Raw genomic sequence first — 144179 nt, forward strand, 5'->3', positions numbered from 1 at the left:
TCATTCATTTAAATGATTGTTCTTTAAAAAAAATCTAGATAAGTTTTTAACCAACAAAGGAGCTAAAATTTTCATGATAATGCGCAGAGGAGGGTGCGGTTACTCGACGTTGCAGCGTGTGTGGTGTCTCCAAGGTTGAAGGCGTTGTCCTATGTGTGGTGGCCGGTGGTCTCCATGGCGGTGGCCAACAATGGCGGATGAAGGTGTGCGTTTAGTGGTGGCCGATAGTCTCCAGAGAGGCCAGTGACTTTGAGTTATGTACGAATGAATAGTAGATGATTTTCAATCCCTAACCTAATGGCAATCCTGTTCTCTTTTGTTGCTGTTTAAACAAGTTTATTATTGTTATAAATAGCCTCCTTCAAGGTTGAGCTTGTATAAACAAAGCTTTTAGTATTTGACTAGTATTTGTTTAGAAAAATGCGAGGTTTTATAAAACACAATCAAACGCTTGGATGCTATAAAAAAATAAGTGGTGATCGGTAGCTTTTTGGAGAAATACCGTGGGGTGATTGCGCTCAATACCAATAAAAATTTTCAAACAAAAATTGCGAAATTTACCCTATTAACCGAGAAAAACGACAATGGCCGGGGTCACCACCGGTTTATGGTCCCCATAAACCTTCGCCCATGGGCGTAGACGTCTTAGTTTAATCCCATGCACACTACAAAGATGAGCTCAACCCCACGTTTAATATGCAAAGGCCTTGGAAACTTTTGAAACAAAGCTCGAAGTGGAATCTTGTCCCGTTGATGGGTCGATCGTCTAAACAGTCAAAAACATCAACGTCCAGTGATTATATGCCGTTGCAGCCCGATTCATATGCATATTCTCGTATAAATCTTAACGATGCAGACAACGAATTTGATCTTTTGGACGAACTGGCTCGTTCGGTCGGGAGAGACAAAAGTAAAGTAAAAGCCAAAGCCTCATCGTCATCTACACTCAATCTAGAGGTGATGAAGAAATTGAAATTTTGGACTTCAAAAGCCACCGACTAATTTAAGAGCAAAATCAGAAGGACATGAGTTTTTAGCAATGTGAAAGATAACTCTATTTAATAGGGCGTGTTCATGAACTCTACGTAAAAAAGACAGGCCGAAATCTTAGCAAATTGTGACGACAATTAAACTTGTATTCTCATGTCGTATTTCTATCCGTTTTCATTTTTTAGTTATTTCTTTTAAATTTAGTTGTAATGTTTTTTAAGTAATTTATAATTTATTTAGTTGTGACGACTTTTTCATGACAAATTCAGCTTTATCTTTTGATTACACAAGGATCTTATTCTGTAACAATAGACGAGTGAAGCTTACAAGTTATTTCTTTTAAGTAGTACACTATAAATAATTCAAATTCAATATTATTAACATATCATTTTAACTAGTCAACTTAACCCCATTTTACACTAATATAAGTCAAATCCACCATATGTACACCAATGTATCAAGTCAACAAAAAACCACTAAATTGAAATTTTTTTCACAATTATTCTTATGAGCTTTATGTATTTTATTCGTTTAAAAACTGGAATATAAAAAATAACAAAAAAGAAAAAGAAACGTGGACGAAAGCATAAAAAGATAAAGATATAAACTAAAAAACCTATAGACAAAGCTCAGGGAACAACAATGTGGGCACCATGGATGTAAAACCAAAGGATTGTTGGTCCCTCAAATTATAATTTTTTTAAAAAGTAAGGTGTCCTTGACCTCCTGTTTTATAGCCTCACCCTCCCAAATTATATACTTCATAATCAAAGATTTATTCTTTTTTCTTAAACATACCTTTAAGTTAAGAGATAATTGCATTTTGCGTTCCTGTGGTTTGGGACGGGAGTAAGTTGCGTCTTTCTAAAAAAATGTGAACTGATTGAGAGCTTATGGTTTTCTCAAGGGATTAAATGTGTCACTCCGTTTATTTTCGTACAAAAATCTTATGAAAAGACTTTTATACTCTTTTATGACGTTAGAATTACTTCAATGTGGTATTCATGCATCTAGTTTGTGTGAAATATTTCCCTCCAAATTGAAAAACCTGACATATCTCCAATAATAATTTACACTTTACCATAATCATCTAAAACAACCATAACATTACCAAATTAATGGAGTATATATAAAAATCCATAATCATCCTAAACCAACCATAACATTTCCAACTTCCTATATTACAAAAACCTATAATCATCTATAATCATTATTTAACATTTCCAGTTATATTAAAACATACAAGTCGATTAGAAACAATGAAATTGATCAAGAAAAAAACAATAATCAAGGGAAACCTTAATCAACAAAAAAACTTGCTAAGCAAAAAGCGTTGATCAACTTCACTATTAAACATAACCAATCATCAATACTGTACATAGTCAACCATAATCACTATATAACCACACTCGATCCTATCTTCAGCGTGTCCTCATTTCCACCGGATTTCAAACCTCCGGTTTGTTGGCCCAGACGGATCAAATAATCAGATCAAACAAACTAATAAACAAACGAACACGAGATATTGGGGCGACAACCCACGACTCTTTTCATATAACCAAACGAACATAACTTCACGAACATACGAAGAGAAAAAACTTCTCTTGACTCTCTCAAAATAAACAATAACCTAGACCCTATTTATAGACCTACTAAACTTTCTCTCCAAGACAAACCTAACTTAGGAAATAAGGCAAACTTATTCTAGAATAATTCATAATATTCTTACCATATTAAATAAATATTAATATCAAACTTAACAAAACAAACCCTCAACTTTATTAATAATTCAAGATTATCCTTTATTCACCCCCTTAATCTTGAATTGCTCATCCTCTCGCTTTTATTCCTTCTTTTCAGCTAACCATAACATACTTGTTTTACCGATTCCTCAAACTTAGCATTCGTTCCTTTCGTGCTTAACTTTGAAACCATATTGTCATTTTCTTTCTCAACTCGATTCTTCTCATCAATTCGTTCTTGACCAACACTTTCACGAACTCCAAACAAATCATTTGGAATCGTTTCAAACCGAATATCCTTCACTTGCATAATCGGTTTCACATCATAACATTCAATCTTTTCATCTTCAAAGCTATTAGGATTACAACATACCTGAAGCTTTATGTTGTACGTCCTATTCAGATTTCTCTGAACCTTCATCAACAATCTCTCTTTCTGATCATATAGCCTTAGTAACCCATTGGCTATTTCAATCTTACATCCTTCTTCATCCAACTGACCCAAGCTAAGAAGATTGGTCTTCAACTTAGGCATATAGAAAACATCATAAAACGTTTTCTTTTCACCAGTCTTACTTACCACAGTCACATTACCTTTACCTTTGATTTCGATCTCAGATCCATCACCAAACTTTACTTGATCCGAAACTCGCTCATCCAATGTAGTAAAAAACTCTTTCTTTCATGACATATGATGACTTGCACCATTGTCTAAGTACCACGTTCCTTCATTCTTTTCATCATTTTCAAACACACCAGGGATAACCCTCTCTTCATTCAAACTTACTTTCTTTAATGAACAGACTGCCATGAACAAAGAAGGATCAACATCTTCTTCTTTCCTTGTCAAATTCACTTCTTCTTTCCCTTTGCTTGGCTCTTTACATTCATTTGAGTAGTGCCCAATCTTATCACAGTTGTAACACATTACATACTTCTTTCTATCTTGCCATTCTCCCGGGTTCTTTTTCCGGTATTCAACCCGTTCATCATTCTCACGTTCATCATTCCATCCTGGATTCCCTCTTCCTCGTCCATTGTATCTTCCACGACCTCTACCACGTCCTTGGTAGGTTTCTACTTTCTTTTCGGTATGGGTGAACATGAGCTGACTTTGGGATGAACTTCCATTCACATTCTTGAACTTGTTTCTTTCTTCATATGCTTTTAAACGTCCAACCACATCTTCAAATGCCATTGTTTCGATGTCTGCAAGTAGCTCCATCGAAGAAACAACAGGCAAATATTTATCTGGCATAGAGTTCAAGAATTTTCTTACCAAAACCTCTTCTTCAAGTACCGCTCCCAAGCTCTTGTACTTTGACTGTACTCCACCCAACTTCGCTGCATAATAATCAATACTTTCTGTTTCCCCCATCTTCAATCCATCTAACTCGGTTCTTAGCATTTGAACACGAGCTTTCTGAGTTCTTTCTGCACCAAGATAACGAACTCTTAACGCTTCCCAAACATCTTTCGGTTCTGAATACTTTGCCATCTGAAGCATCACGTATTCAGGTAGGGTTTGAAAGATAACACCTAAGGCCATAAATTTCTTTCTTTCTTCAATTCCAATCCCCTTTTCCTTATCAATCGCATCATGCAAACTATTCGCACCCAAAATAATTTTCACCATAACCGACCATGACGCATAGTTGGTCGAAGTTAACTTCGGTGCATGCAAAACAAAACCACCTATCGATTCTTTCATTGTTCCCGAGCTTCCTTCTTTATCACCAGCCATGACTCGATCAAACAAGATTATGGGTGGCAGCTCTAATTCTGTTCTTGCAACACGGATATATTGGCGGCTCCAAATATCCAAAGTCAAAACACCAAGGTTTAAAATAAAGACATTCTGGTTCTTTCTTTGTTGCAAATAACGAAAAACCAAAGTAACAATTTGCAATACTTTTGACCAATAATTACTCTATTGAAATTGGTGTGACAAACCTTTTTTTTCTTTCTTTACGAACGAACTTAATATCAAAACTTCTCAATCGAACAAATCCTTCGAGGTGAAATAATGCGAAATTTTAAGTGAATACGAGTAGTAGCTCTGATACCAATTGTTGGCCCAGACGGATCAAACAATCAGATCAAACAAACTAATAAACAAAAGAATACGAGATATTGGGGCGACAGCCCGCGACTCTTTTCATATAACCAAACAAACATATCAAACGAACATAACTTCACGAACATACGAGGAGAAAAGACTTCTCTTGACTCTCTCAAAATAAACAATAACCTAGACACTATTTATAGACCTACTAAACTTGCTCTCCAAGACAAACCTAACTTGGGAAACAAGACAAACTTATTCTAGAATAATCCATAATATTCTTACCATACTAAACAAATATTAATATCAAACTTAACAAAACAAACCCTCAACTTTATTAATAATTCAAGATTATCCTTTACGGTTCGACCAAACATTCCATGAGTGGGCGAGGGTGGCGTTTAACTAGAGTCCAACTACACGTGAAAATTTTAAATTAATGAAAATGTTGTTAACTACACTAATTCAGCCAATTGAGAATTACTACGTTAACCAAATAATATCTTACCTCTAGTGGCTTCAGTTTTGACGATGGTGTTGATCGTACCGGGCACTTCGCGTATAGTAGTGATCGAGGTTGAAGATGTGATGGTATACGGTTAGGTTAGGGTGAGCTAGGGTTAGGGTTTACAGTGATCATGGTGGTGATTGTCGTGGTGAGTGTGATGGTTTACGGGATCAAGGGGAAGGAGAAAAGTTCAGGGACGCAGACTGAATGACTATGGGAAGGTGAAGGGAATAATAAGTATAGAGTTTCTAATATAGGGGCGAAACGGGATGGTGAGTCAAATAATAAGTATAGGGTATTTGATATAAGGGTGAAATGTCCATTTTACGGTGTTCTTGACGGAAAGATGACAAAGGGGCATATTCGATCCCGCTAGAAAACCATAGGAAGTCAACCGTTTCAAAATTTTAGAGAGGGACACAACCTTCTCCGTCCCCAAACCACTGAGACGCGAAATTTAAGAATTTATAGATATATAAACTCATCAAACTTTTATGATATTAATGTTACAAACTTTTATAAGCATATAAATTTAATAATTTATAAAAAAAGTTTTCTTTAAAAAACATTTTTACTTATATTTTCATTTTTCAAACTCAGATCATATCGAGTGCAAATATAACAATCAAATCCAAATTGCATGTGAATTCTGATCAATTTAATTATTACAAGCGTCCCGTTCATCCGACGGAGTGAAGGACCATACATGATGACGGACATTCTCTCAAACATGCAAATTACTTCATAAGTCATGACACATTTAACAAAACAACAGTTATAAAATATATATTTTCAAATCACTTTAACGTTTTGAAAACATATATACGGAAACATATCATATATATGGGTTAGGTTATAATAAGTATAGTTTTTATAGGAATGATCGGAAGTAATCTTGTCAATTGATTTTGAACATGGAGGGTTGAGATTAGTTTATGTGGAAATCATGTGTGAAAATAAGGGAAAGAGCATAAAAGGAATAACACATTTGTTGACTTTCTCTCTTCACATGCAAGGCACATGCAAAATTCCCCCCATCATTTTCAAACGTCCATAACTTTATTTTACGATGTTTTTATTGAAAAACAAATTCACCATAATAACGAGTGTCTTTTTATCTTTTATATGAGTACCATATTGTTATATAAAAATTAAAAAAAAATTAGTGGGTTTTTTACGTATTGTGTTTTACAAAATTGTGTTATGCAATTATATTTATCATTGTGTTTTTTTTCTCATTGTGTTTTTTTCTATTGTGTTTTTTACATTGTGCCATACAATTGTGTTTTTATTATTGTGTTTTTTTTTCATAGTGTTTTTTTCTATTGTGTTTTTTACATTGTGTTTTTTAAATTGTGTTTTTCATAGTGTTTTTTTCGGCGGCCGTTTTCCGATGACTTTTTTCCGGCGACTTTTCGGTGAATTTTTCGGCGATTTTTCCGGCAAAATTTCTCGAGGATTGTTTTCAGGTTGACGACTTTTCCGGTGAAATTTTCCGGCGAAATTTCCATAGACTTTTCCGGCAAGGTGACGGCAGTGGGTGACGGTTGTGGTGGCGGTGGGCGGTGGAGTGGTGGTGGTTGTAGGAGATGCGTGAAGATGTAAGTGAGTTTTTGAAAATTAATTTAAGTGGGTTTTGAGATCAAAATAAGTGGGTTTTGATATTAAAGTGTTAAGACTAAAATACCCTCATTCCTAGCCTTCTTAGGAAAGTCAAACTTCTTATTTGAACCTAACCCTCATATATATATATATATATATATATATATATATATATATATATATATATAGTACAACCTAGGGGATGCGAGTGGTGACGATCCAGAAAACATTTATAAATTATTTTCAAATCACTCCAAAACTTTTTTCTGTTGGCTCCTTAGAAAACGTTTAGGTCACTTTCAATCATTTCTGGTGTTTGTCCAATTACATAATTTACACTTAAAACCGTGCTACCATATTGACTGTCTAAACTAGAGCTCCCTGCATGAGGGACATATATATCTTCTATAAATAGCATGAATGCCCAACATATAATGTTATACTCATCCATAGTATTTCCCCTTCATAAGCTACGTACATTTCAAAATGGCCACAAGTGTAGCTAACACCATCTTTGAAGCCGATGCACAAAGCACCATAGAGCCAGTGCGTCCTGTAGTCAACCTTCCTCCCTCGCTATGGGGTGATCGCTTCCTATCATTCTCCCTTGACCATTCGGTAAGAGCTCATATATATAGATTACTCACACACTTGTAAAATTAACGTTATTGTGTTCTGTGACGGACATAGGAATCTTTTCTATCTTTTCTTTTCGATGCTCCGATATCACTTAACTTGATTATGATATTTTGGCAGCCGGGTCACATAAATAATGATAATTTACGTTGCAACCGTAAAAATTGAGAGCTAAAATAAGGTTTATGAGGTAACTATTACTAAGAAAAGATAATATATATACCCTTCAATAACCATTTTAAAAGAATAACTAATGCATTTAATTAAATTTGCCACTTTTTTTTTCTTTTGAGCTTGATTTTAAAACACAACCTGTATAGGGTGATCTTTTTCATGCAAGTTAAAAATTTTTGAAGGGCTGATGTTCAAAAATCCCGTCCCTGGTGTTAAGGTGTCTCTTTTCTATCTTTGAGGTGGAAGGTTGAAACGAGATATATGCAACATCAATTAATTATTCCCTGCTTACATAATAAACATACTAACTAGTTACTAATTTCACTCTACACCCTAACTACAATAACAAAGTTTTCTAACAGTGTTTAACCAAACTCTAATAAACTAACATGATCTTTAACGAGATCGAGGATTGACCAACAAACAATAAGTACGTTGTTTCATTTTCTAGCAATTGGAAGCATATCGTAAAGCTATGGAGCACCCGAAAGAACAACTCAAAAGATTGATACTAAACCCTGCTATTGATTCAAACGAGAAATTGGGTTTGATTTACTCTGTGTATCGTCTTGGTTTGACATATCTTTTCTCGAAAGATATTGTTGGCCAACTTGATCAACTTTTCAACCAGCTTAATTTGCAAAGTTACCAAGAAGCAGATCTCCATACAATATCTATTCACTTTCAAGTCTTTAGAAACTTTGGTTACAGGTTTTCTTGTGGTAAGTCACTCACAAAAGTTGCTTAGAAAAATATCTACTTTTATAGTATTGTTAAATTTATGGCGGTTATGACTTATGTAGACGTGTTTAACAAGTTCAAGGATTGTAGTTCGGGTGAGTTCAAAGAAGACATCACTACAGATGTGAGGGGTATGATAGCTTTCTATGAGAGTGCTCAATTAAGAATAGGAGGAGAATCTATACTAGATGATGCCAATGCTTTCATAGAAAGTAAACTAAAAACCATAGAGAAAACACTCCAAGGTACACTTGCACGGCAAGTGAAACATGTGTTGGAGAGGCCTTATAATCGAGGACATCAAATGGTAGAAGCAAGGTGGTATTTGTCTGAATTCGAAGAAGAAATTTCGAGATATGACTCGCTACTAACACTTGCAAAGGTGCATTTCAACTACTTGCAACTCCTACAAAAGGAAGAACTTCGAACTATTTCAAAGTAAGTTATTGTTGAAGAAAAATAATTTCTAATTGCATAGATAACACTAACATAGCAAATGATAACAATCTGTACTTTTGAGTTTTGATTTAGGTGGTGGAAAGACATGAACTTGCAAGAGAAAATACCTTATGTAAGAGAGAGTGCCTGAGCTTTATGCATGGGTATTGGCATTATACGTGGAGCCTCATTACTCACAAGCTCGAATAATAACAACGAAAACCATACTGTTTGTGTTGGTGTTAGATGACACATATGACGCATGTTCTACTATTGAGGAGGCCCGAGTTTTTACTCATGCTATCAATAGGTATTTGTTCTTAGTTATAAGATTGGGCATTTACGACTGAACAATATAGTCACAAATTTAGTGGCCACAGTTACATTGGTTCCAAAATTAGTGATTGCCATCAAAAGGTTGCAAATTTGATGACTGAATTGCAACCATAGTTGCATGTGTTTTAGAATTAGTAGCCATTCACTAACAAAAGGTCCCAAAACGACCAAATCGGTCACAAGATTTGGAAGATAAAAAATAAAGCTTAAAGAAAAGGAAAAATAAATGCAACGGCAATGCACTTGTAAATCATGAAAAAATAATTTAAAAATAAAGGAAAATGCAGTCGGAATCAATAAGAAAACAGCCATGCCTAGTAAAATCTTACAAATAGCGTGTATTACTAGGGATTGAGAAGGAATGAAGAATTGACGTATAAATGTCCATGGTGATATTAATTGTTATTTCGATCCATTTAGGTGGGACTTCAGTGCTGTGTCGCAACTTCCGGAATATATGAAACCAGTCTATGAAATGTTTCTCAACGAGTATGATGGATTTAACAAACAGCAACCTCATAAGTGGACTCCAAATATCATTGAGGCTTCAATAAAAGCTGTATGATTCTATTGTACATAACTACATATATTATGCTTCACTGTCTGTTCCTGCTTGCAAACAATGTAAAGATTTGTATTTTTTTCTTTATTTCTGGTGTGAGTCTAGTTTCAAGATTTGGCCAGAAGCTACCTTCAAGAGGCTGAATGGAGACTTACCGGAGAGGTGCCATCATTTGAAGAGTGTATGAAGATTGGGTTATTTACTTCTACACATGATTATCTATGTAAATCTGCGTTGATTGGTATGGGCGAGATTGTCACGCAAGAGGCTTTAGCTTGGTACGTAAGTGATCCAAAGATGCTAATAGCTACAGAGTTAATTGGAAGGATCGAAGATGATGTCGTGAGTGTTCAGGTAATAAGTTCACCTTTTACATGAAAAAGATTTTGAACGACCTACCTAATTGGTAAACCTTACTTTGGTCATGACTACAAAATAGCATATGTTGTCATATACTCATTAAACATTTGCCATTCATATGAAGTTTGAGCGTGAAAGAGGTCCATCAGCCACAAGTGTAGATGCATATATGAAGACTTTTATGGTGTCGGAAAATGTAGCCATCAAGGCGGTTAAAAAGATGGTTGAAAATGCATGGAAAGATATACACGAGGGGTGTCTAAAGCCAACAGAAGTGCCAATGGATCTACTAGCTCCAATTATTAATTTTGCAAGAATGACAGACGTGGCGTACAGGTACAATGACGGGTTCACTTTTCCAGAAAAGACGCTTAAGGAATATATCACACTCTTGTTTTGTGTTTCGATCCCCGTGTAACAAGAGTGTGTTAGAGGTTACTCGTATATTTGTGGCGTGTTTTGTGTAAGAATGACTAGTGATACCCACCAGGGATATCGATCGATCCGTGTGATGTCTAAGCATTTTCCTTTCTCTGTGTTGATGATGATTTCACCATGTGCAAAATAAAGTATATGAATAAAAGGGATTTATAAAATAAATGTTTTGTCTTTGATTAACGCCACATATAAATGACTGTCATGGTTCTAGTAATTTTTACTTGAAAATGTATCGAATGCACCCCTCGATCTGTGTGTATCTGTGTGTTAAGGGTGTGTGTGGTGTGGTATTGGACTAAAACCAAACTGAAAACCAAAACTTCAGTTTTTGGATTTTTGAAACCATTTGGTTTCGGTTTTTTCGGTTCTCGTTTTGGCTTTGATTTTTGCCATTTGAGCCTGGAGAAAAGAAATTAGTTGGCTAAAAATAATGAATTTAGGTATAAATAATTTTGTTAACTGTTAACTAAGAGCATTTTCAACCCATTTCCTAAATATATTTGAGGAAGATTTACAAATTATATGGTATAGTTATGAACTTATGAGTGGTTGTGAGTAAATGTTATGGGGAAGTTATATTTAGGATTTCATTGTTCATACCGTATAATTTATTAATACTATCTAAAAGTGGTTGTGAGTTGAGAAGAGAGAAAATGTAATGATAAAGGTATACAAAATATTGTTTAATTGAACAAGAGAGAAAATAGACTGAATTTTGGTGTAATTTTATGATATATATGAATATATGGTAAGGAATGAACCGGGAATGTTCATTATACATTTGACCAAAAGTATTTTAGTTACATATTTATTAAAATCTTACAAACTACTAAACACCCTCTTAAATAAAAAAAATAAAAATCTAGAAATTCGGTTCGTTTTTTTGGTTTTATTACATGCAAAACCAAACCAAACCGTTAGTTCGGTTTTTACAAAAACATAAAACCAAATCGTCAGTTTTTGTTTTTGTTCGGTTTGGATTTTTCGATTGCGGGTGATTTTTTGGGTTTCTTGCACACCTCTATTGTGATACATATAATAGATAGAAGCTCAAATTAAAAGACTGTAATTCTGAGGAAAAAATATGAGGCTTATAATGACGTGCCGTCACATGACGTAAGACGCTGGTTCCATCCACTACACGTGGTCTTATAACATTCACAATAAAGTCCCCATACATTTTCCCATAATCAAATTATATAAGGAAAATATAGATTTTTATTCATTTTCACTCATATATTGAAATCCCCATCCCCATTAACCCAAATTTTTTGGGAAAGTAGAGCAAACCCTCATACTTGGAGTTTAATCTATATTTGTTATACACAACAATTAATAATTTATATTTGTTTCAAAGGCAGAGGATCTCAAGTGTAAATCTATTATATTCGGGTCTATGTTTAAGGTTGACTCATCGACCGCCGTAAAACCATACCCTCTGATGTGCGAAAACCAGATGAAATCCGTAAATCCTCACCCCCTGTCGGGTTTAAACCCGGGATTAAAGCTCTGATATGTCCTTTTACCGAACTGACCCAAGCAGGACTTGAACCTCGTATATATATAAAAATTCTAGTTGGTGGTTAAAAGAAAGAAAAAAACAAGGATGAAATGAAAATAAAAATATTTAATATGACCATCCAAAACGGCACCGTTTGGTAAAAAACATGTAGCTTAAAATATCGAAGTCCCCTGTCTGTCTATGTCTATAGCCGAGGGTTTATCAATGGCGTTGCTACAGTTTATATGCTCCGTGACACCACTCGCACGTGCCGCGAGGTCACGTGCCATCATCGTCTCTTCTTCCCGCACCACCGCCACCGCCACCAAAAAGACGCCGGCGCCGGAGTCGAACGTGCTTCTGGGCATGTCGGAAGAACAACTACAACAGCTAGCTATTGATTTCGGCCAGGTATAATATTAATGCAATTGCTACAATTTGTTTAGTTATAAGCCACGAATTATGCGAATTGATAAGCTATATGTTTGAATTAATTTAGCAAGGGTATAGAGGTAAACAGTTGCATCATCTTCTCTACAAGCGAAGGGTTAAAGATATTCATGACTTCACCCAAGGTCAGTGCTCTTTCTCTAATAATAAGATTGGAATTCAATTCATAACTGAGTTAACCGAACTGTAACCAAATTTAACACACTTAACCGAAAACATATCGGCTAAGGCTGGTTACAGTAACCAAACATTTCGGTTACCAAACGGAACCGAACCACCCTGTGCACACCTCTAGCCGTCCAGCGCAAGCTGGTTCGATTCTGACCCTGTCAGGCACACTTGGGGTGTGCATGGGTCGGTTTGGATCGCTTTTAGACTCAAGCCGAACCAAAAACTAAGTTTCAGTTTTTAAGATTTTCAAACCATTCGGTTTCATTTTTTTTCAGTTTTCATTTCGGTTTATTTTGATTTTATCATTCGGGATTGAATTTTTTGAGCGGAAATATTTTTGTTAATTAATACTTACTTGATTATTGTACATTTGGGCTAAAGTATCTGGGTTACAATTTTTATTAAATTCTTATAAATTACTTAACACATTCGTTAAGAAAAAAATGAAATTTATAAATTCAGTTCGATTCAGTGCTGTACAAAAGGTACTGGTAAAATGGGCTTGAGGCGCAATACATATAACGTTTTAGGTGGTTATTTACTTATTTATTTGTATTTGAATTGGGGTAAGTGATTCTAGATACGTATGGGAAATATATCAAAAATTATATAAATACCTTGCGCCTCACTTACAATAAGTGGTTTTTGAAACCTACATTTTGCATGAAATCTTTGAGTATAACTGTTAATTAACAGTGGCTTGTTCTGAATCTTATGTTTGAGTGTTTTTGTTAATTGTAAAAGTGCCTCTAGCATTCAGAACCGAGCTCCAAGAAGCTGGTTGGGTGGTCGGACGATCATCTGTGCATAGTTCTGTGACCGCAACTGATGGCACTATCAAGGTTAATAATAATATAATAGTTTTTCTGTTCCTTAAACCTTAATTGAACCAAATATTGCATCTGAAATGTTTCATTGTTTAATTTACATTTTAGTTACTGATAAAGTTGGAAGATAATCGGTTAGTGGAAACTGTGGGTATACCGGTAACAGATGAGAAAGGCTCGGTCCGCCTTACTGCGTGTGTCTCGTCACAGGTGATCTTTCTTTCTGTTATCTAGTTACTAATATAATATGTTTAGGGTTTGTTTCGTCTTTTGTTCACAGGCTAGGCCTGTAAACGAACCAAAAGTTCAGTGAATGCTCATTTATGTTTGTTTGTTTATGGTTGTTTGTTTAAACATCTAGGTCCATTACAATTTAACTGAATGCTCATTTGTTTACGTTCATTTATGCTCATCTGTTTACGTTCATTTATGTTCATTTGTTTATGGATGCTTAAGTTTGTTTATATATTTGTTTAAATATCTAGGTCCATTACAATTTAGTTATAGTTTTATGAAACTAAAATATCTCCTCTTGCTATTTAATCTAGTTTATTAAATTTTTAGGCCTAGCATAATGATAATCATGTCTACTTTAATTGATGTTTGCTCGGTTAAGTTCGTTCATCTATGTTCAGTTATGTTTGTTTATGTTCATTTACGTTCGTGAAGCGTTCGTTTATACTATTAACAAACAAACATAAACGTAGTAACGAACACAAACACACTCATTTTCTTAACGAACATGAACAAGAAAACCCTGTTCGTTTAATTGTTCATGTTCGATCATTTTTTCTGTTAACGTTAAATGAATGCACACGAGCATGCCTTGTTCGTGTTCGTTTGGTTTGTTTACAAGCCTACCACGGGCCCAAGTTAGGTTTCTTTAGGGTTTCTAGTTTCTCCTTTCTTGTATATACTAAGAGTTCCCCTTCATTGTAATTGGTTCAGTTAAATTAATCCTCAGTATATACAAGATAGAAAGAACCATAAACCGTAAAGAAACTTAACTTAGGCCCATGGGCTAAATACAAAGAAACCTTAAAATATAATATTTGTATAATATATTTAATACTTTTGAAAAGAAATAAACCATCTCCTTTCTTATGGTTCCTGTTTATTTATCCAATATGTTAATATTGTTTTGATTCTCAGGTAGGTTGCCCGTTACGGTGCTCGTTTTGTGCTACTGGAAAAGGGGGCTTTTCTAGAAACCTTAAAGGGCACGAGATTGTGGAACAGGTAGCAACAAAGCTAATGAAAGTTTGATAATAATAATAATAATAACAATATCATCTATATGGTTTTTGATTTAATGTAATATTTGTAGGTGTTGGCGATAGAGGAGGTGTTCAACAACAGGGTTACAAATGTGGTGTTCATGGGAATGGGTGAACCGATGTTGAACATGAAAGAAGTTCTTGCTGCTCACCGTTGCTTGAACAAGGTTCACTTAAAACATTATTAATTGATTATTTATGAAACTTGGCTATTATTTAATGAATTTTTTTTCAAGAATAAGGGTAAAATGTAAAATTACACGGTACCAGAAAATAAACCTGTTACCTTTTTGGACCATGGATGAAAGAGAAAAAGGTGGTTGGGGACTAAATCGGTAACTTTCAAACTTTATGGAAGATATCCATAATTTGGGTCAAACCACAATGACCATCTGTGTAATTTATTTTAGTTTTAAATATAACGTTTATATAAAGTATTCACAAGATTGGAACACCTAATGAGTCCTATAATGGCTTTTGAACGGATAATAACTACGTGTGTTGTCTTTTGTATTTAAGGATGTACAAATAGGACAAAGGATGATGACCATTTCCACCGTTGGAGTCCCAAACACTATCAAGAAATTGGCTTCCCACAAACTTCAGTCCACATTGGCTCTTAGGTATCGTCTCAGTATGACTCTTTGACTTCTCGGTTAAAAGAAGTGTTTTTTTAACATGAAGAACTATATGGGACTATGAATTATATAAATTTTCTCAAAAATAATGCACTCTTTATTGAAAATTGTAGTAAACCAGTATCCACTTCCAGTGCGTTGTGGCAGCTCGGTTTTAAATGAAATTTATATTGAAACGTAGGTAGAAAAAGAACGTCGCAACGGTATTTTTTGGAATTTAGAAAAATGTTATGTTGCTGTGGAAAATTATAAAAAGTATTTTATATTTGATCCGGGACAGTCTTGAATGACATAATAGTAGCTTTGAGGAGTTGTACCTTTTGCTTAGACAGCTTGTAAATCACTATTCATAACCATTGCTAATTGTATATTTCGGTAAATATTGCAAATTTAATAACCGTGCTAAATAAGTTGGATTGACTTAAAAAGTCAACATGTTGACTTTAATGTTTATGTACTTCAGCCTTCATGCACCTAATCAACAACTGAGGGAAAAAATTGTACCGAGCGCAAAGGCGTATCCTTTGGAGGCAATAATGAAGGATTGTCGGGACTATTTTCATGAAACTAGTAGACGGGTATCGTTTGAATACACGCTATTAGGTATGTGATTTTGTATTTATTTATTATTGTGAAAATTGCAGAACCAGTCACTTTTGAAAAGGGTTGAACGTTTACTCCCCATCGTTTTTTCCAGATAGTTTTTTACAAAAAAAAAAAAAATGATATCATGTACCGTTTATGTGAAAGTTATTGTATCTTTTCAAATTGGAAATCTAATAAAATACACTTTCAAACTCTAGAACTCCTAACGTTGACTTCATCGCCTTCGATTATGCACTGGACTTTTGATTTTGTGCTGATCGAAGGTGATGAAGCCAACGCTCGGAGTTCTAGCTCCAAATTTGAAAAGATACAATTACTTGCACATGAATGACACATGACATTGCTTCTCCAAAAAAAAGTTAACTGAGATTAACGGTGGGGACTAAGCGTGCAACCCTCTTACAAATGTTCGGAGTTTTGGACTGCGTTTGCAATTTTCAAAATATGAGGATCAAACTTGCTATATGGTCAAACCACGGGGACCATTTTGTAATTAACCTCTTAAGTTTCAATAAAATATTTTGTACTTTTTGTGATGAAACAAAGTCAACTGATTTTAACAGCGGGAGTCAATGATGACGTGGAGCATGCAAAAGAACTTGCCGAGTTACTTCATAAATGGGGCCCAGGATATCATGTAAATTTGATACCGTTTAATCCGATAGATGGTACCGAGTATAAACGTCCTTACAGAAAAGCGGTATGCATTTAGTTTTTTAATTAAATTGTTGAAACAAACACGAGTATTTATTCATGATAAGAGCATCAAACATAACTCGCACGCACTTAAATTTGTGTAACCCGAACACGACTCGTTAAACCCATTTATTTAAACGTGTCTAACCGGTTTACAAGATGGAGGTAAGGGTGTGAGTTTCTGTCACAACATGAAAATAAGACATCAACATAACCCAAAATTCGTGGGTCTGGTTTAGTCTTAATGGGTTTGGGTCAGTTTCGGGTTGAACCTGCAGACACGTTTAGCTAAATGGGTTGTGTCTATGTTAACCAACGGATTTGCAAGTTGGCCCGTTTAATTTAATTATTTGTTTTTGAACCGTGTATATGTAATAACTAATGACTATTTGGGTAATTATATACCAACGTTTAAAAGTTAAAAAAATTGATAAACATAGTTGCTTCTAAAAGGTAAAAATAATAAGTACAATTAGAATTTTAGAGTGTAAATATTCAGTAAAAGTGGAATAAAATTTCTTTTTCGGGTTATATGCAAATTCATGTCAATCTGCGAATACACGTCGTGTTCAGGTTGACAAGATATTTAAGTTCTTGTTGAGCTTGATCTAGTGACCTGCTAACACGATCTGTTTAGCATCCTTAGATTGTGGGTATTCATCAAGTTGTAACTTGTAAATGTGTTAACCGGGTTGGTGGGCTGTTTAAAATGGGTTAAATGGGCCGTAAACAGGTTAAATAGTTCAACATGAACATGACCCATTTAATTAAACAGGTCGAAACCAAACACAATCCTTTTATGAAATCAATGTGGAAAGATAAAGATAAAGATAAAGAAGACTGTTATGTTGTTATTTATCAATTTGTAATTACTGTTTGGTAATCTTTAAGATGACAAACTTTCGGTTTCAGTTTTGATTTTTTTTTTATTAAAATTAATTTTTTTTATGTTATGCCCTCATTTGAAGTACCTATTAAACTATACTTGCAGATCAGTGTATTTCAATCCATGTTAGAGTCCCGTAAAATTACCGTTAGTGTACGCCAAACACGGGGGTTAGATGCAAGTGCGGCTTGTGGGCAGCTAAGAAACGAGTTCCAGAAAGTTCCGTTGGCTGCACCCATCGATGATATCATCCAACCAGAACCTGAACCTGAGGCGGCAGTCGCTTGTTGATAAATTATATCTTGTACTTTCATGGCCCGTATGACTGGTCAAAGGGTCCAACTGGTTCTGGCAGGTGGGTTAGACAGGGTCTGCCTGCTTGAACAAGAAATGCAGGGTGGTTAGCAGTTAACTACGCATCTGGTATTGTGGTTAGTGAATATGCAAAGACTCGAAAGAGGGAGTAGTCGAGGCATATTAGGGTGTCATTAGGTATAATCTTTACTTTTTTTTTCCTGCTAATTTGTAGTCACATCAATCGTCAAAATGTACTTTGTCTTTTGTTTTAAAACTAGAGGTGTTCAACTTGCACGCGGAAGCGAGGACTTGGCTGGAATTTGATCAGGATCGGTTTTGTTTGTTACGGCACCAATACAATAGTGAACCTGCCTAAAAAGAAAACCTCAAAATATATAGTCAGTATATGCCCAAAAAGATAAAACATGTTCGGTTTGTTGTTTGTTATGTAATTAAAAAATTATAATACTTTTTGCTTTTATTCTGTTATTATCTAAAACAATTTAATTAAGTTATTAAGAAAACGAAACAAAAAATAGAACAAACAAAAATAATATAATATATGCCACAATAACCAAAAATGCAATGTTAATGCATGTTATAATTTTAGATAATTACTAATATAAAATTTGTTTTATGAAACTGGATGCTATTTTATAACTTGTTATTTTCAAATTAAAATGTTTAAAAATTAAATAATATTATATAAGTACCACTTTTGTCGGTCATAACAACTAAGTTTAAATTATGTCGATACTCACAGATAGCTAACTCAAAACTCACGAACAAAGTTGTGAAATCACACTCAAATGCAGGGCCGGCCCATGAGCTAGCGAAAACAAATTAGGGCTTTAGATCCACACTTAATTAAACCTTCAAGTTCAAAACAAATATTTTATATAGATATTTTATAAAAGATAAAGTAAATTCAAAGTAATATGTTGGTGTGGTCAAAACAAATATTTTATATAGATATTTTATAATAGTTAAAATAAATTCAAAGTAATATGTTGGTATAGTGGTAGGCTTGGTTGTCACTAAAATATTGGTCATGAGTTCAAAATTTGTAGTAAACATTTTTTTATCTTAACAATTGTCATAAAAAGACCCCAAAACCTTATTTTGATTTAGGTGTTCATATTCGTTGAGCCGGTCCTGCTTAAATGAGTGCAAATTATTATTATTGGGTTTGTAAAAGCAACGGCTGGCAAAACAGATTTGGTTTGTTCAACCGGCTTGGAGTGGGCATCTAGAAATCCATGTACATTTTACGGATTTTCCCTTTGCAAAACGGTCGACCAAATTGTTTCAAGTATATCGTATACAACTCTTTATTGCATTTGAAAGAAAAAAAAATTTAATAAATAAAAAATAATTAATAACAAAGACCCTAATGGGCCCATCAGCATGCAGTGCTACCACCTCAACCCAAATTGGGTTTTGTGTGTAATAAATTAATAATATGAATAATGAGTCACCCACCGTCTCAAACCGCAAACACCAAATTCTTCGTAATCGATCGCCAACGTTTCATCAACAATTCTAGCTTTCAGCAGTCTAATGTGAGTTCATCTTTTGCTGAATATTACTTCATTTTGATTTTTGATATTCAGTGTTTCTAGGGTTTTAATTTGTGATTTATTTCTAATTATGATATCCTTTACTTTTGCCTGCAAATTGTAAGTAGGACTCGTGCATGAAGAATACATGTTAGGGCATTTGTTTATTAGTAGTTTATTAAGAATATGATTATAATTATAATTATAATTTTATTTGCTGTGTGAATGTTAAAGTGACAATGCCACCAAAGACGACATCGTATCGAGGAAGAAGCAAGGTGGTGGCTCCGAAGCCTAAACAGGTATGGCGAGTGAAGCAACCGCTTCCAGCCGATATAATGCGGAATATACTCCAAAGAGTTGGTTTGTTTGACCGAATTCACACTGCCCAAAAAGTCTGCACCGCTTGGCGTGAATACTGCAACGAACCTTTCATGTATAGGGTCATTTGTATGAAAATATATACATTAATGCCTGTGGACATGTGTAAGCTTGTTGTCGATAGAAGCCAAGGCCAGTTGCTTGATTTAACCATCATTGGTTTTTGTGATCAACGAATTCTTGAGTATGTTTTTGATAGGTACGAGTGGTATCGTTGGTGTATATCTTTTTTTTTATATATATATTTTAGAAAAAACAAAATTGCTCTTTAACAATCAATTTTTTGATATGTTTTGCTTCAGATCAAGTAAGCTTAGACGTCTAGAAATCGTACATGCTTTTGAGTTATGGGAAAGCTGGAGTGAGGCTCTCAATAAAGTATCATTATTGGAGGAGCTCAGTCTTGTGGAGACAGGCGTTTTTCAAAAAGATATTGAAGCTGCAGGCCGCCATTGCCCCTTGTTAAAAACACTCAAAGTGAACTATAGAGCTGTTCAAAGATCACGGGATGATAGTGATGATATAGCTTTAGCCATTGGGAAAAACTTACCTGAGTTAACTCACCTTGAACTCATTGGGAACAGCATGACGAACGCTGGGTTGCAGGCCATTCTGGATGGTTGTCGTCATCTTGAATCGCTTGACCTGCGTTTGTGCGCGCACCTTGATCTTGAGGGAGACTTAGGGGAAAGATGCACACGACAGATTAAACATCTAAAACTTCTTGATTCCCTTGAAGATTTTCCGTATACTGCTAATAAGTTTAATTATTAATGGTACTATGATCATGAATATGATAAATATGGTGGCTACCCAGTCTTTGACTGAGACGATGACTTTCATGGCCATGTTTGAACAATTTGTCATGCTGAGAGGTGAGTTTTTGAATGGTTTTGTAAGTGTATTATTCATTTTTAATATGATGTTTGGATACTAATTGTGGTTGATGTTTTTCCTTTGAAGGTATAGTTACTTGTCTGCCTGCAAGAACAGTCTTCTGTTTTCCCTAAAAGCATATGCTGCTTAATCAATATTCTGATGATGTTTCTCTAGTTTTATGATACCTGTTAATTTGGTAAATCCTAAATATGTTTGTTTCTGATTTATCACTTTGTTTTGAAATGAAAGTGCATTTCTTTGATGACTGTACAACTTGTTTCAGACTGGTCTAACAAAATATGAGATTTATCGCTTTGTTTTTTAAATTAAATTCAGTTCCAGTTGTTTGTTATCTTTATTTTTTCAGTGTGTGTAGTATGCATGCTCAGTACAGAATTTCAAGTTGAAATTATTGTTGCTTGTGATAGTAGTTAATGGCATTAGATTGGCAGTCTGGAAGTTTGATTAAGTTTGAGCAGAGTCTAATGTAATCAATTATAAAAAAAAATAAACTGTCATTTCAAAACCTGGAGAGAATATCATTTCATAACCATTATTTTAAAGCCATGAGGAGACTTCAGACAATTGCCATTCATTGTGGAATATTGTGAACCTTTAAGTAGCATATGGTTGCATGTTCAACAGTAGTACCCTATCTCAACAATTATCAAGGGGTCTACTCAATAGAAATTGAAAGAAAAGAGTGCAGGAGTTGGCTATATAAAAGGAGCACGTTCTCGGTTTAGGACATCAAAAATATGGGTTTGTCTATTCAGACACCCTTTTTGCTATTCATACACCCATTTTACGCACATTTTCTCTTTTACATACACCGTCTTTAAAGGATGAGAGGGTGTCTAAATAGCGGCTTCCCACTTTTGAAAACATTCCTTCAAAGTTCCCAACTTCCTAACATATCATGCCAACCTCTCAAAAATCAAAAATAAGTATTTTCAACTTGCTAAGAAGTGTCAATACTTAATTAATTATAAAGATTCTCTTGACTGTAACTTTGAAGATTATTCTCCAATAAATCATGTATTTGATTTACTACTTTTACTTAATAAAGCTTGCCTTAATACTTCATCAATTAGAGATTGCCATGAATAAATCATGTATTTGATTTACTACTTTTACTTAATAAAGCTTGCCTTAATACTTCATCAATTAGAGATTGCCATGAACATCGAGTTATGATCCGCTTTTCTAAAGTCGAGTGAGCCAAAGTGCATCTCTACCGGAGGTTCAAATCACTAGAAACTACCCATGAGGTCAAAAGAATTTGGTTATGAAAAGGCAGTTTACTTGGTATGAATACTACTAACCAATCCACATTTCCACAGTGATTCATTCTTCCAACTTTCCAAGCAATTTGAATTACAAAATTAAACAAAGATTTTTACAATACAATACAAGTTATTTCCTGTGTTTTTTATACAACATACATTTAGGTTCATAAATAATAAATCAACAACAAATCATAGAGCTTGTTCTTTTGCACCTCTACAACCATTCCCTCTGAATCATGCCCTTTTCTTTTAAGTACTCCACAAATTCATCAATTAGATATGGCCAAGCACCTTCAGCATCATAATTTGATAGTGTAGGCTCCACACTCTGCATTCATTTTATTCAACAAATAAATTCAAGATTACATTATTTAAAAGCATGTATGGACAAGATATATGCATGAATCGGATCTTACTCTTGCAAATTCTAGTAACTGAGACCAAGTATCTCGAGAAATAGCTTTATCATGGCGTGCCTGAAATGCAAAAATAAACATTTAATCCATTAAAATGGCAAATAAGTGAAACTATGATATTACAAATACCTGTAAAAACTGACACCAATGATCAACCAGTGGCCACTGTTTTTCTTCAAACAGCAATTGCCACATCCCAATTGCTGTATCTAATGCCAGTGACTTCTGACCCTGAAATCATAAAAGAATATCCACCATTATATAAGGAAATAAATAATGTTACATGACAATATGTATGTACCTTCTCTTTCGCCCATCCAAATGCAAAATCATAGATCTCCTTGAATTTTTCTGACACCAATAAAATATTAAGATAAGAAATTAAACAGATTCAAAGTGGTTAAAAACCAAACAACGTTTAAAAGTTATGATACATACGATCATCTTTCAGCTCAGAACGCATGAAAGGTATCTTTTCACGGAATTTCTCAAGCGAATCTATCCTGGAATGAAACATGATTAAGTGAATTATTATTTTATTATTAGTTTCAATGCATCAAAAAAGGTGAATGAAGTAAACTGCATTTACCCTAAAGACTGCAAGCCACCAATAAATTCCTGTTTTGCGAATTCACACATGGTAGCTGCCTTCATGTGCCATGAAACAACCAACTGAAGTAACAGTATCAGCAAAGCGTGTCAACTGTCAGTAATGGGTTTATCTAACAGGCCATTGTTAAAAAAATCATTTTCCTTACATAGGAAATAAAAAAACTATTACATTAGTTCACCAAAAAAAAAACACAGAAGATAAGAATTCGTTAAGGGTGTGAATTTATGACACAACACAAACCTAACATGAAATTGGTTGGATACTTATGCCAGAATTTAAAATTAAAAATGAATTAGACCTAAGACTATAAAATTAAAATGTAATTGCCTTATACAAATTTGTATTTATGTATTGTAAAAATGTAAATTTTAAACTATTAATATCTGAAAACAATAAAATATAAAAAACTCAGGTCAAACGGACCATGCTCGGGCCAACCCATGAATATGTTTGTGTTGTGTTGGACCTGCCAACCCGGGAACACGACCCGTATAATACCCCTAGAATTTGTCTATACTCTATACTATATAAATATACATCTTGACATACCATAACAATATCTTGAGGATCCACCTGTCAGGAAGAAAACAATTGTCAGTAAAACTACTATTTGTTCTTCAATCTAGATTCTGTCTGATTGGCTTAACTCAATTACCTGAAGGTCATTACAGAGGGTGCTAATGCCATCAGCCATAATCATATCAGCATAAGGATCTATATACATACATCAACAAACCATTAATCATACAGTTCCTCTAAGCAGTAATGTATTGGATGCAATATTCACAAATTAATTACCTTTGTATCGGTTGTACAATTCCTCCAAATGGCGTGTATCCGCGAAAGATTTAGCATGAGGCTGAGTGTAAAAGATATCAAATGCAGCATCAAGATGCCAATCACTGGCCTTTAAAGCCTGCAGAGCAACTTTTTCACTGTATGCAGGCAACCAAGAAGTCAATAAAGGGGTGGGATCTGGTATAAACAACTTTTTAACGTGAAAAGTATAAGAAGCATTAGACCATATGCAAATGCTAATGACCCTCATGGGGCATTTTCCGCCACATCATCATCACTCTTTTTAGGGGCTTTATCCGCCCCTATAATGCCCTGCTCTAAGACTGATTATCATTACGTTACGCTACAGTATAGTTTTGTTATTTTGACACTACATCAAAATGAATTAGAGAAATTATTTTTAATCTAGTTCTAAACTATGGCGTAATAAAAATTAGACTAGGGCTTCTTACACTTAGAAAGTGCATGTTGTATTTACCAAAATAAACTTCATTTAAAAAGTCATAATGGCAATTGGCATACTAGAGTTTTTTTTTTTTTTACAAAGCTTTAGCTGACCTTGCTCCAGTGACTGTGATGAATTGTTGGACTTTGTCGCGATGCCCTCGGCCCAGTTTGTTCTGTCAGTGAAAATTAAACTTGAATAATAATAATAATAATAATATACGGTATGATGATGATATATATTTGCAAATAAATGATTGACTGACCATCTTGGTGAAACCCTAATCACGTGGAGAAGAAGTAAACGGACTCTTCTCTCCACCAATTCTCGATTATAATTAATACAACTAGAAGCATCCACGGTTGGTTTGATTACCAGGAAAGGGGCTGTTTGGACGCAGAATTATTAATGACAATGATAACTTCAGGTCCCAAACACCCCCTATAAGCCCGTATAAGATTATATAGGACGCATAGGTTTTTTTTTTTTTTATAAAACCTCCTGTATCTCTACAAAATTCGTAACTTTATTATTATAATATATTTACTAATTTACAAAATAAAGTATAGTAATTCAGTATTCAGGATGTTGTATAAAATTCATAAAAAGGAAGGCAAAGGCATTTCATGTGATTATGTTGATTGGCAATATGTAGAAAGCGAAAAATGCGTTGGTGTGAAAAACCGGCTCTAGTGGTTGATTTGGTGGAACGAATTAAAGCGTTTGGATTCTTATGGATTCGGAGTAGATCGAGGTCAACACCGGCTTCATGGGAGGATTGGAAAAGTTTTAATGTATGAATGTGTTTATTTGTTTTTGGTGGTCTATTTTACATTTTTACTATTTATATGTTTGAACATGTGGTTATTCTAGGGGGTGGCAGCTTAGACGTGCACAAAATAACCGGTTCCGGAACCGAACCGGTGGAACAGACCCGGAACCGGTTCCAACCCATACCCGAAACCGGTTCTTGACCTGGTATAGGATTTCTCCTCGGAGCCGGTTCCGGGACTGGAACCGACCCGGAACCGGTGGAAAAAACCCGGAGGAACCGGTCAAAAACCCGAAAAAAACCCGGAGGAACCGGTCAAAACCTGACCCGGAACTGGTCAAAACCCGGTCAAATACCCGACTATACCCGGAACCGGTTCCTACCCGAACCTGGTTTGACTTTTGTTGACCATACCCGGAACCGGTTCCTACCCGGTTCCGGGTTTTTTAAATACCCGATTTGTGCACGTCTATGGCAGCTTGCTATTCTCTCAGTTTTGTTGGTCTTGGTCTCCTCTTAATAAAATTCCTTTTCGTTGGTAAAATAAAAAATGACACTGGTGAGAATTGATAACTATTAGGCTATGTGTAGTGGATAAGCTATATTGAGGACGATTTTTGACACGTGGCGCCACATCAGCAGAGAAGACGGTTTTTATTTTAGGGTCAGGTAGGATCGAGCCAAAACTGTTTTGTGCCGATATGGGTTATGAGCAAAATGAGTTTGTGTCAAGAAGGGTCATTTAAAAAAAAACATCAATACAGTTCGGGTTAAAAGGGTTTCTAACCAAAATGAAGTCAATGGCGGTAGTGGCGGGACGACTACAAGATGGAATTGGAGGCGTGTAACACCTCCAAAATCCAATCCCGTTACATTTTTAACCAATAAAATGATGACACATGCATGACATATATATATATTTATATTGACTTGCGTTTGTGTTCATATATGTGTACCAAGGTGTTTGTAATGCGCTTACACGTTCATATCCGAGTTATGATAATTCACATATACTAGATGGGCATTGATAAGATCCAGGTCCAACTAATCTCTTGAGGCCTAATAGTAATACGATTAAGCTCGGTTATTAGAGCCCATAGACTGTTACCGCTTAAAGGTATTAAACCAATCATGGCTTAGCCATGAGTGTAATGAAAGAAAGGAATGATAATTCTAGTTAAAAATAATTGTTCTTGAGTTTCTACTTTTTAGGTTAGTTTTTTTCTGATAATATTTAAGATTTTAACTAATTAATTTGGTATCATTATATTTGAGCAATATATTCATCAAACATGAATAAATATAAATAGCTGTGACAACAGCCTAACCAAAACAAACACTTCAAACAGATACAGTATGTTCAACACTACAAGCCTATAACCATACCATTATTACTACATTACCCTTCCAGCAACAAGGGGTTTAGGTAAATTCATTGACCTGATTTCAGGGGCAGAACTGGGAAAAAGTATATTAAGCTTATGCATCAAAATATCACTTCTTGATGGTATCTCATTCAACAGAAACTGCTGAACAATAGGCTTCTTAAACCACTCTGATACCAAGTCACCAGGCGCCCTTAAAACCACCTTACTCACCTCAAACGGCGACTCAACCGAACTTAACATTTGCGCAACAACAATCTTCAACGTGGGCCCCGTTACCAACTTAATCCGCCTAGGAACCACACCATAGTACAACATCCGTTTCCTAAACCTATGAAGCGTATGAACCACCGCGATTAACGCTGCACCAACCGACAAGTTTCTCACATCAAGTGACCAAGCAATGTGTTGATCAAACACAATCGCTTTGGGAAAAAGTTTGTTTTCATACGACACTTTCCACACGCAACGGGCCCGGTTAATCTGGCCCATTAAAACAAGATAGTTCAAAAGCACGTTAACAAAGTACCGAGCCGCCCCTTCTTCCGATTCATAATCAATATTCTGAAAAAACTCCCGAACAAACGCTAACACGGGCTGTTTCCTTTGTTCTGGGCCCGTGAAAAGCCCGCACATGAAGTCATGGGCTTTGTGTTTAGTGGCACTCAAAATAGACATCAAATGGCGCTCGTTCTGTTCTTCTTGACATCTCACAAGATGGGCTAGAATTGAAGTGTAAAGTATGAGGTCAACTTTGGCAGCTGAGTCAACATAAGTTTCTAGAAGCGGTTTTGCTGAGTCGTACAGCCCGTTTTTCATGCACGACTCGAATAACTGCCTTATGATAAAATTATTTGTCCTTATACCCGATGAACCCATGAACCTGAGCCATTTTAAAGCAAGATCAACCGAAGCGTCTTTAATAAAAACCATTAAAACATCACTAGCGGTTACATCTACTGAATACCCGTTTGATTTCATTTCTAACAGAACCTTTGCAGATATGTCTAAAAGCTTCTTTTTGGCTAACAGAGTGAGTAACGCGGTGTATGTGGTCAAACCTGGTCTTACGCCCGCATGACTCATTGAATTGTAAAGCTTCATGGCTGCATCAACTTGACCAGAACCCGCGTGCATTTCCAACAAGCAAGAATAAGTAGTCGGTGTCGGTAAAAACCCCGCCTTTTCCATATCGGAAAATATAGACATTGCAGTTTCAAGTTTTCCTGATTTCGCATGGGCCTCGACAACCATTGTGTAGAGCCCGTAATTAGGTCTAAATCGGGCTTTCTTCATTTCATCCCAAATTCTTAAAGCCGTGTCTAGCTTTCCCGCTTTGACATTCGACTCGATCATGGAAACAAACATGGGTGCGGACGGTTTGAGCCCGAATCCTTGCATTTCCATGTAGATTTTCATGGCTGTATCCAATCTACCAGCTTTTCCTAACGAGTCAACGAGTGACACGAAGACGTTAAACCCCGGTTTCATGTTTTTCTCTTTCATTTGTTGAAAAAGTTTTAACGCTGCATCGATCCGACCCGATCGAGCGAGGTTTGGTATCATTAACTCATAGGTTGATAAATCCAAACCACAGCCCGATTGTTCCATGTTTTCGTATATCTCAAACGCTTTGAACGGTAAACCCTTGTCCAAAAACAGAGTTATAAGCGAGTTGTACGTTTTCGTGTCGACTTTACAACCAGATTCTTGAATCTTCTTAAAACAACAGAACGAAACCTCCAACTTTTCGGCTTTCGCAAGGTACTGAACGACCCTACTAAACGCACTGAAATCAGGAAACGGCGATTTAGCTGCATCAAGAACAAGATCATCAAACACCGACTGAATCCCATCAAAATCCCGACTCTGGTTCAACCTATCAATCAAAGCAAGGTAACATTCATCGCTCGGTGAATACCACGACTGTCTCTTCGCCCATTTAAACAAACTCAAACACGCATCACCGTCTCCAGTAACCTTCAACGCCTGCGTAATATGAATCATATTCGGAACAAACTGAAGCTTATCCAGCTGAGTTTCCATCTCGGGGCCCCACTTCCACCTCTTAACAATCTCAACAATTTTGGCAACCGCAGCCGCGTTCGAAAACGGCTGTTTTAACCCGCCTATCATTATATGATCATCTACCCCGGGCTCGACGGATCGTACACCCTTTCCGGTGTAAATAACACTGCCCGATTCATCTAAATAATCTATTTCTTCTGTGAATTCATTGGTTTCTTTATTGCAGTAACTCCGAAAACAAAAATTAGGGTTTTGTTTAGGAATTGATACTAAATGGGGGTTTGAAAAGATTTGAAATCTAGGGTTGTTTATGGGTACTGAAATGGATGAACGTATTGTGAGTAATCGGAGATTGGTAAGAACGTACCTGGAGAACGTACGGCTGCGATGAATCATGGTGAATTCGAAGCTAGAAGTGTGATGTGATTGGTGGCATCGTGTTTCCGATTTGGGGTTTAAGGGTACGGAACCGGCGATGTTTAAACCCTAGCCTCAATTTAGTTTTTTCTTTTTTGTTTTTATTTTTTTAATGGCTAATTTGCCACACCATTGACTCACTTCCATTCACCGGGTACCAAATACAGATCCCTCTTTTTTTTTTTCATTATGGTGGGGACTTGAACCCAAAACTCTCCTTTATAAATTGAAGTCTTTGAATGTCTCATCTCAACCATTTGAGCTGGGATCATTTCTATTCAATTTAGCTTCTATCTTATTTTATTAATATTCATTATATTTAATATTTTTCTTTTTTTAAACGGCGTTTTGACTCTACGGCAAGCATTAGGCCTATAAATCATCAATAACCGAGTTCGAGCTCTGATAAGATATTTCAATAGTTCATTATTAATTTGACGCTTCACAGGTTTGAACCCATGACCACATTTGGAGGAAACTCTTTTAACCACCAGACCATAGCATGATGGCTGTATTTGTTTTATTTTAATTGATTTTTTTTTATTTCATGATAATAAAGAAGGTTAAATTGATTATTTTTTGTAAATAAACAAATCATTGTTATGAAACTAGCATAAAAGCAAAGAAATATGAGAAAAACTATATGGAGCAAAGGATTTGATATTTTGCATATCAAATGTATAATACAGTGAAATATATATAGAAAATATGTGTTTTACCGTATTTTAATTTCAAATGTGTTTTTTAATAAGATGTACTTTTTTCAACTTCTTAAAAAGCATCAACCTGTCTTATAATACTTGTAAACTTCATATTGTTCTTTTAATGAAATAAATGGACCAACCACATTTTATTTCTCTCTATATTATGAATCACTAAGTAGATAACACCACACTTAACACGATTAATTTAGTCCATATACATCTTGTTAACTCTATAAAACATCTTGTTTCAGGTTTTTCTAGTCGCTAAGTAAATATATGTTTTTATTTATATGGTACAAGTACTAAAACTTTACATCATAAACAAGAATCTAAATCACTAGAACAAGTGACAGAAGGATTCCAAAACCATTTCATGAACTTTATGTTTAGGCATTGGTGATATGTCCTGCTGCTGCTACTACTAGGAAACTCAGAGTAGAAAGCAAGCAAAATAAAAGCTCCAACTTTTCATTTCATTCTTCATGATGCTTCTTTAATCTATTCTTAAGCCAAGAATCTCTTACACCCATCCTCCACATGCACACACCTTATCTCTAACACGTATAGATCGATATATGCATCTGTATATATAATAAACACATGTACATGTATAATACATGATACGAAGATAATAAAGATGAAGATGAACTGCGCGTTACTATATGCGTTTGCCATTTCCTCTTATCATATCTTCGTCTCACCATCATGCACGCTATTTTATTACTATTTCTCTTTACACGACCGACTTTTTAACTATGATGTTGCTAATGTATATGTCCGTGATGTGCAGATGCAGGGTCACCTCGAGTATTGACTTCGTTACGAAAATATCATGTTAATCATTTTGTAGATGATTTACCTTTGCCTCCTGTTGATCCTCTTACTCCTGTTTTACCCGAGGCCTTTTGCTCTAACCCCCCTGGTGGTTCTCCACCTTCCACCACCGCTCTCCCACCACCTACTATCGGGTCTTACACCCCATCACCGCCTCCTTCTTCTTCCTCATCCTACCCCACCTACCCCACACCACCATTTTCTTATAATATTCCTTACACACCACCTTTTTCTTATGGTATTCCTTACACACCACCTACTAGTACCAACCCAGGCTCACCTGCCTCTTACCAACCGAGCCCTGGTTCGAGCCCACCTTATAACTATGAACCGAGCCCTGGTCTGAGCCCTCCGTATAACTATGAACCAAGCCCTGGTCTGAGTCCTCCTTATAATTATGAACCAAGCCCACCAACATTCTCATTTCCTTCACCAACAGGTTCGTACCCGCACCACCTCTATTCGAGCCACCAGTTGTATACCCTCCACCAACCGGACCACCACCACCTCATCATGAGTCAGAGTCTGCACTCTGGTGTGTGGCGAAACCATCTGTCCCGGACCCAATCATTCAAGAAGCCATGAACTACGCATGTGGGTCCGGGGCCGACTGTGAAGCACTGCAACCGAATGGGAATTGTTTTCAGCCAGACACATTATTTGCACATGCTTCTTATGCATTCAATAGCTACTGGCAAAGAACCAAAGCGGCTGGTGGGACCTGTGAGTTCGGCGGTTCTGCCATTCTTGTCACCGTTGATCCAAGTAAGCCCATAATTCACTCGCACTAATTTTGACTACTTTTAACTAATTAAGTTGATATCTGTTTATAGGTTATGATGGGTGTCATTTCATCTACTTCTAAACAGGACTTGTTTTATATTACAAGTGACAAGTTTTTGTAAGTAACTAACTGAAATAGAGATAGAATATGTTGATATCTCAAAGATATGATTTGGAGCCTTTGACAACACATTTACTCTGTTACTATGTCTTTCAAATAAATGCAGTCAAAGTTGTGAGCTCATGTACTCAGAAATATTAATCTGTGTTTTTCAAGAACATAATGTTTTTATGAATCAGGTCAGTAACAGTCATTCTGTGCTCAATAATGCAAATAAATTCTTATCTCGGCGCGCTAATAATCAAGCAGCGAATAAATGTTATAGCCAATTGGCAGTAGGTAAGCATCCCATTTAAAAGACAATTAGCAGAAACTTGTCAAATGTTTTGGAAACCGGCCATAGCTTTTCCTCGATGATGAGCCAATAACCGATCAAGTGTTCAAGTGATCGCTATCCTTTCCCTCTTCTTCTTTAGAGCCATTCTGATGCCGGAACAAAAGCATTCAAATGACCCATGATACTTTAGCTTATCAAAGACGATAAGTTACACCATAGGTCCCAAGAACAACGTTAATTTAATATTCAACTAAAAACTAAACTCCATAAAGTAAAACACAAAGTACATATAGTTTTCGAAATAAACAGATAATGTGAAATTCAGAACAAAAGATAAACACCACAAAATATGCGAACTTAAATAAAAGAAAAGGATTATGCAAGACTTTTGGAATTCAAATTGAAACACCATTATCCATAGCTTGCATCTGGACTCAATCACGAAACTGTGGTTGACATCACATTGCTTGAGCCAACTCTTGATGCCTTCGGTAAGCTATGATTTCCGTTAGACTTCTTTAGCTCAAGACGCCATTTCTGTAATGAGATTTGGGTAACACCTTAGAAGATAAATAATAGCAATAATAAATCTATTCAAGAGAAACACTGTCTAGTTTTTCTTTTTGTATGTGATTTTGTTGATTTTATCTACATGGTTATAATTTTGATATCCAAGATCTATAAGGTACATTATAATAAATTATGGTGCCGATCTTTACACATGCAGCACAAATATTGAAAATGACATTCTTGATTACATTTGTCAGTTTTTTTGTTTTATGTGTGTTGTTCATCACATCGGGTATAACGGATTATACAGTTTATTCGGTTCGGATTTTTCAGATCGAAAATTTTAGGACCTATCTGAAACCCGATCCTATCTGAAGTTGGGATTTTCCTATCCGAATTTAATGGAATTCAATTCAGACATTTGGATAAAATCTGAATAATCCAGAATTAAACGAATAATCCGAAATAAACCGAATAACATTTTTTTTTATTTTTACATTTTACTTGTTTAAAATTACAATAAACGTACAAAACCAGAAAATACAAATTAATTAGTATGTTGAACACAAATTCAAATTTCAAACTACAAACAATAGTCTAAATAAACATACAAAACTGCAAAATACCACTAAAAAACACGTGAATTTTAGAGGGAACACTAAAACTAGTTCTTTTTTAAACGTCGTTCGAAAAACAAAATAAAAAAAAACAAACCTTTTTTAAACCCATGTTTATGACAAGTGCTGTTATATTGTGGTCATTAACACCAAGATGTTTGATATGAATCACAAACCTGAAGATGACTCGCAACTTGCGTTCTTGTAAGTCCAGGTACTCCCATCTCTACAAGTACATTTTTTGGGGTACAGCCTAATAAAAGAAAAAACAAAGGTACTTAGTTCCTATATAAATGTTATATGTATCATGTATGGTAACTGAAATGAAAAAAGACCAAGTAAAACATAAAGTATGGATATGAAGTCTTACTCCCTTCTTTTTCAAGTTTAAGAGCAGCTCTATGAAACACATAATGCAGTTCTTTAGTCCATTCCAAGGACATCTTTACACAAATGCCTCCATTTTCATGTAACTGGACATTTGAGTTCCTTTTAGTACTCATTGTGACTTTTTTTCCACCGGTATGACAATCGCTTTCAAGTTCACCAAACTCCTTTAGTCGTTCATTTATCACACGCCGTCTGGCACTGATAAATACATCATCAGCAAGCGGCCTTTTGGCAACACCAACGGCACCATTCTTAATCATGTTAAACACAAAGTCATCATCCGCCTCCTCATGCATTACTTCATATTATAACGAAGATGTGTTAGCGTTGGAAAATAAGCATTAAAGTTAACAAGAGTTTGATTTCAAGATTACCCATTGACGGTATGCCCATATTCTTTGTTAAACGGAGGAATGTGATAACATCTACATCTTCCAGTTCACCTCCTAGAAATAGCAGATCATATTTCTCCTCTCTTTTGCTTAGGATCCTTAACGCATCACCAGCTCGATTAACGCATGTAACTAATTACAGCAGGATAATAGTATTATGATAAGTGACATGAGGAAGAATTAAGCAAGAAATTCATTTTTACTCATTCATTTTGATTGATTTTACTATATTTGCACTCATAGAATTTTTTTACTAATAAAATAATTTAAAATTAAAATCATAATAATCATTTAATTGAATGCGTTTTCCCCTACACAACCAATTATGAACCAATATACGTTTCATAACCCTAATTTTCATTTCTTTTTCTCCAACTCACTGTTTGCGAATCACTCCATTTTCAAATTATCTTATTTGAATATGTATCTTTCCCTCAATTTAGCATGCTTCGTGTCTACAATGCTATCAAGTTCTTGGTGTTCTTGTGGATAGGGTTAGGTTATAATAGGAAGTATACTTTTTGTAGGAATGATAAGAAGTAATCTTGTCCATTGATTTTGAATATGGAGGGTTGAGATTAGTTTAGGGGGAAATCAAGTGTGAACACAAGGTAAAGGGCATAAAATGAATAACACATTTGTTGACTTTCTCTCTCCACATGCAAGGCGCATGCCAAATTCCCCCATCATTTTAAAACGTCCATAACTTTTTTTACGACGTTTTTATTGAAAAACAAATTCACTATAATAACGAGTGTCTTTTTATCTTTTATATGAGTACCATATTGTTATATAAAAATTAAAAAAAAATAGTGGGTTTTTTACAAATTGTGTTTTACCAAATTGTGTTATACAATAGTATTTTTCATTGTATTTTTTTCATTGTGTTATTTACATTGTGTCATACAATTGTGTTTTTATCATTAAATTTTTTTCATTGTGTTTTTCATAGTGTTTTTCATTGTGTTTTTTCGAACTTTTCCGGCGAGGTGGTGACGGTGGGTGACGGTTGTGGTGGCGGTGGGCGGTGGAGTGGTGGTGGTTGTAAGAGATGAGTGAAGATGTAATTGAGTTTTATGTAAGTGGGTTTTTGAAATTAATTTAAGTGTGTTTTGAGATTAAAGTAAGTGGGTTTTGATATTAAAGTATTAGACTAAAATACCCTTCTTCCTAGCCTTGTTAGGAAAATCAAACTTCTTATTTGAACCTAATCTTTTGTGGATATACATAAAACTTCAATGATAATATTTGACAATATGACTGCAAGTTGATCATCCTTTGTCGTAGTTCTATTAATAATATATGATAATTTTATTGTGTATCATATTTTGTTTACATTTTCTTAAATTAGTCAAAATCTAATATGTCTATTTTTTTAGTAAAAAAGTTTGGGCTACTAGAACCACCGCCTCTTCCAAATTACACTAACATTAATAATATATAAAATAGCCACATTTATTTGGCATAATATATTTATGATGGTTTAAATAGAAATTAGTTTAAAAAAATTATAATTCCATAAAATGAAATTTTAACACATATTGTTATGACACACTAAATTAAATAAAATATATAGGATTAGTTTTTACAACAAATTAATTATTGGAGGTAAAACGATCTAACTTATGAATATTTTTGTATCACGCAAAATTAAAAAAATATATAGAATTATTTTTCATAACAAATTAATTATTCAAAGTAAAACGATCTATTTTATGAAAATCTGAAAATGTTTAAATGAATGAAACAAAATAAGGAGCCCTTTTATATAGTTTTTTTTTTGGCAGATGGTGTTTGTTCACTAATATGCGAGTTAAGGACAAACATAACATTTATTTAAAATAATTTGACACAAATACTAAATTTACAAATTGTTCAATATATAAACATATATATACAATTGACACCTTCAAATAAAAAAGGCTTATGTTTAGGTTCAAGAGGACAGTTTCCTGTTGTAGTTTGGTTTTGCAATGATCATCAACAAAAGTCTAGGCCAGTCTCTAGCAAGAGTGGGCATGCTTAAAAGACCCGTTTTACACATGGTCAACTTTATGTAGATTTATCAAGAGTGAAGAGTAGAGACGAACAAAAAATAAATACTTATTTTAGATAAGTAAGAGAAAGTTGCAAACAAAGCAAAAAATATTGTTTATAAGTAAAAATTTGTAGCTTTTGAAGTTTATGTTTTAAAGTTTAAAATTTTGTTTGTAAACATTATACCATGTAATGTCATTTTTTGTAAGTCCATGTCTTTCAATATTACGTTTTCATTTGAATATGACTTACAATTATAAATTATATTGCTGTCTCAAAATACATATTAAAAAAATATTGTTGTTTGAAATTATATATACATTTACTTGGACGGTTTTTTATATTTCTGTCCGTATAATACACGAGTCAATAACCTAGCATAGTAATATACAGAATGGACCATATTTGTATTAGGTTGCCTCTATGGGAGTAGTACCAAAATGGGTAACTTACTTGGAAGTCTCCACCAGGGCAACCAAAAACAAATTTGTGAGTTCCTTCCAGAGGAAAAGCGGACAACATTGAAGGTACGTGGGGATGGATATTGCATCGACACCCTTTTTACCATAACTAGTTTAAGGTGATTAGGAACACATTTTTCTTTCATCTTTGATCGATCCCTTCGAAAACAATCAACATTTGGCGTCTCTGCCGGGGAGTTCTTACGCTTAGTGATTTAGTTTAATTGATTTATTGGCTATCTATTTAATTGCTTGGTTTTGTTTTCTCTTTTGTTCTCGTTTACGCTTGGCGTATTTACGTGCGATGGCGACATCTAGTGTATACATAATCGCTTATCCCGAAGGACTTCATCTCTAGCATTTGGGCCCGAGATTAAACGAGTTGCAAGGAAAAACCGAACCGATAACACCCGTTAACACTCCAAACCAACAAACATATATAATTAACCAAAACAGTCGTTCAATCAGTAGTGTCCGAAAACGAGCCAACACTACTACTATACATATTCCCGTTAGCCAACCACTTAGCTCCAACCAAAACAGTAACTCTAACCCAAATCGCAATTCCTACCCAAACCAACCTATTCTTAGCCGCGTACTAATCCTAACCAAAATAGTATACGCCAGAATAATCAAAGCCCCCTCATCGAAACATTTTTGCCCAAAACAATTCGAAAATGATGAAATTGATATTGAAATCCTATAATAAATAAACAAGAAAGGTAGCCTATTTATTATGATATTAACTATAACAAAATGCAACTCTTCATAAAACAAAATAGATGTCCTGAAAATACTATAAATATGAAACAAAAATTAAGAGGTGTATAAATCAAATGAAAGGATTTCCTTTTTCTCTATGTGAAATATGAAATTGAAAGAAGATATCTTTGTAAAGCAAGGTTTCAAAATCCGAGTCTAGCCGGATCAGTCATCTTGTCGGTTTTATTATAATGTTATGCATCATTAAGAGTTAGATCTGATGGTTTTATTGTTTTTCCCAGTTTGCTTGCCATCCGATTATAGAAATTGACGATTCGCCGGAACAATAAAGCGACATACACTAAGTTTGTTAGTTTGACAAGTTGTCGATTGTTAAAACATCGCTTTAAGGATATTGTAACTTTAGGTAAGAACAAACTCATTCATAAAATCCATGATGAAGTATGAAACAATAAATCTTGAGTTTTTTTAGGAACTAGAAAGGTAAAATACACTTCAATTTATACTTTACAAGAATTTCATGTTTTCTTTATATTAAAAGTTGAGATATTTTAAACACAAGAAAGAATATGTTACGAAATAGTTACCTTCAAATGAATGAGACTTAAGAGAGTCTCCAACGTAAGCAAGCAACCCCAAATCTTTTTCGACAACCATAACTTTGATTGCGTTTTGTAATTCTGATATCTTTTCTTTATTACTACGACCGATCTTCAGCATGTTAAACTTATATTAATTTACAACTATAGTTTGTGAAGAAAAATCAGAAAAGAGATGAAGAAATTCGAGAGGAATATGCTTGTATTTATAAATAAATTATATAGATATAATTTGTGAAGAATGTGAGGTTGAAAAAAGGAATGGATGAAATGTGAAGGGATGTGCTTGTAAATAAGGACAAATTATATAAGTATATATTTTAATAAAGCATATCATATTACATAACATTACAATAAATTATACTATTTTATGCTATATCATGTTATGTCATACTATATCATATCACTGTAACATATATCATGTTATATATCAAATGTTATTATGTGGACATGATATGGTATGATATGATATGATATGACACAATACGATATCATACGATATGATATGATGCATTATGATATGATATGATACGACATGATATGATACAATATGATATGATACGATACGATATGATACAATATGATCTGATATGATATCATTGTTGAATTTAGTATGCCCAAGTGTGAACATAATTGTTCATGCTAGTGAAGTGATCTTTTGGCGTTTGATGCGTGGGAGATTTGGTTGCATAGAGTTTACATGTTGCAATTTTTATAAAGTATTGTTTGGAATGCAATGACTTTGTATAGTTGTACAATTTCAGGTGAATGAAGCTTAAGCGAGGGCTTTGGAGCATTAACCGAGAAGTGGGAAATTTATGATAGGCCGGGATGAAAAACGGGTTAAAAGGAGGGAAATAGTGAAAATTATCTAAGGGCACAAGCTTACTCACATAGGGCAATAATCTTACATCAATCATGCTTTCATAACAATGAAGTTTTCAAAGGAGAGTGTAGCCTTACACCTCTACGGCGTAGGCTATCTCGTATGGTCAAAGTTGAGAGGGTTTGGGAAACTTCCATTTTTCATATCTATATTTGAGAGTTTCTTCCCAATTCAAAAGTTTTTAGGAATTTATCACATCTTTGATTTGTAACATCCTAGGCGAATCTCACGTCACCGTGGACAAAAGAGATTCTTGGTTTATAAGTAAATGCTCTGCTTCTTAAATCACCAACACATTTTGGGATTAATACCAGTGGACGAAAGGAGAGATCCACGGTTAAGCGTGCTCAGGTGGGAGTAGTAGCAAGATGGGTGACCTCCTGGGAAGTCTTGACCGGGCCAACCAAAACGAATACGTGAGCTCTTCGTGGGCAAAGTGGACAATATTTGTGGTACGAGAGGCCAGATGTTACAAGTGGTATCAGAGCCACTTCTATGCTATTCGGAATGGTGGGGAAAACCTCATCAGGGATGATGAGTCCCGGGGGGGTGTCATGTGTGTGTAACAACTCGGGTTTTTCACATACGAATTTAAATCTATTATCCGACTCGTTTTATGATTCGGGTAGTTTTTAACTTTGAAAAGTATCAAATTTATCGATAAAATATTATACAATTTATATTTATTTTTTTATATTGATTTAATATAAACTTAACCTTGAAAGATATGCGTTTTTAACCCGAAACTAAAACTTAAATCCTCTATTGTTCCCACCTTCAATCTATAAGGACCAAATTGCAAATTCTGTAAATTAAACTTATTCTCTTATGGTCCCTGAACCCTAACCCGTAATCCATATCCATATACCCGTATACCGTGACCCGTTTATATTACTTGAAGCACAATTAACGATCTAAACTTGGAATTGAATCTTGATTATGATTATTCTTGCCAATCTAGTCCTAACTGTCTTAACTAATTAAGAAACAAGATCAAATATGATCTGAATTGAATTGTAAACTAAACCGACATAACCTAAAATTGAATAGATAACCTAGGATTCATTATAAATCAATTAATCTCGTCTGCACAATGCTATAGCCATCACCTACTGAAGACCCATAATTAATTGGATTATCATCTTCTCCTTCTACCTCGTTCATCATATTCACTCGTCGGCCCTGATAGCTTCGATTAACCCGCGTTCAATCAACAAATCAGGTAATTAAATACATGTTTGAATTCATCTCTGAGCGTTTTACAATAGCCCTAACATACAACGGATCGAGCAATTTCATAATTAGGGTTTGTTATCGGATTTGGTTCTAAACTGTCTCTGTATATATATATGCGTTTACAACCTTCAACCAACTGACACACCAGCGCAGACGGCTGGTGTGTGTGTGTTAACCTTGTGAGCCGGTCGGACGTCGCAGGTTCGAGTCCCGGCTCTGTCTGTTTTTGTTGTTTTTATTTTTTTTAATTGTTTTAACTTGTTTTTAATAATATAAAATATATTATAATTAATCTTTAATATCAAATAAACAATATTTTGTTAAATCGACACCATAAAGTAAGCATTTTGTGTCAACTAGTTTCGTTACAAATTTTCATATATATATATATATATATATATATATATATATGTATATGTATATATATCATGTTAATATTAAATCATTATTATTTTTATTAAACCCGACCTTTATATTAAGGCTTTTTGTTGATTAAAATATTTTTATAAATTTGTTTATATTTATCATATATATATATATATTATATGTACATAAATATACATATCTATATATATTAGTCTTTTTAGAAACAAGAATTATAATAAACGAATTTAAACATGATTAAAGTGTTAATGTATATGTACCATCGGATTTCGTTATGAAACTCAAGATATAAATTTTACGATCATTATATATTTAGACGTTTACTAATATAATATATCTTAACTTCTATTTATTTAACCTAATGATTCGTAAACCCGATTTTTATGACAAATAATAATTTAATAATAACAATAATCCGTGAAGATCAATCGTTCAATCCATAATATACCAACCATAAATATAACTCAAATCACATCGAAATCTTAAATTTGTTATACGTTTCATATCATCTATAATTCACTCATAACATTATTTAACTAGGATCCTTGTCGGTAATTCTCGAAGTGCGTGACTATCGTTCTTATCGTCTTCATTCCCGTTTGGCTTATTTAATCAGGTGAGTTTTACTATTCCCCTATTTTACTCGATTTTCATAAACATTTTGAGGACATATGCATATATAATACTATATATACATATCTATATATACATACATATCAAAATAGTAAACGTGTAATTGTGTGTGATTAATCAAATCTACTTGTTATGTGCTTATGTGTTATTGTATTGATTCATTTGACATATCCCCTTAGAGAGGGTTCTCATTCATTTGACCACCGCCCAATTCGCTTGGCAACGGTCTTATTCTTATGTGCTCATGATTGATTTACCGGAGCCCGATTCGCTTGGCAATGGTTTAATCGACAATCTATTTGCTTATGGTTTGATTTCATTACCGCATTTATTACGTTTTGCTTATTTATCGTAAAACATTATTTTGGTGTTAAAACTTGGTGGTAAACTCACTCAACATATTTGTTGACAAAACTCCATTGTCTACGCATATGCAGGTTGTTTGTATTGAAGATTGAAGTTGGACACGTAGACAAGACCTTAGGATATAATCAAGATAATCATTATATGAACTCATATTTGTGTATTTGAATTGTTTTGTATATTTGGATAATGTGTGTAATATTTGTAAATAATTAATTAGATATTGTCACATTTTATATATGATAGTATCTTCGAGCTGTGAGCAATCGGATCACGGCCCGGCATTTCCGCCTTAGGTTGGGGTGTGACATCATGAGGTACACCTTATGAGAACTTCACATCCTGGATTGGATGGTGGGGCCAACCTCATCGAGGACGATGAGTCCAAAGGGGAACAAGGTGTTTGTAACATCCTAGGCGAAACCCACACCGGCCGTGGACATGAGAGATTCTTGGTTCATAAGTAAATGTCATACCTCTTAAATCACCAACGCGTTTTAGCTTAATGCTAGTGGACGAGATGAGAACTCCACAGCTAAGCGTGCTCAGGTGGGAGTAGTAGCAGGATGGGTGAACTCCTGAAAAGTCTTCACCGGGGAAAACAAAAACAAATCTGTGAGCTCTTTGTGGGTAAAACGGACAATATTGATGGTACGAGGGGCTGGATGTTACATGATTTGAGACAACATTTCTTGTAATCATTTGTTTGAAACACTCGAGCACACGATTGTTTACTTTGTATTGTTTTTAACTCACATTGTTGAGATTTTCTTACACCTTAGCTTCAGATCGACTGATAACCTGCATATGCGTACAAAATAAACAGAGATTTGTCAACAACACATGTTGAGTGAAATAATCACCAGTTTTGACACTATTAATAATATATATAATAATTGATAAATAAGCAAACAAAATAATGTGAGCATATATCAATCAAACCGTGAGCAAATAGTTGTGTCAGTTGACCGCTGCCTTGCGAATCAGGCATTGGCTACTATGACTAGCATACAAATGTGAGGGTCGGTTGACCATCGCCATGCGAATCGGGCTTTGGCTACTAAGACGGCGTATGATCATACTTTAATGTGATTATGATGAACTTCTCCGAATGCGATAAAATAAACACTTAAACAAGTATCAATTAGCATTTAATTGAAATATACACAATATTTACGTTTGCTAGTTTGTGTATATATATGATATAAAAATATGAATTAGATATGCATATGTCCCCAAAACGTTTGAAAATAGTAAAATAAAAGAGAAATGATATCTCACCTTATTGCATAGGCGAGTATGCGAGAAGTAAGAATAAAAACACAATTAAACGAACAAACCGTTCTTTAACGTGCTGACCGAAATAAACCTAACAGACCTGAAACTTATAGATAATAAACTATGATTAAAACCGAGAACATAGCCGCTAGAATCGATCCAAACGGATGTCTAGAATTCCAGTTATGAGATATTTAACGTTTAAGCGAGCTGGTACTGACTAGAATCCGAACAGGCGAGTCGGAATTTGGGTTTTGGTCAGGAGCCTTAAAATCATAAAAATAAAACTTCTGGACAGAAAGTCGGTTCCGACCAGAAGTGATAGAAAACTATTGGTTAAAGTTGTTGACCAATTCCACCCAATCTCAAAAATTGGTTGAGGGTTATTGACTAATGAGTGATAATGAACAACTTTAAAAAAGACAACTTACCCTGATAATGCTTAAATCGATGAGAAAACCGAGTCAAAGTTAAGAATGCTTGAAAGTCAAACCAACCACTTATAATCGTTGAGTAAAATAGCAAGAATGGAGATGGAATCGTATGTGTAATGAGGGTGATGGCTGAGAGAGGTATTATTAGGTTTAGGGAAGAACTTGACAGATGATTTATGTCTTGTTTATATAGTATAGGTAAGCATAAGTTAATTTTAGTTAAAAAGCTCGATTAAGTAACCGAATATCATTTTAATGACTAAATCAACTGAAAACTCATCAAAATTCATTCTTGTTGAAGGGGCTAATGAATGTGGACATGTACCAAGTCTAGGTTAGTTTTCTTGGGCTTAAAACATGCTATTTGGTCCAAAAATAACTGATTTTGCATTAAAATACGAACTAGGAAACAAAATAAACAAGAAATCTGATGCAGTCTTGTGGCTGTGCCCCGTGGCGACCACACCTCCCTTGGCCACCACAAAATAAATAAGAAATCAGCCACTCATAATCGACATAATGGTGTTCCGACTCTTGTGAACAACACATATAGCTATCACCACTTGTTTCAAGTTTTCTCGTTAATGAGCTTCCGTGAACGCAAATTGTGTTGCAGACCAAATACAAAATGACATGTATTAGTATTTTGCGCTCGATATCCTGACTTGATCGGTAATCGAAACTCTGATATACAAGTTCATTTTGATGCACCATTGTCTCCTTGAGTTATAGTATCTCCAGTTTTTAAATTCATAAAACATTACTGTCACTTAAGCAATGATAGTTGTTTCTACTACCAGGCATGTTATGAAGTAAAATTTACCTACGAAAAAAAAGGAGATTAAACTATCGAGACTCAACACCTTCATGCCTTCTGAAAATTTGTCATTTATTTACATCCATGTATGCTTATATTGTAATGGATTCCCTAAGTCCTAAAAAGTCATAGTTGAGTATGTCAACTTTTACAAACCTCGACTAGATAATCCTACAACAAACCTCTTGGCTTATTACTTTTTAAAACTCTCTGATCAAGTGGATACTTGAATCGCATTTGGTTTTCATCATTGATGTTATGTACTTTTAGCTTCTTTGTACTATCATGCGTTCTGACGCTTTCTTCGTTAATAAACTATGCTTATAGTTGCACTATATCATAATCTAAATTTCGGAATGAAATTTCCTCAACATGGGGATGATGTAACAAACGAAAAAATTTTGCTCAAATACTGACAACACCGCCTAAACAATTGTGGCACAAACATATAGATTGGAAGTCTACCGAGCTCACTTTGATCATACATATACACGGGAAGTCTACTGAGCTCACTTTGATCATACATATAGACGGGAAGTCTACTAGTTCACTTACTGGCACATATCGATTTTCGGGACGAAAATTCTTTCAGCAAGGAGATGATGTGACGCCCGGCATTTTTAAGTTAACTCTATTAACTAAACTTTGATATCTTCATTAACTCCGTTAGAAAACACACATGCATGTCACGTGCCACGTGAGCATACACACGAGTCAATCCGAGTACGTTGGTGACTTAACAAGAGAAATAAGTCATCAATAAGAATAATGAAGAGTGTATACAAATATGCATACATACATACATATATATATATAAGTGTTACATGTTATATGTGAATTTGGTTATATATACATAATGTAACATATGCTACATGTAATGGCATGGTTATGATCAACATTATGGCTAGTTGATTATAAACTTTTGAATGCCAAAACCTCTCTCTCTTCCCTCTCTTGTCCGTCCACTTGCGCGCGCGCACACGCACACACACACTTTGTGTTTTGCTCTCCCAAAGTATCACACACACACACATCACTTAGTTGGTGATCAAGATCAAGGTGCTAGAAGATTGTTTGATTACATTGCATTAGCCAAGTAAGTAATTATGTTTTACATATTTTGTAGATTGTGATTATGGGTTCTAGTATCCAAAAAGTATCTAATCTATGGAACCACAACTTAAAATCAAAATATTGGAAATTTCGTCATGTGAGTGTTTGTTGTTACTCTTGTTTTGTGATGTCATATAAAAACTCTAAAAGATTACATGATATTCTGTAATGAAATTATAATATATTGATTTTGATGATGAATGATGATTAGATGATAAATTAGGATCATAGGCATGTAAGTTATATGATTTATAAAGGTTGTACATGAAACAGATTATTGGCAGATTTGTTCTTGATGATCGTTTATGATATAAATCGATGACACTTTGGTGGTTTTTAGTAGGTCATTTATGCAAATCCATTATTAAAGTTTAATTTATGGCATAGTTTCCAGAAAATCAAGAATCATAATTTTTGGACTTAGATTTAGTATTTTTTTATGATTTTACAAATTTGTGTGTCCAGGCTGCCTAGATGGTTGATATTCTGGTCTAAGTTGTGGGTTTGGCTAAGAATCAAACCCAATTGATCTTAAATGAATTGGAATAATATGGCTAAGTGAATTTGGTTGATTCTACTTCTTAAATGTCATGGTTTGTGTTAAGAATCAAACAAACCCAATTGGTCTTGCATGAATTGGAATAATATGGAATTTTTCCGGATTATTACTTTTTGTTGCGCATGAAACTAGCTGAACATAGGACCCAATTGGTCTTGCATGAATTGGAATAATATAGAATTTTTTCAGGATTATTACTTTTTGTTGCGCATGAAAATAGCTGAACATAGGTTACTGTCTTATATAAATTTTTGTGACATTTTTGGTACATTGAAAAATTTCAAGAAAAATATGGGGTATAACTAAGACTTGTAAATTTATTTGGAAAATTTTTGATAATTTAATTCCCTGTTTTGATAAGGTAGAAAAAATGGTTTTTGTAGCATAGAATCTACCTTGAAAATTCAACATTGTGTTACATGAGATTTGTTGTGTCTAATGACCAATTGTGTACTATTTGTTATGATAAGTGATTGTAACTTGATTTGTCAATTAGAAACTACTTTGAATATGTTGAGCTAGGTTATGGTAAACACTTGGCTAGACTGTAATAGTTACATGAAAAGCGAATATGTGTTCATGTCATGCCTGATTGCTAAACTTGTAATTAGAAATGTTGCTTAGCAATTATAAGTTAACATAATTGATCATAAGTCATCAACGGGTCGACGGGTTAACTCGGTCAAATTTGGTCAAATAGTCAATTCGGTCAAACATTTTGGTCAACGGTTAAAAAAGTCGGACCTTGGGGTCAAAGGTCAACAAAGTTGGGCCTTTTGGTTAAAGGTCAACAAAGTTGGACCTTTTGGTCAAAGGTCAACAACAAGTCAAACTTTAGTCAAAGTCAACAAAAGTCAAACTTTGGTCAAACATTAAAAACAATGGGATTGTTTAGATACTAGGGGTTCTATGAACCACTACACATTACTTACGTGCTTGTACAATTTAGGATACTCGTACGGGACTTCTCGCTTAGCAGTTGATTTTATTTTTAGAACGCTTTCCAGGTGAGTTTCACGGTCCCACTCTTTTACTTACTTCTGTTGGGGGAGAAAGCATGCTCAGACTTTTTTTTTTTTGGATCTAATGGATTGTCATTATCACATGTATACATAGTGGTTTATAAACTGAAAGTCCCCCCCACACATTGGATCGTTAACTAAGGTTACCTGGCAGGGTAATGATAAGTAGTACTACTGGGTTTGGCAAACCCCACCTACGCTAAAGCTCGACTGGAGGTCGGACGGGTGTAACATTGACCTAAACTTTGCCAAGTCGGGATAAAGAATTGGTGGGAGGCACAAACAAACATGTCATCTTCGGTCACAATGGACATTACACTATTGTATCATGAATACTAGCGTAATTAACTAGTGATAAGACAATGCTTACATTATCCACTTGTTTAATGAACTTGTTTTGAATACAAACCTGTGAACTCACCAACCATTGTGTCAACACTTTTTAGCATGTCTTTCTCAGGTCACTAACGTGCACATCAGGAGTTAGGGCTACATTGTGGTTGCATGGCTTTTATTTAGCAACCAAGCTTGTTTGGTTACATGAATTGTAGTGTTTGAGAGTCCAAATTGTAATCTAGTAGTTTCGAACTACTACTAGTTTTTACGCTTCCGCAAACGCAAACATCATGTTATAAAAATGATTTCTTGACTTAACGAGTAACAATTAACGAGGGATTTAATTTAATAACTGGTTGTTCAGTATGACATTTGACTAGATCCTAGTATGTCACACTTCTCGTAGTAAAATTCCGTTAGTCGAAAATAAAGGGTGTGACAACCTAACATGATTCCTTTTCTTCATTACTACTACTACTACTACCACTACTACTACTACCACTATCAATCTTCAGCATGCTAAATTTATATTAATTTACAACTATAGTTTGTGAAGAAAGCGAGTCGGAAAAGAGACAAATGAATTAGGGAGGAATATACTAGGGATTAAGAACAAATCATATAGATAGAATTTGTGAAGAATGTGAGGTTGAGAAAAGGAATGAATAAAATGTGGAGGGATATGCGTGTAATTAAGAAGAAAATATATGGATATATTTTTAATAAAACATTTCATATTACATTAAACTACAAACAATTATACTATGTTATGCTATGCTATACCATATTACTATGATATAGCCCGTGTAATATACGTATTGTTAAAAAAATGCAATAAAAAAGTTAAATTTAATAATATACATAATGGCATACCTTATCTATTCATAAGATATAATTAATGATAAATAAAATTTATAATTCATAAATATTTAAAACCTCATTTAATACAACATTTAAAGTTATATTTATAACTTTGTTAGTAATTCTATAAATGGTAATAGTATTAGTTGATATCTTAGTTAGCTACTCTAGTTGAATGACATATGAAAGAATTGTTTTAATAGTATAGGTAGATTGTAGCATGTTGATATATGTGAAATGTAATATGATATGATATCATTGTTGAATCTAGTATGCCTAAGTGTGAACATAATCATTATTGCCAATGATATTGATAATGTAGCGTGTGACGAGTGGGAGATTAGTTGCATTTTGTAGTGTTTATATATTGCAAAGTTTAATAAACTATTGTTTAGAATGCAATGACTTTGTATAGTTATATAGGAGAAGGGAGCTTAAACGAGGACCTTGGAGCATTAACCGAGAAGTGGAAAAGCTTATGAGAGGTCATGACGGAAGACAAGTTAAAAGGATGAAAATGATGATAATTGGTTGAGGAAGTAAGCTTACGCCCTTAGGGAGTAATCTTACGTCAATCATGTTTTCTTAACAATGCAGTTTTCAAAGGAGGACATATTATGGATGTTTTGGAAGCCTTATTTTGATAGTTAGATATTGTTATTGTAATTACGATCATACCAAGACAAGGACTCAGATGGAAATGTGAAGATTAAGAACCTAGGAAATAAAAGATGTCGAACAATATGAAGATTTTGAAGTGGGAATGGATTCAAGAATGCACTTTTTAAATTTGGTCTCTTTTGGCCCGTTTAATGTTGCTAATTTGCTCTAGCAAATATCGTACACTATTTAGCTTGATTTGCAATTTGTGGTTGTTTCATTTTTCATATTGTTTAAACTTTGGGTTTAAATTATTATAAAAGGGTTTTAAAACTAAACAACACAAGCTTAACAACAAAGCGTTAAATTTTGATTAAAGTTAGCTTGTTAAATGTTTTAATTAAGCAAGGCGTTAAATTTTGATTAAAGTTACCTTGTTAAAAGTTTTAATTAAAAAAGAGTTAGTTAAAAGTAAAACATGAGTTTTGAAAAACATAAATTAAACGACATTTTAATGATTCAAAACTCAAAGATGAATAAAAGAGTTTGTTAATAGATAAAAAGGCTTTTGCAATAAATAGAGCGTTATTATAAACGAATCAGATAAAATTAAGAATTTTATGCCTATGTAATAGTCTATTGAGTCTAGCATGAAATATGTCACAAATTGTGTTTTTTACAAGAAGTTGTTAAATGCTAAACAAACCTTATTTTTAAATTGGTATGTCTATGTAGCTCTATCATTAGCACCCTCGGGTATATGTCTCAGCCTTACATTTAAACATTTAAACCTGCGGTTGTTAGAAGAACAAGAACAGTATCGCAAATCTTTGAAGTGTTGAGCTGGTTATGCGCGCACATAACCATCCAAGGTGACTTAGTGATTAAAATACCCCTTGTTTTCATATACGGGGGCATTTACTTCTAAATCGACTAGTGCATATTTCATCTTCAAAGTGTTTCATCTATAGTGAAAAAATGTTCTTTTTTGAGACTCGGGTTGTTTTAAGCTTTTTTTAAATCTTATCTCCATCCGTTACAGTATCATAAAATTTGACAATTCCACCTCAGCTTTCTCTTAGAATAAAAATATCTAAGAGATTATTATTTGTTACAACTGACAACAAATCCTCACTCACAAATTCAAAAGTTATCCATTCCATTCCATTCCATCTGTTGAATCGATCGCCATTTGTACCGTCACCCGTGGGCGGCGGACCGGCGTCAAATACGTGGCGGAAATCATGATGTTAAAATCAGTACTCCATCACTCCACCACAATTCACTCTTTACGCTGCCATTTCAACACTATTCCACATCGACAGGTTCGTTCCTTCCTTCCTTCATCTTAATTATTATTATTACTAGGGTTTTGATTCATTGAATAACGAATTGAGGTTTCAGATGACCACCGGAACCCAAAGTATCGTTTCTAGGCTCAAGAGTTCCGGATTACTGCAAACCAAAGGCCTCATCGGAGGCAAATGGACTGATGCCTATGACGGACGGACTATTGAGGTACTCATTTGAATCAAATTAGGCATGATTATCAGTTTATTAGGTGTAATTAACCTAAGTAACAATAGTTATGCTGTTCTAGTGTAAAATTGAGTTGACTTTTCAAAATTGACATGTGTAATTAGGTTAACAATCCTGCTAGTGGTGAGGTTATAGCTTCCGTTGCTTGCATGGGAGAGAAGGAGACAAAGGATGCTATCTCTTCCGCCTATGAAGCTTTCGCCCGTATGTATTGTTTACGGATGAAATATTATTGTTATGTGTTTGCATGTGGTTTATGTGATAGGATGTTAATATCTGTGTAGATTGGAGCAAGCTTACTGGTTCCGAAAGAAGTAATCGCCTGCGTAGCTGGTAATACTTGGTGATCTTGTAGCTAGTTTGTTTACTTATAAGTTATGACATTACTTATGATCAGTTAACTCGACAATAGGTATAACTTACTGATGCAACATAAGGAGGAACTTGGAGAGCTTATAACTCTGGAGCAAGGAAAACCTCTAAAAGAAGCCATTGGGGAGGTATGGATATGGATCTCAAGCATATTGAATATGTTTATTGTACTGATTCAATATTTGTGGTTATTTATGTGTTTCTCTCAAGTCTTGCAGGTTGGATACGGGGCTAGTTTTCTTGAGTTCTTTGCGGAGGAGGCAAAGCGTGTTTATGGTGATATAATTCCATCGACATTGCCTGATCGCCGTGTTTTTGTTCTAAAACAGGTCATTTATTTCATGCAAGCTCTTTGTTATTATAAATATCTGAATTCAATATATGGTTGTCATATGTTCTTTGAGAATTAAGTTTAATGATTCATGTAATTACATGCAGCCTGTTGGTGTTGTTGCTGCAATAACTCCATGGAATTTCCCCTTGGCAATGATTACTCGGAAGGTATGATGTTTACATTAATTAATAATTTAAACTAGTTTATACGAAGAATGTTTTGGGTCAACCCGCCTCGTCTTGACCCAATACCCATATTGCTGATGTGTCAGGTTGGCCCTGCTCTTGCATGTGGGTGTACTGTGGTGATAAAGCCTTCTGAGTTTACACCTTTGACTGCGTTAGCAGCAGCGGAGCTGGCACTTCAATCTGGAATCCCACCGGTATGTCTTATAAACTTACCATCATGATATATAATCGTATTTTATGTTTTTTTTAATTCATTTGTATTTTGTAAATTGACAGGGTGTGTTGAATGTGGTGATGGGAGATGCTCCTAAAATAGGAAATTCTTTACTTGAGAGTACACAAGTAAGAAAGATAACATTTACTGGTTCAACAGCTGTTGGAAAGAAACTGATGGCTGGTGCAGCCGACACTGTTAAAAAGGTAATTGTAACCAAACTTATAATGCAAATTTTATTGCAATCGTTAATTTTGTTTTAAGTGTTGTCTGTTTTAGGTATCTTTAGAACTTGGTGGCAATGCACCATGCATAGTCTTTGATGATGCTGATCTTGAAGTGGCGCTCAAAGGGACTGTAAGTGATTAGTATTTCTATTATATGATTATTTATGATATAAAAATATTGTATTAAAAGCTTCACCTGGGATTTCAGTTGGCAACCAAATTTCGCAACAGTGGACAGACATGTGTATGTGCCAATAGAATACTTGTGCAAGAAGGTATAGTAAGAAATTATTTCTATTTCACAGTGTGATTAAAGCTAAAATGTGACATTTGTTTTTTTTTTTTTAAATTTTTGCTTTCTACCTGTTTTCGTAAACCATTGAATAATCTTTTTGTTTGGATTAAGGTAGTTTGAATATTTTTTATGGTTAGTATGTTCATCTGTTTACCTTTTTGTAGGCATATATGAGAAGTTTACAAGTGCCTTTTCAAATGCTGTTAAGGACCTTAAAGTTGGCAATGGTTTTAGTGAAGGTGTGGTTCAGGTAATCAGTTTATACATGTTACAATAAATAGTCAAATTGACGAATTTGTATCCCAAAAATATGGTTCTTCATTGTCAGCATTATATAAATTTCTTAAACAATTTAAAACAACTTAAGTATCAACTAAAATTAGAGTACTTAATAGGTTCTGAATATCTTTTGCAGGGGCCACTTATCAACGAGGCTGCTGTACAGAAGGTTCTTCTATATTTTTTCAAAGTTTCAAAATTTTCATCCTGAATACATATGAGTCAATTTAACTTTTGTTTTCATTAACTTGCAGGTTGAGTCATTTGTGCAAGATGCTATCTCAAAGGTATGATTTACCTCATAAATTCAAAATTATGTCTTCTCGTTTGCTTTTTTGGAAACTTGTATCAATCCAAGAAGTATTATCCTAGAACATCGACATCAAGCGTGCTTACCAAAACATGCAAATGCCAAAACTACCCTCAATTAACTATTGTTGAACACAGGGAGCAAACGTTCTCGCGGGTGGTAAGAGGCATAGCCTCGGGTTTACTTTTTACGAGCCTACAATTATAGGTGATGTCAAGAACGATATGCTCATAGCAAGGTAATCTCAAACTTTCTTTCTTAATATCATGTTAGTTCATTGAAATTGTTGAAATTTTTATTTTGAATTTTTGTTGGTACAGGCAGGAAGTATTTGGACCTGTTGCACCTATTATACGGTTTAAAACCGAAGAAGAAGCTATACAGATTGCTAACGACACTAATGCAGGTTCTTTATAGGATTAATTTCATATATACCTTTACAAGCTAGAAAATTTTCATATATAGACAACCAAAACTAAATATATGATATACACCCCAACTTTAATGAACTTTTACTTAATGACCATTCTACCCCTTTTTCATTATATTTGGTTAAACCCTGTTTCTTAATTGGATTTTGATTGACATCAACGACAAGCAAGCGAACGAAATCGTCGTCTCTCTTTTGTTCTCTCGACAACAGATAATCGAGGATTTGGATCTGTATGTTCGAATTAGATAATCGAACCAAGTTTAATCGCATGTGATTGAACAATAGGCAATCGAATATTTTAAGAAAACTATTGTTTATGAGTAAAAAAAAACTAAGTTAAAATTAGGTAAAAAAAAAAAGAAGCAAAAAATGGGTAAATAAAAAAAATTTGAAGTTCAACATCCATATATGAAATTTTGAAGTTATAAAAGATAGGGTAAAATAGACATTTAATAAATTATTTTTAATGAATTTGGTATATTTAATATTTTTACCACTTTGTAAGGGCATATATGAGTTGTTAAAGCATATACATGCATGTGCAGGATTAGCTGCTTACTTCTTCACAAATAGTATCAAGCGTTCGTGGCGTGTGTCTGAGGCTCTTGAGTATGGTATAGTCGGAGTCAATGAGGGATTAGTTTCTACAGAGGTAAGTTTTTCATTCAACCTGTTTTGTTGAGATTGACCTGTTAACAACCAAATGACTTGAATGGATGACATGCAGGTGGCACCATTTGGAGGTTATAAGCAGTCTGGTTTAGGACGGGAAGGTTCCAAATATGGATTGGATGAGTACACTGAAGTAAGTACCAAAAACACATGTAATTTGACTTGTTTAAATAGAACTTGTTCTGAAACATGTGTGCGATTATTGGTTATTTGCAGATCAAGTATATTTGTATGGGAAACTTGGGCTGATTCGGGTGCTGAAATTCGCGTTCATAGATTAGTGAGGCTGAGGTTGTTCGAGGGTGAGATGGGTGTAGGAGAGATGTTTGTGGTTGGTGAGATTGTATGGTTTTGTCAGAATAAATGGTGTAAACCCGAATTGTGTAGCTTGCTTAATAAATAAACTGGTTTGATTTGCTTTTCAAACACCTGCAGTATCTTATCCCGGAGCCTATAGAAAAGTTTATTTACAGCACAGTATATTTTAATTACATCTTCATTACTGGGGTTTGAAAAATTGGTTGTTTTGAATTGATACTTTAAAAAATAAGTTTTCATTAGAATTAACAAAATATGTATAACACCACCCCAAGTTGCTCTGCCTGAATGATGTATTCTGCTTGTGAGGTTATATTTTTTCAAACTATATTATATCCATCTTTGTTCTTAAAACATTATACTGGTATGAATTATAGTGATGTTTACAAACAACGTAAACGCTCATTAAACGCTTCTGTATATATAAATTCAAAAATGAAAATTTGGAACCATTTTCAAGGTTATTATTTGAGTAATAACAAAATAAATTGAATAAGTTAAGGAAGCTAATTGCTACATATGTACTCATCTGATGATAAAATTGGAAGTTGCATCTCACATGTTTATTCTTTACAACTGAGATACTTTATTGAGGGTACAAGTATATCTATAGATGAACAACTGACCCTGCAAATCAAGATTTATGATTGCAGATATGTAGGATATAACCAGCTCAAGAATCGAAGACCGGGCTTTCTTTTATGCTCCAGTTAGGCTGCTTAGACTCCCAATGCATAGGTGTGATCTGCAAAGCCTTTTTATGGAATTTAACAAGGCTTGCTCGGTGCCCAATGCTTATGTATGTGATCCCTGCTTCGTTAACTTTATCATACAAGTGAGCCTGCAAATATAAGCATGCTAGTCAATAATATTTTGACCTATGAGCGGGTCAACTCAGACAAGTCCACAAAAGCAGTGTTTTAAAAACCGGTTCAAACCGGCCGGTTGAACCGGTTAAAGCCGGTATTTTTGACCGGTTTGCTAGAACATCGTACCGGCGGTTTTTTTCTAAAATACCAGTTTTTACCGGTAAACCGGTTTTAAGTTTGAGAAAATTTTTGATATTTGCGGCCCATATTTTTTCAAAATTACTTTTAACCCAACAATTAACATTCAAACGTGTAAACTTTAGGATTATTTATTTAAAATTAAGTGTATTTGTATTACTTTTTTAATATGGATTAACTTTTGGATTATTTTTGGTTATGGAATCAATTACTTTTAGGTTATTTTTGTAGTTGAAGTTGCATTTATAAGAGATTATAAGGTAAACTATTTAACCGGTTGAACCTCCCGGTATAATCCGGTTCAACCGGTTGTACCATTTTTTAGCTCAATCCGGTACAAGTAAAAAACCGGTTTTTAAAACATTGCACAAAAGGTATCTTAAAAAGAAATGGAGCAAAACTGTATTTATGTGACATAATTTGTAATTGTTGAAAAAATACTAAACACTTTCGGGTGAACTAATACGAAAAAAGCCCGTTACCGTATATATATCTGTCTGTTAGTATTGGTGTAAGGGGATTTGAGCCATAAAAGTAAAGTTTTCTTTTTCTAATTGACCATAATAGTTGTGTTTTAAAGTTTAGCCACAAAGGTTTTTTCTAAATTAATTTAGTATAGTGTTCATTTTCAATAAATTGACCACAAAATTTTTGTTTTAAAGTTTTGCTACAATATATTTTTTCTTTTTTTAAACTTGAATTGGTATAGTTTTCATTTTTTTTAGACTGGCCACAGAACTTTTATTCTTTGAAATTTGGCCACAATTTAAAAAAAAAATCTAAATACGCAGGTGTTTAACTTTTTTATTTTCTTGAAATTTTGGTATAAATTTGGTGACAAACCGACTCGATATCGACATGGTATCGGTATTTGATTTTATGTTTTTTTGATCAAAGTAAAACACTTGTCGGCATCTTTTTGGGCATATCACGACTTTATTTGTTTCTATGATTTATCAATTGGATGTAAAACATGTGTCAAAATCCTTTTGTCATTATCACAACTATATTTCTTTGGCTCTTTTATTTCGGTTGTCATACCGAATGCCAGTACTGTACAGTACTGTAACGAATCGAACCGATACCGACTGAAGAATTCCCACTGTAACATGAGGGGCAATCCAAGTTAACATTGTTATTAGTCAAGAAATACCTCGTTGCCTTCATCTAGAGCACTAGTGGATTCATCCAAGAGAACAAGGTCCGGTTGAGAAAGCAACAAGCGTGCAAACGCGAGCCGTTGCTGCTCACCAAGAGAAAGAACACTGGACCACTCATTAACCGTATCAAGACCGAACCGTGACAGCACGTAGCCAAGACGTACATCTTCTAAAGCTTTTACTAAATCATCTGTTTTAGGCTGCAAAAACGGTGCACCATTAACTTCAGGCCCCGATGCATCTTCAAAAAAAGGCAATGAGCCTGCAAAATCACAATGTGGAAACTGAATACATGTTTCAACGTAGTATTTATTTGTATGTTCTTATAAGGCCTGTAAACAAACCTACGAACACGAATGGGGCATGCTTGTGTTTGTTCATTTAACTCAACCGACCAAACGATCGAACACGAACATGGTTTTCTTGTTCGTGTTCGTTCAATAAGATAGCGAGTGTGTTCAAGTTTGTTTGTGCCCGCTCATTAATAATATAAACAGACGGTTCACCAATGAAACAAACATAAACAAATGAGTATAACGCAACATAGATGAACGAATACTGAGCAAACGCCAATCAAAAGTAAGCGTGAATATAAATTTGTTGGTCCTAACAAATTAATAAACTAGACCAAATTGTAATTGGTGATATTTTAATCTAATAAAATTAACTAAATTATAACGGGCCTATCAATTTAAATGAGTACATAAACTAACAATCTTAAACAAGCGTAAACTAACAAATACCAATGAATGTAAACGAACGAGCACAAACGAATCATTCACGAACATAAATGAATGAACAAAACATTGCTCATGTTCGTTCGTTTATTAAATTAATGACTATACACCGAACTTCCTGCCAACGTGAACATTTACAGGTAACAGGCCTAGTTATTATGATTACATGCATACCAGCTGATTTAGATTTACGTGGTGGAGAATTCTGAACACTGGGCCACGTGGGATACAGCAACTGCTGTCGAAGGGTGCCTAAAACCATATAAGGCCTTTGTGGAAGGAAGAATACACCTTTAAATTCCCGGTATTTTGATCTTTTTTCATCACTATGAATGTCAACCGTCTTACTTGATTCATCGGGTGTGTAGTTAGCATAAAATGTGATCTTTCCTCTACCCGTACGCCAAAGCCCAGCAATAGCTCTTAACAAAGAAGTTTTCCCACTCCCACTTGGTCCAGTAACCTGCCATTGAACCAACACAGTTAGTTAGTTAGTAAGTTAGTTAGTTAATGGCAAAAGTCAACTATGAAGTTGACTATGAGTTCTAACCAGCAAATGCTCATTGCTGTGAACTGTCAGTGATAAGTCCCTGATAAGCAGGGCTTTGTTTGCGGGAGTTTGTATGGACAAACATTCAATCTCCAACAGCTTTTGCGCTTCTAAAGATGATTTGGAGGGAAAAAAGAGGGAGTCTTTGACATTGATAAAAGTTAGTTGAATCTCATCAAAGGGTTCAAGAGGGTCATTAGTACTGGTGTAATCCAACACGTCATCAAATTCCCCTGCATGATTATATGCAAGTTAGGTCTCGGATTTTGAAGTTGGATATATGTAGGCCTGGAAACGAACCAAACGTTCAGTGAACTGTTCGTGAACCGTTCGACAAGAAGTTTGTTTAACGAACACGGAGAACAATTGAATTCGTTTATATTTGTTTGGTTATGTTCATTTATGTTTATAGTTAAAATGATTGTTTAAGTTCATTTGTTTGCGAGCGTTAGTTTATGATAGTTTAAGTTCGCTTGTATTTTTGAATTTATAGGTTCGTTACAATTTAGTCTAATTTTATTTACTTTTAGGCCTAACAGTTATCAGTTCACGCTTATTTTTAATTGGTTTTCGATTAGCTTCATTTATGTTCATTCATCATGTTCAGTTATGTTGGTTCGCTTACACTCTTAACGAATGAGTATAAATGAACACAACGCATTTGTTTTCTTAACGAACGAGCACGAACAAGAAAACCCAATCGTCTAATGGTATGTGTTCGCTCATTTGTTTGGTTAAAGTTAAACGAAAGAACATGAACATGCCCTATTCGTGTTTGTTCGATTCGTTTACAAGCCTAGATATATGACCATTATAAGTACCTAGTCGTTCAATGACAGCTGAAAAGGCGCTAATTTCCTGAAACTGATAAACAATGAGGGAAAAATCTCCAAGAATATGACTGAAGGCAGAAACAGACTGATTAATAACACCAAATTCTATCTGCCCTGAGAAATACATAGGTGAAACAACTGCAGCAGGAAGAATCTGTATCACGTGGCGATAACTAGTCGTGAAAAACTCCAGATTTCTTGTAGATATCAACAATTGCTGCATATATTTCACAAAAAATATATTTATATATAAAATGTTATGAAAAGTAACATTTGTGGGCTTGTAAACGAACCGAACGTTCAATGAACTGTTTGGCAGAGTTCGTTCAGTTACACGACTGAACATGAACACATGCTTCGTGAAGTTCGCTTGTTTCAATTCATTTATTCCTGTTAGTTTAAATTGGTTAAGTTCGTTTGTTTCCGTTTTAATTTAAACTTTTAGGCCCGTTACAATATACTCTTGTTTTAATCACTTTTTAAGCTCAACACATTGTTCACATTCACTTTGAATTGGTCTTTAGCTATGTTCATTCATCTATGTTTAGTTCTGTTCGTTCATTTGCATTTCGGAACTGCTAGTTTATATTGTTAACGAACGAACATTAACAAACACGAGCATGCTCATTTTCTTAACGAACGAATACAAACAAGAAAAGCTCGTTCGTTTAATTGTTTGTGTTTAATTATTTGTCTAGTGAAAGTTAAAAGAACAAACACGAACTTGCTCAGATCATTTTCATTCGGTTCGTTTACAAGCCTAAAAGTTTTTTAGATCTATATAAAAGGATTCATACAGTAAAGTTCTCAAAAGCACATCTGAACATCTGCAAAAGGAGTTTAAACTCATTTTCCTCGCCACCATAAAACGCAATGGACTCGGCGTTTTCTCGAACACGTACAAGCCCATAACGGAAATCAGCTTCCATTTTCTCTTGCAAGAAGTTTAAGTTTACCAGCCCCTTCCCAAGGAAAATGCTGATGGCGGTTCCCGCAACTGAATATGCTAAAAGCACACCAAAAAGAGGTGGATATATGCTATACAATATGTTGCTAAAAGATATCAAATCCACCAATGCATTGAAGAGTATCAAAGAGAATGAAAGTGCTGTGTCTGTAAAAGAGCCTAGATCATCAACAATTCTTTGATCTGGATTATCAACCATTGATAGAGACTGTATATGATAAAATGTCTGATTCTTGAGGTATCCTTCTAAGTAATACTTAGTCATCCAAGATCTCCATCTCAAAGCAAGTGTTTCTCTTGCATAATCTCTTATCACAAATATCTGCAAAAACCATAACAATGATTTCCTGCCTTGAAGACCACCTGCCTAGCATAAGTCCTGGGTCCCACTGGTTAGCAGGGTATGAGTGGATGTTATATTGTAAGTAATGTTTATGTGATGACGAGTTGATTTAAGCGTTAGCAGACTCTTACATGGACCAACTTGATAAGGGAAAATATGACAGAAAAAGGTCAAACTTAGAAAAGGCTGTTATCTGCCTTCAATGTTTTGTTAGTCTTAGTTTAAGTATTAATAGTTGATTTGTTAAGTACTCATTTTATTCATTCGAAAATATAACAGTTTTTATTTGAGAATTCTTTTAGCTTCCGCTCTGCGGCATTAAATAATTACAAATGCAACAATTCCACCAGCCGCATTGTTAAGCAACAGTGGGAAACAAAAATCAAGTAGACATATGATCAATACCTAAAAGAATGCAGCAATGTGCTCACCGGAATTCCACCAGCAAACGCACCGATGTAATACAATATTTGTTTCTTAAACCGTGCTTGGTCTTTCTCTAGCATAATGCATCGGATTAACAACAATCAGCAGATTATCATTATAACTATTATGCTGTTGTGATCATGATGAAAACCAGCACCAAATATGTACATGAATAAATCCTTACCAGCAAGTGCATTATAGAAGTCTCGACCAAGAAAATTAAAACCGACACTGATTCCTGTGGTTCCTAGCGTTAGGACAAACACGGTAGCCAATCTTATTCTGGCTTGTTTTTTATCATCAGAAAACCAATACGGAGCAGCGATCTTATAAAATCTCCTGAAAAGCGTGGGCAGATCAGGGCCCTTTCGAGGCGCACTCTGATGATCAACAACAAACAAAACAATGTACATATATATATAATTTAAGCATTTACAAAGTGACCAAAATAATAAATGAAATAAAGGAACGGGCGATGTATACCTCCTCGGGTCGTTGTGGAAGTGGTGGGACAAGAGGAGGATCCGCGGGAGACGCTGAAGAGGTTGAAAGAGGTATGAATTTGTGTCTTTGTTCCATCTCCAGAAACTTTTGCGATGGAATAGCCATGATGGGAATTAGATTGTTGTTCAAACACCATCACCATGCATAGAGGTGGTTGGATAATTAATTAACGGTATTTTGAAATAAACCATCCCATACCCTCCATCGTGTGTGCGGTTATCATGCTACTTTTAACCTTTTACAACTTATAAATAATTTGTCAACTAAAAATAAACTCATGCTTTTCATACTCAATAAAAAGACTTAAATGATTGCGAGTGATTGTGTCATTTTTTTAAACTGATTATATTAGTTAAAATAATAACATAATTAAAAAAACATAAATTTGATACGATGTGACTAGGACGCAGAGTTAATCAAAACAACAATAAAAATAATAACGTCGACAGCAGGGTTCGAACCTGCGCGGGCAAAGCCCAACAGATTTCAAGTCTGTCTCCTTAACCACTCGGACATATCGACTTCTTTGATTAGTTATTGTACAGCATTTCTTTATATTCTTTGTTTTCGAACCTCCAACATTAGAAAATCTTAAAACGGAGACCAATTTTTAGATTGAGAGTAACGTTTGTTTATTTACTTAGTGGATTAGATGACAAGTGCAAATAGGAATTGGATTTTAGTAATCCAAATTATTAACTATTGTCAACTCCCTTAATTTCTGCTGACTTGGCAATGTGGCAATTACATCACGGATTGTTGTTAACATGTCATACAACATTTACTTTAGAGCATACGGAGTGAGGTGCTTGAGGGTCCGGGGAAAGAGTGGAAAAATGGAGTCGGCCAGTTTGTCCCGACTATTTTTTTTTATAGAAATCGGTGACTACTCCCTAGTCTATCTCGGTTCCATTTTTGAGTGGTATGGGCTTTGGAAAGAAAAGCGGAAAAACAATGAAAAGGCTGATGTTGCATGCGGGATAAAATGAGGAAAATGGGATAAAGGGTGGAAACTCCCAATGCTCTTACAATGTTATTTTTGAACATCCAATGTTAGCAAACCCTCTTTTAAAAACGGCGACCATAAATAAATTTTGTTTATTTACTTATATAATGAACAAATACAAATATGAAGCCAACATGTTGATAGTCTGATTGTAAGGGTGTAATAGCGTATCGGGACATGTACATATTATAGCTAGGGCTGACATATCATGTATACCCGTACACGGTAAGACACAAACAAGATAAGATACGAACACGGAATGTGTATACCTGTACACGACACGAAAACTTATCGTGTACCTGTATCCCAAAAACGAACACGAACCTGTTAATACCTGGTATACATGATAAGAGCTTAAATTGATTCTACGATTGTCAAATTATTCGTATTAACCTAATTGAGAATTCCGTGAGAATGTGACGGCTGAGAGAAAGCGAGAATGTTTTAGGAACTTAGGGTTTAGGATAACTTACAATTATATATATTTAATTATAAAAATCGAATCAGGTACTTAACATGTACTTAACAGGTAAACAGGTATTTTACCTGTTTAGACACGAAAATTAACAGGTAGATTCGTGTCTACCTGTTTAGTACACGAAACCTGTTAATGCCTTACCTAGTACCTGTTAAATTCGTGTAGATACGTATCATGTATTCGTTTATCGGGTATAAATTGCCAGCCCTAATAATAGCCCATAGGCAACAAACTCTCATGAGCCAATGTTTCATCTCGATCACCCATATTTTAGCCCATTGGTACACACTAACATCACACTTGGTCATGGTTCCATTCTCAAACTATGCTTCTGATTAAATATCTTTTTCAAGTTATATGAGATTTTGAGTCAAGAGAAGCAGTCTTTCTTTTGTCCTTTAGAATCTCTATGGACCTGGTGTGCCTACATCAAATCCTTCTCAAACCCTACCTATAGCTTGGCTCTACCTATAGCTTGGCTATTATATGTATGATTTTATTAGATATCGTCAGGGGTGGCAAATATGACTCATGGGTTGTAATAAAATGCATTGTTGTTGAGACCGGACTGGACCGGCCGGTCGAACCGGTCCGACCGGGATTCGGTCCACCGACCGGTCCGGTTCTGTATATTCGCTCGGCTGCAAAGGAACCGGCCGGTCCGAACCGGTTTGACCGGCCGGACTAGAAAACCGGCCCGGTTGAACCGGTTTTCAATAAAAAAAAATATTTTTTTTGAAAAATCATATTTCAAGCATGACCTGTCTTTTTTTTGACCAAATTTGTTCGGCCGGTCCGACCGGTTGAACCGGTGAACCGGTTAGTTGTCCGGTTATGAAAACATTGATAAAATGTATATAATAGGTCAGAATTGGTCAAGCTAAAAAAAGAAAATGATTGAAATTGGTCAAAACGAGTTGACATTTCTTGGTTTTTTTTAATGGAACGAGAAAAATAGAGGAAACTTTTTAGTTTTTTTACTTTTTTAGCTTTTGACTTATATTTCGAGTTATGATTTTTTAGTTATTTTTTTTATTTTTTAATGAGGGGTTTTTGAAATGGGTCAAAATAAGTTGAGATTTTAGAAACCCTCACTAAAATATTCAATAAAAAATAATTAAAAAACCATAACTCGAAATATAAATCAAAAACTAAAAAGGTAAAAAAATTAAAAAGTTTCCTTCGTTTTTCTCGTTCCATTAAAAAAAAACTCAAGAAATGTCAACCCGTTTTGACCCATTTCAATCCTTTTGTTTTTTTAGCTTAACCCATTCTGACCCATTATATATATTTTATTACAACTCATTCAACCCATGGGTCACATTTGCCACCCCTAGATATCGTTGTTGTCGCACCTGATTGAACGGTATCTTGGCATTACCAAAACCACACAAATAAATTCTCTTACAAAAACAAACAGCATGAACAAGCAAAACTTCCAAATCTCATTTGTTTCTGTAGTATTTTAGTAAGTTGAGATGACCTATCTACAATGGAACAACGTTGTTCATAGTTATTCATCATATAAAGGCGATCATTTCTGGTACCATATTCCCTTGTTATTTCAATCCCAAAACAAAGATCATGATAAATCATATAAATTCACAAATAAACAACTTTTCAAATATGTTCTCTCTCTAAATAAACTATACACCGTGGAATAATCTTAGAATTCTTGTCCATCATAGTGAAATAAATACTCAAATATTAACTAAAAGAAAATCAAACAAACAAGCTTCACTAGAATCACCTAGCATATCTTGAAGTTTGATCACTTCTTCACGGGTTTCTTTGCATCCTGTTGCTTTGCATTTTGTGGCTTCACATTTGGTTGCTTCGCATCTTGTTGCTTTTGTTGCTTGCCTTTTTGTTGCTTTTGTGGCCTCTTGCCTTTTTGTTTCTTTTCCTTGTCCTTTTTTCTCTTGTTTGGACTACCACGTGTACGTGTAAGTGCAAATTCTCCAAGTTTGTGTCCTACCATAGCGTCTCTAATTTGAACCAGGCGATGGCACATTCCATTATGAACAGCGATATGATGGCCAACCATCTCAGGAATAATCATAGACGCGCGAGACCAAGTTTTAATCAAGGGTTTCTCACCACTTGCATTGAACTTGGTTATCACCTTCTTCAAATGATTAGCTACAAAAGGGAGCCTATTTACAAGTGGTGGCATTGATAATCAAGCTTCCTTCTTTCTACACCTGAGCTGTCAGTAAACCATTTTAACGAATCAGATGTTGAACTTCATTATTAAACCCCGTTTGTCTTGCCGTACAAGGAAGAGTCTTGAAGTGCAAGTAACGTTGTTAATCAGAAGGTTATAGATAATTATCAACTTTGAATTAATTATGTTATTTTATTAGAGTCCTAGTAATAGTATTAGTCTATACGGGGTTTTGCTTAGCTATACATCTCGAGGGTAGCAATCAAGTTATTAGTTGATTTCTTGGTTAATAAGCTTGAAGAGTTTATTAATCGTTTCACTCAAATACGTTTATGTATCACCGTGATTAGACAATGGAATTGATTAGAAACAACTAATGCTTACCGGACTGGACGGTGAAAGAAAGAATTTGGAGTTGACGACAGGGAAGAAGAGAGAGATTGCGTTTATAGTATAGGGTTTAACAAGGGTTTTAAGGAATGGCCACACTTGTATATCAAAAGTATTAAAGCCACCCTTCAACTTCTACAAGATTCGCCTTGGGCAGCACGGCATGATTTTTACCAGGCCCACACATGTTTGATTTATAAAACCGGCCCCAATCATGTTTGATAATCCATGGGCCACATCCTGTTTATGTAACATTAATACCAAAATGAAACCAAAATGAGAATAACTACCATGAAACTTTGAAAAGAAAAACCTTATAGTTTTTAATTTATATTGAATTACTAGATTTTATCCTCTGTATTACGGGGGTTGTTTTACATTATTCATTTTTAATATTTATATATGTATATTTGGATTTTAATTTTATTTATCGTAAGAAAGTTAATAATTAATATACTTGAGGTTTGATGATGAAATGGTTCACCAATAAATGATATGTTATAATCTGGTTTAAAAGCTATCTAGGTTTGGTGATACTCATTACCTGTTTATTTTCTTTATTATAAAATTGTTTCTTAATTATAAATAATATCTTTTTTTTAAATAAAATAGGATATTAATTTTTAGTATATTCCTATTTTATAGGATTTTCATATCAAATATTTGATGAGATTATTTTTTAATATAATGAGATGTTATAACCCGTTTAAGAGCTATCTAGGTTTGGTGAGACCTTTACATATGAATTCGGGTTAAATGCGTGAGAAACCTTCATTTACAAATAAAGCAAACTGATGGTTTGAGAGAATGGTTGTTTTACATTTTTCGTTTTTTAATATTTATTTTTTGGATTTTAATTTTCTTTATTGTAAGAAAGTTAATAATATACTTAGGGTTTGATGATGAAAGGGTTTCATAAATAAATAATATGTTATAACCCGTTTAAAAGCTATATGGATTTGGTGGCCCATGACCCGCTTATGTTTTTTTACTATAAAATTGTTTATTAATTATAAATAATATATTTTTCTTTTTAAATTGGATATTAAATTTTAGTATATCCCTATTTTATAGGATTTTCACATCAAATAATTGGTAATATTAATTTTTAATTTAATGAGATGTTATAACCCGTTTAAGAGCTATCTGGTTTTGGTAAGACCCATACCCATGAATTTAGGTTAAATCAATGAGAGACCTCCATTTAAAAATCAAGAAATTTGGTGACTTCCATAAAAGGGGGAGCGACCACATCACGACACATAGGATTTTTGGGTTTTCGTTTATATATATTATAGATATATTGAATGTGATTAAGTTGAATGTAATTTAATTTAATTTTAAATTATTTTATTAGTAAGAAATTATGAGAATAAACGTTATTTATGGAAATATTTTTTTCGTCAATGGTTCTATCGTTAATCCTTGGGATACATCTGCTTTTTGGTAGGAAATGTTCATTAGCATCTTGCAGATAAATGAATTTCATATATTTATTGAACATCAAAATGAGTATAAAATCATACCACATTAACCATTATAATAACTTTTCTAGACATTGTGGATGTTTTTTCTTTGTTTGCATATAGTGTAAAGAACCATACCTTGAACGAATCATTCGGCGAGAAGTTTGTTTACATCCATTCTTTCACTAAATGAATGAACATTAACAAAGAATTATGTTTGATTATTTAATTGAACAAACATAAACAGAGGTCAGTACAACTGTGTTCGTGATGTTCGGTAATGCGCTCATTTATGTTCATTCATTTACATCCATTGCCGAACCAAAAAAAAATAATAATTAAATGAAAAATGCGTACAATACTAAATTTCTCCCTACCATCACTCAATCTTAGACAATCACATACCAAATTATCGTCTTAATGCACACATAAACACTTCAATTGACACATTTTCTCCAACAAAAACAAAACAAATTCAAATATTGAACATGAGTTTCTTTGTATTTGTATTTTGCAACAAGCCGTAACTTATGTTACTGTCTAATTTAGTATGTGGCGCCTACACATCTACACTAAATTCAAATATGCCCTTTATTTGTAACGGATTTAATGACAACTAGGTTAATGATCCGTACACGACACGGGTGGAAATATAGAAATCGTCAAGTAAACATATATACAAATTCAAACGATAAATTATTTTTTAATATATTTTTTGAAACAACATGATAATTGCAATTCTTATTCATATGCAAACAAAATACTTAAATACATAAACTTACAAAAAAAAATGACTTTATATAGTAGAATGTTTACAAATAAAATTTAAAACTTTAAAACATAAACTTTATAAACTTTAAAAACTAATATAAATATAAAACAAACAAACAAATTTCATTAACATTATTCTAGAAAGCAAGCAAATCAAAATATAAGCATCTAGGAAAGATTCCCAACAAGCATCCAAAAATGATTCGGGCTTCTTTTATTCATGGACCGGGAACACAGTTGACGACATAAACATTCATATACCAATCTAACAAACATAGTGACTAACTGACAATGAAAACTGGTTTTACATTTCATGTGAAAAGTCCTGCACCCTCATAAACTGAAACACATTCAAAGCTCGTTTAAGAACCAGAACCAAATCTAAACCTTTTTAAAATGACATGTTTTGACCAGAATCAAATCGTTACGCTTTTAGAATGACCCATTTAAACACGAACCAAATCGGTATCCTTTAAATTAACCTGGTATGACCATAACCAAATCAATGCGATTTTAAAAATACCCGTTGAAACCAGAATGAAATCGATGCCTTTTTATATTGACTCGTTGACCCAAACTAAACTGATACCCTTTTAAAATGACCCGTTTTGATCCGAGCCAAAGCAAATCAAAAAACATTTCTAAAATGACTCATTTTCATAAAAGAAAATAATAACACACTTGCAGATTAAGAATAAAATAAAGGGTAACACATACAACGTTCTTAGCTTTTGAAATCCTTTCTATCAAATGCGAATTCATTATTAGTGGTTATGAAGATTCAAAAAAATATAAAATTACAATAACTTCAAAATACTTGAAAGTTGCTAAAACCCATGTGAACCTTTCATTTAATTTGTGAACCTTCCATATTATTTCATTTTTCAATAGATAATAAACCAAACACCGAACAAACTAAATAAAAATTGAAACGAAACTAAATTGAAAAAAAAAACTAAAACAAAACTAAAACCGAAAACCTAAATAAAACCAAATACCAATAAAACTAAAACAAAGACGAAATGAAACTAAAAAACTAAAACCGAACCAAAAACAAAAATTGTTAAAACCGAAACAAAAAATGAAAAAAGTTAAACCCGTCTAAAACGAAACTGAAATGAAACAAATTTATAAAAACTAAAACCGAAGAAAAACCAAAAACCGAAATGAAACCAAAATGAGAATGACTACCATGAAACTTTGAAAAGAAAAACCTTATAGTTTTTAATTTATATTGAATTATATATTGAATGTGATTAGGTTGAATGTAATTTAATTTAATTTTGAATTATTTTATTGGTAAAAAATTATGAAAATAAATGTTATTTACGAAAATAGTTATTGTCTTAATAGTATAATAGGATAAGTAGACTATGAGTAATTGAAAATAAATAAATAATAAAAAGAGATCAAAACTACAGTGTGGCATTGATGTGGCGGCTTTCGTTTGACGACGGTCCTACTGGCAAATACGATAAGTGCCAGGACAGTGACCCTTTCCGTTTTGACAACAATTGTTGATGATATATGCTTGCACGAAATTAACCATATCTAGGTCAAATAAATGATCATGGTTTTTAGAATTGACCACATCTCTATAGCTTATTAATATATTATAGAAAACTAGTGTTCATCCCGGCGCGTTGCGTCGAGCAGGTCGGTAAAACCCGAGCGATGGTAAAATCTAGGCTTGATGCGGTAAGTTGACACGAATTCGACCGTTTTCAGTTACGTGTGTTATTGTACAGGAACTAAGACAAAAAAATAAAATAAAAAATTATAAAAATTGGAGTGGACCAATGGCGTGACTTCGGTCAGTAAAACAAGGTTATTGGTAAAGCCCCGTTGTTTTGTTTTCGTCATGTTTGTTACGGTACTAGAACTGAAAAAACAACATCAGCATTCGGTCGGTTTTCATTACGATAATGGAACTAAAACAAAACGCCATGAGTCTAGGCGAATTCGGTTGGTTTCCGTCACGTTCGTCACGGTACTAACTAAAACAAAATTAGAAAAAAAAAGAACAAAAACAATATTGGCCTTCAATCCGTTTTCATTATATTCATTACAGGCTGAAATTAAAACAAAACAAAAAACAAAAAAAATACCACCAATTCGGTGCCGCAAAGTGGCCCAACAGGGACTTTGCGGCACCAAACTTGTAAATTGTTATAGATAATAATATACGGCCTAAAGCAACGTTTTAAATACCGATTTATACCGGCCAATGATACCGGTATAATTGGCTGTCTGTCACTTATCCGTTACAATTTAGCCCGGCAAATTGGATTTTAGTGGCTCATCCAAATAATGATCTACCTCCCAATTTTAACCTAGCAACCTTTCATTTCCTATATCATTATCACAGTTTCTGCCATCGCTCAAATTCACTACTATCTATCATCTCCAAGTTCATTCTCAATAGAAGTTACCATGTTCAAGATCGGTGTGGCCAGCTTCTCCCCCGAATACCTGAGGACAGTGGACAACCTGCTCACTCTTTTTAATTATTAGGTTATGTTAATCATTGTTTACAAAATGATCAACAATTATTTGTGACATAGTATTGTAGTTGATTATACACGGTGATATCTCTTAAAAAGAGTTCTTTGTTTTATACAATATTAATGATGATCAAACTAAGTCACCATGTATATATAGATTATTACTTTACATTTTTATAGAATTATTGATTTTTAGGGTTAACGACTAATAATATTGTTGAATGTTGATATAATCGGTTTTTAAAACATTGATTTGAAATTGCTATTTTTTTTAAAAAATTATTGACAGGTTCATAGAACTATAAAAGGCATCTGCAAGTGGCAAAATTTATGTTTGGTTGGCAGAGAGATACTTTTGTGTTCAAGGAACCTTAAGACGGTGAGTTCTAACTTTAGACTCATAAAACAATTATTACATCATAATACATATTTTAATAGTAATATAATATTCCATCTCATACGTGGCATGAACACTTGGCATGTTATGAAAAAGAGGACGTGACGACATATTTGATGTTTGCCATCCTAACAAACTCGCAGAAATTAAAATTCATGAACCTCAAACTCAAAACATGCAAGAATGCTTTTATTATGTTTTAAATAAATTAATTAATTTAAGTCAATATATATGGGTGCGGTTTTTGTAAAGCAACCTAAAGCAACCATTAAATGTCCTTTCCAATGTGGTGAGGGCATTGGTGGCTCGATGAAGAAAAACCGGGATTTTATGATTTTCGATTCGATTATGTGGACGTCTAGGTTTTAAAACCATATAGGTCTTCAGACAGAGGGGTTTTCTTCGGAACTGGATTTTAGTTGGAGGTGCTTAAGGAATCCGTACAGCTGGATTGAACAAAAAGGTTGCTTTGATTTTCATGTTGAACAAAGATGCATGGCAACATGAAAAAAGATTTTTTCATAGGCCACTTCTTTCTCTTTCACTTAGATAATCAAATTCAGTATTATCATTAAGTACCAATTTATTAAGGAAAAAACAAGAATAAAAAGAATATATATATATATATACACACACATAGATTTTTTTATTAGTGTATAGTCTTGCATTATTAAAAACTAAAAATTAAGCAGTTATTCCGTATATGTAACATATATGTATTCATTGTAAAATTAAAAAGTTAAATATATTTAATATATTTAATTAAAACAATTGATCATATTATGAACGCTTGCATATGTGTAGGTGCAAGACTAAAAGAACTTCTTATATGAGTATGAAGTTTATACGTTTCAAAATATTTAGACTCGGCTTTTATAACTAGTCAAAGATGAGGACAGAAGGCTTATGAAAGAAAGTTACACTATTGAACATATATGTGTATTATCTACATGTATGGAATTGCATAGATTAGAGCATGTTCAATCCTTGGGACAAAACACCCAGGTGTTTGGAATGTGTAATATATTAAGATGAAAATTCAATTTTCATGAATCATTGATGAATGAGTTTGATTATTCTAAGTGAATTATGAATTATATATACTAACATGTGGGAGAAAAACATTTTAATTAGTTAAACGGGATTGCTTAGAGGTTAAAGACAATCTCTTAAACATATACACGATAACATGAGAATTAGGAGGTGTGAGGTGGACACTCATTTGAGGCATTTATGATTTTTGGCACCAAAGAGGTTCAAGGGGTTGAGTCCATCGAAGGGGCCTCAATAATGAAATTAATACTTGTTAGCCTCTAAAATTACTTCTGATTTGGTTTGTTGATTCCTCGTTATTTAAGATATGATCATCAGTAGCAATTGATTGATTAGTAGAAACTTCATTGTCAACAACACTGTGATTCTGAAAATTAGCGGCAACTATGCAATTAGCTACCAGGCGATTCACACTTACGGGGTGATTAACAGTAACTAAGTCATTGCTGCCAGAAGCCAATATCACCATTCACTAAGTTATGACTAACTGAGTATTTGTTGATGTTAACTAAATTAGCTGTCAATCATTTTACCTCCAAATGAAACATTTATTCGCAAGGTATTGCATCATTTAAATAAAATTTTGGTGTTTTCCTACCATGAAACTATAAGTGTTTGGTCTATTTGGAAAACAAGTTTTTCATAACATAACAACTTTCACACAAATGTTGAATTGAAACATTTCATAGCCGATTAGCAATATTTCACTAACATGAGCGGGCCACATAGATGTGGTTTGAGCATCAAATAATATGTGCCATGTAGTTCGTTTTCAGTTCGACTTGTTGTTTGTTGGCGATATATAGCATTTTTGTGATATCCGAATCAATCGTTATGAATGTGATAGTTTCTAATGAAGTTTAACACCATGGTGTAACATTTAATAACCACGTCTCGAGGCTACATGAAGAGATGTCTATTTTTTCTTGTGAAATTATATAACATAAGTTTTGTGTGTGTGCATGCCAAAGTAAAACAACATTATAGTTTCACCTCTTAAAATTTATTATTTTCCAAACTAGCTTGTTTTTACTACATGCATGTAGTAATATCATAGCTTTAACCTAGGACAAAGTGAATTCATTCATTTGCATTAGTCTACTTTTAACATATAACAAACTAGTCCCTTGGGTTTCATTTTCCTAACAAGCTAGCTAAAAGGTTACATCCCGTCTACAAATTGGGCAAGAACCCTGCCTAATAAGCCACTCGTCTATGCAATTTATGTGAAACATGTGTCTACAGCTTGGTAGTTCTCTTACTTCTTCTTTGTTCTCAAAATCCTCTAAACAAATTGCACAGTTTGTCTCATTACACGTGTCTTTTTGATTCACCTCTGATAAACCTTCAAATATGTACGATGGTAAGTCATGTATAACTTCTTCAGATAATCCTCTTGTCGCATTGTTCTCCGAGTCAAATATTTCTGCCAAACTCGTTTCCATAGCACTAATCTACATAAATCGTAAAAATTACCTATAAATTCAGAACTAAAATTATAATTTTTGTAAATGACATATTTTAAAGGTTCAAAATTTTTAATTAGAAAAGAAAACAATAAATAAAAAACAATATTTTTTCAATTTGTCTGAATATTCAAGAATCCATTGACTACTAATATTATATTTGAAAAAAATAATAATAAATTAAAACCAACCCAACCATGTGCAGAAAAATTCTCGTCATATATTCTTGAAATGTCTACCTTGATTTATTAAATTCTCGTCACTTTATTTTTAAAACTTTTTATTCATGTTAAATCAAAAAGCAATTTTTGTTAATGTTTTAACAACCTAAGACTTTTGACTTTTGAGTATCACCGATTTATTACAAGCTAGGCAATGAACCAGACACAAATGTAACAACTGGTTTTAAGTGTAGCAAACAAAATCAATGAAAGCCGGTTCTTGCTTATGTCACTGACCGACATGCTTTTAAGACCAGACCGTCTAACCAGTGAACCGCAAGAAAAATAGGTTAGACGGTGGATATGTTTCTTGATACATTAAATTTTATAAGAAATTAAATTAATGTGCCAATATTGATAATTAGGCTGAAGATTACTAACCCACTCAATGAATAGTTTCCCATGAAGAAGGCTCTGCAATAGTGCTACCTGTAAATAATAATACCACCGAATATGAAGTTTATTTCTAAATGATATAGAAACAATCAAAGAAGAACGTAAGTAGTGGCGGATTCATGATTCTTTTTAAGGACTAGAGGCGATCAGGATTTTAGCGTATAAATAATACTCCGTTTTTTTTATGAAGGGTGGTTGACCACTTGACCAGTGTATGGTGATACCATGGGTCCGCCAATGAACGTAAGCTAACCTTAGAGATGGGTTCACCATTTGCTATCGTATCGATGACTTGCAACGCTACAACGGCACCACTGAGTGCACCCACACCCGCCCCACGAAGCATCCCAGTTTCCATCGTCTGGCCTTTGATTGCACCGGTGATTATCCCAAATATTGCTCCAACTGCATGCATATTATAAAATAATAATTAGTAAGTAAAAGTAAATTTACATGAATTGAATGTGTAAAATCGGATTAAGATAGAACAAACAAACCGGTGCATGTGACGAAAGCCATGAAGACTCTGAATATTACATTGAGAGGAAGCCTGATCTGGAAATGATCAGCCATGCGAATGACGGTGGAGACGTAGGGGATGGGTTAATTAATACTGGGAGTGGATTGACATTCAAAAGGAGTAGAGAGGATGCATTTATAGAAGGAAGGAGAGACTACGTATTGAAACCGCATGATAACGTAAGAGCATGTTTTATGGCTTTTAGTTGGATCGGTGCATGACAATTAATTGTATACAATACTTGCATCTAGTTAGAAGCTATAAAGTATAAATGGGGGTAAAATAGTATTTACATATTTCACTGGTATTTTCTTATTATTATATAAGTTGGTTGTAAAAATGATATTTGTCTTGTTTAAACTAAAAGAGCTTTGACCCACCTTTTATGGTGTGGTACTGGTGGTAAAGGTGTCGAAGATGGGGGGTTTGAGTCTTACAGGAGGCAAAAGGGAAAGAATAAAAAATATTACTCGTTCAAAAAATTTTTTTAAAGAGCTTAAACAGAAAATTGGTCGATTTTCTATGCCATTAGTTAACTTAGACACGCCGGCACACGTTTTAAATTTGATTTATCCATACCTTTAATATGTGAAAAGTGCCTCAGCCAAGCATAGAGGATAGTAGGCAAAAGATGTTTAAACGTGTCAACCTAGACAACAACTGTAATAAACGATCCCAAAAGTGTAAGATATACATTGAGATGCAATTGGTAAATGGTAAATGTTACCAAGCCATGAATCTCGTAATTTAATATAAAAATGTTTTTCAGTAAAGATCACTAATTATGAAATATTGTTTCATCTGAAACACTAAACAAATCCCCATTTTGTCTGTTTTGTAGATGTCTTTATGATTTTTCTCTTGATAACACCAAAAAAAAAATACTGAGCCAAATTAAACCACACCACTGCCTTTCTGGATTGGTTCCGAAACCTAAGAATTATATATATGTTCAAGATACTCCCCTCCATGAATAACATGGGGTTGGCATAAGAAGGCATGGTCTAATCATATTGATGATTTGGTGATGTTCAAATTTTCATGCTTGAAACAATCTCTCCTAAATTTGAAAAGCTTTTACTATGGAACAAGGCTTATAACATGGTCGAGGAGTTGCTGAATATATTTCAGCAACAAGCTCGTCGTTGAGAGGTTTAGAACCAGGATTAGTTCTCACATCTTGAAATGAAATGTTTGGATCGGTTAGCTAGATACCCTAGAATTCCCGGCAAGCAATGAATTGGTCGTGGATCATATTCTCAATTCATTGCCTGCCTAACTCATATGGCCAGCTGATTAAAAAACACACTATGAAAGTACCGAATGATCGAGTCTATTTCATAGTTTTATGAGGTTCGTTGATATGACACTAATAAATCATTGGAAAGAAAGAAGCCAGCGACCAAGTTTAAAGGCATTAGGATTGCCTAGAAGTCTCTTTCCAATATACCTTTTAAGACTACAGAGAGCTAGGACATTGGAAGGGACATTGCCTCTAAATCTAATGATGCGAAGCCTCGGTGACATGGACATCAAGCATCCACATTATAGAACTATGCTCTTTCTCTCATGACGTCGTGTTCCAACCGGGTAGGGTTTTGTCCACCACACAAAACTAGTTCCGGCCTGAACCGATTCCTCTATCAAACGTATTCTACGCCAACCCGACTTCCGACTTGTGACCCTAAGTTCTTCGGAGGCCAAACTAACTTATTAAAGTAAAAACATTAGCTGATAAAAAGTTTTGAACAAAATTTTAAAACTATAATAACTATCCATGGATACTACGCTTTTATAAAATCTTGTTTATAATTTCAAAAACACAGTAGTCCACGTGGCAGCCGACCTGGCACCCCAGTTACCACATAACCTATTAGTTGACTGCATCTTTTAAAAAGAAAACTACACAACACCCAAAGTAGCAAATCATTTTATCCTGACTTCTGACTTATGAGTATATTGGCTGAGTTAAGTTTAAACTGTAAAATAAAACTTCAAACGAACATAAAAATGATCACCAAAACACAAATTCAAATTCTAGCCCACATTCCATTTTTTAGCTCGAATCACTTTCTATATGTTCTGCCAAAATAACCCAAACCGACCATACTGTATGCCCGTTACGTGTTGCGCAAGTTATCATGTTGCGTTAAACACAAGATATGTCTTGTCTTTCAGCCCAGTTTTAGTGCTGCAAATGACTTGGCAACATCTATTGCTTCATCAATGTGCTTTATGTCAGATCCCTGAAACAAAAATTTTATTATATCATAATAGGTACACGAATAATAATAATCTTTGATATTAAACTCTAGCCTTACCTGGCCTTGGGCAAGACCGCCTTTCCCACCGCCATCTTTGCCTTCTAGCGGCTTCAATGCCGCCTTCAACCACTCTAAAACCTTCAGTTGGTTGCTCTTATCAGTTTTCTCTGGCACGCCAGCACAAACCAAAGCTTTCTTTGACTGTTCATCAGTGCTAAAAACCATCACCGCAATACCCTGCACGTACACCAAAAAATGTTGACAATAGAATAATAATATTAAAAGAAAAGCAGATTTTTGTAACCACCTTTTGCTCCATGATTTTAACAACCGCTTCACGAATAGCAGCATTGTCCGACCCACACATACATGTGAAATGCAGAAAGCCTTCCCCTCGGACACGGCTGCTTCTGCTGCTTTTGTAGCAGCTTCAACAGTTTTCCGTATGTTCTCTTCGGCAGTCTTCTTTTTCGCTTTTATCACTTGATTCTAGATCAAGTACAATCATCTTTTAATAACGGATTTCAGTTGTGAGTGAAAGAGCAAATAGCTACTATAGAGATTACCTGAAGGATGGATGTTTTTGCCTTGATATCAGCCTTCTTTACCGTTGGAATAGAGGCAGACTTTACTAGACCATTTAAAGCAGTCACTTTCTGTTCAAGAAGGCTTCCTTCCAGCTTGGATGCCAGCTCAACTTCCAGCTCCAGCTCAGACGCCAATTTAATAGCTTCAAACGCAGAGTCGGTTGTTACAGCAGTTACTCTCCTAATCCCCTTTGAAATTCCCTCCTCAGATAAAAGAGCAAATGCTTTTGCCTCTCGTGTATTTGAGATATGGGTCCCTAGTTGTATTTCATATAATTTAATAAAATAAAGATTTACAGAAGTCATTATAATAATTAATAAGAATGTGTGTACCTCCACAAAGCTCTGCAGATATAGACAACCATTTTTCATTTTCAGGATCAGCCAAAAGATCCTCCACTTTTCGACCAATTGCAACAATCCTAACTGGATCAGGATACACCTGTACCACAAATGAAATTTTGGTAATCTCTTATGTAATTTATAGAGGAAAAAACTGCACAAATGGTGTTGTTCAACTAAACTAAAATTTGCAAACTTAGTCCAAACATTGGTAAACACCGTTAATCCAAATTAGTTTTTATTGGAAAAGTGATGACAAGTGTCATTCACACATTCATGTGTGGGTAAATATGTCTTCTCAAATTTGAAACCATTAAAAAATATCTTTGATTATTTATTTAGGGTTTCAAATCTGAAAAGACACAATTACCCTCAACTGAATGGCACATGACATCACTTTCCCAAAAACTAAATAGGATTAATGGTGGGGACTAAAGTGCAACCCTCTCACAAGTGTTTGATCAAACTTGCAATCTGATCACACTGCAGGGACCATTTGTGCAACTTTCTTTTTATAAATATATATTTATTTACTTACTTCACCAAAAACAGCGCAAACCATTTACTCTTTTTGCATCAGAAAGGCTAGCCTCCTTTGCAGAAACCTCCAGCTCAGCTTTAATTTGTTCATTCACAGTCGATTCAATTTTCCGGAGGTCATCCGGTTTTACAGGCTTCCCATGGGAGAAGTCAAACCTTAACTTTTCTGGAAGAACAATTGATCCTTTTTGGTCAACATGAGTCCCGAGTACTTCCTGCAAATATATTGTAATGTTAGAAAACTGAAAATTATTAACAACCAAGATTATTATATAAAAGCGTGTTTTTGGATTACCCTGAGAGCAAAATTCAACATGTGTGTGCATGTATGATTTGGAGCAATGCATTGATGCCTTTCATAGTCAACCTTGCAAATTACTTCATCACCCACATGGAATTGGGTTGACTCGCCACTAATTTTACCAAGATGAAGCACAAAACCACCATAAATTTGAACATTACAAACTTCAAATGATCCAGATTGTCCTTGAAGCAGTCCAGTATCAAATATCTTTAAAAAAACAGTGAACACAATGTTAAGACTTTCAGCCACAATTGTACACACACAAACATGTGCACTAACCTGACCACCTTGCTCGGCATAAAAACTTGTGCTTTCAAGAATAATGCCAACATCATCGCCAACACCAGCACGTTCCACATACTCACTGCCAGTGTAAATGGCTTTTATCACACTTTTGTGGTCCTGAATTGCTCAAAATATAAGCAATAGTGCAATGTTGAGTTGGCAAATAAATACAAGTGAACGGGCTTAGGAGCATACCTTAAACCATGTAAACTTGAAACTATCGTTTGTTGTAGCCACCCCTTTCTTATGCAGTGCTGATGTGGCATCTGCATCCATGACCATTGTAACAGCAGCTTGCTGTAACAATATAACATTAGTAAACTAGTAAAATAATAATTGGTCAAACTTGAGAGGAATAAAGACGAAACCTTATCCGGGGGTTTCCTTGAGAGTTCTCTAGCTTCATTCATAGCAATATTAAAACCATCAACATCAACATCAACTACCAGCCCTCTTTCTTCTGCCATCAACTGGCACATAAAAAACTAATTGTTTATAATACAGTAAATTTGCAGGAAAAAAATATAAGTCGAAAGAACTATTAACGCACCTGAGTCAGATCCAATGGGAATCCATAAGTATGCCACAAAGTGCATGCCTCCTGCAGCCAACAAATTTGTGCAAACGAAGATTTAAAAAAAAGAACAATATAAAAGGATTTAATAACTTGGAGAATGTAATAACAGAGTATCAATAAATAACTGGTGAATAAAAAACTATGAAAAGAACAAAATACCAGGAACATAAAATTGAAATATAAAAATAAAAACTTACCTGTCCACTAAATATCTTTCCCTGAACATCTTGAGCTGTCTTCTTAAACTTCTCAATTCCCTACAAACAACCATCAGCATTTTAGTCCATTCATTTACAAACTTTTCACTTTTTTCACTTCTCCAGGTTTTTGTATAAAACAGGTGACTTGTATTATTGTATAAATCCACAAATATATATAGAGCTTACCTTAAGTAATGTTATCCCAAAACTTGCTTCCTCTACAGCTATAACCTCTATAATGTGCGCCTCCTGTTGTTTTAGCTCAGGAAAAACATGGCTCATTACATCCACAACAACTTTCACCAATCTGATAACATCATCACAAAATTTTACCAGAAATTACACATATTACAATATACAACAGATTGTTACTTTCAAGACATAATTTGACAGATACCCATTAAAAAACCCTTGTTCGGCTTTCAATACTTCTGTTCCGTAACGTACGGCACGGCGAAGAATACGCCTCAAAACATATTCACGGTCTTCATTTCCTGCAAAATAAGGATGCTAGTTAACATGCACGTGGAACTAATACAAAAAAAGGTTTTTTGATATTACAACTTAAAGACATATATCAACCTGGACAAGATCCATCTGCAATGAAAAATGAAAGAGTTCTAACGTGGTCAGCAACAACTCTGTATGCCATGTCAATTCCGTCCACGTCATCTGGGCCCACTTTGCCTGAATATGGTCTAGCACCAGTTGCCTACTTGGCAGTCAAAGAAAGTTAAATAAACGAATAATACATTTAAAGAAGAGTATTTATATGATCTTCATATTACCTTTTGAATAGCATCAAAAATAGGTAAAAACACATCAGTATCATAGTTGCTCATCTTGTTCTGAAGAATTGGCGTCAATCTTTCAAAACCCATTCCGGTATCCACGTGTTTTGCGGGCAGAGGTTTCAAGGAACCATCAGCTTCCCTGTTAAACTGTAGAGTACAATTTTAAAAAAAAAAATGTACAACAGACGACGCTTAAAAAGCTATATATTTATAAGCTTTTTACCTGAATAAACACAATATTCCAGATCTTGATCAATGTAGGGTCATCATTATTAACCAACTCAGCAGCATCACGACCACCGATTCTATCAAAGTGTATTTCAGTACAGGGCCCACATGGTCCAGTGTTACCCATCTCCCAGAAATTGTCCTACCACAAAAATAAACATAATTAGTTAGATTTTCTAGGCTCGAAAATAATGGTATGTTTAAACATTGCTAAAATGGGCGGGTCAAAGCGGATAGTTTTGAAACACCTTTTGTCCCCTTTTTATATTGAAGTGTTCAATAAGATTACTAGATATGTTACTAGAATAACCATCTAACTTCATGAATAAAGCAATTGAGTAAACTGTATGCATTAGAAATGCACCTTGGTTCCTTTCTAACTACTTTCTTATACCAATTTGACCCATTAGAATTAAACCAAGCGTAACCCAAATTAGCCGGTTCATAACAAAAAGAGGTCAGAATTGCAACCTCTAAATGTGTTCAAGAATCAAGAAACTGATCAGACAAACAAAAATTGATAAATAAACTTACTTTACAACCAAACGGCAAGACACGTGCAGGTGGCAAATATTTGAGCCATATATCTCTAGCTTCATTATCAGCAGGAAGCCCCCCCAATTTCTCATCATCGCCAAAGTAAGTGGCATATATTCTATCAGAAGGTAGCTTATTAACATGAGAAAAAGATTCATTATAAAACTAAAAAAAAATAATTTATGTAATTATTATGTGAGTACTGACTGTTGTGAGAAGCTCCCATGCCCATCCGATGGTGAAATAATCACCAAACGATCAGTTACCGAGCATCTCAAAGAAGGTGTGATGATAAGTGTGTTTGCCAACATCATCAAGATCGTTATGCTTGCTTAAGGAAGTGTTGGAATCAACAGTACCCAAGAATATAGGCTTGAACTGATTCATTCCTGCAATTAAACGGATAATGATTGTATTATTTAGGATAATTAGGCAGAAATTAAAATTATTTGATTGATTTGGGAATGTGACCGACGGAAGGCGTTAGTTAAGGATGATAATAGCTTTGTCACGTTTTTAATCGAAACCACCACGTATCAAGTTCAAAGGGAGGGACGTGTGACCTCGTTAACAACCACCTGGGCTGGTGGTACATTGATATACACACCTTTTTTTCTTTTATATGTATTGACACATACTGTTGTAAAAGCTCGTTAACTAATTAGTGAGCTCCAGGAATAGTCCGAGCCATACCGGTCTGAAATGGGATGCTATTGAGAGCACCACGTAAATACATTATAGGAGGATGGTGGAAAGCTGATCAAAGCGTGCGTATAAAGCTACTACTAAGATCGGGTGTAGTGGGTGGGTGTGTGTGCGTGAGGGGAAGCGCCCCCATTCTTCTTGATCATTGATGGGAAGTTTGGTTGACCAAAGTCAAACTCTCACTGGCGCTTGCCACAAAACGGCCAAGACACATTTGCCCTCCATAAGCATTCAAAGCACCCCCCCCCCCTCTAGCGCCCCTGGGGGCGGTGTTCCGGACGCTATGAGCTTTTTCTCCTCTTCATGGCGCCCACTACACTTGGTCTAATACACTTCTTCTTCAAAGCAAGGTTGCCACTATGTGTAGCGGTACCATGCATAACTATCTAACATAGTGTGTTATGATCTTCGGATTCAAGTATGATCTTCGGAGTTCCTCCGATACGTCTATTATGGAGCCAATCAACGAGAGACATTACAAAAAAAAATCAATAATAAAACAAACGAATAGTCGTTTAATAGTTTTTATTTTTATATTTATAATTAATCATGATTATCATATTTTTAACCATAAGATAAACCAATTGTTTCACACTTCCGATTAGAGATGAGCTTTTGTCCTGAAAACCCGTAGTTTTACTCGTAGTATACCCTTATCCATACCGATTTAACATAGTCGGTACAAGTGTCGGTACTCATTTTTACTGATTTTCGGTACGTGTACAATCGGGTACGAGTATTGTACAAATACGTTCAATATTTTATACCCGTTTGTAATATGTAGATATTTTATTGGGGATATTGGATTTTAATAATCTTAATTTTGACTTGCTGTCCAATATTAATCTCAACTTAAAAAATTTCATATGACAGTTCTAACTTACAAACTATTCCATTGAGCATTTTCTAACTTGAGTCTAATATAGTTTTTTTGGCAACATGAACGCTGACATGAAACACACATTTGTAATTTGATGAGGTGACTGTCGATGTAGCACTCTCATCACAACCTCACCTCCTCCTCCACCACCACCTTCATCCACTATCACCACCAGCCACCCTCAAAACCCACCTTCTTGGCTCTTTTTCTTCATTGTTTTCGAACCAAGCTTATCAGTATATTAATTATTATGGTTTATTTTGGTATTATGATTTATTGGTTTCACCTTTTTTTTTTTTAACTATAGTATTAGCAATGCCGGTAGCTATACCAAGTTAGTCAATTTGGTACACGTCACGTACTCATACCCATACCTGGACCAATTCAATTCACTTGTTACTCGTAAAATACCAACATTGTTGAAAATTTCAAAAAGAAAAAGAAGAGAAAAAAAAGCGATACAAAAGCAGGTACCGTATTAGTTTGTACATGTACCGGTATCCGTATCCTTACCCATATAAATTCAATACAAGTATCGGTACTCATTTTTATTAATTTTTAGTACCGGTACAATCAGATACCAGTATAGGCATTGTACCGACCTCACACAAACACACCAATTAATACACATAAACAACCTTGTACCAAACTAAGTGTTAAAACAGTTAAACCACAGGTGGTAAAACATAATTACTCCAACGAGAAGGGAGTGAATGAAAAAAACCATAACTTGTTGAGGAGGCAAGTGCAATTTCAACCTTAAATGTGTCAGGCCAAAATTGGAAGCACAAATTGTCGATATTTTTGCTTAATAAAAGGCCGTAATCTCCACCTCCCTCCAGACACAGAAAATCTAGGGTTTCAAATCACTGTCAATTTCTCCTTCAAACCCTAAAGGTACGTCCACATTTCACCCTATTTTCCGCACATCATAACCTCCAATTTCATAATTATTCACTGCTCTTTGCATTTACTTATGTAATTACTCATCTTCTTCTCCAAGTGATGTACCGATGAACGATCTGTAGAACACAGAGGCTCGATTACCTGTTACTTTCCGTCCGGTGAGTGCTAATTTCATTAAAGTTAAGTCATTTTACCGTAATATTTGGTATTTTGCATCTTACTCCACTTTGACTAGCTTTAACTGTAGTTGACTTTTGCTAATCGGCTTTCATTTGTCGTCCAGAACTATGTTTGTGTCAATCGATTGATGTTTGGTGTCTGTGTTGACTTCCAATTTGCATTTTTTTGCCCTAATTTTACAGCCCACTTCAAGTTACTTTCTAATATAGGGGTGGCAAGTGGGTCGGGTCGAAACGGGTTAGGGTCGGAATGGGTCTGTTAAAAAAAGGGTTGATTTGGTTTGGGTTGGAGTGGCCCGGGTCGAAATGGGTTCGGGTCGGAATGGGCCAGAACGGGTTTCGGGTCGGAATGGGCTTTTTTTATTGGGCCACTATTCGCAAATTCTGTATATGTTTACTTCTTGTATAACCATAATAAATAATGTTTCATATTATTTCCAGTTATAAAAGTCAATTTATACTAGCTATTCTGTGTATTTTGTGAATTTTAATACAGAATGTATCAAGCAAATTCACTTGACTATTTAATACCAAATTCTAAGAACCAAAATGCTTGTAATTAGATTTACAATTGTATTCTGAAACAATCCTTGTAATTAGATTGTTGGATATTTAAATCTGAGATTTTTACTGTGTGTATTTATATGCAGATATAGCTTTTGACTTTTAACAGAAAAAACTAACTGCTGAAAATGGAGCCAGTGAATAACCAAGAAGTAGGTCCCGATGTGTCACTTACTGCTCCCGAAAAGCGAAAACGTGGGCGTCCACGAAAAGACCCGAGTGAAAAACGGGCTCAGAAAGCGCATCGTTTGCAAGCTGCTCGTATGGCTCCTGGTTTTACGCAGTTGACCCACAAAGCTCCTCGAGCTGACCCGATTAATGATCCAACTGAAGTTATGGTTGGACAAGTTGTAACTGGCGTTGTCGAGGCAACTTTTGATGCAGGTTACCTGCTTGCAGTTAGGATCGGGAATTCGAAGATCACACTAAGGGGTGCGGTTTTCAAACCGGGCCACACCGCACCTGTGACAGCTGAGAATGACGTGGCTCCCCACGTTGAGATGATTAAACGAACCGAAATTCCGTTTCCTGCTGAACTTCAACCCAAACGTAGGCGTAAACGAAGATCTAAAGACAAACTGCAGCTTGTTACTTATGTGGGGAATGGGTCAAACGAGTCAGACCTAGTTGGTGCGAGAGGGACCACTGTTCCTGTTGTTCTTCAACCGGTTAACTTATCAAACGGTTTATCAACCAACCAGCCCGCACCTCATTTACGGGCTTCACAAGGCAAGCCCGTGCACTCAGTTCTGCCATTGGCGGTTTACCCGCCAAATGGGGCAGCAAGTCAAGCGTCTGAGTCTCAAACTAGCTCCCAGTTTACTGTTACACCTTCAGTGTCTGGAAATGAAACCGCTTCTTTAGGTGGTAAAGTGGTAAAATCAAGTGATGTGCAGGATCCAGTTGTGAAAACAGAGTCAGATGAGCCTCTGTTTGTTGAACCACTGCAGACTCGACACCTGGTTCATCAGTTCCAACCGCCACCGGGATTGGGTGGTGTGATGCATGTTGGGACTGGAAGAATGACTGAGCTTTTACAGGTAATATGTTTGCTACCAAATCGACACTAATCACTGTTTAATACTAAATAATGCATTTTAAGATGTTTGTTAAAATAGTTTAACATGTAAACTGGTTTGTGTTTGGTTGATTCAAGATTTTTTTTTACAAACATACAAGTTTTTTTGTTATTTTAAGGGGTAATGTATACACGGGCCTCTACTTCCAAAGCATACAAGCATTTTTGACCCGAATATTAGAATAACTTTGGAGGCTTGCCCAAGTATTGGTTTGGTTTATTTTGTGTTTATGACAAAATATTTGCTGGAAAATTGTAAAATGAAGTTTGTCAAAACTGGAGATGCAAACTGACCAAAATGCCCCTAAAAAATGCCGAAAGCAATCAACTCTAGATGGATTGTCAACATATCATTTTACAACTTTAGACATGACAAAAACTTAAATTTAGAGGAATTTTGTTGTTTTGCAATTTCCTGAAAGGTTTATTGATGAAATTGCTGTAAAGTAAACTGAATTGATAATTGTGGGTGGATTGGAATATGCTGTTTTATATTTGGGTGGCCTTAATGAATTTTGGAATACTTTCATTTAAAAAAATTGATTTTTGAATAAAATTATGATTTTGTATGTATTCCCATTTAAAGTCGATTTTCCTGATCTTATCTATAACATGTCAAAAATTGCATTATATGTATGTATGCGTATATGTATATACATATATTAGTATATGTATGTGCACACATATTGGAAGTATTGATGCTGATGTTAAATATTGGTGTGCAGGCTGTTCAACAAAACATTGGCGACGACCAGGTTCCCAGAAACGGCGGACACCCAGCTGCAAGTTACAATGAAGCTGGTCAGGCGGGGAAGATGTAAAGTTGAGTCGCCAGGTAATCATATGACAGATGACAAAACACCGCCGAGGTTGTTGGGCCAAATGCGTTGGATCTTGTTTTTATGTGACAGTACAACAGAACTAGTGTTAGGTTTTATGGTGATTTCATAGGAAAATCTACCTTGTTTGTGTTTGAAAAAAGAAACATCTGCTTGCTAACTTTGTTGTTTTAAATGTGATAATTTATGTTTGTTTTAGGAATAATGAGTTGATGATGAAACCGCCAACCATTGATGTGCTCTCTGTTTTAACAAAATGCAATTCGAAACGATCAAAAATCAATATAACCATTGTCCAACTCATCCTGTATTTGAATTACAAAAAGAACAAAACAGAATGAAGGTGAATTCACCCACCTGTAAATAATGCAACCCAAACTGAGAAGAAAAACAAAAACACAATTCAATGAAAGCCAAAACTTGATGAAGACCTTTTTCTCTATCTATCTAAAACCACTATCTTCAAAATTCAAGAAAATTTTGATACCAAAAAACCATTAGATCCTGGGATTGCGATCGGGTGCATCACAGGATAAGGTAGCTGCGATATTGGAACGTGGCCTGGCAAAACATATGGTGCCTGACCACCAACACCACCGCCTATAAATGGTAGTTGCGATGCTTGAGTCGTCGTGGTTCCTGCATCAATAATGATAATCAGACAATCAATTGTAACGTACGTGAAAGAATGAGCCGGGCCTGAGCTTCATATACATACTATTTCATACCTTGGTGTTTAGGGGCATGGAGTTGGTGTGGAGCTAAAACAGTGGAAAAACTACTCGTGCTTGGGACCACGTCCTACATTAACAAACACAATCAATTACTATGTTTTTAAAATTAAACCAAACCAAACTTATATCCAACCAAATATAGCAAAATCTTACTTGGGAAACCGGATGGACGTAGACAACAGGTCCCATTCGTCCAACCATTACCTGTAACAACCGATGCACAATTGTATCAAATTATTCGTCTCGTTAACAAAAACCCGAAAGTAAATTTAGTGCTTGAAGAAAACCATATATATATTTAGTACATTTTGAGAGTTGGGTTGAACATAGGTAGGAGCTGTTTGGACCGCTGGATGATATGGCCCGTATCTGACAGGCTGGCTCCTTTTGTCATATATCCTACAATCTACAAGCAAAAGTAAAACTTAAGTGAATGTTTCATACTAATTCAACTAGAACTGGCAACATGGATGGGTTGGGTCTAACTGGGTCAGGTAAGCTGACCCGTAACATTTTTAGTCAAAAGTTCTCATTTTTTCATGAATGATTGGTTTGCCAAACATGATTGATTCCAAATGAAAAAATTGTTGACAAAAACCATGTAAGTCCCTGGATTTTAATTTTACATGATTAAGTCCCTTGACTTTTAGAACTTATAGATAAAGTCGCTGCACATTATTAACTTAAACAGAGGTATTTTTGCATGATTAAGTCCCCAAACTTTATGAAAAGGACTTTTTTTTGTCAAGTTTTAAACATCTAGGAATTTGATTATGCAAAAATAAAGTTCTAGGCATTCATATGTGAATTCAGCAATACTCCATTTCTTTTTGACAATTACCCTTCTATTATAATATACTATTTTTTTTTATTAAAATGTATCAAAATATGCTGCACATAAAAAATAAAATTTGGTTGACTTTTGATCCCGCCTCCTTTTAAGAAATTTGACCCGTTTACAAATAAAACATGACAATAACTTACAGGAGGAGGGTGTGGTGCATCATTGCTTCCATATGGAACAAACTTAACGGGCACTGAACGGGTAGCAAACGGGCTGATTTCAACTTCGGGCTGTGGCCCAGCAACCGGGACACTAGGATGACTGTCGGCATTGTATACAAGATTTGCACCCGTCACCATCGTTTGAGGGGTCGGTGATCTTTTATTTGGAAATGATGGAGAAAATATCTTTGCTCCAGGATTGAGTTTGAACTCCTGAAGGAAACACCGCAAAATTAAACCGAGTAAAAAATTAATTTCGATTTTACTCTTTACATTACATTACATACCTTAGTGGTTCGATTAGAATTTGAGATTTTTGTAGTGACGGTTTCACTTGGAGTTGATGAACTAGTGTGATTACCATTTTTTCTGCAATAACCAAATTATATAACAAATTGAGTTAATAGATTTCAAAAGAATGTGTAAATATCCGAATGATTATAACGGAGGGCGAACACTCTATATATACAAGTAGAACCCTAGAAAGGTAACTTGGACCTATGGGGTATATACAACGAAACTCTAACGTTAAACTGCAAATAGCTATTATTAATGATTTAATGCTTCTTCCTAGGAGCATAGATGTTAATTATACCTAACTTGTTACATGTAAAGTCTATATATGCCTTTCAAAATGGTTTGGTGAAGATATCTACGTGTCGGAATTCCATCTTAACATGAATCAGCTGAAGAGCTTCCTTATAAGAAGATTAGGCCATGAACTGGCTTGCAACCCTGTAGTAATCAATCAGCATATCAACGACAGACTTCCATTGAGAGAGAAGTATTCATGGTAGAGAACGAGCTATCTATGCCAAAGAAGCATCAGAGTTGACGAAGTTGCTAATCTGAAACTGAGACCGAAGGAACCGTTTGAGCACGGTGTATCAGGCTTAGTCGTAGAAAGTGGAACTGGAGACATACCACTATGCCAAGGTCATACTTTGGCTGTGAATCTCACATCTTCATTGTCTTGTCCTTATGCCACTAAACATATGTGAAAATTAATGGTGGGAGCTCAGTCGGTAGGCCAGTTGTACCAGAAACAGGTTATGTGATGTCAGAGTCCAGAGGATAGACGGGCCAAAGAACACGGGAATGGTGGAAACCTCGAATATTGGTCAGGCTCGGAAGAAAACTGGTCAGAAACACTCAAGAAAGTAGAGGCGTGACTGAAAAGTGGGTCGGGGTTCAAGTTTATTGACACCTAGACAATGATCATGGACTACGCTACACACCCAAAAGTTTTGGATGCAAGCGGAAAAGGGAGTTGCTTTAGGGAACAAGACAGAAATTGGAGCTTGACCACAAAGGACAAATGAGGGCATACAATTTATCAGTAAGAACAACTAGTGAATTACCTGCTATCATCCGGATCCTTCAAGCATTCTTCCATCTGTTTTTTAACAACAAAGGTAAAAAAAAAGAAAGGAATTTCAGAACACACATTTTGCTAGTTTTTCCAATTTAGAATTCATTTTATTTGCATTAGTAGATCGAAATTAAAACAGTGTTACCTTCGTTGAATCTTTCACATCTATATCTTTTGCTTCAAGAGCATTGGTTGAGTGAATACTGTTCTCAGGTCTAAATCCATTAGCAAGCCCGTTTTCAGTTCCAGACGACCGTCTGTATTCATTGATGTTAGAACTAATAATGCATACTATTTCAATAAATATTCATTAACAAGAAAATAGCTTTACAAAATCCCTACCGTGTTTGGTTAGTGTACGGTTGACCAACATTTGACTTGCTAGTCACTGTTTTATTCGATCCTGTTCCATTAGAAGAAAAGGAGCATGCAACAGCCCCTGTTTCATCTCCGGTTCCGTGTCCAGCAACACCATCTGCAGGAATTATCACCTTCTGTATAAAAAAGTAAAATTTTATATTAGTTATCTATTACGTTACGATAAATCATTAAAAATCATACCTTTGCAACTACTTGAACAAGGTCCTCGGATTGGATTATGAGTGTGGGGATCACCTCTTCATTCGCCACATTTGAATTACAACTACCTTTCTTCATCATCTTTGCTCGTTTCAACACAATAGCTACAATATCAGAAAATGAAAGAGGGTGTTTGGATGAGCATTTTATAAACCAAATACAAATAAGGGGGTGTTTGGTTCTTCGTTTAAAGGCGTGACGCGCACACATCATGTACCACAACCAAAAGTTGCATCTATCTTATCTGTTTTGACCAATTTTGACCCAGATTTACACGAGGCACCGCCTCAAGCACGTAATGCGATTTCCTGGCGCCTTTTAAAAACAAATTTTGAATGTACATTTTGAAAGTGATTATTGTATTATCGTGACTTCAAGTAATAATATTCGGTTATGGTGTTTACTAGTCCATCAATTGTCGAACGCGCAATATCATCAAAAGTCATACGCAAAGCACTAATCTTTATCAGATTCTAAGTATCCAATACCACCAAAATGGTGTAATTGACAAATCTATATCACAACAAAGTTCAAGCTGTCAACTTTTATGCCATCCAATGCAATTGACAATCAGATCAAACAGATTCAGATCACAATTCAAAAAATTTAAAGAAACCTCTTCAACAAGAAACCAAAACAGACCCGGAACAAATCCAATTTAAATTCAATTGGCATTTGAAAACCAACAATTAGCAAGATAATAAATGAATGAATACCATAACGATGTTCAACGCAGGCAGTGTGGAAGATTCCAGAATAAACAGAGCCATCCTTGATGTGAACATCAACGGAGAGGCCAATGAGACACATGGTGGTTAACAGCAACGCATCGTTTACAATAGATGATGATGATCTGCTGTTTTGTTGTTGTTCTTGATTTCTGCAGCCCATCTGTCGTTATTGATTCGATTGATAAAAGTGTGAAAATTAAAGGAAATAGAGATCTAGTGCTGCCGGTAGAATAATATTAATAATATTATTGATTATTGATTTAGAATTAGAATGAGGGCCGGTTATGTGATTCTGGCTCCTCCATCTTCTTTCTTTATAAACAGAGGAAGAGGCCTCTTTAACTTTTTCTAGTTTCAGGGATTTGTATATTAATATTATTAAATTAAATAATTTTTTTGAACGACCAACAAAGAAACCTAAACGTGCGAAATAGGTTGGCGGGTTTGGGTGGGGAGTAACCAAGTTGTAAACTTGTTTCACGGTTGGTAGTACGTAAAAATGAGGTTAAACGGGTTAGAGGGTTGACATGTTGTTGTATTAAACGGGTTAGCTTGAAAATGAGTCGTTTTGCTTAAACATGTTAAATCAAGCACGTGTGGGAAATTGTTATCATGTGGTTTGATGTTTATATAACTCATTAGGAGATATACCTGAACTCTTATGTTTATTTATTTGTAAGAAAGAGAATAGCAGTGTCAAAACAGGAAAACATTAACGTGAATAAACGATGAAATATAAAAACTTTACCGAGCGTCTAACATTTATGTTGGGATATCAAGTACTTTTCGGCGGAAATCGCCGTTGACAGTGGCAACACTTATTTTTTTTGGTAGAAATCGCCGTTGGAAATGGCAATACATTGCTTTTTGGTACAAATTGCCGTTAGCAATGGCAATGGTACTTTTTTATTTTGAAATCGTCATTCCTAATGGCAATTGTACTATTTTTCAGACATTCTCTTTCTAGTACTGACAGGAAAATTGGAAATAAATAATCTCACATTTTGTGTATTGCCCAATAATAATCTCATCTTTAAAAATCACCAGCAAAGGTCCCACCTTTTAACTATTTTTGTCTTACTGGTCCTCTGTTAAAAAATACTTAACGACGTTATGTTTTTTCCCTAGTTTCAAACCGATGTTTTAGGGTTTTTAATCGGAAGAACGATATGAGTCAACTGATGTAAAACTTATTTCGAAACGGTTATTCAAATGGCTTGATTTTTGTTAATTGGAAATTCAAGCACCCCGAATTGAAACATTGTTTCGTCGTTTGGATCACCATTTCGAGATAAGTTTCACATCGGTTAACTCGTATCGTTCTTCCGATCAAAAGCCCTAAAACATCGGTTTGAAACTAGGGAAAAAACATAACGACGTTAAGTATTTTTTAACGGAGGACCAGCGAGACAAAAATAGTTAAAAGGTGGGACCATTGCTAGTGATTTTTAAAGGTGGGATTATTATCGGCCAATACATAAAAGGTGAGATTATTTATTTCCAATTTTCCTTTTTTTTACACACCTATACTTCTAACTTCAAATCGCAATTTGTATTGGAGAAAACCTTAGATGAGATTAACTTTTAAAGATAGCATTAGTTATGATTAATACTTTAAAAAAAGCATTATTTAAAAAAAAAATCGGAATGTTTAGATATCTTATACACATCTTGGCCTTAGCTTTACCCATACTTCTATTTTCCTTTTCCTTAGCCTTGCCTTAATGCTATTTAGGCGTATAGAACCTTTTAGGGTATACGTACGTCCTTAATAGGGGCTAGTGTTTCTTTCGCCTGCCCATTTTCTCTTTTCTATGTAGTTACTATATGTTGATCAGTTCTTCACGTATGTAATAGAAAATATGAATGTTATAATAAACCCATAAGTAAAACATACCTGTTATAGTAGGGGAAGTAGTAACCGCCCGAAGAAGGATGTAGACGACATGATAGTCAGCTTGGTCGAGTTCCCCTTTAGGATGTATGTTAGTGATGGGGATTAAGGTTCTTGAGGAAACCGAATTATGGAGAGATATAGGGGTCACGAATTTCTTAATGTGAGAGTTAGGTTTTTCTTATGATGTTAATTAATCTCTTCCATGTATTTATATACACCCAAGGGGAAACCCTTGATTAGCAAGTAATGGTAATATGGTCCATCAACAATTACCTAGCTAATATAATAATAAGGTATAATTTAATTATTTTGATCTATTATTATACAAATGATAATGATGGCCATACATAAATATATATATCCATATATTTATTCTTACATTCTCCCACTTGGCCAAATAATCATTTATTATGAGCGTTATATTAGTCTGCAGATTTTAACACTCATTTAGCTTTAAACTCAAACTGGAGCAGAGAAATACAATCATTGAATTGAACATCAGCTCAAGACCCCCATTAATCATACTGCAGTCCTTGTTTAAAACCTAAGTGGTTATGATCAAAATTTTATAAGTAAGCCCTTCAGATATTTGATTTGTATATTAATTTGTCTATATGTCATTACGCATGCAAAACATATTAAGAGACATACAAAATCAAAATCCAAACCAATGAGGAAAACTAATAATTAGTCAATAATAATTGGTCATTCATGTAACGATATACTATTATACATGGTCATAAATAATCCCGTATTTATTATAAGCGCTTTCATAAGACTTATGGGTAATATATCTTTAGTTATAGGATCCTTAAACATATCATGAATGTATTCGATATGAGAATTTAGTTTCCTCAATTCGTTCATAAACGAATAATTTATTTCATATCAAAATTTAATGCAGCACCTCTTAAACTGTTACTGTTTGAGAAAACATGGTAGCTGATTTTATCACAATAAGTCTTCAATATATAATTTATATGGAGTTAATTAACTTATGATTCCAATGATAAATTTTCAATAACATTTATTGACAATTGCATTGAGATTTAATCAACATATTATGTCGTTAAAATTTAAATTGTTGTTATCAGTTCATTATGACTCCTCCATGAGATAGATTATCTTCTAACATAAGAATATATCCCAAAAATTACATTTTCTTATTTTTTGAATATGACGAAGTTTAGAGTAATCAACCGGTTTGAATTCTCACTTATTCTTTTAAATTATAGTCCCTCGCTTCCTTTAAAGATATTTCAATACTCTTTTAGATGCTTCGCGTTAATCTAGACATATCTAGTGTATTGCAATTCGAGTAATATCTGAACGAGTATAGACTTGTACCTATATAAGGCTTCTACTTAATGAAGCACAAGGAAATAATCTCAGTGATCCTATTATCCTCTAAAAGAGAGCATTATTGTGTGTTACATGTACAAGGACCCTTTTAAGTTAATACTTATAGAACAAAAAATAATGTCCCTTCGGGTCTATCTCAGTATGTTATGATATCTATCACGTAAGAGATATTTCTTGAGATCAAAGTATGTATAAACAATACTTAGACTTATGTAACATATGCTTGTCAAAAGAATGTCATCTATATAAGGACAAGTTTGTTTTTAGCTGCTCCCACTCATCTTGAGGTAGGTACATTGATCCACTTAGCTGTTGATAAAAATATTGTATAAAGGTTTCATCACATTTTGATGTTTGCATTAACCCATTAATGGATTATATTGACTTACAGACTAAATATTCTTTAACCTTCAGTTTAGAACTTCAAGTTGCTTTATGAACATATAAATATGCAAGCCAGTTGTTAGGAAAAGTTGTTTAAATGTTCATGTAATGTAGCTCTTAAATATAATAAGCTACTTGAACAACAATGATGATCCTCAAAGAAATCTTTTGTAATATGGGAAAGATTCTTTGATGATTTATTCCCTCTTGAATATAACATTTAATAATCAATCGTGCTTCTTAGTGTCTTAACGTTTATATTATGATTTAGTTTAGTTATGAACACTCTTAGGTGATTCAACCAAATCCCAAACGTTATTCTGACTATAGAATTTAATTTAGATTGCTAATAATAGCTTTATTCCATTTAGAAGGTTGATTGATATTAATGGTTTAATTAGAAGATGTAGGATCAGTAAACTTTTCATTATCCATTTCAACTTTAGTTAAGGAGGTTATATAATCATCAAAGTTAGTAGGTTTTTATAAACTAGATGACCTCCTGAGTTAATTATTGGGTTTATTAGAAGTTTCGGTTTTATGGATTAGCTTTTGTTTAGGTTGCTACCATTTTCAGGATTCTAAGTCTGTAAGAGTTGGTGCAATATGGTGTACAAGTGGTGTAATAGGAGTTAAATTCGGAGTAAAATTTAATGACTCTCTTCCCCCCGCCTCTTATACCTCTAACAAGTCATAATAAGGACTTTTACTGCTTCCACTGACCTTAGAAACCTTTAGGAAATTGGCATGCTTAGGGTCAATATTTAAAGACCAATGGATTCTAATAGAGAAACAAGTTAATAATATAAATGGTTGCAGTTTCTCTTGGTGAGGATTAGTTTAGTAAGAAATCTGAATATGCCCACATTTAAGTAACAATGAAACTTTTTGTAAGAGTAGTATTGAATTCTAAGGAGATAAGTTATGATGAAACAGTTTTGTGATGGAGCAATGTCTTGTACAAGAGATGTAATTGAATTAATATCAAGTTTTCACTCCCCACCTCTTGCAAATCTTGCAAGTTATGATTAAGACACTTAATGCTCCCACTGATCCTCAAATCTCTTGGAAAGCTACATGGAAAGTTTCAATGATGTACGTGACGCAGGAACATTTCATTCATATATTATACTTGATTTGATTTCCTTAACGTCCATATGTCATCAGAAACTTAGGGACATATTTAGAAGAAATCATATTAAATTAAGTATATATGAATGGATTTCTATAAGACCGTGGACCATAGAAAATAGATTAGATACAAGAAAATAGCCGTTAAATGATAAATTATGTCTGACTATTCCATTTAGAATAAGTTCTATGAATGTTAGTGAAATATAACTTCAGGTGGACCCATACTTATTCCTTAAGCCTAGTAATGTTTATGACATCTAACACATGATTTTAAAATCACTTAGAATGAGATTAGATGAAAAATCATCCTCATCAACCATGTCATGATTTCTCATGAAATTTTGGTTTTAGTGGATGACGTTTATAGGTGTCATTTGTCTTTTGTTAAGTTCACATTTGCATGATAACAAAAGTTGTGAAAGTTTATAGTGTCATCTAGTTCTATCCAAATATTGATAACAAATAATATATGAGAGTTTAATGTAAGAGTGACTTTATGTTGGCTATGCAAACCTCAAAACTGTCATAACGCAGCTTAAGTATTGATACTAAATACTGATTAAACACCAGAATTTAAGGTCTTCTAAAGCATAACTAGAACAGTTTATTATGGTTTATGATAACTTGAACATTTAATTTTGTCACCAACACTCATGTTAGTTATTCGTTGATTTTTGGTAAGGAAACATATAAAGAACTAGAATCAACCTATCATGTGTTAATTGGAATATAGAATTAGCAGACTTAAATATCATGAATATGTGACTACTGATTTTAGCTAACAGTTCTTTTTAAATTATGAAAAATCTCGTTGCTTATGCCTAGTAAAATGACATATATATGCAGTGAGGCTTCTCTTTAGAGAACTTAAAACTAAAAATTATACTTGTATTTTGTCTATAAACCTTAGAATTGTCCTCTCTTAGGTTTAAGTGGTGGTGAGTTGAATAACATCTTATTTTTCAGTACTAGATATTTCTTTTCTTGTACATATGTTGCTGATCAACACACTCATTTTCCTTTGGTACTTCTGAGTGTTATAGTTGATTCTTAAGGCATCAAATTGTGCTATTGAAAAATTTAGTGTATAATGTACTGGAAAAATTATACTTATTTTCATGTGTAAGCCCTTAATTTTATGGGTCATGTCATGATATTGTACATTATGATGTATTCAATAATGCCATTTAACCTTATAGTTAGAATTTAGAAGAAATGCATGCATCTTAGGAGTTATTTTGATTATTTTCTAGATATTAGATTAGTTTTAGGGAAAACTAAATATAGAATAACTCTATTTGATAGCATGAGTTTATTAATTATCATAAGAGACATTATGTTTGACTCATCTCATTTATCATGCTCTAGGTTTCTTCTTTATTACTATTATTAGAAGGAGCAATTTGATGGACATGTCTTCAGAAATAATAAAAATGAGAAGAGCTAAAAGTTAATGAAACTCTTTACGAGGCAAAACATATTGGGTTTGAAATTAGAGTGGATGATTTGAATGAGAGTAATTTATAGGAAGAAAATTATAGTAAGTAATGTAATGGGATATTTAAAGTAAGATAGATCAATTAAAATAATCATTAGATTAATGAAGGATTATTAATTGTGAGGATCATTATATTTTGTTAAAGATGTGATATGTCTATTATTAACATCAAACTAATAGACAACTTAAATTAAAAGTTCTACTTAAATAAAAAATAAATCATCTTTGGGCAGAATTAAATTTTATTTAAGTATATGTGCAAAACAATTGTAACACATCATCTTTGGGCAGAAGTGAAACAATCATTTTAATTATGCACGAGTTAGTTTTGCTTGAATTAAATGTAACTCATCACCTTGGGCAGAAGCGATACATTTAACTCATGTTAGGCTAAACTAACACGGCTTGTATTAAGACTTGAATGATATGCTAGATGTAATGCATCACCTTTGGATAGAAGTTTACATCAACAATTTCTTCAAGTTTAAGCCTTTCTATGTTTTGTAAAATCAATCAATATATATATATATATATATATATATATATTATAATATATATAATATATATATATATTATAAGTGTCTTACAAAACATTAATTAACTAATAGCAAATCGTGTTTTCGGTTTCATGAGACCTCGGAAATTATAAGTTCTCGGTTAACACTTGTGTTTTCGATTTTTATTGTGTTTTCGTTTTTATGAGATCTCGAAAATTATGAGTTCTCTGTCAACACTTGAGTTTTCGGGTTTATTATGTTTTCGGTTTTATGAGATCTCAAAAATTATGAGTTATCTGTCAACACTTGAGTTTTCGGGTTTTTTTTATACCTTAAATAATTTGGATTCAAATTCTTTAGAGATTAATTTTATCTCCAAGATTTGGTTTAATTTTGAAATTTATAGATTCCATAATTAGTCAAAATTTAAAATCTTTGAAGATTTGTTTATTCAATTATTTTAGGAAAAACACAATCATAATCCGAATTTTAACCAAAATATGTAATATTTTCGAGAAACTCATGATGAACACGAAGAACACCACCGAAAAACCATAAAGTTTTTAACAGATATTTAATGTGAAATTTGGTTATAACATTGTTTTTAAACAGTTTATGTATAACCAGATTTCAATAAGTTAAATAAGAATTTAATGATAATAAAATAAGAAACAGAATTCGGGTTTATCAGATTTTAGTTTCATGTTTTCTGGTTTAGATCCAGATTTAGGAAAAACATAAAGAACTGATTAATCAACATCGCTCTGATACCACATGTTGATCAATTCTTCACGTATGTAATAGAAAATATGAATGTTATAATAAACCCATAAGTAAAACATACATGTTACAGTAGGGGAAGTAGTAACCGCCCGGAGAAGGATGTAGACGACATGATAGTCAGCTTGGTCGAGTTCCCCTTTAGGATGTATGTTAGTGATGGGGATTAGGGTTCTTGAGGAAACCGAATTATGGAGAGATATAGAGGTCACGAATTTCTTAATGTGAGAGTTAGGTTTTTCTTATGATGTTAATTAATCTCTTCCATGTATTTATATACACCCAAGGGGAAACCCTTGATTAGCAAGTAATGGTAATATGATCCATCAACAATTACCTAGCTAATATAATAATAAGATATAATTTAATTATTTTGATCTATTATTATACAAATGATAATGATGACCATACATATATATATAAATATATATATATATATATCCATATATTTATTCTTACACTATAGACTTATAATGCTATATTATAACTTATAAAAAAAAAGTTTTGGAGCTTGAGATCTAAGCCGAGCAGCCTCTCTACCCCCTCGGATAGAGGTTATGTTTGCCCCATCACACTTTCCTTATACCCTACAAATAGCATCTGTTATGAGTTGAATTATACTCCATACATTTTTTATGCTTTCAGAAAAAGCTTCATTTGCTTATATGCTGTGATTCTGTTTCTCTTATTTTCTACTACAAATAGTAATATCTTGTTCTATATTTATAAAGAAACTTATTATTTAGTAGGTTTGGGAGAAATTATTATGTCCCCAACTGGGGAGCTGGCAGACCAGCGTTTGGGTGTACTAAAAGCTGTTGGCAAACACCATGGATTTAGTGCTTGTTGGTCATGACTCATGAATATGATGAAGAGAAGGACCTTGTTATATGGATGAAATATTAATCTGTGCACCTAGCTGGCTTCTCAAGCACATGGACACAACTCCAAATTTTGACTGTTCATGGCTATAGGTCCAGCCTCAGTTTAAAGAACACCAAACATATTGATTGCTGTTGATGAAGAAGAAGCTATAACTGACACACCAAATATGTGGCTCATTTTATTAAGAGAAAATTACTGTTTGCTTTCTGTGTTTTCAAGACAGATGCACAATGAGTTTCCGAAAAACTTTGAACTGGTTGAGTCTATGTGGTTTTAAAAATGAACCAATTGAGTCTCCTTCCCCTTTTAACAAAAATAAATAAACTAGACTAATTTTTTTAACAAAAAGAAATAAACCGAACCACTTTTTCACCAAAAATTAACAAACCGAACTACTTACTAACAAAATAACGAAAACTAATTTTTTTTTATCAAACTAAACGAACTGAATCACTTTTTTACAAGTAGTTCATTTCGTTTAACAAAAATAAACAAATCAAACTATCTTTTTAACAAAAATAATGGAACCGAACGTATTTTTTTAACAACAATAAACGAATCAAACTACATTTCTAACAAAAATAAACGAACCGAACTTATTTTTTAACAAAAATAAACAAAAACTTATCTTTTAACAAAAATAAACGAGTCAAACTACTTTTTTTTACTAAACGAACTGAACCACTTTTTTTACAAGCAATTTAGTTCATTTCGTTTAACAAAATTAAACGAATCCAACTACATTTTAACCAAAAAATAAACAAAACAAACTTATTTTTTAACAAAAATAAACAAATCGAACAACCTTTTAACAAAAATACACTAACCGAACTACTTTTTTGACAAAAATAAACTAACCGAACTACTTTTCTTTAATAATAAATAAACCCGAATGATGTGCTAAAAGTAGTCTAATAAAAACGCGCTAATCTAGACACTAAGTAATAAATTCTAGACTACTAAAACTACTAACAGGCAAGTGAACCGATCGACTCTAATACAACTAAGTAAGTCCGGATATCGAACCCACGAGACTCTTTAAATTACGTAAACCAGCTAAATTAGACTCAACTACAGACACGACTATTTATTATCGGGGGGGTTTTACTTAACACTAATATTAAACTAATATTAACTTAATCACTAAGACTTAAAAACGACTTAACCCTGGACTTAATTCAAATGATGACAAGATAACTACCTAGGCTAGAATCTCCTAAATTGCAGCTATTAATTAACCCGGAATAATACTTAGTTATGGAACTGGGATCGTAAAATAGACACTTATAAGAAAACCCGGACAGGACCCCTGACCCTTCTCAAGAGAAACCTATGGATTTCTAACAAGTTTTAACGCACACCAGTATTTAAAATCAAGTTTGCTTACGGTCACCTAATTAATTACAAACTAGTTCCTTTATACGAAATACTACCTTACAGCGCGGAAATCAAAGGCAGTCTAATATATTCAATTGACTCGATAGACAAAGTTAATCAATCAAACCTAGACGGACTCCTTACGAAGAACTAAATCTAGCAATCCTGATCAACAAAGACCTATCAATAACCTAGCACCTTACAACTATTTAGGTTAGCAGCACACTTAGGTTTATTTAATTAACCATTATTATTCCTATGATCTTAGTGCACATCGATCATAAAATAATAAAAAACACAAAGTAATTGACCTAATAGCAACCTATCATAATGACAAACAATAATCAAGGCAACTATGGAATAATAATAATTAATCAAACAATCCTAAATATCCATACGCATCAATTTAATAAACATTTTACTAGTTCATAAAACCATAACGATAAATAAATCCCAAGTCAAAATCAAACATCACAATAGGTTCATCATAAGCCTAGGCAGTCTATAATGTTTAGCCTGGCATCTTAAAATCAAACAAAACAATAATAGACGAAATCATGGCGAAAATAAATAAGAACGGAAGAATAAAGGCGATAAAACACGGAGTCTTCGTCCTTGACTATTAAGCACTTCGCCGGTTGATTCCTCGACTCCAAAGCTGCCGGAAACTGACCTCGGACGCCTCGGAACTCACCAAATTCATCTGGAACTTTAGGGTATGATTAATGGTGAGTTTAGGGGTCTTTATATAGGCAACAGGGGTCCAAAAATAGGTTAAGACGGCTAAACAACGAAATTTCTGGAATCTGGCACCGTCACCACCACGCCGCGCTGCGCGGCGGGCTCCCCCTCCCTTGTCGCGCGGCGCACCGGCCCTTGGGGGGGGGGGGGTCTGGTCCACTATGCTGGTCCGGTTCACTCCTGGTTCGGTCCGGTTCGTTTCCTGACGCGTCGGTTCTCCAGTTCGGCTTGTTTTTGCTCGTTTTTCGCCCTCTTTTCACCGGAATAATACCCGAAACCTACATTATTCAAATAAGTTAGTAGTATACAAATCCTAATAAAAACCAAACATAAACGATTAAAATATTAATTAAAATATACAAGGGATTAATATATATTTAGCGTTATATCACCGAACAACTTTTTTTAACTAAACTAAACGAACTGAACAATTCGCTTTAACAAAAAATAAACCTTTCGAACTACTTTTTAAAAAAAAAACAAATAAGCGAACCAAACTTATTTTTAACAACAACAAAAAAAAACGAACCAAACTAATTTTTTTAACAAAAATAAATGAACCAAATTTATTTTAAACAAAAATAAGCTAACCGAACTTGTTTTTAACAAAAATATCGTTGTAGCTTGCACTAAAGTGGAGTTCGATTCTATTACTTATTTTAGAAATAGTTACGTCGTTTAGTTTAGTAAAAAAGTAGTTTAGTCCGTTTATTTTTGTTAAAAAGGTAGTTCGGTTCGTTTATTTTTGTTAAAAAATTATTCTGGTTCGTTTATTTTTGTTAATAGTAGTTCGATTCGTTTATTTTTGTTAAAAAATAGTTTGGTTTGTATTTTTTTTTTGTTAAAAAAGTTTGGTTCGTTTATTTATGTTAAAAAAATTTAGTTCGGTTTGCATATTTTTGTTAAAAAATGTTCGGATCTTTTATTTTTGTTAAAAAAAAATTCAGTTCATTTATTTTTGGTTGATTATGATTTGGTTGATTGATTATAGTTTGGTGGTTAATTCTTTAATTTGAAGGAAATTTTTAAAGAGGGACTAAAACTGAACAATCACTTAACCATAAGGACTCACGCGGATAATAAAAAGGGTGAACTAGTAATTCCACAACGACAGGGACTCAAATTGTTCGTTTCTGAAACCACAAGGACTCAACCAGTTCAAAAAAAATTTTGAAGACTTATTGTGACTCCGCCCTAAAACCATATGGACGCAAACAGTAATTTTCTGATTGATTTATTTCTATTTAGGCCAACCTTTCTATTCATTTATTTATTTTGACTCATGCAACTAGTTCTACAAAAAGTGATAACATAACCAAATTGACTCATTCACAACCAAATGGGTCGGGTGGTCGACCACATCAAGTATTATTTTCATATTGATTGTAAGTCCTTAGTTTTGTTGGAACACATAGATTGGATTAACCTAGAAACACTTTTTCTCTATTTTTTAGTTCCCTTATATAAGTAATTAGTGTGTTAGTTATAATTAAAGCAAAAATATGACTCCAGTATTGATGGCTGGTTATATTTTATATATATAATCGTTAGTTTTTAGTGTTTTTATTTAGTTTTTTTTTAAGATTTTGGTAGATCATGTATGCTTTTAAATTTCAAGTTATGAGATGCTAAAGTAAAGATACAATTTGGAGACATATATGTCATGTGCATGTCATGAAGTCTCGGAGAGATCAAGGATGGTACGCATTTGAAAATGAGTGAAAACGAGCTAAATCTGAAAAGTATCATATTTGGAGTCGGGGATGATAGTATTGGAGTCGGCGACATCGAACTCGTTTTTGTACTCATTTTTAATTTTAACAATATAAAATTGTGGTTTGCCTCCACTAAAATCATAGCTGATACTGGGAGGATTTTGGGGCTAGAGACACCATTGGGGACTATCTTTTGGAGCACAATTGAAGATCTCAAACAAAAACAAATACCTTGAAGGATATTTCCACAACTATGAGCAACGTACTAATTCATCTGTGATCATTCCCTGTGTAAAGTTTATATGATTTCAGTACTTTTCATCATGTTATTTAGTTGAAGAATACTTTTTGTAATCATTTTGTCATCTATATGTATTTGATATTTCGTATTGTCGATTATTCATGCTGTTGAAAGTTAATTGTCACCATTGGCGTGAGTTTAAAGGTTGCAGTGATACTTATATATGTAGGGTTTGATACTGTGTTCTATGAGTATGTTACTATGTTACATACAATTGTTAATTGATATATGAAAGAATTTTTATGCAGGTAGACTGTTTGGGTATCAAAAGAAGGTCCTTCGGTGGTCTTTTTATACGCCATCTTCTTGTTGTTCCAGAATGAGAATTTAGGGCAAGGAAGAAGTCCCTGTTTATTGATCCCTTGGGTCAGCTCGACCGTCTTGTGTGAAGAGTCCTTGCTGTGGAAGTGCTCCCTCTCATTTGGTGCCATGCCTTGAACAAGCCAATCAATGAGACCAACCCAGCTAGTGCATACCTATGTTTAGGTTCTATTGATCTTCCTAGTTGTATTCCAGGTCTTGGCAGCTATTCGGTGGTGTTGACTAAGGGGTGGTCTGCCTCCTCACCGGTTAATGGCTAGAGTCCCAATTGATAGACGATTGTTGGTGTTATTCTGATTTTCCATGTTTTTAGGCTCATAAACGAACAACTCACGGAGATAAAAAAACATATATGAACAAACATAAATAAACATATTTAACTTTAAATAAACACAAACAAGCAAATACAAAACATTAAATAGATGATCCATCCAAAAAGGAACATAAATAAACGAATGTTCACAGACATAAATGAGCGAACGAAACATGTATTCATGTTCGTTCGTTTAATTAAATGAACACAAACTTTTTGTTCATGTTGAACATAAAATGAATTTCCAACCGAATGGTTCAAGAACAATTCACTGAATGTTAAATTTGTTTACAGGCCTAGTGGTGGCTGCATTGGAGCCATTAGTGGTCACTACTGGTGGTGCTATACCGTTTCCTGGTTGCACATTCTTGTAAGTTGTAAAGAAACCTACATGATCAGCTAAGATGGACATGAGCCTAGACAGAGGATATATTAGTAAGAGTAGCCAAGTCATGTTTTATGTAGTGACGTGGAATGAGTTGGGCTGATTTTTATGGCCCGATAAGGTGTGAAGTAAAAGCCCATTAAATCGTACGAAAGCCTAGTAATAGAATCTCTTTATAATATTTTAAAGCCCAGTAATATAATTAAATCGTGCCAAGCCCATTAAATCTTTCCAAAGTCTAGCGAGTAGTGGATATAATCTTGGAAAAATTTTTATAGAAGCTATAAATAATTGTCTAAATTAAAAAATATTACAAAAAGTTTGACTGAAAAACGAGTGCGGCGTGTTCGAACTTCGAATCCAAGAACGAAGTTGTGAGGCAAGCTACAACAGTTATACGATACGAGCGGCGGCTAACAAGACAAATGAGCTCTAAACAGAAAACTAATCCGTGACCATGATTGGTTTCAAAGACTAGCACGATGCCAATGATTGTATGCGTCAAATTAGAGTCCTTGGCTCTAATACCAAGTAAAAATTCTTAAGTGTACATAAATGATGGATTGTATTGAAAATTGTAATTTAATCCATATACGTATATATATATAATAACACAACCTCAAACTTCTATTATTTACATTGTGTCTAATAGTGTATTGTTTATGTAAGTTTATAACTCTCACATGCGATGCTTCAGGAATAATGAAGCAACCTCAATAGAAAACTAATCAGATTTCTCAATGAGTTAATGATAATTTTCGTCCATGTGGTTTGTTATTTTTGCCACTTCAGTCCAAAGTTTGAAAATTTGTCAATTTAGTCCTTATAGTTTTAAACATTAGCCAATTACAACTCCCGTCTAACGTCATCCAACTATGCCGTTAGTTTAAGGGTATTTTTGTCTTTCTCCTTTTTATTTTGAGTTAATTGTCATTTTCGTCCCTGTGGTTTGATATTTTTGCCACTTCAGTAAAAAGTTTGAAATTTTGTCAATTTAATGTTTAATTTAATTCAGTTTTTTTTTGGTCTATAACCCCTAGGAGCATAATCCAAGCCAAAAAAACCATCGACATAGACCAAAACAGATCTACATTTACTCTATCGACAACAATAATCATACACCCCTCGTATTTAGTTTCTAGACATTTCATAAACTCCCCCCATTGTGGAATTCAATGGTAAAATGGCTAGGGTAATTCCTTGAAACCGAACTATACCGAAAAAAATAAAATTAATTTCTTTGATTAATGCATAATAGTTAGGGTTTAGAGATTAACATATTGTAGCAAACATCTGGGTCGAAATTAACACCAGGGGATCGAATATCCCACATTTCCATGTTTGCTCAAGATATCAATACACTAAATCGCATGTGTGTTCTTCAAATCATGGTGTTGTTATTGAATTCGCCAAACTTTAGGGTTGTAGATGGCTAAACAGTATTGATTATGTCTAAAAAGACGATTATAGCCCTCACATAATGTCTAAAAAGACATTTATGACCCTCACGTAAGGGAACGCGATAACGAAGTAATAGCATAGTTGGATGCTGTTAGACGGAGGGACATAATTATTGGCTAATGTTTAAAACTATGATAACTAAATTGACAAAATTTCAAACTTTGGACTGAAGTGACAGAAGTATCAAACCACAAGGACGAGAATGACCATTAACTCAAAATAAAAAGGAGAAAGACAAAAATACCCTTAAACTAACAGCATAGTTGGATGCCGTTAGACGGAGGGGGGGGCGTAATTGGCTAATGTTTAAAACTATGAGGGCTAAATTGACAAAATTTTAAACTTTGAATTAAAGTGATAAAAGTAACATACCATAAGGATGAAAATAGCCATTAACTCTTTCTCGATTGTTAATTAGTTTGTATTAATAAGTAATATGCGCTACATATAAATTCTTGATTAGTTTGTATTATACAAGAAAGACAAACTTGGGTCCATATGATGACTTTCTTTATTTCTTTATGATGATGATTTCGTGCAAGTCATGCATTCAGAATGAAGACACAAGTTAAAAAAAAAAAAGAGAAAGCACTAACCAAAAAAAGATAAAAAGTAGATTGACTCATGGTTTCTTTGTCGGTCGGGACAAATTAATCACCATGATTAATGGAGGTCTAAAGTTGCAATGTATATATAAAAAGGATCTATTTAGCAAATAAATATAAACCTGTTGAATTTGCTCGCTCTCTTGGAAAGCAAAGCAAACAAAATGATGATGCTCAAACTAAAACTACTGTTGCCGTTGATGCTGGTGTTCACCGCCGTAACTGTAACTGCAGATTACGTCCGGCCACCGCTTCGAAAGACCTTACACTTCCCTTGGGATCCCAATCCTTCATCTCATCCTCACCAGGTTTCATTTACATTACATTACACTCCTCATTTATATTAAATTATGATCCAACTTTAACAATCCATCTGTTGATTGATCAAACTGATTAATTTCTCTGGAATTCATATGTTATGATTAGATTAATATATGTAGCACCCACTTTTCCATTATTGTTTATTAGATATCCAAGAATCAATCTAGAGTACGTCATGTGACCATTGCAGGTTACTTTTAATTATACTCTCTTTGATTATTGATATAGAATTATGTGGATTAATATGATTTTGTTGAGGTTTACTAATCAATAACCTTTTATCTAATTAGGTTTTAGGATTCAAACTAAATTAATAATGGACGCACTACACTTATAGGTTGAAAATGTACCTGCCATATAACAACAATCTCTCTGGAACTTAAGTAGTTTCGTAACCGTTGATGAGTAATAGCATAACTCTTTCTTGACACATAGCATATTATTTTATTAAAAAAATATAGAAGTTGGTTTAAATGATGGTTCTAGTTATATACTTGTAACCATAAAAATAGGTTATCAAAAACGTTATACCTGAATAATTGGTTTCTCAATCGATTTGGTTATTCGTTTTTTCTTGAACGTTTGGCGATGCACACTTTTAACAAAACAATTTATGTTCATGAAGGTGCATATTTCACTGGCTGGGGATAAGCACATTCGTGTATCATGGATTACTAGCGACTCGTCATCTCCTTCACTTGTTGAGTACGGAACATCACCCGGGAAGTACAATTTCAAGGGTCATGGTTTTACAACCTCTTATAGCTACTTGTTATACAGCTCCGGGACCATACACCACACTGTAATCGGGCCACTAGAACACAACACAGTTTACTATTACAAATGTGGTGGTCAAGGATCCGAGCTTAGTTTCAAAACCCCACCATCTGAGTTCCCAGTCACATTTGCTGTGGCTGGTGATTTAGGTCAAACGGGCTGGACAAAGTCAACGTTGGACCACATTGACTTATGTCAATATGACGTGCACTTGCTCCCGGGTGATCTTTCTTATGCTGATTATATACAGAGCCGGTGGGATACGTTTGGTCAACTCGTGCAGCCACTTGCAAGCGCGAGGCCGTGGATGGTGACTCAAGGAAACCATGAGAAGGAAAATATCCCGTTTATTAAAGACGGGTTTGAAGCGTATAACGCCAGGTGGAAAATGCCTTATGAGGAAAGTGGATCGAGTTCTAATCTTTATTATTCGTTTGAAGTTGCGGGTGCTCATGTTGTTATGCTCGGTTCGTATACGGATTATGATGTGAACTCTGATCAGTATAACTGGTTGAAGGTAAGTGTGTTCATTATGGTCAAACCACAAGGACCACTTGAACAATTTTCTCTTATGTGGGAAATAAGAATAATTAGTTTATCATGTATGATTACAAAATATTACTCCGTAATATCTTTCAATTATAATACACAGGCGGATCTTGCAACAGTAGACCGTAAAAAAACACCATGGTTACTTGCATTATTTCATGTGCCGTGGTATAATAGTAACATTGCTCATCAAAATGAAGGGGATAGGATGATGGAAGCGATGGAACCGTTACAATATGCTGCTGGTGTTGATATCATTTTTGCTGGTCATGTGCATGCTTATGAACGCACGGTATTCTTGCGATTTATGCTGGTTTTGTGCGTTATATTATATTTTAAGCTATGCTTAATATTGTTACTTTTTTTTTCAGAAACGCGTATATAACGGGAAATCTGACCCTTGTGGTGCTGTTCATGTTACCATTGGTGATGGAGGTAACAAAGAAGGTTTACAAAACAAGTAGGTCACCTGATACACTTTTTGTCCAACTTCAAAATATTTTTTTTTAAAATAATTTGCGCCAAATGCAATCACAAAAGTGTGTTATTGGAATTGTGACATGTTTGATAGGATCATAGGATTTCCTTTTTTGGTGGCTTTCTTTAAAGAGGAAATTTTATAGATATCCATGAAAACTTTCATGGTATCACATTTGCCCAACAAAAAAGTTTATATCAAATATACTTCAACTTTTAAATTTACTCATTCTAGTAAATATGTTGGCCGTGAATAGGTACAAAGACCCGCCACCAGAGTGGTCTGTGTTTCGTGAAGCAAGTTTTGGTCATGGTGAGCTGAAGATAGTGAACTCGACTCATGCCTTTTGGAGCTGGCACAGGAACGATGATGATGAACCCGTGCGGTCTGATGAGGTATGGATAACCTCGTTACTAAGTTCGGGTTGTGATCCTAAGGATAATAAAGAAGTCAATAAAGCACTTTGGTCTCCTTAAAAGATAACCACTGGTAGTTAAAGCTTAAAACCGCAGTCTGTTGGCTGTGTATTCAATATTACTAGTTAGTATTGTGTAAATACACAACAATTTGTTTCCTTATGTACTGTTGCTTGGTGTGTTACATCCATTATTACTGATAATCCACTCATTATTAAGACTTTAGTGTGTGTAGGTATTAATTTCGTCGGTTTCTTTTATTCTAACCTCTGAAATTACTGTTTGTAAAGTAGCTGAAATGGTGTAAAAGAATATATTGTTACCCTCTACCTGAAAAGTTATGGTTCTGTTGCTGCGATATGATACTGATGCGGGTACGTGACTTAACCCGATGAAGAAACACTAACCAGACCCCGGGCAGATTACTGGTAACCTGGGGGTTGGAGAGCTGTTTCCCACGAGGGGTTAGACCGTTGGAAGATGGTTCTTCTGATAACCTGCAAAACAGACACCGTGAGCTCGTCACTGAGAAGGGGGGGGGTTCCTCCTTGTGACCACCCTCCGGCGTGAGAATCAGACTAGATTGCTCTTTAAATATAAAAGTATATTAAGAGATTGCTAGAGCAGATATCAGGTATATATGATAAGATAAGATGTTGTAAGATGATCATACCATTGGGGTATTTATAGCCGAAGGTAGGTTTCCAAGGGGTTTAGCCGGCCCAACACGCTACCAACTGTAACCTATGCACGTGCCCTGCCTGTGAGTGGTGGATAGGTAGCGGCTGACACAGAGCAGGCGTGTCGTGCACTCTTCCTCTTCTGCCAACTACAGGCTAGGCACGTGGTATGGCAGGAGTTGGTGGGTAGGCGGCGGCTATTGGTCACAGTGCTGTGGCGTGCTGTCTGCCATGCTGCTGTCAGTGAGCTGTCGCATTCTTGGTCAGATCTTTTGTCTGTACCTCGTCAGGTATCACACAAAAGATCCTCCATCATACGGACTGGCTCATTTAGGCGGGAGTTTTCCCCCTCCCGCCTTTGCTCATTCCTTCAGGTGACACTGGGGAGAGTTAAGTGCCTTGTGCGTGTAGCCATGCTGCGCGGGTGGCCAGTCCCTAATGGCTTGTATCCGAGGCTGCGGGGACAGGCGGAGTCCTTCACCATTGGGAGGCATTTCCTGCGGGACCAGCTTGCATACTGCGCGTAAGGACGTCATGTCTCCGAGCATGGTTGGTTCTGCGGAACCAGTTGGTCTTTGCGCAGACGTCCCTGTTTAAGGTGAGTCTTGCGGGTCCAACTGGGCTCTGCTGGGACCTACCTCTTCAAGTCCCCCCAGTCCAATGTTCGTCTCATGCATGTTTAATAAAGTGAGGTGAACTTTTGGACTTAAGCAGAGGGTTTTGAAAAGGGTTTTTGTAAGGTTTTCCATGGGGATTCTTCCCGCGGAAGTCCTTGTCACTTGCAGAAATGCCCGAGTTTCCTGCTTGGTCTTTGGGTATGATGCGGGTAGGTCTATAACCTCCTCGCAAGTCGGGAGCGTTGAGTCCTTGTTTAGATTCTCCATGAGGTTTTGGTGGTTTTGAACATAGTGATCAATTATGTTAAAACCACCAATTCCATCCTAGAGCTTCAAACAACGTAGTTCTCGACATTCCCGCTATGTGGGGATGTTATTTCCGTTTCCGCAAGCATTGCCCAGAAGATCCTTCTTGGTTTCAATTCCCAGCGGAGCGCTAGGTATGTGAAGGGTTTTGCCTTAACACTGTACCAGCGCTCGTCTTACGGTTACTTTACTTCCAAGGTATTCCTGGCGTCAATTCCCTGCGGGTGGTAGGTATGTGAAGGGTTTTGCCTTTACACTGTACCCGCACCCGTCTTATAGTTACTTGGTTGCCGAGGAATATTTGGCTTCAATTCCCTGCGGGTGCTAGGTATGTGAAGGGTTTTGCCTTTACACTGTACCCGCATCCGTCTTACGGTTACTTGTTCACCAAAGTTTACTTGGCTTCAATTCCCTGCGGGTGCTAGGTATGTGAAGGGTTTTGCCTTTACACTGTACCCGCATCCGTCTTACGGTTACTTGTTTGCCAAGGTTTTACTTGGCTTCAATTCCCTGCGGGTGCTAGGTATGTGATGTTTTGCCTTCACACTGTACCCGCATCCGTCTTACGGTTACTTGTTTGCCAAGGTAAGGGGTATTTTCCCGCTTTTTTTTTTTTTTTTTTTTTTTTTTTTGAATCTTGTCTTCAAATTTTAAACTTGAAATTTGAAGAGTTGGTAGATGGATAAGAACAACCCAATACCTCAAACGTCGTGTGACGGTTTCTTCTGACGGTGTCAGGACGTGCCAGAAGTTATGGCGACATGACATTATGTGGTCATTCCAGTTGCTTTTTCAGGCGCGTGGGCACGGGATTTCGGGCGCGTAGCCGCGAAATCTCTGGCATACGTCCTTGACAGATGTTGCCAGCTTGCTTTTGCCACGCGTCATAGTTTCATTGCACCTTTGATTTCTCTCTCTTCCGTATTAAATTCATCGCATTAATTGCGATTACTATATAAAGGGGGAGAGGGTTATTTGCAATTCACACTTTTCACTTTCATCTCTTCTTCTCAAGTAATTTCCGGCGAATTTTTCTGTTCAGTAAAGCATTACCCTGAAATCTCTTTTCATCTTTCTTCCACCATGTCTTCTCATGATGCTGATGACCAGAAGACTGCTGGCGAATGCCAGTGCTCTCTTCCTGTCGATCTGTACCAGTATATCGTCAGGAAGTTCATGCTCGAGTCTCTCGAGCCTGAGTTTCCTGAACCCCACCATACTGTGTACGATGCCCCTAGTGGCAAGATCGGGGTTTATGCTGCATTCTTTGTCTACGGAAACCTTAGGTTTCCGTTGACAAAGTTTGTGTACCGTGTCCTGGAGAGGCACGGTGTGCACCTGACAGAGGTGCACCCCATGGCCATTGCCAAGGTCCGGCACTTTGAGTGGGTGTGCCGGATACTAGGCCTTGAGCCCCTCGTTGACCGTCTGATGACCTTCTACACTTGGAGGTGCATCCAGGGGTGGTACACTCTTACAACCCGTATCAAGGGTTTAAAGATTTGTACCACCGAGCGGAGTCTTCGCTCATGGAGAAGAGAGTTCTTCTTCATATCCGCTCGCGCCATCCCCATCGCCATGAAGTTCAAGAATGGCCAGGCGCTTCCGAACCTTCCCGCCCTCAACTACGAGGAGGCGGAATGGTTCTCGAAGATATCCCGGGTCCAGTCCCCGGTTTTCCGTTTTCCGGAGTCGGCGATGGTGATGCTGGGGATGAGCCGGGTGTGGAAGGCGGCGAATGCGGATAAGGTTCCGATCGTCCTTGAATATGGTTCGAACTCTGTCCCTTATGGTACGTCTTGTTTCAATTTGCTGACTTCGATTTTTTCTAACTTTCTTGTTGATTTCAGAGGGGAACGATCTTCAGTCGCTCCTGAACCCGCGGGAGGAAGATGGTCCCGCGCGGATGGGTACTCGTGCTCTGGACGAGAACGAGTTGCCCATCTTAGAGCAGACCGCGGGTCGGTTCGTGGAGGTTTATCCGCCAGGCCAAGAGATCCTGAGCCACCGACGGCCAGGTAAGCCTATCTTCTACCCTGAACCTCTCAATGCTGTGCCTGCTGCTGGAGTTGACATTTCTTCTTCTGAGGAATCCGCAGAAGGTCCTCCACTGGTGCGGAAGAAAAAGGCTGCCGTCGGGAAAGGCAAGGAGAAGGTGGCCTCTACGGCCGACCCGGTAGTCCTATCTGACTCGGAGTCAGATAGTGCAGAGGTGGCGGGGAAGCCCGGTGGTGAGGAGACCACCGCTCCGGAGGCTGTAGCTGTTACCTCCGGGGAGGCAGCGACGACGACGGTTACCGGTGTCAAGAGGCCGGCTCCATCGGGTTCGCCCCCGCTCGTCCGTACGTTCAAGCTCAAGAAACCCCGTAAGTACCCCCATAATTCTTGTCTAGATTTGTTGTTTCAAATAAATTTTTCTAACACTTTTGCTTGTGCAGGTGTGGATGTTGACGCATTCCAGGGTGGAGTTGGAGCAAGTATTCCCCCGCCAATGAGGGAAGGCTAGATCAGCCTTCCCGAGGCGTCGACCCAGGCGTCTGCGCCTGCTTCCGTTGGTTCCAGCCTTCCTGAGGCTGTTCCAGCTGAGAAGGTGTCTCCGCCGGCCGTGAGTGCAATTTTTACAGCATCTTTCACGGAGCCGGCGGTTACTGTTGCTGAGGAGGCGACGCCAACAATGGCTACCACAGCGGCTGCCACTATACCTGCGCCACCGGCACCGACGGCCGGACCATCAGGTACGCGCCGGGCTTCCCGCCGATCTATGCCACCTTCCCGTCTGCCTGACCTGTTGGATGGATTTCCTTTAGGTTCAGGTGATGGGTTTGGCGGCTATCGGCCTGTTATTGACCCTACAGGTACGTAGGGTTCTTTTTCCTTTGTATATTTTTGTCATCTTTTCCTAACTGCCTTTGTTTCTTTTGCAGTGTCGGATTCCAATGAAGTGTATGTTCCAAGATGGAACATACGCCGAGGAACAACCCTTCGCACCCCTGTGGAGTGCGTGGATTGGGCTCGCCACGCTGCTCCTCATGGTGCGTTGGGGGAAGCCATGGCTAGCTACCAGGAGGGTAGGCTAACCAATGAGCTTCGGGTTCTCCAAGCCCGGATGCAGCCCCGCGTCGAGCTGCTTTGTCGTGAAAACGACAAGTTAAAAGCAGCTCGCGCCAAAGAAATATCTGAGACGCGGGCTCTGCGGGAGGAGAACCGGCAGTTGGCCGCTGCCGCCGCCGAGAAGGAGAGAGCATTCAAGGCCCTCGAGGTTGAAGTCCAGGCGCGACTCGAGTCCCGCTCCAAGGCTGCCCAAGCTGTGAATGAACAGCTTCGGCTGGCTAAGGAGACTGCGCGAAACTCAACTGAGAGGGCTGCCAAGGCTGAAGCTGTTGCTGAGCCGCTTCGCGAAGAGAATGAGCAGCTTAAATGCAAATTAAAGGCTCTTCAGCATGCTCATGACGCCTTGGCAATGGAAGATGCCAAGAAGCTGCAGGAGATCCTTGACCAGAGGGGGGTGCTTGACCGCACTGAAAGGAAACTCAAAAGCGTCGAAGAGGCTGCCGCCAAGGAAGTTCAACTTGCCAACCTTGATAAAAGCGGAGCCGAACGTGCTTACAAAGAAAGTCAAGCTACCCTCCAATGGCTGCTTCGAGAAGCGTTGCCTCAGGTATCTTTATCTTTTTCTTTACGCTTTCCGCTCGTAATTAGAAAATGTTCTAACTTGTATTCTTTTGTAGGTTGTGCGTCGGGTCCTTTCAGAGACCTCTTATGACGATGCGATGAGCGCAGCCCTCAACGCTTCTCATGAGGATGGGGAGAAGACTGGCTTCCTGCTTGGTCTAGGGTTTGCTGAGAGAGGCTTTCCGCCCTCCAACTTCCCTTTATTCAATGTTAATACTGAAGCTGCTTATGACCAAGCTGTGAACCAGTACGCTGCCTTCCCGCATCCAATGGTGGAGAAGGTGAATGAAGCTGCTGCTGCTGATGATGGGCTAAACATCCTTAAGGCTTTCCTTGGGCAGCCGCGCTCTGACGGTGCTGGTCCAAGCGGAGGTGGCCCTGAAGCCTGATCCTGAAGATCCCTTCCCACTGCTAGGATAGACTTAGCTTTGTATAGATTTCTTTTAGGCGGGTAGTTACCCGGCCACTGTTGTAATATATCATTGAAATATACGATTGTTATTCCTTTCATTGGATTCTTTGCTTTATAAACTTATGACTTACATACTTAGTTTAAAATAGCAATTTTCCAAGTGTTTAGAATAAGTTAACCTGTGAACGTGGTTGATGGGTTAAAGTTTTGCTTCCTCTTTCGTGATTGTGCGGGTAGACCCGTCACTTGCACTTAGTAGGATGGCATAACTTTACCCATATCTGACCTGCGTGTAGGTTTACCTGTTGAGGATGAGTTAACCTTTGAACGTGGCTGATAATAGGTGTGAAGTTTTGCTTCCTCTTTCGTGATTGTGCGGGTAGACCCGTCACTTGCACTTAGTAGGATGGCATAACTTTACCCATATCTGACCTGCGTATAGGTTTACCTTTTCCTCTTAAGAATTTTGAACCGTCCCACGCGCGGTTGTTGATAGGTTGGTGCAGTTCCCTCGAATGATTCATGCGGATAGACCAGCACTTTCATATGGTAACTTTTTTCCCCTTCAACTGACCTGCGTGAAGGTTTATCATGCTTTTTGGGTTCGTGCGGGTAGGACCGCCTTCCCATGCAATGACGTTTTTTGTAATTATGCGGTGAAAACCGGCATATTAGTGTGTACAAAAGTATAAATGTAAATCATCAGCTTCGACGTTTGAAAGAGAATCATTTCCATTAGAAGTGGCTCTTGGCCTTTTCTGTACAAATTGGAATTGATTACATGCAAACTGTGTAATTGAACTCCCTTCCATGTTGGGACAGGAGTGCCATCGAGCCGACACGCACCTGTTTCGGGATCTCGTTCTTTACGCAGCATGTAGTCTCCATATTGAAGCTGATTTTTTATTCTTGTTTACCCCAGCCATGGTTCCACACGCACCTGCCTGCCTGCTTAGCTTTTATTTCGCCACGAGGTGCGCGAGCGTCCCATCTCTGACGAATGTTTCGACCATGTCTTTTACGTCTATGCATTCTTCAGTGTTGTGGCCTTTTGTTCTGTGATAGTCACAGTACTTGCTCCGATCAGCATCGTGACGATGTCGGATTACTGGAGGTTTTGGCCATGGGAGCTCTTCAGTAGCAAATATGTCAGTGACGCTTTTGGTAAGTGGCGTCCATCTGGAGTTCCGGTGCAGCTTTACATTATCCCTTTCACCCAATCGGTGCTGTAAGCCGGATGAGGTGTCAAAGTTTACCCTTGACTGCCAAATGCCTTGCTTCCGTTTTTTGTTCAATCGGGCGGTGAGGACGTTGTCCTCTCTCGTCCTCTGGGTGTAAAGGTTTGTGCTCTGCGGAAGGTCTCTACCCAGTTGCTTCTCCGTTTCCGCATAGCGTTTGGCTGCTGTCATGATGCCATCCCATGTGGATGGCATTCCATCTTTACCCGTTAGGGTGCGGATAAGCTCTGGGTCCTGCGCGCCCTGGATGAAGGCTGCGCGAACAAGATCCTCGCTGATATTGCCCAAACTTAACTTCTTTGAGTTGAAGCGAGTGATGAAGTTTGGCAGAGATTCATCTTCTTCCCGTATGCATTTGAGGATTGTCCATTGCTCCTCGGTATACTTTCGCTGCTGGCTGAAGTGTTGGCTAAACTTCTGCTGGAAGTCTGCCCAGTCGTAAATGTGGTTAACCGGTAAACGATCAAACCAAACCCTAGCAGCCCCCACCAGCGTCATTTGAAACATGTAACACCACGTGGGTTCCGTCCAGTTGCTGACGGTTGCCCCTGCTATGAACCTGTTCAAATGGTCGTCTGGGTCAGATATACCATCATAAGTGCCTATGTTGGGCATTTGTTTGGCACTTTTTGGGGCAATTGCTTCCGCAATGTCCCTTGCAAATTTGGACGTTCCCGCATTTGCAACGTTCGGTCTGAACGTTTTGGAGAAGTCTCGTGAACTTCCACCTGTATTTTTTGGTTTGAAGGCTTGTCCAAACTGCCTTTTCGGTTGGGGTTCCGTTTCCTTACGCTTCCCTTTCGCCCTGTGGCGAGGGTTTACGTCGGAGTCGGATTCCTCCGAGTCAAAGCATTCGAACTCGTCGGCCTGTTGCACGGAACGCAAGCGTTCGTCCAACTCAGCCTGGAATTCCTTTTGCCGTGTTTCCGCCCATGCCTTAACTTCATCAAGAGTTTGGTGGGGGAGCCTTCGTTTCTCAAACTGGGTATCAGTGGACCTCAGTAGACGATCTTTTACTGCACTTGCCCCAGCTTGAGTAACTGGGGTAGTGTTCGTAAAATTTGCTTCACTTGGCCCGACTTGGGTAGCCGGGGTAGTGTTTGTAAAAACTGTGTTGCCGGTGTTCTCCCCAGTAGCTGGAGTTGCGGTTACCGGAATTTCTCTAACCATCTTTGAAGTTTGAAAAAACTGGAGAAAAATGTAGTTCTAGCTTTATGCACGGATGGCGCCAATGAAGAAACACTAACCAGACCCCGGGCAGATTACTGGTAACCTGGGGGTTGGAGAGCTGTTTCCCACGAGGGGTTAGACCCTTGGAAGATGGTTCTTCTGATAACCTGCAAAACAGACACCGTGAGCTCGTCACTGAGAAGGGGGGGGTTCCTCCTTGTGACCACCCTCCGGCGTGAGAATCAGACTAGATTGCTCTTTAAATATAAAAGTATATTAAGAGATTGCTAGAGCAGATATCAGGTATATATGATAAGATAAGATGTTGTAAGATGATCATACCATTGGGGTATTTATAGCCGAAGGTAGGTTTCCAAGGGGTTTAGCCGGCCCAACACGCTACCAACTGTAACCTATGCACGTGCCCTGCCTGTGAGTGGTGGATAGGTAGCGGCTGACACAGAGCAGGCGTGTCGTGCACTCTTCCTCTTCTGCCAACTACAGGCTAGGCACGTGGTATGGCAGGAGTTGGTGGGTAGGCGGCGGCTATTGGTCACAGTGCTGTGGCGTGCTGTCTGCCATGCTGCTGTCAGTGAGCTGTCGCATTCTTGGTCAGATCTTTTGTCTGTACCTCGTCAGGTATCACACAAAAGATCCTCCATCATACGGACTGGCTCATTTAGGCGGGAGTTTTCCCCCTCCCGCCTTTGCTCATTCCTTCAGGTGACACTGGGGAGAGTTAAGTGCCTTGTGCGTGTAGCCATGCTGCGCGGGTGGCCAGTCCCTAATGGCTTGTATCCGAGGCTGCGGGGACAGGCGGAGTCCTTCACCATTGGGAGGCATTTCCTGCGGGACCAGCTTGCATACTGCGCGTAAGGACGTCATGTCTCCGAGCATGGTTGGTTCTGCGGAACCAGTTGGTCTTTGCGCAGACGTCCCTGTTTAAGGTGAGTCTTGCGGGTCCAACTGGGCTCTGCTGGGACCTACCTCTTCACCCGATTATCCATTTCTATGATTTGAAATAATCGGGTTACAGGAGGCTATCTAAATTGAATTTCATGCTTGATGTTTATCTTTTTACAAACATAATAAGTAGTTGGTTACGCTGTAAGGATAGAATAGTTTTTGATTGAAGTGTCTTGAGTAAGTTCGCTTCCAAAGGACCAAAACATATATAGTTGATTTAAGATGTGGGCAGGGCAATTAATTAATAATAATATTAAATTGTTCGTCGTTTACAAGGCGTATACTCGATGAGGGTTGTCTTTGTATTTGAACTCGAGAAAAACTCCCATCTACTTTCTATTTGTTTTGTTTTTCATGTAAAAGCCAATGTTGTATTCTATGTAATCAATGATAACATTGATGTATAGCTTCTTGTTTTCATCTATTACTATTTACTAGGTAGTGTTTTTGGAGGACCAAAATTTGTAATTACTAACAACAAGACCATGTAAATATAAAATAGGTGAGCGCTGAATGCATTTACGCGAGAACCACAAAAAACTTATAAGTGATGCGTAGAAGATAGTCACATGTCGTGAAGAGGAAAAAGAATAAAAGATGCGATCAAAAACTGTATTTACAAAACGTATACATGTTTATACAGCTTGGTAATTGTCTACGTATATCAAACATCAAGTACAACTTAAATTCTAATATCTTTATTTGTGAATTCTAATATCATAAATACAACTTTATGTAAAACGAACATAAACTTCTATGAGAATAATTTTATAAAAACAACCTGAATGTTTAGTGAAACGTGTTTTTAAAGTTTTTTTTTAGAAATTTTAAGAGCACTTACATTATGCTTTTAATGAAAATATAAAAAAAATATCTTTATGACTTTAGATAAATTATAATAGTTTGGTATGTTTTCACTCATGGTCGAAATAGGTTTGATTAGATGTGTTAAAGAAAGAGATTCTGATTCGAAACCGGTTCTTAAATTATCTAAAAAGCAGTTTGGAAGAAACTGATTCGGATATGTTTTAATCCAATCCACCAATTTGACATTGGTCTAAATATATAATAAGTTGAAACCACTTTGACAAAAAAAAAAAAAACTAGTTTCATTATACCTTTAATCCTATTTGAAATCGGTTTATTATGATTCAATCCGGTTTTGTTTCATTTAGAATTAGGTTTCGAACACGACTGGTTCGGGCCCAATCTGTTTTTGACTTTGTGACGAATCCGAACAAGTTCTAAAACTGATCTAGCTTGACAAAAATCCGGTTCGTACACCTCCAATTTTAATAAACGAATGACTTAAATTCAAAAGTTTAATTTTAATATGAAATATTGTTCTCCAAATCTTCGGCATTGCTTGATTGTAATTTGGAACCGGCCCAACCCAAAGTCGGTGGGCCGGGATACCAGATAAACGGCCGAGCTTCTTTAAAATCTATATTATTTAATAAATAAAAGTTTGCTTCTGCCACGTGTACTTAGTTTAGGCTATCCATAATCTCAAAATCCCGCCTCCTACAACACTTAATCACCATTAGGATTCCTTGCCCAACCCAAATACTTGGAAACCCCTAAATCAATTGTGCCTATTCGTAATGTTTCAGATCTCATTCCCAAACTCTAAAATCACCAGCGACCAAATCTTCCAGTTTCATCTCTATCACCGTCGAACTACATGTTCCTCGCTGTCGGTGACTATTTGATCGGAATCTTTTATTTCGGCCGGTATGTTACAAATTCCGCTCTTTGATTACCATCATATTTCTGATTTTTTTTTAAATTTAATTTAATTGTTTGTGAAACAACCATTATGTGTTTAGCATATTTTGATTACTGTGTGTTTCTATCTGTGTAATTTCACTTCGCATATTGCATTAGGGCAATACAAATCATTAATTAACAATTGATGGATAATGAAACAAAACCTAACTATACTAAATTTAGATCATTGTTTACTTCAATTTTGTTCTATATTAATTGTTGAATCTCATTGGGTTACCAAATTATTTCTTTAGCCATTTTTACAATGATAGTTCATATGCGATTTTGATTATTTGTATACGAGTACATATAGTAACTTTTTGGACGGTGTCGATTTAAGGACTTATAATCTACATATTTGCAGCCGAAGATGAGATTACTGGCTGCCCAACCAGAAGTTGCAGCAAGGGAACAAGACTATGTAGCAAAGGTTTGCTCACATTTACTTTTCAGTTGTGTGTTCATTTTGGTTTGTTCTTTAGATTATGAGAAATATACAGTTTATTATGTACTTGATAACATATGTTACTTATATGAATAACTAAATGTTAATGACCAACAAGTATGTTATTTATAGTAGATTAAGTTATAATGATTGTACGCGAAGGTATTGTGTTTCCTTCTTTATGCATATATCCAGTTTTTATTTTTTTTCTTTTTTCCATTCATCCATTTTTTTCATATGATTTATAATATACATGTTATACCTTTCACATTTTTATTTGTTATTAGTGCAGTTGCTTTTCGATCTGTTTAGAATGCATCAATCTTTATTCAAAGTTCTAAATGATCCTCAAATCACCTAATATGGTACTCATTTTATTAACAACATTCCATTTCCTAACACCTTTCACATTTTTTACTTATGCTGACATTTTAATTTCTAAATTTTTTTCAGCGACTTTGTAACATCATATTGTTTAAGCATTGATTCATGATACGATCTTCTTTTCTCCATTTTCAGGTGATTATTCCTTTTGGTGATATAGAAGAGGTTTGTTATCTTTGTGGGGCTTGGTTTTGGTACATACTATTTAGTACTTAAAAGTTGCATTGATAATGGCTTTTATTCGCAGATAAGAAGAGTTCATCATGTTCATGTTATCAATCTCGCTGTAACAATTTTTTTCGCCTCGGTGCTGGTGGGCATTGTGCTCCTCTTTTGATTAGTCCATATGGTTAGTTTAAAGACAATCTGGTAAGTAATTGGATATTAATAGACGTTGTGAGGGGTAAAACGGGAAATTTGCTTCTTGTGTAGTTCATGTGGTTAGTTTGAACAACTTACACACACATATAGGACCACGTTCCTTTTCGGAACCTATAGTATGTTGAAAACCACGAGTAGTGTATAAGAGGCGTATGTTAGGCTATCAATATTTTATTTTTAAAAGTAAAGGTCTTAAAAATATTGAAATCTACATCCATTCAATCGACTTATATAACAAATAGTAGAAAATTTAATGATATTCATATAATATATTCTGAAAATTAATAAATATCGGTATGGATGATGTAGGCATGTATGTGTGTGTACAGGATATACCCAAATAGTTTGTTTTGCCTTTCATTTTATGGCAGTTGAGGATATACATACTGCTTAAACTCTTTAATCATTTTAAAGCATTCACATGGTCCACAAATGCGTCGAATAATATTGTATCATCCCACCTTAAACACAATCGAGCTTTAAGTTTAATTGGACCGTGTGTTAGTTCAACTATGTATTTACAATTTGTGTGGGTCAATCTTCATGTTATTAATATAACAGCTTTACTCACAAGTATGATATTCCTGATCATAAGTAGTTCTTGAATTCGTGAAGCCCCCCTTTTTTGAAAAGGAAACTAAAAGGTCACTATAATTGATTTCTATACGCACTTAGTACAAGTATGCATCCTACATGTTATTTGTTACTTATTTTGAGTGAAAGGTTATTTGTCTCACTTTTTCTAAGCTGGTTTAATTACAGGTCGAGGTATATTTTTTTTTTCGCTTCATTTAGGAACATAAATCATGCAATAAGAAATTTAAAATGTGGAGCTAAGAACCGTCGTTCAGTGATTGATGCTTAGAAGAAGGAATACATAGAAATGGGTCAATTTGAATGGTTGTGTACAAGGAAATATTTAGAGATTTATGATTTGTTTATAACTTTATGAATTATAATAATTGTAACTTAGCTTTGTCTTTATTTATTTAATGTAATATGCAATCTTAATGTATCATTGTTTGATTTATTAAGTTACGACTTAAATAACTTAAATTGTTTAACCCGTGTAGTACACGGGTGCCTAACCTAGTTACAAAATAAATAAATACCCTCCCTCGGCGTATTATTATTATTATTATTATTATTATTATTCCAATCCATCCTCTCGGTCGGTTTTGACGCTAGGGCTATTTCTTGTTGCTACTCGTCTTTGTGCTGCTCACAATCGATTCACTTAGGTGCTGTTTGTTTTTGCAGACATAAACTGTCTGCAAGCTGATTTCATCTGTTTTCATGTCTGCAACTGAAGATGTGGTCTGAAGATCTGCAAGCTGAAAATATAAGACTGTTTGTTTTTATAAGCTGATACTGTCTGCATAAACTGAAAATATGTAACTGTCAAACTTATCTCACAAGATAGAAGTCATTTATTCAAGTTACATAGAAAATATAATAATAAAACCAAGTTTAAAAACACAAATAGTGAATAAACTCAAAGTACATTATTTTGCATTAATTCTTGTGCTATCTGATCTCGAATTTGACTCATGAATTCACGGTCCGCTGCACTTCCATGTCGATCTACTTCTTCTTCACCACCATCTTGTGCATGTTCATCTCCATCTTGAAGGCGTACATTTGGGTGATCATATTCATCAAAAAGTTCATCACTTAAGCCCTCTTTCCGTATAAAATTGTGAAGCGCAAAACATGCAATCGTAACATTTCGTTGTGTAAGCAATGAGAATGGGGCCATTTTTTTTAATATTGGAAAACGTGCCTTTAATACCCCATAAGAACGTTCAATAACATTTCTAAGTTTTGCATGTGCGTGGTTGAATTTTTCTTTGTCGGTCAATGCACGATTTCGGCGAAAATCATTAGATGTTTGAGCCTTATTATTGGTAGGAACTTCATCACCATTTTGAAAACTTTGTTCATGAGAGTCTCCATCATCATTTTCTAGATTATGAAAGCTACCATCTTGTATCTGAAGTGTTTGGACATGTGGGGATGATGAAACTCCAGATGTTTGAGTAGATGTCCATTGATTACCACCTGTAGCACTAAGCCCTTCAAACACAGCTATGTGAAGGTCAAGATGAGGCAACGGGCGCGTTTTTAATGACATTGCCCTCGGGTGACCCTGCGCCAAATTAATAGGAACTATAATAAATACTTTTCACTTTAACATATAACATAATACTGGAAACCTAAACAAATGCACACCTTCTTAAAATCTTCCCATTCCTGAGGCGTTAAAGTGAACATATTTGTTTCTGGGTTGTATAGATTTCCAGTCTTGTTTCTCAAATAGCACCATCCTACATATTTTGATTTCATAGTATCAAAAGCATTTCTAATTTGCTTTTGAGTCAAATCCATGTGAAATTGTTCCTTGAGTTTCTTCCCTACTATAACCCAAGACTCCCTGCACAAGCTTTGTCCATTTCTACCTATCCTCCCTATTTCTTCAAGACATGTTTCTAATAAGCATTTAACAGCCTCATCCGTCCATTGTTGTCGACCATCATTAATTTCCATCTAGAAATAAATCACACATAACATACAAGACAAACTGCTCTAATAAACAACACAAAACAGCTCAAAAAACTGCACAAAACATGCAGCAAAACTGCTCTAATAAACAGCACAAAATATCTCAAAAAACTGCACAAAACAGCAGCAAAATAGCTCTAAAAACTGAATAAAAACTGCAGCAAAAACTACTCTAATAAACAGCAGCAAAACACCTCAAAAAACTGCACAAAACATGCAGCAAAACTGCTCTAATAAACAGCACAAAATTTAACCATTGAATCATTCTCATATTTTGATAAAAGCTTCATAACACCTATGTTAACAAATCCAATATAGGGTTTTATACTAAAAGCTTCATAACACCTGTGTTTCTACTAAATGGTGCTCCTCGATGGCTGGATGAGTTAGACCAGCTGTTTGTTTACATCTATATTGGATTTAGGTATATGTATATGTATAATGCAATAAACTTTTAGATGTATAATGCAATAGGCTTTTATATATTTTTACTGGTAAAAACAAGGTTTGACATGTATAGTGAATGCAGCTAGTGACAGAGACATGGTTGTCTTTTCAGCTGGTATGGTTCAGGTACATGAAATTCCATTATGTCTCAAATTATTCATATAATTTTAATAATAAATATGTGAAATACTAAAAGGTTTCTCAACAGAAACCTAAAGAAAAATGCATATCTGTTTTATTAATAATGTAAATATCTTATGGGTTTGCTTGATTTCTGATAGCTTATTTACATATAAACTACGAAAAACTATGGGTTCGCTTGAACCCGGTACCTTATACGTGGCTCCGCCGCTGAGTTCATTTCAAGGAATCACATAAATGATTGTTTAGAGACACAGTCAAAAAGTAGAGGTGGCAACATACATATGTTGAATAACGGGTCAAAAATTATTTAGATTAAAACTAGTCATTTTTTGTATGAGTTAAATATGGCCAGTTTGGCTCAGCTGAAGTTTATATTTCTTACAAATAACTAATCTTTTGGATAAAATGTTTCAAACGGTTTGATATGTTGCCGGTTTAGCTAATTCCTTTGATTAAAAGTACAACTCATATAAAAGTATCTTAAGTGATTTTAGGGTTCTTACATCACTTCCTGAAACACTATCAATTACTTGAAACGATGGTGTATAGAAGGGTTAATTGAGTGAACTGCAGCTGGCATAAAACGTAATAACGATCTTTCGAGATCAATTCTAATATTATACCTAAACCCGACCCCCCCTAGTTTAGGGTTTTGTTTTTCAATCAACACCATGGGAGGGGCTGGTCGGAGGAGAAGAGGGAGGTACCTGGTCGGAGGAGAAGAGGGAGGTCACCGGAAAAATGATCGGAGGAGGAGCTCCTGATGTTGTGTGCGTACCTGGTCGGAGGAGAAGAGGGAGTAGGGTTTTGTGAAGATGTTATAAGAAAGAGATCTGTGTCTTATTTTTTAAGAGGAAATAAGATGTGTTCAGATCTGTTTAAAAAAAAAAAACAAACAGTCTTCAAGGGTGACGTCTGCGCGCCTGCAGACATAAGCTCCCTTGAAGATGTTTGAAGAAAAAACAAACACCCCCTAAACCCAACACAGTAAGTCTATCAACTTCCTTACAATTGTTGAATTTGTTCAGTTATTAAGCATGTTGTAGCTTCGATCATCGTTCTTAATTGTTGAATTTGTGCTAGTAATTATCATCTCGTTTAATCCTTCGTGTTTGCAGCTGTTTTTGTTTTACTTTATGCAATTGATTTTCCCTTTAACTGTATCTAATTATGCCAATTAATCAATCATAAAGTCGAGTGTATTGATGACATCTTCAATTGTATTTAGGATTATATTGGCAATGGCAGACAATGGTCCTGTGAACGACGATACCAAAGATATCATTGACAACGAATCATCAATCGATGACTTAACACGAGAGGTTCAAGAAACCCTCACTCTTTCACAAAGGCACAAATTCTGGGAAACACAACCCGTCGGCCAGTTTAAGGACCTAAACGACACGTCCTTACCTGAAGGCCTGATTGAACCCCCAACCCCAATCTCGGAGGTCAAACAAGAGCCCTATAATCTCCCAAGCCCTTACGAATGGGTCACTTGTGACATGAACTCTGAAGACACGTGTGCTGAGGTCTACAGTCTTCTCTCGAACAACTATGTTGAAGACGATGAAAACATGTTCAGGTTTAACTACTCGAAAGAGTTCCTCCAGTGGGCCCTACACCCTCCCGGCTACTACAAATCATGGCATATCGGGGTGCGTGTTAAAAGCTCAAAAAAGCTTGTTGCTTTCATAACCGGAATCCCTGCGAGAATCCGGGTTCGTTCGGATATTGTCAGCATGGCGGAGGTCAACTTCTTGTGTGTTCATAAGAAACTCAGGTCAAAACTTTTGGCCCCGGTCATGATCAAAGAGGTCACACGAAGGGTTCATTTGGAAAACATATGGCAAGCTGCTTATACAGCTGGGGTCATTTTGCCGACCCCTATAACTTCCTGCCAATACTGGCATCGATCGTTAAACCCCAAAAAACTTATCGATGTCGGGTTTTCACAGCTTGGTCCAAGGATGACTATGAGCAGAACATTGAAGCTTTTTAAACTACCCGATCAGCCTGCGACACCCGGGTTTAGGAAAATGGAGCTTCGTGATGTACCTGCAGTGACTCGATTACTCAAAGCGTACTTATTGCAGTTTGTGGTTGCACCTGATTTTGATGAACTTGATGTGGAGCATTGGGTTCTTCCAAAAGAGGATGTTGTCGATAGTTATGTTGTTGAAAGCCCTGAAAACCATAAAATAACTGACTTTTGCAGCTTTTACACGCTGCCGTCATCGATTCTTGGTCACCCGAGTCACTCTATTTTGAAAGCGGCTTATTCGTACTATAACGTTTCAACCAAAACGCCTTTAGTACAGTTGATGAATGATGCGCTTATTGTGGCGAAACAGAAGGGTTTTGATGTTTTTAATGCGTTGGATTTGATGCATAATGAGAGTTTTTTGAAGGAGTTGAAGTATGGGCCGGGTGATGGTAAGTTGCATTACTATCTTTATGATTATAGAATTAAACATATCTTAAGACCGTCAGAACTTGGGCTTGTACTCTTGTAGTTTTGAAACTAGTGGTCTGTTTTGGGTTTTTGATTTTGATCAATGTCTGCCTATCCGTCTACGTACTCATTTGATATTATGAATTCATAAACACCTTTCATTTTAAGTGATCCCTATTTCTGTTTTTGCTTGTTATATTATGTGGTTTTGAAAGCCGGGAAACACAGATTGTCTGTTTAGGTGCAGTTGAAAAGGTTTGTTTCTTGTTTATGTAAATTGATGTGATTTTACATGATTTGATATTTGGAAATTTACAAGTTCAAACTGTTGTTGCAAGTGAGTTAGTTAAAAATTTAGCTCAAACATTTACCAAGTTTGAGTGTGAGGTCAAGTACGAAAGTAAGTTTTAAATATACAACGATGTGAACTTGTAATATGTGCTTGATCTGAGAGTGGGGAAGAAAATATTCAGAAATGTTTTCTGGCATTCAAGTAACTCAGTCGAGCCGCGTTACTCAACAGCGAGTAGTGACTCTTGAGTAACTTGTAGCAGTTGCAGGGTAAAGCCGTTAGGTGGGCTCACAGTGACTCAGGCTAGTCGGGCCTTATTTTGTGTTTTATAAATATAAAAGATCAAACGGGTGGATCGTTACTAGCAAGTGACATGCGAATTAGCACCCAATCGCTTGGTATCGGCTCCTCCAGTGACTTGGGCTATTTTGACCACCAAGCGACGTGCGAATTCCTTGAGTTCGGTAACCAGATTCTCGAGTGGCTGCGAAGGAGGGACGCATGATCTTGCGGTGCTAGGTGTCTCGGGCTTTCTTTTGTAAACTTTAAGACAAAAAGTCTAGAGCTTTCTTTGTTACAAGTATTCAACCAAAAAGTGATGTTGAATCTATTCTGAATGATTAGTGTGCATACCAAATACAGTATATCATATTTCTTGAACAGATTTCATTACACGCGCATATCAGGCTATCGAGCAGTATACAAATGACCTATGCTAATTTTTGTCTAAACATCCTTCACCATTAGGATAAAAGATTCATACCATTAGCAGTCTAGAGGTCTAGAATAATCTGGAGGGAGCGAGGGGCAACGTTCGCTCATATGAGGATACAGGCCAATTGTATCCAGGTAGTTCCATTCGATATTTCCCTTTTACTTAACAAAATGGAAGCTCAACTGAGTCACCTTCACTACACTACTTTGGCAGCCTGCTCGAATTGTTTTCATACAACTTGAGCGTGTAAGCATCTTTAATCTGTGCATTATTTTACAAAGGTTAGTAAGTATTTATATGATGCACACTGTGCATCAATGGTAATTGACTCACTGTGAATTTGGTAACTTGAATTTGGTTTGCAAGATCTCCAAAAAGTCCTGCTTCTTTGTACATTTCAAGGACAAAGGCAACACAAGATGTTGGCTTTCCATCACTGTATATCCAGTCATCTTGTTCAGGCATACTCAGTAATTCAGCAAAAGATGAACCGCGTTTTTCAACTTTCAGTAAAATATCAGGAAGGTCAAGCCCCTGTCGAAGCGGCAAACTAGCATCAAGATATACAAAATGTAATAATAAAACCGAGAGGTGATGATTTCAAACTCTTTACTTATTCAAAGAAAAGTAGGGATAGTTAACCTGAGTACCGAGCTGCTTATTTAAAGCTTCCTTCCACATATTAGATGCATACGCAGGCTGCATATGATCCCACATGGTCATAACCGAAGCAACCTGTAACATGATTAAAGTTCATTAAAGAATCTAAAACTGAGAAGTAGTTCAACATTAAGGTAATGTCAAATGTGGTACCAGATTAGCATCCAAAGGTGGTGGATAGTTATCACTAACAGTATCTATCCAACTAAATATCAAATTATGATAACCATATGGCAACCCAATCTGATGCAGTTTCGACTAGCAATCAAATGGCTCAAGAACACAATGATTTCATTCAAACAATTCGAACCGAATGATTCAGTTAACAAGCTTAAAGTTTACAAATTCTTTATTAAAAAAACAATCAACTAACTAAAACAAAAGACCTATAACCCTATTTATAAATAAAAATAGACATTTGGGTCGGGCCGAGTTAATGGGCCGATGCTCCTGCATCACAATCATACTCTGAGCAGGGCCGGCTCCGAGAATTGAAAAAAAAACTACGCCGAAGGCGAAAAATATTTTGGGCCTTAAGTAAAAATAGTATTTTGTTAGGTTTAAATAATTTATTTTTTAAATTGATTTCTTTGGTTGTGACTTGGGTTGTGTAAGAAACTAATATATAAAAATAAGATTAAAAATGCATCAAATGAGACTAGAACCCACAACCTTTGGGATGGAAGTCAACCTTTACCACTAGACCAAGTTAGTTATTACCTAAATAAGATTAAACATTAAGTATACATATAGTTTTTTTAATAAAAATACATATAATTTTTTTTTTAAAAATTTCGGGCCTAACGAATAGTCGGGTCTATGGCGGTCAACCCCTCTGCCATAGGCCATGGCCGGCCCTGACTCTGAGAATACTCCCAAGCAGCCATCTCGTTAAATCTGGACCGTAGATCAGGATGCAAAGGCAGCAACGCAATATGCGGATTGGCCTCGTCTTTAGTCAACTCAAAATTCCACCAATCATCCCATGAAAATAAAGCAATAACATCTTGACCCAATGGTCAAAATTCAAAAGTCAAAACCAAAAGCAACACAATTATTAGTCTAATATTTATACTTTTTTCTTTCTTTCAAATACTCAGTTTTTAATTCATTCATGACTCATAAACACCATACTTTATTTATTTTAGTTTTAATAACTTAATATATTACTAAAACTATGAATTAACATTAAAACATAAAGCATTTTCATATATCGTTTTATGTTAGATATATAAAAACTATTTTTTATATTATTTATGACATCATCCAATTCTTAGATCTGTTTAAATGGTTTCGACCAGTGAACCGCTTACTGAAAACATTAATTTTACTACCTCTTCATTTTCATGTCCTGATTCACCAACCCATAGCTTTCCATCCGGGTCCCACAAGCAAACCACAGAATGACCCGCATAAGCCCCAGTCACCCATTTTTCAAGGGTCTCGAACCCGCCCCATCTGCCACGGATTTTTGATATTGCAAGGAAGTCCCCAGAGTGAATATCATCTTGATTAATATTAGAAACCCATGGTTCGGGTCGGGCCTCAAAAGCAGCACCCATATGGAGTAGCAAACATGTAAATATCCATGCATGTCCAACTGTGTGCGTTGCTTACCTTCAAAGGAGAAAAAAAAACCCATCAATTTGAAGAAACCATAAAACAATATATGCAATCAAAAGCAACATCTAAAACACGATTGACAACAATCAAAAACACAAGAAATCGGCCACATGAAGTATAATTGTAGACACATTTTAAGGTAAGACCGGCCGATTTAAATGTAATCAATAAATGATCATTTCATGAACCTTAATATGTAGAGTGCCTCCTCCAAATTCACTACCACTCTTATTATGAAACTCCAACCACACACTATTCTCATAAAAGCAAGACCCCTTCCACTCTAACTAGCCCGAACTATTGGCGCCCCCCACGAAGCTAGGCATAAGATCCGTGGCACCTCGGATAGATTTGAAGATTGGCCATGAAATTTGTCGGGGTAAAAGTGGAAGTATGTCTTGTGGACGAGTTGGATTTCGGGTACAAGTATCTAGTAAGACAAATATTAAGGCCCCTACAAAGTGAGTTTTGGAGATAAAGATGAATGATGAACAAGGGGGTACCATTGAAGGTGGATTATTGTTTAAATATGTTGCGTATTAATCATAACTCAAAATATTTGCTCTTTCTATATACTCACACAACAAGGCTAAAATTTGTAGTTTTGTAATGACTTCAACATGAATATGCTAATAAGCTTAAACTTAATGGCCTAACTCGTCTAGACAATTTGACTTGGCCCGTTCGTGCTACTTTGTGATAGTATAATTCGTGCTTGAAATTACTTATAACCCTAACAATGAACGAGTCACTTTGTAAAAGGTTTGGACTACTAGATTTGACATTGTTCAAATATTGGAGGGGCGAACGTAAGCTATGAACAAGTTTCGGGCATTTTGTACGTAAACAAATGCGAAAACGCCAAAAAGAAAGAGAACTCCTGTCAGAAACAGAGAATTAAGATTTCTATTAACTCCAAATCAGAATGAATCAAATAATGTCATGAACAATCCAGACAAGAACAATACGAACTGAAAAATAATAGGCAGAAGGTTTCAACAAAATCTATAACAAAGATATTAATACAAGAGATGAGAGAAAGCATGAAGACTGATCTGAAGACCAAATTATGAAGTCGAAACACCCTAAAACCTCTATTATCATATGATATATAGATAAAGATCTAAAACAGGTCAGCCACATAAACTCTTTAAGCCCACATCCAAGCCCATCTGCTACAAGACCAGCTCCAAGCCCATTCGCCAATTAACCAACCCTCGTTAATAATATATGAGCAAATCATTAGAACTAAAAACATACAATATTATATAATATTTTTATTATACAAATTGAGCTTATACAAACATTTCAACAACTCCAATTTTTTTGGCAATTGCAATGTGCACGTAATTCAGTTGGCATGGAGAACAAATTTTCTGGGCCAAAACAATTTTCATCAGCTATTTTGTTTAAACAAATTAGTTTTATGTAAATGAATATAAAAGGGAAAATTCTTAAAATGTCTTATTAACGGAGAAAGATTTCATTTTTATCCCCATAATTAAAAGTTTCAAGAAATGTCCTCTATAAACACGTCTTTGACGACGCGTTAGGCCTCAACGCGTCTTTCACGACATGTTAGCCTCCAATGAGCATCTTTTACGAAATGTTAACATCTAACGCATTTTTCATGACATGTTTGCTCTATTAATTGTTTTTTTTAATATTACATTATTATAATTAATTTTACTCATATGTATTTGGTTTTTTAATAACTTGTAATGCATACAGTATTAAAAAGTTCCAAATATACCATTGAGACGTGCTTATTTTTATCTACGTGTTATTATAATGTTTACTTAAAACGAACCAGATCAACTTTTATTAAACATTTTGATATCAATTTGAAACTCGGTTTTGAGTAAAATTTATGACAACATATAGAAAAACTAAACACGTTTCAGCGACATATTCGAAATTATATATAAATTTATATATTACAAGTTATAAAAGAAAAACCAAATATGGATAAAATTAATCATAATAATGTAATATTAAAAAAAATAACATGCGAAACATGTCGTGAAAGAGGCGTTAGAGGATAGCAGGTCGTGAAAGATGCGCATCGGAGGCTAACAGGTCATCACAATTGCGTTTGGTGACCAAACAGGTTGTGAAAGACTCGTTGAGGCCTAAAACGTCGTCAAATACGTGTTTATAAGGGTCATTTTGGAAACTTTTAATTATGGGGATAAAAATAAAATCCCTCTCAATTAATGAGACATTTTAGAAATTTTCCCAATATAAAATACACATTTGAATGTTTAAGGAACATCAAAATACGCGAGTTATTTAATTAACAAAGTTTATTAACTAAAGGTTAATAATAGGTTTAATACAAATTTTGTTTTAGTTATAAAACTATAAGAAAACAATATTTTACACTTTTATTTAAATCTCTAAAATCTAGGTACGGACAGAGAACGAATACAAGTACATAATATTCGAGGAAAAATCTTATCCCTAGCCACAAATGGTTCAACCGTGCCCACCGGTCTCCCAACTAAGGGTGTATCAGGCATGATGTTACGGTTTATTTGAGACAACCGTCAATCTCCCAAGAACACAAGAGAAGAAGAGAAAAGAGACCCAAAATAATAATTCTTTCTTATTATTTTTCTTAAACGAGATTACAATATATAGGAAAACAAAGACATAAAAATAGAAGAAGATAAACAATAAGGAAACATAATTTGACTATAATAAGGAAACTAAATAAAAGATAAATTTAAATAATAATAATAACAGTAATAATAATAATAGGATCGTATCGATTCGACCCCTTGAAAACGTCCTTGTCCTCAAGGACGGAATGTTGTTGCCATGGCGGTTGCCACTCGAGTCGTACAACGACAAGTGGGGCAGTCTCAACATAGCACCATAGTGGCCACCATTCGAGTCTTCCAGTGTTATTTGGGCCAATGTCAATGGACCACCACAAGGGGCGCAACACGGGTTGCCTTATTGCACCTTTTAACGGTGTCATTGCCAACAAGCATGAGCTAATTGTATTGTTGTAAATTGATTGGCATCTTTATTAACCATCAAATTACCGTTTTGTTGCTTATACTTACCAATTGCATGCCCACCTAAGGTCACATCCCCCAATCCTTGAGTAACTTCCTCATTAACAATGGTTTCATGATCATACTTGGCAACTTCATTGATGGAACTAGCGTGGAATTTAGTAAGCATTGTCGTAGTGAAATCATCCCAGGTGAGGAAGGCTGAACTCCGAAGCCAACCATTAAACCACCAGAATGGTTCATCATCGAAGGATTCAACGACATAGGGAAACCGCTCGTCGCCATTGATAGCGTAAAAGAGAAGATATCGTTCGGCTTGAAAGATCCATAGGGCAGGATTAGATCCGGTGAAACGAGGTAATTGTGTATGCTCCCACAAGAGTTCTTCCAAAGCTATCTAGGCTAAGAATCTCAATGAAAGCACCAATTGTTACGGTTTATTTGAGACAACCGTTAATCTCCCAAGAACACAAGAGAAGAAGAGAAAAGAGACCCAAAATAATAATTCTTTCTTATTATTTTTCTTAAACGAGATTACAATATATAGGAAAACAAAGACATAAAAATAGAAGCAATAAACAATAAGGAAACATAATTTGACTATAGTAAAGAAACTAAATAAAAAATAAACTTAAATAATAATAATAATAATAGTATCGTATCACATGACCATAGAAAATTAGATTGAGGACATAGCGCATGTCATGGTCAAGTTGTGAGGCAGACATCTTTTCTTGTCTTTTTGTTACCAAACATATTAAAATTTAAAAGATAAAACAGAAATAGGCATCAAGAACCTTTATTTGATGTTAGTGGGCCTACTCATGAAACTATGATCTGAAAGCAGGGTTCTTACGAATCAAACCAACCACAAATTCATGCACCAGAATTAGCATAAAGAAATTGAAGATTAAATATCGCCACTTTTGGATCTAAAATAACTGTGTGTTTTAATATTTTTAATAGTTTATAAGTTAAGCAAACAACAGATTAGAATGGCGCAGCGGAAGCGTGGTGGGCCTATAACCCACAGGTTCCAGGATCGAAACCTGGTTCTTATATTCATTCAGAGTGGCTTTTGCTTATCATTTTTTTTCCTATTATTATATTATATTATTATTATTATTAATATTAATATTAATATTATTATCAATCATAAAGAACAAAAACTACCCTCACCTACCATTCATTTTCAGTTCTTAGGAATATTTTTCTCACAAATCTGTAAACGTTTTATAAATCAAATCACAATTCCATCATACATGATAGTGGGGGGAGTCTCCGGGTGTGTTTGATAAACGTTACAAGTTTGAACAAGTTCTCATAATTATCAGATATATATAATAAACTTTGTTATGCTAAGAGTGAGTTTTTGGAGTTTGAGGTGTTTTAAACGTGTTACATCGCCAACAACTGGTTGTAGGCCATCCGATGTATGAAATAGTAACTGTTGAGAGTTTGCTACATGAATTGTGAGTGCTAAAATTTGATATACACAATTACACAGGATAACTGTAAATTATCCTGTGTATTCTAGTAACGTGTGCCTATCATATATAGCTCATACAATCCATTATCCATCCCATTGATATAAAATAGTTGAGGTGACAAGTACACTGTTAGTGACAGCGTTAATGCATGATTCATGGTACAATTAAATAGTTTGCTCTCTCCTAGTGTGATCTAATTAAATGGAGAATCAATAACTGGTTCTTAAAAATTCCCCATTGCTGATGTTCCATCTTACTATATGCATTCAATTAAGAATTTCATCTGCCTGTAGTTTTGAAAAACTGCAATATAAAAACTTATTAAAACAAAATTTCCCCAGTATAAAACTTTCTGTTGTGCCCAAAAAAAAACATCATTTTCTATTTCCAACGACGGTTAGATGCTGCCGGGTGTCATTAAAGTTGCAAATCCAACTTGGTTCAACTAAAGCCAGATATGCTTCCATTCCATGATCACATCCTTAGTTTCATATGATACTTTTTATTTGGGTAAAAGGCAAAAGCTTAACATACTGTTTTTACTCTAAATTAAGGTTCCTAAAGATTGAACATTCGTTGTTTCATAAGCCTAGCCTAACTTCCAAAAATCAAGATTGTGCGTTGATCAAACTAAGAATACTATAATGAAATAAGTGGCCGGCGGGGGTATTTATGATGGAGGTGCACACGTGGAGAGGTCGGAAACACACGTACGAGGTTTGCATGTATATTGTCAATTACAAAAATCAATGTATGGATCATGACGCGTACGTTTTGTTGGAAATGAGATAACTCCACGTGTTAACAGGCAGGCATACCCAACAAAGATGGTTAACTTAAATTATACTGTCGTTCAATGTAAATTTTAACCAGCTCGATTTTAAATAAACTTCATGTCGACATATTCAAATAACACGTACAACTGAGATTTGTTAATCGCTTGAGATAGAAACAGATATAAAATTTGAGAATGAATCAAACGGGAAGATTAATTTAGATTATATTATATTATATTATATTATTATATATTCGCCCACTACGGTGAATGCTTCACGTCATCGATCGAGCATAAATTACCGTGTTCTTTTTCGGGTAACTTGTAAGGGTATACTAAGGGGGTGTTTGTTTTTTCTTCAAACATCTTCAAGGGAGCTTATGTCTGCAGGCGCGCAGACGTCACCCTTGAAGACTGTTTGTTTTTTTTTTTTAAACAGATCTGAACACATCTTATTTCCTCTTAAAAAATAAGACACAGATCTCTTTCTTATAACATCTTCACAAAACCCTACTCCCTCTTCTCCTCCGACCAGGTACGCACACAACATCAGGAGCTCCTCCTCCGATCATTTTTCCGGTGACCTCCCTCTTCTCCTCCGACCAGGTACCTCCCTCTTCTCCTCCGACCAGCCCCTCCCATGGTGTTGATTGAAAAACAAAACCCTAAACTAGGGGGGGTCGGGTTTAGGTATAATATTAGAATTGATCTCGAAAGATCGTTATTACGTTTTATGCCAGCTGCAGTTCACTCAATTAACCCTTCTATACACCATCGTTTCAAGTAATTGATAGTGTTTCAGGAAGTGATGTAAGAACCCTAAAATCACTTAAGATACTTTTATATGAGTTGTACTTTTAATCAAAGGAATTAGCTAAACCGGCAACATATCAAACCGTTTGAAACATTTTATCCAAAAGATTAGTTATTTGTAAGAAATATAAACTTCAGCTGAGCCAAACTGGCCATATTTAACTCATACAAAAAATGACTAGTTTTAATCTAAATAATTTTTGACCCGTTATTCAACATATGTATGTTGCCACCTCTACTTTTTGACTGTGTCTCTAAACAATCATTTATGTGATTCCTTGAAATGAACTCAGCGGCGGAGCCACGTATAAGGTACCGGGTTCAAGCGAACCCATAGTTTTTCGTAGTTTATATGTAAATAAGCTATCAGAAATCAAGCAAACCCATAAGATATTTACATTATTAATAAAACAGATATGCATTTTTCTTTAGGTTTCTGTTGAGAAACCTTTTAGTATTTCACATATTTATTATTAAAATTATATGAATAATTTGAGACATAATGGAATTTCATGTACCTGAACCATACCAGCTGAAAAGACAACCATGTCTCTGTCACTAGCTGCATTCACTATACATGTCAAACCTTGTTTTTACCAGTAAAAATATATAAAAGCCTATTGCATTATACATCTAAAAGTTTATTGCATTATACATATACATATACCTAAATCCAATATAGATGTAAACAAACAGCTGGTCTAACTCATCCAGCCATCGAGGAGCACCATTTAGTAGAAACACAGGTGTTATGAAGCTTTTAGTATAAAACCCTATATTGGATTTGTTAACATAGGTGTTATGAAGCTTTTATCAAAATATGAGAATGATTCAATGGTTAAATTTTGTGCTGTTTATTAGAGCAGTTTTGCTGCATGTTTTGTGCAGTTTTTTGAGGTGTTTTGCTGCTGTTTATTAGAGTAGTTTTTGCTGCAGTTTTTATTCAGTTTTTAGAGCTATTTTGCTGCTGTTTTGTGCAGTTTTTTGAGATATTTTGTGCTGTTTATTAGAGCAGTTTTGCTGCATGTTTTGTGCAGTTTTTTGAGCTGTTTTGTGTTGTTTATTAGAGCAGTTTGTCTTGTATGTTATGTGTGATTTATTTCTAGATGGAAATTAATGATGGTCGACAACAATGGACGGATGAGGCTGTTAAATGCTTATTAGAAACATGTCTTGAAGAAATAGGGAGGATAGGTAGAAATGGACAAAGCTTGTGCAGGGAGTCTTGGGTTATAGTAGGGAAGAAACTCAAGGAACAATTTCACATGGATTTGACTCAAAAGCAAATTAGAAATGCTTTTGATACTATGAAATCAAAATATGTAGGATGGTGCTATTTGAGAAACAAGACTGGAAATCTATACAACCCAGAAACAAATATGTTCACTTTAACGCCTCAGGAATGGGAAGATTTTAAGAAGGTGTGCATTTGTTTAGGTTTCCAGTATTATGTTATATGTTAAAGTGAAAAGTATTTATTATAGTTCCTATTAATTTGGCGCAGGGTCACCCGAGGGCAATGTCATTAAAAACGCGCCCGTTGCCTCATCTTGACCTTCACATAGCTGTGTTTGAAGGGCTTAGTGCTACAGGTGGTAATCAATGGACATCTACTCAAACATCTGGAGTTTCATCATCCCCACATGTCCAAACACTTCAGATACAAGATGGTAGCTTTCATAATCTAGAAAATGATGATGGAGACTCTCATGAACAAAGTTTTCAAAATGGTGATGAAGTTCCTACCAATAATAAGGCTCAAACATCTAATGATTTTCGCCGAAATCGTGCATTGACCGACAAAGAAAAATTCAACCACGCACATGCAAAACTTAGAAATGTTATTGAACGTTCTTATGGGGTATTAAAGGCACGTTTTCCAATATTAAAAAAAATGGCCCCATTCTCATTGCTTACACAACGAAATGTTACGATTGCATGTTTTGCGCTTCACAATTTTATACGGAAAGAGGGCTTAAGTGATGAACTTTTTGATGAATATGATCACCCAAATGTACGCCTTCAAGATGGAGATGAACATGCACAAGATGGTGGTGAAGAAGAAGTAGATCGACATGGAAGTGCAGCGGACCGTGAATTCATGAGTCAAATTCGAGATCAGATAGCACAAGAATTAATGCAAAATAATGTACTTTGAGTTTATTCACTATTTGTGTTTTTAAACTTGGTTTTATTATTATATTTTCTATGTAACTTGAATAAATGACTTCTATCTTGTGAGATAAGTTTGACAGTTACATATTTTCAGTTTATGCAGACAGTATCAGCTTATAAAAACAAACAGTCTTATATTTTCAGCTTGCAGATCTTCAGACCACATCTTCAGTTGCAGACATGAAAACAGATGAAATCAGCTTGCAGACAGTTTATGTCTGCAAAAACAAACAGCACCTAAGAGTAACATAGACACTTGTGATATATAGATGATGAATTATTTACCATTAATTGGAACTCCAGGTCAAGCAAGCATGCACAGAAAAACTTCATATATATTATCACAAATCATTTCAATGAAAATTAAGTTTTGCATAAGGAGATCAATAGTTCAATACGTTTATCTTATTGTCAAGATTTGTGGAACCCGATGCCCCAATACAAGACGTCTTGCTTTTGCAACGTTGTTGTCAACAACTTGAGAAGCAAGATGAGAGATGCCAATGCAGGGAAATACATGAGTTTGTGAAAGGAGGATGAGATGATTGAATGAAACGGTTGCTACATACTTGCAAGTTAGAACCAGCTGGGGTGTGCCCGCCTTGATTAGCCCCTTTGATTTCAGTAGAAATAAAGTTTAGTGTTTGAATTAACTTTAGATCAAGGAATAAAATCTTACTCTGTAAGCAGTTGATTTATTTTATCTTGTTTTTATATAATGAAAGATTTTTTTTTTTAAAACGGGAAAATTGATAGGTATAAAATGGTTTTTATGAGAGAGAAATATTGGTGATGGTATATAGGAGATCCGCCATTTGAAATGGTGGATGTCATATTAAATATAGGTCTTGTCAGTTTTTGTCTGGTGATGTGGACGAGACACATGTGTTCCGCCATTCGAAATGACGGATCTTGAATATTTTATTCGTGTTCCGCCATTTAAAATGGCGGATGTCAGTTTACAGCTGACCGGCGGCCACACCTAGCTTACCCCTATATGTCAAAAATATTTTTGATTGGCATCCGCCATTTAAAATGGTAGATGTCTCTTGACATCCGCCATTTCAAATGGCGAATGTAAACGGTGCCCGTACTTTCCAATGACCCACATTCTATGTATTTTATTATATTTCACAGACATCTGCCATTTCAAATGGCGGATGTGAATAGTGATTTCATACTTTCCAATGACCCACATTATATGTATTTTATTATATTTCACAGACATCTACCATTTCAAATGACGAATGTGAATAGTGATTTCGTACTTGACATGATAACTCCCCTTTATCTTTTTACATATTTTTAAAGTTTATTTTACATACGAAAGATACGTTTTTAAACTAATACCAAGAGTTATTTTTAAAAACAATCAATCTAGTAATTTATACCGCAACTTGTGACATCCATGATATAGCTAGCTTAGTAAAATATTCATTAGTAATATACCAATATTAATTGTTTAAAATACCATATACGTTTTTACTTTTATTATTAAAAATTCTAATAATAATTATTATTAATAAATATTAATTAGTACACCTAGCTTACCCTTTGTACTTGACATGACAAATCCCCTTTATCTTTTTACATATTTTTTTAAGTTTGTTTTACATTTTAAAAAACACGTTTTTTTGAAAACTAATGCCAAGACTAATTTTTAAAAACAATCAATCTAGTAATTTATACCCCAACTCGTGACATCCATGATATAGCTAGCTTGGTATATTAGAATTTTTAATAATAAAAGTAAAAACATATATAGTCTTTTAAACAATTAATATTAGTATATTAGTAATGAATATTTTACCAAGCTAGCTATATCATGGATGTCACGAGTTTGAGTATAAATTACTAGATTGACTGTTTTTAAAAATTAGTCTTGGCATTAGTTTTCAAAAAAATGTATTTTTTGAAATGTAAAACAAACTTTAAAAAATATGTAAAAAGATAAAGGGAAGTTGTCATATCAAGTACAAAGGGTAAGCTAAGTGTGCTAATTAATATTTATTAATAATACTAATTATTAGAATTTTTAATAATAAAAGTAAAAACGTATATGGTCTTTTAAACAATTAATATTGGTATATTACTAATGAATATTTTACCAAGCTAGCTATATTATGGATGTCACGAGTTGGGGTATAAATTACTAGAATAATTGTTTTTAAAAATAACTTAGTATTAGTTTTCAAAAAAAACGTATTTTTTGAATGTAAAATAAACTTTAAAAAATATGTAAAAAGTTAAATGGGGAGTTGTCATGTCAAGTACGAAATCACTATTCACATCCGTCATTTGAAATGTCGGATGTCTAAGAAGTATAATAAAATACATAGAATATGGGTCATAGGAAAGTACGAAATCAATGTTCACATCCGTCATTTGAAAAGGCGGATGTCTGTGAAATATAATAAAATACATAAAATGCGGGTCATAGGAAAGTACGGGCAGTGTTCACACCCGCCATTTGAAATGGCGGATGTCAATCAAAAATATTTTTGACATATAGGGGTAAGCTAGGTGGCCGCCGGTCAGCTGTAAACTGACATCTGCCATTTGAAATGGCGGAACACGAATAAAATATTCAAGATCAAATGGCGGAACACATGTGCCTCGTTCACATCACCAGACAAAAACTGACAAGGCCTATATTTAATATAACATCCGTCATTTCAAATGACGGATCTCCTATATACCATCACCAACCTTTCTCTCTCCTAAAAACCATTTTATACCTATGAATTTTCCCGTTTTAAAAAAAAAAATCTATAATGAAATAACTTAGGGGTACAAGGAATAAACCCATTTTGGTATATGTACGTAGTTATGCACCTCCATGGTATCTAAAATTAGTCATATATATATATATATATATTAATTATACACCGTCTCATATTTGACCTCATACTATTTCAAACGCCCGTATGGATATAGGTCCGATAGTCATTTGACCAAAAATTGTCATAGTTTAACAATTTATGGTAAGAATGGCCATCTAGATATTGGCCAAACAGTCACTCTGACTAGCAATTTTCAAAGTTTGACTCTCTATGTTCATTAGAGCTACTCGTTGTTCAAACAACCATTTGTAGGTCCTAGAGACAGGATCAAACAACAATGTTCTTGGATTAATCTCCTTGTAAGATAACGGAAATCACTTACAAGTAACCGATATCTTGGATCTTGTTATGTTTGTTTTATTTCCTGTTATGTCAAGGGAAGAAAGAAAAGAGAGAATTGATAGAAAAGTATGGATAAGATCGGCAAAAAAAAGTTATTTGTGCATGGGTATGCTCCACTTTATATAGGTGAGAGCATATCATGCATCTTTTCATTAATAACCGGCCCAATGAGCTCACAATACATGGCCTCGGGCCCAAACGTTATTACAACAAAACGAAAGCTACATAAATTACATCGTGTATAGTATGAAATAATGCAAAAGACTATATAACAAAGCGGGGCCCTACAATTTCCCTCTAGTCTTTTCGTATTACTTTCAGCTTTTGTGTTCAATCGGTCTCGTATTCGAAGAGAGAATCATAATCAAACAGTTGTTTGTCAATAAGATAATGAACAAACTTGTTGAACTTCTCAACTATCTTGTCGGTGTTGTCCTTTCGAACATCTTCAGCTGTGGACAGAGGAGAATTGTAAAGCTATAACAAATCTTCGTTGTCGAGACCCGCAAGCTCATGCTTGTCAAAGAAGCGGAGCGTGTGCATGGTCTCACAATGAATGACCACCTCCCATGTGCTGTTGTCGAACTCCCATGCAACAAAGTCATATAACATGTTGGGAGTGAACGGCTCACCGTCTTAAATGGGCTCTCCATGATCCTTCGGCATCTTGTAGCTCCATGTCTTTCTTCTCCTGCCGGTGTTGGGATCAACTTATGTAGGATGCATATATGATCTAGTGATCTACCCTTGTTAAGTGTGAAGTTGGGGTAGTCCTCCTTGCATTATTTTCTCAAGAAACGCTTGAATCAGCCTTCTAATTTGTCTTCATAAGCGCCCTTGCCCACAATTCTTCAAAAATAATTCACGTCAAATTGAGATAGTGAATGCATATCTGAGTAACTTAAGTAAGATCCTCATTAGCATGTCTGATTGCCCAGCTTTTGCTATCATCATGCCACTTGCAGTAGAGGAAGGAAGAATCATCATGGTACGGATAATTTCGGCATCTAAGGCTTGCAGTTCTGCCGATGGTGTACCACTTTCTCTTTCATTGCTTTGGCAATCGTGAGGCTTTAGCCCTAGTTGTTGCAAGAGCCACCACAGTAAAGGTTCTTGAACTGGGTCTTCAACAGCACGAACTAGAGTGTCCAAATTTGAGGAGTAATTTATCCCATCATCATTAACTTCTTCTTGTATTAGAGGCATGGTATCTGCACATTGATCAACATTAAAAATAGATTAAAATAAAAAAGTCTTTCTACACTACAACGCCCATGTCTCTTATTTTCTTTGCGGGATCAGTGGAGGAAGGGTCATCTCGTGGCGTGTCGTCATGTGGAGCTGTTTGTTTACCCACTCCACTGCCACCACCAACTCCGCCATCTCCATCACCATCATTATTGTCATCAGAGACGCTATCATTGCTTGGATCTTCATCAAAACTATCATAAGGATCATCGTCATCCTCATCCTCAAAAGAATCATCCTCCTCGTCATCATCTGTTTTTCCATCACTTTCTTATTCATCAATTCCAACTTCCGGAGTTATAGCAACATCTGCACTAACAGTACCACCATGCACTATTGTGCCAATCATAGTTTCAACACCACTTGTAACCATCACATCATCAACGCTACCACCACTAGGACCAGCCTTAGCAGGCTGCCGTTTCTTCGTCTTATCTCCTTTTACTCCTTCCTTAGGATTCACCCAACTCCCAAAGACAGTATTTAGTCGTCACTCGAGATCCTCAATGTATTGATCTGTCATACTCATGATCTTAGAGGTCGCAAGGTTCTTGTTGGCCATTTCTTTATTTATTTTCAGCTGAACTTCATTCAACCTATCTTTCTATGCCAATCTTGTCTTCAAAATATCTACCTCAGACCGGAGTTCAGTTTTTCAGCAATGAGAGTTCCAACATTGCTTGAGGATCCTTGATCACCCTCAAGCAGAATGTGACATTTGTCAATTTCGGGTTATTTTATACTTATATTCTTAATGTAAACCCGACCCGTTTTGTATCCCGAACCTTTCGATATTATCAAAACGATGAATTGTATGTTAAATATTTGTTTTATAGTTGTTGGATAAAAAAAACACCCTTTTCGGTTCTTAAAATTCCCCGAAAACGCTCAAAACGAACTCCAGGGACTAAAACTACCAAAATGGAGACTTGAATGACCCATTTGTAGTTTGTGCTTTCTTGGGTCTATAACCAACCCATTTTCATGAAACACCCTTTATGAAAGACCCATTCAACTTACCCTATATATACACACCCATCTTCTTCATTTGTGCTTGCTCATTTCTTCATTTATCTCTCAAATTCTTGAATTCTAAGGTTGTTCTTCATAAGCTAATCTTTCATTTTAACTAACTTCTCAATACTTAAAGCTTGATGTTACAACATATATATAATATACACTCCTTGTTTACCTTCGGTCTTTCATTTCTCCGGTCTCGGCCGGTTGAAATGTCGGACTAGTAAGGCAAGGTTACATGGAGGACTTTGTAGTCCTTGTTTATATATTTAACAAATCTAACCATATAAGTTATTATACTTGCTTAAATTCTACATATTTTAGTTTATTTTTCATATTTGTCAAGTTCCATGGTATTGGGTATGTGGTGACTAGCCTCGGTTTCATCCCGAGTTGAGAACCGAACCAAAAACCGAACTTTTGTTTAAAAGCATTATTGTTAACTTTTTGAATGTAAAACTTGAGTATGATTATTTATAAGTTATTTTACAAGTTCCATGGTAATTGGGTATGTGGTAACCATCCTCGGTCTTATTCCGAGTCAAGGACCGAACCAAAAAACGAACTTTTGTTTAAAAGCTTTATTGTTAACTTTTTGAATGTAAAACTTGAGTATTATTATTTATAAGTTATTTTACAAGTTCCATGGTAATTGGGTATGTGGTAACCATCCTCGGTCTTATTCCGAGTCAAGGACCGAACCAAAAACCGAACTAAACCGAGTTCACTCGCTTAAGACACACAAGTTTGTTTTTAGCCACCAAAACTCATATTTTTCTTCAAGATTATATTTTAAATCAATTTTAGTTAGTTTCTAAACATACTTGGCATGTCGGTAACCAGCTTGATCTTATAACAAGTTCGAACCGATAAGGTCGTATACTCGCTTAACGAACGATAAGGTTCTTCACAATAGAACTACATACTTGGTTAAGTCTATTTTGATTTTATTGAGTTATCTCATAACATTTATTATTTTGGGAAGTTAACTGTGAGCTTGGTCAATTATCAAGTCTCGAACCTACAAACCCGAACACTCGTTTAAACCTCGTTTTGGTATTCTTATAACCAAAGGTTTTGCAATATCGCATTTTAACCCACATTATTACTTAACATAGGTTGAGTAAAAAAAAGAAAAAAACTAATGAATAGAATACCGAGATCCGGTTTCGAGTAAACTTATTTTACAAAACTCGTTTTTTTTAATTTCTCAAATATTTACATTTTAAATCCTAAACTTTATTTATTTACTTTATTTGTCATGTATTTTATTTTAAACTCTTCCAAGACTACCTACTAACACAAGACCCGTTTAATATAGGTCTTGCTCGTTAAACCGATCTCTCCGATTATTCACGACACTATCTTTCAAGTTACTTGTTAATGTGAGTACTTTTTCATCCCCCGTTTTCCATCTTTCGTTTTGGGGGTGGCATTGCATACTTATTCAAATTCAAATGATTTATACTTGAGTCTTAAACCACAACACGTATTGTATATGTTTACTTAAATAAATGCTCGATTTGGTGTTATATGCTTTACATGATTATGTGCAAATTCTTGAATGCTAAGGCGGGTAGCCTCTTGAATGCTAAGGCGGGTAGCCTCATCAAAGTATGATCATACGTTAATTCCGAGTATATATGGTATCCCCATATAGAAAGGTGTCGTCAATGTATTCTTATTGACGATTTCATTATTGTCGTCAATGTATTCTTATTGACGGTTCGTCAATGTATTCTTATTGACGGTTTCATTTATCTAAATTGTTGCTATTATTTATTGTTTTTCATATACTAGTTGTAACACCCCGACCGAAGGCGGATTATACATCGGGGCGCCACATATTGCTTCATTACTCGCGACACTATTGGTGTCAATATTTATTAATACACATTTTATCGCGCACGCGCAGCGGGGAAAATAAAGAACATAAATCAAACATAAATCAATATATTATAAATTATAACATTCAAACAACATTAACTTGTCTTGATACATTTTAATTCTAGGTCCAAAAGTAAAAACGTCCTATGTGTCCACAAGCTCCAAAACAGCTACTGCAAACCTGAACATGTGTTAAAATAAACGTCAAACACTTGCGTGTTGGTGAGAAATCAAGTTTAATACAATACATAGATAACAATAAAATCTGCGCACAACATGTGTATGTCTGGTTTTCAACAAGGGTGTAATCTGATCGGGACCAACTCTAAGAGACAAGACTGCCAGTGCTCACAATTGAGCTCACAAACAAGACTAACTGTGCATGTGTATACAAAAGAGAAAATCATAAACGAATGTTCTCCCGTGTTCATCTAATGGTACCATGAAAACTGCGGAATAGACCGACAAGACGGTTAATGATCCACACATACAAATAAACAGCCAAGTCTACGTCCTCAACACATGGGATACTGCGCGACTAAAGTTCATAAACAGTTTAAGACTCAAGTTTTGTATGAACACATGAACATCCCAAAGCATTTAAAATAAAAAGGGATTAGATACGAGATAACTCACTTGATAAACGATGCGGTGTAAGATAAAGCAAGAATCAACTCTTAAACAAGCACAAGTTAACCTATAAATAAGATTATTGTTTTAACGATCTGTTTTAAGTCTTGATTATAAGTTAGCATAATTAA

At 35.4% G+C, this 144179-nt stretch overlaps 11 protein-coding genes, 1 non-coding gene and 5 pseudogenes across 16 annotated transcripts; 7 read left to right on the forward strand and 10 right to left on the reverse strand.

Moving 5' to 3' along the window:
* Positions 1 to 3414: 3414 nt before the first annotated feature.
* LOC143620086 (uncharacterized) lies at positions 3415 to 4476 on the reverse strand. Its single transcript, XM_077091863.1, has one exon. The coding sequence runs from the start codon at positions 4474 to 4476 to the stop codon at positions 3415 to 3417; it is 1062 nt and encodes a 353-aa protein (XP_076947978.1).
* A 2912-nt stretch (positions 4477 to 7388) lies between these two features.
* LOC143619937 (alpha-copaene synthase-like) lies at positions 7389 to 10577 on the forward strand (annotated as a pseudogene). The gene is made up of 7 exons (XR_013151257.1): positions 7389 to 7525; positions 8169 to 8439; positions 8521 to 8896; positions 8990 to 9206; positions 9653 to 9791; positions 9900 to 10148; positions 10279 to 10577. The product of XR_013151257.1 is annotated as an alpha-copaene synthase-like (transcript).
* Positions 10578 to 12311: 1734 nt separating this feature from the next.
* LOC143619938 (uncharacterized) lies at positions 12312 to 18150 on the forward strand. Its single transcript, XM_077091757.1, has 10 exons — positions 12312 to 12504; positions 12593 to 12668; positions 13459 to 13556; positions 13650 to 13751; positions 14694 to 14780; positions 14869 to 14985; positions 15338 to 15441; positions 15920 to 16059; positions 16626 to 16762; positions 17750 to 18150. Exons 1-10 carry the CDS (start codon positions 12319 to 12321, stop codon positions 17933 to 17935), a joined length of 1233 nt encoding a protein of 410 aa, XP_076947872.1. The 5' UTR covers positions 12312 to 12318; the 3' UTR covers positions 17936 to 18150.
* Positions 18151 to 19739: 1589 nt separating this feature from the next.
* Positions 19740 to 20655, forward strand: LOC143620087 (putative F-box protein At4g05475). The gene is made up of 2 exons (XM_077091864.1): positions 19740 to 20080; positions 20184 to 20655. Exons 1-2 carry the CDS (start codon positions 19740 to 19742, stop codon positions 20653 to 20655), a joined length of 813 nt encoding a protein of 270 aa, XP_076947979.1.
* Positions 20656 to 22180: 1525 nt separating this feature from the next.
* LOC143620088 (uncharacterized) lies at positions 22181 to 25092 on the reverse strand (annotated as a pseudogene). The gene is made up of 10 exons (XR_013151288.1): positions 25084 to 25092; positions 24435 to 24496; positions 23877 to 24013; positions 23734 to 23792; positions 23628 to 23651; positions 23055 to 23137; positions 22904 to 22968; positions 22595 to 22816; positions 22466 to 22525; positions 22181 to 22377 (listed from the first exon to the last, which is right to left on the reverse strand). The product of XR_013151288.1 is annotated as an uncharacterized LOC143620088 (transcript).
* A 1304-nt stretch (positions 25093 to 26396) lies between these two features.
* On the reverse strand, positions 26397 to 28914 carry LOC143620003 (pentatricopeptide repeat-containing protein At1g79490, mitochondrial-like). Of its 2 annotated transcripts, XM_077091810.1 has the most exons (2): positions 28874 to 28914; positions 26397 to 28685 (listed from the first exon to the last, which is right to left on the reverse strand). In XM_077091810.1, the coding sequence occupies exon 2, from the start codon at positions 28612 to 28614 to the stop codon at positions 26488 to 26490; it is 2127 nt and encodes a 708-aa protein (XP_076947925.1). In that variant the 5' UTR covers positions 28615 to 28685; positions 28874 to 28914; the 3' UTR covers positions 26397 to 26487. The 2 variants fall into 2 exon arrangements, with proteins under 2 accessions (XP_076947925.1, XP_076947924.1); XM_077091809.1 differs by having other exon boundaries at positions 26397 to 28908.
* Positions 28915 to 32080: 3166 nt separating this feature from the next.
* On the reverse strand, positions 32081 to 33455 carry LOC143620089 (myb family transcription factor APL-like). The gene is made up of 3 exons (XM_077091865.1): positions 33140 to 33455; positions 32946 to 33022; positions 32081 to 32179 (listed from the first exon to the last, which is right to left on the reverse strand). Exons 1-3 carry the CDS (start codon positions 33453 to 33455, stop codon positions 32081 to 32083), a joined length of 492 nt encoding a protein of 163 aa, XP_076947980.1.
* A 15611-nt stretch (positions 33456 to 49066) lies between these two features.
* Positions 49067 to 53139, forward strand: LOC143619939 (succinate-semialdehyde dehydrogenase, mitochondrial-like). Its single transcript, XM_077091758.1, has 19 exons — positions 49067 to 49218; positions 49298 to 49411; positions 49537 to 49636; positions 49717 to 49765; positions 49845 to 49932; positions 50023 to 50133; positions 50243 to 50305; positions 50410 to 50520; positions 50603 to 50746; positions 50820 to 50897; positions 50976 to 51042; positions 51227 to 51312; positions 51478 to 51510; positions 51596 to 51628; positions 51789 to 51889; positions 51972 to 52057; positions 52630 to 52736; positions 52812 to 52889; positions 52973 to 53139. The coding sequence occupies exons 1-19, from the start codon at positions 49138 to 49140 to the stop codon at positions 53003 to 53005; spliced, it is 1563 nt and encodes a 520-aa protein (XP_076947873.1). The 5' UTR covers positions 49067 to 49137; the 3' UTR covers positions 53006 to 53139.
* A 593-nt stretch (positions 53140 to 53732) lies between these two features.
* Positions 53733 to 59706, reverse strand: LOC143619940 (ABC transporter D family member 2, chloroplastic-like). Its single transcript, XM_077091759.1, has 9 exons — positions 59581 to 59706; positions 59282 to 59477; positions 59103 to 59170; positions 58159 to 58650; positions 57350 to 57578; positions 56529 to 56761; positions 56153 to 56441; positions 55235 to 55503; positions 53733 to 53915 (listed from the first exon to the last, which is right to left on the reverse strand). Exons 1-9 carry the CDS (start codon positions 59704 to 59706, stop codon positions 53748 to 53750), a joined length of 2070 nt encoding a protein of 689 aa, XP_076947874.1. The 3' UTR covers positions 53733 to 53747.
* A 335-nt stretch (positions 59707 to 60041) lies between these two features.
* Positions 60042 to 60123, reverse strand: TRNAS-UGA (transfer RNA serine (anticodon UGA)). Its single transcript has one exon. It is a non-coding gene; the product is annotated as a tRNA-Ser (tRNA).
* Positions 60124 to 70987: 10864 nt separating this feature from the next.
* LOC143620090 (NEP1-interacting protein 2-like) lies at positions 70988 to 72489 on the reverse strand. Its single transcript, XM_077091866.1, has 4 exons — positions 72414 to 72489; positions 72170 to 72321; positions 71902 to 71949; positions 70988 to 71287 (listed from the first exon to the last, which is right to left on the reverse strand). The coding sequence occupies exons 1-4, from the start codon at positions 72487 to 72489 to the stop codon at positions 70988 to 70990; spliced, it is 576 nt and encodes a 191-aa protein (XP_076947981.1).
* A 1979-nt stretch (positions 72490 to 74468) lies between these two features.
* Positions 74469 to 79481, reverse strand: LOC143619941 (alanine--tRNA ligase-like; annotated as a pseudogene). Its single transcript, XR_013151258.1, has 18 exons — positions 79092 to 79481; positions 78553 to 78699; positions 78324 to 78476; positions 78118 to 78247; positions 77933 to 78029; positions 77722 to 77842; positions 77533 to 77592; positions 77309 to 77359; positions 77127 to 77228; positions 76954 to 77055; positions 76753 to 76875; positions 76465 to 76680; positions 76168 to 76384; positions 75621 to 75729; positions 75267 to 75544; positions 75008 to 75189; positions 74758 to 74937; positions 74469 to 74682 (listed from the first exon to the last, which is right to left on the reverse strand). The product of XR_013151258.1 is annotated as an alanine--tRNA ligase-like (transcript).
* A 2204-nt stretch (positions 79482 to 81685) lies between these two features.
* LOC143620004 (protein METABOLIC NETWORK MODULATOR 1) lies at positions 81686 to 84446 on the forward strand. Its single transcript, XM_077091811.1, has 3 exons — positions 81686 to 81743; positions 82415 to 83368; positions 84132 to 84446. Exons 2-3 carry the CDS (start codon positions 82457 to 82459, stop codon positions 84225 to 84227), a joined length of 1008 nt encoding a protein of 335 aa, XP_076947926.1. The 5' UTR covers positions 81686 to 81743; positions 82415 to 82456; the 3' UTR covers positions 84228 to 84446.
* Positions 84447 to 85837: 1391 nt separating this feature from the next.
* On the reverse strand, positions 85838 to 88782 carry LOC143620091 (uncharacterized). The gene is made up of 7 exons (XM_077091867.1): positions 88652 to 88782; positions 87918 to 88039; positions 87699 to 87850; positions 87502 to 87613; positions 87346 to 87380; positions 86272 to 86353; positions 85838 to 86197 (listed from the first exon to the last, which is right to left on the reverse strand). Exons 1-7 carry the CDS (start codon positions 88743 to 88745, stop codon positions 85838 to 85840), a joined length of 957 nt encoding a protein of 318 aa, XP_076947982.1. The 5' UTR covers positions 88746 to 88782.
* A 15704-nt stretch (positions 88783 to 104486) lies between these two features.
* On the forward strand, positions 104487 to 107088 carry LOC143620005 (purple acid phosphatase 18-like). The gene is made up of 5 exons (XM_077091812.1): positions 104487 to 104630; positions 105269 to 105937; positions 106073 to 106261; positions 106341 to 106429; positions 106704 to 107088. The coding sequence occupies exons 1-5, from the start codon at positions 104487 to 104489 to the stop codon at positions 106921 to 106923; spliced, it is 1311 nt and encodes a 436-aa protein (XP_076947927.1). The 3' UTR covers positions 106924 to 107088.
* A 16185-nt stretch (positions 107089 to 123273) lies between these two features.
* On the forward strand, positions 123274 to 124679 carry LOC143620007 (glycylpeptide N-tetradecanoyltransferase 1 pseudogene; annotated as a pseudogene).
* Positions 124680 to 125569: 890 nt separating this feature from the next.
* Positions 125570 to 127741, reverse strand: LOC143619942 (uncharacterized; annotated as a pseudogene).
* Between the last annotated feature and the right edge of the window lie 16438 nt (positions 127742 to 144179).

This window comes from Bidens hawaiensis, unplaced genomic scaffold, assembly GCF_021521415.1.
Source record: "Bidens hawaiensis isolate Kalapana, Puna unplaced genomic scaffold, B.hawaiensis_p1.1 tig00002525_1, whole genome shotgun sequence".
NCBI classification, from domain to species: domain Eukaryota; kingdom Viridiplantae; phylum Streptophyta; class Magnoliopsida; order Asterales; family Asteraceae; genus Bidens; species Bidens hawaiensis.

Excerpts from the sequence above, each read along its gene's own strand:
- LOC143620005 (XM_077091812.1), top strand. The coding sequence starts at position 104,487 with ATGATGATGCTCAAACTAAAACTACTGTTGCCGTTGATGCTGGTGTTC. Across the intron at positions 105,938-106,072 it reads ATCAGTATAACTGGTTGAAG|GCGGATCTTGCAACAGTAGA; the intron begins GTAAGTGTGTTC and ends TATAATACACAG. Across the intron at positions 106,430-106,703 it reads AAAGAAGGTTTACAAAACAA|GTACAAAGACCCGCCACCAG; the intron begins GTAGGTCACCTG and ends GGCCGTGAATAG.
- LOC143619940 (XM_077091759.1), bottom strand. The coding sequence starts at position 59,706 with ATGGCTATTCCATCGCAAAAGTTTCTGGAGATGGAACAAAGACACAAA. Across the intron at positions 59,478-59,580 it reads TTCCACAACGACCCGAGGAG|AGTGCGCCTCGAAAGGGCCC; the intron begins GTATACATCGCC and ends GTTGATCATCAG. Across the intron at positions 59,171-59,281 it reads CTTCTATAATGCACTTGCTG|AGAAAGACCAAGCACGGTTT; the intron begins GTAAGGATTTAT and ends GCATTATGCTAG.
- LOC143620086 (XM_077091863.1), bottom strand. The coding sequence starts at position 4,476 with ATGGCTGGTGATAAAGAAGGAAGCTCGGGAACAATGAAAGAATCGATA.
- LOC143620090 (XM_077091866.1), bottom strand. The coding sequence starts at position 72,489 with ATGGCTGATCATTTCCAGATCAGGCTTCCTCTCAATGTAATATTCAGA. Across the intron at positions 72,322-72,413 it reads GGCTTTCGTCACATGCACCG|TTGGAGCAATATTTGGGATA; the intron begins GTTTGTTTGTTC and ends ATATGCATGCAG. Across the intron at positions 71,288-71,901 it reads GGAAACTATTCATTGAGTGG|ATTAGTGCTATGGAAACGAG; the intron begins GTTAGTAATCTT and ends CGATTTATGTAG.
- LOC143620003 (XM_077091809.1), bottom strand. The coding sequence starts at position 28,902 with ATGATTCATCGCAGCCGTACGTTCTCCAGGTACGTTCTTACCAATCTC.
- LOC143620089 (XM_077091865.1), bottom strand. The coding sequence starts at position 33,455 with ATGCATGAGGAGGCGGATGATGACTTTGTGTTTAACATGATTAAGAAT. Across the intron at positions 33,023-33,139 it reads TAAACTTGAAAAAGAAGGGA|GCTGTACCCCAAAAAATGTA; the intron begins GTAAGACTTCAT and ends TTCTTTTATTAG. Across the intron at positions 32,180-32,945 it reads AAGTTGCGAGTCATCTTCAG|AAATGGCGTCTTGAGCTAAA; the intron begins GTTTGTGATTCA and ends ATCTCATTACAG.
- LOC143619939 (XM_077091758.1), top strand. The coding sequence starts at position 49,138 with ATGATGTTAAAATCAGTACTCCATCACTCCACCACAATTCACTCTTTA. Across the intron at positions 51,313-51,477 it reads TTAGTGAAGGTGTGGTTCAG|GGGCCACTTATCAACGAGGC; the intron begins GTAATCAGTTTA and ends TATCTTTTGCAG. Across the intron at positions 51,629-51,788 it reads TGCAAGATGCTATCTCAAAG|GGAGCAAACGTTCTCGCGGG; the intron begins GTATGATTTACC and ends TGTTGAACACAG.
- LOC143620091 (XM_077091867.1), bottom strand. The coding sequence starts at position 88,745 with ATGTGTCTCATTGGCCTCTCCGTTGATGTTCACATCAAGGATGGCTCT. Across the intron at positions 87,614-87,698 it reads CCGTACACTAACCAAACACG|ACGGTCGTCTGGAACTGAAA; the intron begins GTAGGGATTTTG and ends CAATGAATACAG. Across the intron at positions 86,198-86,271 it reads ATTCTAATCGAACCACTAAG|GAGTTCAAACTCAATCCTGG; the intron begins GTATGTAATGTA and ends TGTTTCCTTCAG.
- LOC143620004 (XM_077091811.1), top strand. The coding sequence starts at position 82,457 with ATGGAGCCAGTGAATAACCAAGAAGTAGGTCCCGATGTGTCACTTACT. Across the intron at positions 83,369-84,131 it reads GAATGACTGAGCTTTTACAG|GCTGTTCAACAAAACATTGG; the intron begins GTAATATGTTTG and ends ATTGGTGTGCAG.
- LOC143619938 (XM_077091757.1), top strand. The coding sequence starts at position 12,319 with ATGGCGTTGCTACAGTTTATATGCTCCGTGACACCACTCGCACGTGCC. Across the intron at positions 14,986-15,337 it reads CTCACCGTTGCTTGAACAAG|GATGTACAAATAGGACAAAG; the intron begins GTTCACTTAAAA and ends TTTGTATTTAAG. Across the intron at positions 16,763-17,749 it reads AACGTCCTTACAGAAAAGCG|ATCAGTGTATTTCAATCCAT; the intron begins GTATGCATTTAG and ends CTATACTTGCAG.
- LOC143620087 (XM_077091864.1), top strand. The coding sequence starts at position 19,740 with ATGCCACCAAAGACGACATCGTATCGAGGAAGAAGCAAGGTGGTGGCT. Across the intron at positions 20,081-20,183 it reads CTTGAGTATGTTTTTGATAG|ATCAAGTAAGCTTAGACGTC; the intron begins GTACGAGTGGTA and ends GTTTTGCTTCAG.